The following is a 114174-nucleotide window of genomic DNA, read 5'->3' on the forward strand; positions in this document are numbered from 1 at the left end:
GGTCGACACAGAAGCATAAGAAATTCCAGATCAGGAGAACAGAAAGACTTGATGGAATGTACGTTCCTCTGATCACACCAGGATTTGTTGATCATAAAACATACACCACCTCCTCTAGTTTTACCCGAGAGGTCTTTCGCTCTGTCCGCTCGGAGCATGGAGAACCCCGCGGTTTCAATGGCTGAGTCTGGAATCTCCGCAGACATCCAAGTTTCCGTAAGGCAGATAATGCAGCAGTCCCTCGTCTCTCGTTGGAAAGAGATCCGCGCTTTCAGCTCGCAGAGCTTGTTATCCAGAGACTGAACATTTGCCAGTAGAATAGTGGGTAGCGGGGGTCGATTTGCGCGGCGTCTTACTCTGATGAGAACACCGGCTCTGTTTCCCCTTTTCCTCCTGCGTTTCCGTGGCTGTGCTGCCCAGACAAAGGGCTCCGCTTGCGTGTTTGTAAACAGCGGGTCGGCATTGAGGAATGTGAAGTCCGGTTTTCGGTGTGAGATCGCTGAACCAATGTCCAAAAGTGTTTGTCTGTCGTAGACAATAAGGCAGACAACATCCAAGACAAAAAACATAAGAATTGTAAACAAAACAAACAAACCATTGCTATGTTGTGTCGGAGCTCGCAACGCAGCAGCCATACTCGGCGCCATCTTGAGTCCGAAAAAGATATTAAAAAAAAAAATAAAAAAAACAGCTTGTGGATGAATCTGCTTGTTTTGGGAGCTTATGCCTCCTGTTGGCTGGAGCTGGTTTTGTGGAATATTTCTTGCAGGATATTGGAGTGAATTTGTCTGCCCGAAGATCTGAACAGCCTGTTTTTTATTTCTAAGTTCCACATTTCATCTGTTGTTGATGGCTCAATTGGAAACATTTTAGTTTCAGATCATGCCCTGGTGAGTTTAGAGGTGTTGCCACATATGGAGAAAAGGAAATCATATAGTTGCCGCTTTAATGTATCCCTTTTGCAAAATCCTGAATTCCAAGAAATGTTAAAGGCTGAAATCAGTGTCTATATGGAGACCAACTGGTCCTCAGTATCCTCTGTGGGCATGGCTTGGGAGGCACTTAGGCAGTTCTTAGGGGTTGGATCAAACAGTATGCCTCATTCATCAAAAAATCCAAAGCACGGGAACTCGTGGAGTTGGAAAGGAATATTAAAAGTGCCGAGGCAGAGCTGAAGCGCCGAATGTCTTCTGATGGCCTCAGAGAATTGACCCGATTGAAATACAGTTATAATACTATTTTGTCGCGGAAGATGGAGTTTTGGCTATTCAGGGCAAGACAGTCATACTTTGAGTTGGGGGAAAAGCAGGGAAGCTTTTGGCTAGATATATAAAGCAGAGAGAGTCTTTTTCTACCATTCCCTCAAAGAAATCTGCTGGTGGTGAAATATTTACCTCAGCCATTCGTATTAATAATGCTTTTAAAGAATTCTATCTTGATCTCTTTAGTTCCACGTCTTCGTCTACTGATGAAGACATTAGAAACTTTGCGGAACCATTAGATCTCCCTAAATTGACAAATGAGCAAAAAAAAATCTCTTGATTCTGAGATAACCTTGGAAGAGCTTGGAGAGGTAATTAAGGCCTTGCCTACAGGCAAGGCTCTGGGGCCAGATGGTTTTGCAGCTGAATATTTTAGATCTTATGCTACAGAACTGGCTCCATTTTTGTTAGAAGTTTATACAGAATCATTAAAGAATGGAAAGCTTCCGCCAACCATGACACAAGCCTGGATCAGTCTGATTCTTAAAAAGGATAAAGATCCAAGCGAGTGTAATAGTTACCGTCCAATTTCCCTGATCCAGCTAGACGTTAAAATATTGTCAAAAATTCTGGCTAACTGATTATGTAAAGTTATGACAGCTCTTACACATATAGATCAGGTGGGGTTTATTCGAGGCCACAGCTCTTCTGATAACATTAGGCGTTTCATCAATATTATGTGGTAAGTGGCGAATGATCAGACTCCGGTCGCGGCCATCTCACTTGATGCCGAAAAGGCGTTTGTTATGGTAGAATGGGATTATCTTTTTAAGATTTTGGAAATGTACGGGTTCAGGAATACTTTTATTGGATGGATTAAGTTACTTTATAGACACCCGGTAGCGGCGGTACAAACAAATGGATTAATTTCAGATTAATTTGACTCTGGATAGGGGCACCCGGCAGGTTTGCCCTCTTTCCCAATTATTGTTCTGTCTTGCCCTGGAACCATTAGCAGCCGCGATAAGAAGGGAAGATGATTTTCCATGGGTGATGGTGGGAGGTATGGCGCATAAGCTTTTGGTTTACACAGATGATATTTTATTATTCATCTCTGACCCCATTAGATCTATGCCCTGCCTCCATAGAAATATTAATTCCTTTTCTAAGTTCTTGGGATACAGAGTCAATTGGTCTAAATCCGAAGATTTGGCTCTGACAGCATACTGCCCAGTAACAGCTTTCCAGCCAGGTGTCTTCCAGTGGCCCAAACAGGGCATTAAGAATTCGGGCATTTTATTCCTAGCAAATTTGTCTGATTTAGTTAGTTAATTTTGACCCCTTAATAAAAAGGTTTTCGAGCGATGTGGGCAGGTGGGCTTCATTACATTTATCGATGATTGGGAAGGTTAATGTTATTAAAATGAATTGTATTCCAAAATTCAACTACCTGCTACAATCTCTCCCTGTAGATGTCCCCTTCTCTTATTTTAAGCAATTTGATAGCATAGCAAAGTCCTTCATTTGGAATGGTAAGCGTACAAGATTGCATTTTAATAAGTTACATAGGCCGAGTTGACAAAGGTGGGCTAGGCCTACCCAAGATTTTGTTTTATTATTATGCATTCGGTCTCAGACATTTGGCTCATTGGTCGCTTCCACCTGAAAGAGCCCCTCCCTGGTTTTGTATTGAACAGGAAGTTCTTGCCCCTATTTTGCCATTGCAAATCCTTTCTATTAAACTAATCGGAGAAGTTAAGTTACACCCCGTTATCTTGCATTTGCACTCGGTATGGACAAAAGTGTCTAGAGTGTTTAATTCAGATATTTATTTAAATGTTGCCTCAAGCATATGGCTGAACCCTAAATTATGTATTAATTAGTCCTCTTTCTGCTGGACGGAGTGGATTGTGAGATATGTTACTACATTCGGTGACCTGTATCTGTATTGTTTTTGGGAGTAGCACACACACCCCTAAAGCGGCATAGCTTTAACTTCTCTCAAGAGATTATGGGAGAGAGATTTAAATTTGGTATTGGAGGAGGTAGCATGGACTTGGATTCTAAAAAAATGTCAAGTCTGCATCTAGAGATGCAAGGGTTCACCTTATGCAATTCAAGATTTTACATAGATTCTATTGGACCCCCTCTAGATTGTATAGGCTTGGCGATGCCAATCAGAAGTTGGAGACACAACCCATGTCTTTGCAAAGAATTTTGGTTGAAGGTTCAGAGTTGTTTGTGTGACGTTTTGGGCACTCAAATTTTACTTTGCCCCAGACTTTGTATTTTGGGCGATGGGGCGGTCATACATTTTGGGGATAAACATATAAAAAATTGGGTTCTGACCAGTATCATGATTGGTAGACATATTATTTTAAGGGGTTGGAAGTTGGACGGAGCGCCATCATTTCCAGAGTGGTCTGTGGAGATGGGGAGGGTGGCAGCTTTTGAGGAGGTGGCAAATAGAAGGCAGGGGTTTGGGGACGTGTTTGTCAGGAAATGGGGTAATTATTGAGCGTTTTTGGGGGACTCTTGGGGAGAGGATGGGGAAAGAGAAGTCTAGTTTAATTATGTATGTTTATTATATATTTAATTTTTGTTGTTTTTTTGTGTGTGTGTGTGTGTGTGTGTGTGTGTATATTATTATATGTGACCACGGGGTGTTCGCTGGGGGTTAGGGTGGGGTTGGTGATTGGGGAGGGATATTTGTGGGGGTTAAATGTTAAATGTTGATTCGTTGTGGATGTGTTGTGTTTTTCTCTGTTGTGTATTTTTGAATCAATAAAAAATTTTAATTACAAAAAAAATGCAGTGAAGCTCTTACAGTAGAATTGAATGGGGCCAATCTGTAAAAGTTAAAATACTCACCATTTGAAAAGTATAGCCACAAGATTAACACGTTAACATGGTTCTCTTTCTAACATTCGTTCGGTATCTCACTATGGGTAACGCCTCAGGCGTGGCCAATCCTGGAAATACCAATAACACCCAGTCAGTTAGTTGACAGACCAATTACAGCAGTGATGAGGGAATCCCACCTCCCTATATAAACCACTGTCATAGGTGCCTACTTCATTCTCGTTGTCTTCCCCGAGAAGATCTTTGGAAGCTATCCTCAGTAGGACTCATAAGAAGTGGTGGCTTAACAGTTCATCAGACGAGCTATTCAGGTACGCCGCAGAACATGGCTGTTCTTTTTGCGAGTATATTCACTGTCAAAGTGAATATATTTTCTGATGTATTATATTGTTTTCTCTGGGTGGCGTGAACCAGCATGTCAAGGTGGGTTTGCCCTTTTTCTGCGGAGTTTCGAGCTGTGATAGCTTCTACCTAGGATTAACACAGAATCAAGTGGTACGTTGTGGTGAACTGCCTCTGTGTTCCTGAGTTCTGGTTCTGTTATGGCAACTGCGAGCTCACTGAGTGTCGGAGTGAAAGGGAGAGGTCCCTCCCATCCATGCCCGTGTGGATCTACGATCTTGCCGAAGGATTCCCACCCACTATGTATTACCTGTCTGGGGGTCAGGCATGCACAGGCCGCACTCGCTAATCCCGAATGTTGCCCACATTGTTCCCGTGTCGTATGAAGACCTTTGGAAAGGAGGGTGCGGGTCGCGGTGTTGAATGATGAGGATCCCTATTTTTCTCCGCCGCCAGCGGAGAAATACCCAGCTGCAAGGAGCTCTCCATCGACTGGTCTTAACAGCAGACTGGCCAGGGTACAGAGAGGGATCTGTATGACTGCAAATGGCTGCCATCTCATGCTGCCCCGGTAAAGCAATTTATTCCAGCCGTCCCAGTGTGCGCCGTGGGGATGCATCGGTTTTGGGACAAGCCTTTTTCGCACAGAGTCCCTGTTAAAGTTTACTCTACGCTGGATGTGCACTAAATGGAGGATCTGGGGATGTCCAGCCCCCTTCCAGTCGAGGCGTCAATGGCAAATCACCTTCACCCCGATCGTCAGACGTCTTTTTCGCCTGCTCCCGCTTCAGTGCTGGGATGGATGGAGAGATTGTCGGCCTCCATTTTCCAAAAGATCTACCGATCTTCAGCCCTAGCTGTATGGGCTCTTAACGCCACCTTACTCCTCACAGCATATTAGACCGAGCTGATGGAGGATATGTGCTGACAAATTAATGCGGGGGTGCTGACTGAGGCATTGTGGGAAGAGATCTGCATTATTGTGGATCTCAACCTACGTACATCAAGAGGGGCCGTCCAGAGCTGCAGCCACAGCATGGGTCTCACCCCTGTGGGCGAACGGGCTATTTTGCTCGGTCTGTCTGGCCTGTCTGAGAGGGAGAAGACAGATTTTCTCGATGCCCTAGTGGATCTGAAAGTCCGTTTCCGGGCTACAGTGTCCACAATGCAGCAGCAGTGTGATTTGAGGAAAAAGGATGAGGAAGCATTCAAGGCCTGCCTTCCCCGAAAATCCACTGCTCGCCCCCTGCATCCATCATGTTCTGGGTTCACAACCCATTTTAGAGGTGGACAATCTGGTTTTAGAACTCAGACCATGCCTACCCCACCACCCCAGCAGTCAGGGCAGGGAGGGGCACAGCCAAAACAGCCCCAGACTAGAAGCAAGGCTTCTTTTGCAGCGGCCAAACATCGTCTGTCTAACCCTTAGGGGAACAAGAAGAGACGGGCAACCTAACCAGTGATCTGGTTCGGGACATGGAGTGGGTGAACAGCACTCGCGGAGTGTGAGTTTGTTTTCCACCCCTCCAGCCAAAAGGAAAGGGAATCAAACCATAAGTTTTGTGTTACACAGTTCATACACAAATGATTTAATGGGAGTGTTGGCACCAGTTTCCCCAGTGCCTCTCAGTTTGCATCTCCCCTCTCCACCCACGAGGTCAGAAAAGAGAGAGGAAGGTTTGTACAAAAATATGTGTGTGACAAAAATACAAATCTCTGTGCATCCAAGCAGTGGGCCAAGGGCACAGCAGTGTTTGAAAATAAATCACAAAATAATACAGAACTCGGAGTTGCAATCCCCAGTTCCACCGCTAAATGGTGCCGCAGGACCCTCAATGTTCATACAGAAAGTTGGCATGTATGCGCAGTTCATCCCTGGGTTTTATCTACGATAAAACAGGGTTAGCGGTTTGCAATTTGCTGTAAAACCACCTCTGTTCAACAATGTGTTAATGTCAAAAGCAGAGGGGAAGTCAGCTCGGATTTTAGGAGGAAATAGCCAGTTTGCTGAGCAAAAGGGCAATAAGGATTGTGCCGCTGGAGGACAGCCATCTGGGTTTTTACTCCAGGTATTACTCATCATCCACAAGAGAGGAGGAGGTCTCCGTCCCATTCTGGATTTGCAAAACCTCAACAAATACCTCAGAAGGTACAAGTTCAAAACACTCTCAGATATGTCAGTTGATCTGAAGGATTTGAGCAAAGAGCTGTCTGATGCCCTCACAGGAAATAATTTATTTGGGTCTCAGATTGAACTCTGATCAGTTTCGAGCATTTCTGTCAGAGGAGCGCATCAGATCGATTCAAGGTTATTTGTCCCTTTTTCAGAAAGGAAAATAAGCCTCATTCAGTTTGTGTCTATGCCTATTGGGTCTGATGGCCTCAACGGTGTCAGTCATTCCTTTGGGACTACTGCAAATGAGTGAGTTTCAGCATTGGATTGCAGCGCAGCACTTGTGTCCTTGCTGTCACTTAAATCGCAGAGTAAGAGTGATGTCAGAGAGGATGCTCGCTCTCCATCACTGGAGAATCCCTGCTTTACTTCACGGGGGAATTTCTTTGGGGGTGGTCTCTCTTAGAAAAGTGGTGACGACAGATGTGTCACACATAGGTTGGGGCGCAGTGTGCAAAGGCAGAATAGTGAATGGGGTTTGTCCCACGTTACTACAAAACACGCACAAACTTTTTGGAGTTACTCGCAGTGTTTCTAGCATTGAAGCACTTTGTACAGTTCCTTCAAGGCCACAATGTCCTAGTCAGATTGGACAACACAACAACAGTGGCATACGTAAACAGTCAGGGGGCACGCGTTCACAGCAGCTACACAGTCTGGCACAAAAACTGATTGTGTGGAGTGGTGCGCGCTTTCTCTCATTACGGGCAGCACATATTCCAGGAGCGATGAATACAGCGGCGGATCTCCTGTCCAGGGGGAATCCTCTTTATGGAGAATGGAGACTTCACCCTCAGGTGCTGAGTCAGCTGTGGGAGAAATACGGGTGTGCTGCCGTAGATCTCTTCGCATCGCACAAAAATGCTCATTGCCCTCTGTTCTTTTCTCTAGCAAGAGACAGTGCTCCTATGGGTGTGGATGCTCTAGCACATCCTTGGCCAAACGCGCTACTTTATGCATTTCCTCCACTGAGTCTGATCATTCCAACTCTAAAAAAAGAATGAGAATATGGTCACTCAGTCATACTGATAGCCCCGAACTGGCCGGGGAAGCTGTGGCTGGTGGAGATAATTCAACTTTTGTGTGCCCAGCCTTGGCAGCTCCCGCTGCGCAGGGATCTCCTGTCGCAAGCGTGGGGGGAAATATTTCACCCCGTCCCGGACCGAGTAGCTCTTTGGGCCTGGCCCGTGGGAAGCTAAATTTGAATTTACCCCCCAAGGGTGATTAAAATTATTCAAAGCGTGAGAGCTGCTTCAATGCACTCCACGTATGATTGGAAATGGGTTGTGTTTGAGCAGTGATGTGCACACAGACGCATTGTTCTCTTTTTATGTTCAGTGGCAAATGTTTTGTGTTTTCTGCAGGAACTTTTAGATAAAGGCAGGGCCTTTTCTACCGTCAAGGTTTATCTCGCTGCCATATCGGCTTGTCATGTGGGAATAGACTAGAATTCAATGGGCCAACACCCACTTGTTTTCAGGTTTATGAGGGGCACAAGACATTTGAACAGGGTGTCAAAATCACTGGTTCCATCATGGGGTCTGTCCGTGGTCCTGAATGCGCTTTCTCAGCCTCTCTTCAAGCCAGTTGAAAGAAAAGGAATAAAGATCCTTTCGCTAAAGGCAGATTTATTATTGGCCTTAACAACTGCAAAGCGGGTTAGTGGACTACATGCTTTGTCAGTTCATCACTCTTGTATGCGCATTGCGGTGGATTTCTCGAGAGTGTCTCTTAAAACGAATCCAGCCTTTGTGCCTAAGGTGAGTGACTCTGCGCTCAGCTGTAAGGTGTGGATTTGCTAACTTTTCACCCGCCACATTTTTCCTCACTAGAGGACGAGTGGCTTCATTATTTGTGTCCAGTTCGTACTCTACATTTGTACGTGAAAAGAACGAAGGCATTGTGGAAGAGGATTCAGCTTTTTGTTTCTTGGGCTGATTCTTGTAAGGGTCTCATTGTGTAGTGGAGGCTTTTATATTACGTTATAATAGTCTGGGGCTGCGACCTCCGGAGGGCTTGAGAGCTCGTTCTACCAGAGGCATGGCTACCTTGTCGGCACTGTTTAAAGGCATTTCAGTCTAGGACATTTGCCGATGTGTAAAAAAACAAAAACACAAATCAACAATATCACAGTGAAGCAATGTGTTACTATCCATTCTTTGCAAATTGATTGGGTGAGTGTTCATTGGACACTACTAGTCGGTTGATGGTCTGCTTCAGACAGCATATCTGCAATATGGGAGTTGGCTATATCCCATAGTGAGATACCAAACTAATGTTTGGAAGAGAACTTTGTTACTCCCATAATCCCAGTTCTCTGATAAAAGGAGTGAGGTATCTCACCACACTTTCCTCCTTGCAGTTGCAAGGAGAAGAGATATGCGGAGAATGGTGTAGGCACCTATGACAGTGGTTTATATAGGGAGACTCCATCATCACTTCTGTGATTGGTCTGTCAACTGACAGACTGGGTGTTATTGGTGCTTCAAGGATTGGCCACGCCCGAGGCATTACCCATAGTGAGATACCTCATTCCTGTTTTCAGAGAACCGGGGTTACGTGAGTAGTTTTAGTGTGATAAAATCTCTAATCTTTTCTGTGTAAAGTTATATCTTATATTACAACTTCGTTGCCATGACTAAGTAATGCTGTAACAACCATAAAAACAAAGATATAAACAACTTTATAGCTCAAATAATACACAAGTTTTAACAGAAGAATTCATTTAAGTGTTTTTATAAAATTACAAGCTTCATATTTCTGCGTTTAAACCCTCCAAAAATTGGCCCCATTCACTTCCATTGTAAGTGCTGGAATATTTAATTAGCCCTTAAATTGCCATTATTACATTAGAGTATTGTGTGATGTAATTAAGATGAATTTAAAGTCATTATATAATTATCATATTTATTGAAGGATTTTGTATTGAGACAACATGTTTAACAGATTACAGCCATTATTCAGTCATTTAGTCATGCAGGGTGAGGCATTGCTAATTCTATACCGTACCATCTTGGGTGTCCTGAAAGTTAATGTCTGCTAGATCAGTTCCCATTTCCTATGTTTTTCCATTTTTATCTTTCAGACTTCGGCCGTGCAGAGTTTGACCCACAGAGCTCATGATCTTGTGGTACCAAGTTTGGCTGTTTTTCTGGGTGCTCTAGGGATTGCAATGTCAGGGTACAGCTCACACCAGCTCACTCTTTATCATCGGCCCTCTACACGATTCCTGCTGTGGGTGTCAAGGCCTTCTGTTGCTGGTGACAGTCTGGAAACCCAGCCAGTGCGAGCCAGTCTGGATTCAGCTAGTACTGCTGTGGGATCCATCAAAAAGGACAGACTGGTCTAGTCAAACATATGGCTGACATACAGCAGCCTGTATGGACAGCAGATAAAAAAAAAATGTTTGCATGTGTGTAAAAACTATCACTGCTCCAAAACTGCTTGGAAATGCCCTTTCTTATATGGTTTGAGCAACACATGCCATAGTGGCATACACACAAATATTCAGCCATAAGGAGGACCTGTGAGGTCTTACTGTGTAAGGTTGTGATTGAGTTGAAAATATAGCCAATTATTTAAGTTATTTAAACATCTAAAATTATTTATATGGTACCCACAGTAATGTGTCAGAAATTATTTATTAAGTTCCTTTGTAAAGGAAAGCCTGAAAATGTCTGGCTGATCAAGAAACTGGTTTGCCCTGATTAGTTTTTGTTTATTAATGTGCCCTGCTGGAGTTTAATAAATGCTTTAGCAGATCTGTGTAAATGACCAAGAGTTAATTTTATGGTGAGTCATGCATTGTGTTGACATCTTTGTGAAAATCATTTGCATGTCTTAATCTGTGTAAATATAGGCCTATTGGTTTTATAGTGTCATTCTTGGGTGCTGTCACTGGTAGAGTGACATAGTGTGAATTCCACTTAAATTAAAACTGAGTCAAGCTCACATGCCATGCATTTAAAAAATATATATATATAAATTACACGTGTTAGTGAATGATGGATGGCTCTTTATTTAGCTATATAGGCTATTTACTATGACAACAACACCCAGTCATGTCCCCTAAACTAATTCACTCACTGGTGATTAGGTCACTTACAGAGCACTGAATTTCTTTATTGGAGCTTTTACTGAGATGTAAAACAGGCAGACTGTGAATGATCAGCCAGCAGCTGTTTAAACCTAGGGTTTTCAAAATGGGGTTCGGGGACCCCTAGGGGGCAGTGCTAGGGGGTCTACATAATATTTCAGAGAAAAAAAAAAGTATAAAAAACAAAATTCAGAATTTGACGTTATTACTGTTTCATTCTGCTTTCAAAAGTCTAGTCAAATATCATGAGATTAGTCGTGCTTATTTTATTCTGTTGACAATATTTATTGTGAAAAGCACTATGCAAGCTAATCCGAATTGAAGTGAATTTTTTTTTATCTCTTTTTTTTTTTCAGGTTTATACATCTAATATTACTCAAATAGTGGGTTGGGGGAAAACACTCAACTTAAAAGAAAGTAAATATTTTGCAGGTATTATTTTAGTATTATTTATGTCTTTTGGCTTTAGTACAATGACAATATAAACACCAATTATTTAATTTTGCAGAAAAAATGTCTTTATGTTTTTCAGAAGGGGGCAATCATATTTCAGAAGTCCTCTGCATCAAAAAGTTTGAAAACCCCTGGTTTAAACCAAAAGACAATAAAATGTGTTCTTAGTGAACCTGATTGGCTTTCTTCATCAGTACGGAGAATATAGTATCAAAGAACAGTACAGTTTATAGCACAGAATAAAACTACAGTAAATGGACATATGACTGTTCCAATACATTTATGAACATGATTATTATCTTTTTTTACATGAAGTCAGTTTGTGAAGACTTGACAACATTGTCTGTCATAAAAACACAAGACAAGAAAAAATTATGCAAATATAGCAATGATGAGTTTATATTTTTATATATGAACCTATATATGAAATTAGTTTTTGAATTGAATTTATTGATGATAGTAAGAAAAATCACAAAAATGAATTTCAGCTATTTATTGCCTGTTTGCAACAACATGAGTTTAAATTCTGTTAAAGGGTCAAGCCTCTATGGTCAGGGTTAAGGGTCAGCATCAGCCCTGAGGGTAATGTTATAGTAAACTGACAGAGTGCATGTAACATTGGCAACATAAATTCTCTCAGTCAACATAAGCCCTTAAAGGAATGGTTCACCCAAAAATGACAATTCTCTAATCATTTACTCAGCCTCTTGCCATCCCAGATCTGTATGACTTTCTTCTGCTGGACACAAATGAAGAATTTTCTAAGAATATCTCAGCTCTGTAGGTCCATACAATGCAAGTGAATGGTGGCCAGAAATCTGAAGGTCTAAAAAGCAGCATAAAAGTAATCCATAAGACTCCATTGGTTAAATCCATGTCTTCAAAAGCAGATCAATATTTAAGTACTTTTTTACTATAATTCTCCACTTTCAATTTATGGATGACTTTTTGCTGCTTTTATCTGCTTTTTGGACTTTCAGATTTCTGGCCACCTTTCACTAGGAAGAACCAACAGAGCTGAGATATTCTTCTAAAAATCTTCGTTTGTGTTCTGCTGAAGAAAGAAAGTCATACACATTTGAGATGGCATGAGGGTGAGTAAATTATGAGAGAATTTTTATTTTTGGGTGAACTATCCCTTTAATTATCGCACGTGCCCCATAGATAAGCTGCTTGAACTTCACTGTAAGTAATTTAGAGGGTATAAAAACAGGCTGTTGAATGTGATGAGTGTTTCCACACTTTAAAAAGCAGGACAGTGAGAACATGCGACTTACTTTGTGATTGCTGTAACCAGTGTTACTGCTCAGTCCTCATGAGGGTGCAAAAGAACAGTTTTAACTGGGCTGAATACTCACATCCTAAAGTCTCATCTGCACCCGTCTAGGAGAGAGGTGCGACTCAAGCAGCTATTGACAACATGTACAACTTCCCACTCAATCCCGGGAACGCCGAAGACCTACGATAAGGTTTGTAAACAACAAAAACGTTATTGATTCGTTATTATTGGTTTTTCGATTATATAGTCATGTAAATTAAGTAAGAATGATCTGTGGTACCTTTATTCCGATAGTAGTGATGCTCTGTCCATACTGTCATTTCATTTTTATTATCTTGGTTTAAAGTAATGTTTCCAAAATAAAAATGTAAAAGGAGCCATTCAGTTTTTGCGGTCCTTTAAACCGAGCTAATCTATGTGGACTATTCTGAAAACCATTTATGTAATACACGCCGGAATAATCTTTAATCTCAACATGCGTCTTTCAGGGCATGTCCCGTAAATTTCCTTAACTTTAAACTTAACTTTACAAAAAAAAAATTGAGGCAATCAGTTACATACATTTTTTACATTAATAAACTCGTTTAAATTAATAGAACTTTCAGATTTTCATTTTGTACTAAACATGCATGTTAATTGCTCTTAACTTGAAATTCTGAGTAAGATGACTCATACATTTTGATGTCACTTAACTTCAAATTGAACTCTTTAGCTGAACTTAAAATCAACAAGTAATCTCAATTTAAATATTTCAAGCAGAGGAAACCGTGTTACTATTATAATTAGTTAATACAGTAAAAGCCGTGCATGCTGTTTGGAGTTGTTTAATGAGTAAAACAATATAGCACTCTCTTAACTTTTACCTGTCCTCAACCTAAACCCAAGCTCCATTATTCACCGTAATGGTAACCCTCAAAACTCAATTATAACGGAATCTCTTCTAAATAACACAACAAAACATTAAAAACTAACAGTCTCCCTCTTTACATTCATCTTGTACATAGACATATTATACAACACTTAATTTGAACATTTACTCTCCCTGTCCAGTGCCATGCAAAGCATGCCTATAAATAGAAATCCACTGCCCAGTTTCAGTTAAATTTAAGTTCTGTAAATTTAAAGAGACAAGGTCATTAAACTCAAAACAATAAAACAATTCAGGTTACTTAAAAGGTGTCAGTTTCGTGAACTCAAAAGAAAGAGAAAGTTCTAAATACTCATCAAGGTTCATTTATTTAAACAAATCGATATTATTTAATTAGTCCCTACTAAAAAAATTAATGATTCTGAGCATTAGGGTTTACAGTGTATGTCTCTTTTACTCTATAATTGTTGTTAATAAATGAAACCTATGCAAAAATTAACCATGGCTTTACTATAATAATATTGTAGTAACCATGACTGTAGTTACCATGACCGTAACAATAGTTTTTTGGAAACCATGGATTTAATACAATTATCAATGGTTTTACTAGAGTAATACTGTAGTATGCATACAGTATAGTTACCATGGTATTATTAAAAAAATATTCTAGTAGCAAGTTTACTATGCTGTGATGGACTGGCCACCTGTCCAGGGTGTTTCCCTGCCTTTGGCCCGAGACAGCCGGGATAGGCTCCAGCACTACCTGTGATCCTAAAGGACAAGTGTCTTTAGAAGATGGATGAATGGAAGTTTACTATGGTTTTACTTCAAATACCATGGTTAAACTACTGTCACTGATTTATAATATAGATATAAAGATCAGTGGTTACTGTAGTAAAACCATAATTTTCGTAAGGTTAAACAAAATAGAAATCTAATAATTTCCCATTTTAGGGTTATAAATGTAAAAACAAAAAATTACCAATTTTATCCCAAAAATTTGCTATAAAGAAATCTGTTTAATAATACTTGGTATTGGGTCAAAAAGAAAGTAAGTTATATCACCCATCCCTACACTGGAGTGAACACAAGTTCATCAAACCCTCTTTATAAACACTGAGATAAAAGAATATTTCCTTGGCATAATGTTGATTACCACAAAAATGAATTTTGACTCGTAACGTGTGCTGGCAATGACAGGCAGATGAAGACGGTGATGATGTGAAGCACCCAAGTGCAGTTTATTTATAAACGTGAAATCCAAAAACCGTAAACAAAAACAAAACAAACTTGACTAGACGAGACGAGACATGACATGACATGACATGACATGACACGACAGGACAGGACAGGACAGGACAGGACATGACATGACATGACATGACATGACATGACATGACATGACATGACATGACATGACATGACATGACATGACATGACATGACATGGAATGGAATGGAATGGCGTTACACCAACATTCAATACCTGACCCAGACACAATGGAAAAATTAGACTTAAAAACACGGACATGGGAAACATAAACCAATGAACAAACAGAACTCTAAACAAGGTAACAAGACAAAGAGCATAAACCAATGACATGATAGAACCAATAACAAGACTATGAACCAATGGGAAACAGACACAAAGAACATGAGGGGAACAGGATGATCACATGACTTGACATGGAACTACTTTTCAAAATAAAAGACATAAACACAAAACATGAACATAAACACATCTAGACATGACACTCGTCCTTCCTTTTCTTTAAAAAAAGCCAAAATCTAGTTCCAGTGAGGCACTTACAATGGAAGTGAATGAGGCCAATCCATAAATGTTAAAATACTTACTGTTTCAAAAGTATAGCCACAAGATGTAAACAATATGTGTGTTACAATGATTTTAGTGTGATAAAATCTATTATTAACCTTTTCTGTGTTAAGTTATACAACAAATTTGTTGGCATGATGATGTAACGGCGTGAACCCTAAACCCACCATAAAAACAAAAATTTGAACAACTTTACAGTTAAAATAATACACGAGTTTTAATGGAAGAATTAATGTAAGTGCTTTTATAAAATTATAAGCTTCACATTTCTGACTTTAAACCCTCAGAAAACTGACCCCATTTACTTCCATTGTAAGTGCCTCCCTGTAACCTCGATTTTTGCTTCTTTTTTTTAAAAAAAGGAGGGATGTGTAGAAATTTAAAAAAAATTTGTGGTAATCAACATTATGCAGCAAATGCTGTCTATGAAGCTTAACTTGTATTGAATCCAAAATATTCCTTTAAACACATATGAACATAATTGTTTACATTTTTCTCAAAAGCTGAGACTGGTTTGCCCTACTAGTGAGTGAGACGAAACTCTCTGAAACAGTCTGTTTCTGCCAGCACTTCTCTTTATATTGCATATTGGATAATGAGACGGACCAGATAGAAACAATATGTGTGTGAACGTGTGTTAGAGAAACAAAAGATTATGTTAGTGTTTTACATTTTTTGACTCGTCCTACAGAGGAAAACAATATCTTCTTCAGTAACATGGGGAATTACTCTGGGAAGGAGCGACATGGATCTTCAGGTAAATAGTTTCTGAGAACACACATGCATGCATTGGTTGGTGTTTTTGTCAAAAAATGTCAGAGGCAGGACCCAAACGCAGAGTTGAAAATAAACAGGGAATTTATTAATACAAAAAAAAAAAAAAACTCCCACAAGGGGGGAAAAAAAAAAAAAACTACCCCATAGGGGGAAAAGGTATCCAGGCTGGGGAAGAGGGTAACGGGGAATAACAGGACCGACCAGACTGGAAACGGGAACAGGGAATAAAAAGAACACGAACCAACACACCAACTGGAAACAAGATGAACTGGCCCTGGACAGCAAACACAAGGTGACTAAAATAGGGAGAGAACTCAAACGGTTTAACAGGGGACTGGTGAGGCAAATTAACTAGTAATAAGCAAACACAGAGGCGGGGTATTACATAAGACAGAGAGACACGTGACGATACAGAAACAAAGCAAAGCCACGTATTCTCACAAGACAAAACACCCGAATGGCATGAGCGCACATCGCCAAGACAATAAGGCAATATACGCCCCTGCCAACCGACAAACAAGATGAGAGAATGCGTTGCAACGCCAAACAAGGCGATGCCCCGCATTCTCACACTAAACGAAACCTGAGTGTACATCGCAAGGCAAACACCACACAAAGAATGCAACAGGCGACAAAAACAAGACAGGACACCTGTGCGAGAGTTCGGCCACTCACAAACCCGAAATCTCAGACTGAAGTGACTGAACCTCAGCACAACATGAAGACAGCTAGCGACCCAGGCGCGCAGCGCAAAGCGAGCGCAACACGTGTCCGTGAGTGACAGACACAGAACATGGAGCATTAGTGTCCGGACCCCGACACAGACCGAAACTGATCCAGACAAGGAAGTCGGGATCCAGACACTATGCTCCGGACATGAAACACAAGACAGCTTGCGGCCCGGGCGCGCAGCGCAACACGAGCATGACTCGAGGTGCACCCATGTCCACGAGAGACAGACATAAACTATTGATGTGAGTGCATGCTGCCAAGATGACATAAGCGTGATGCACCCACGTGAATAACAGACAGACATGGAGCATAAGGGTCCGGATCCCGACACAGACCGAAACCGAACCAGACAGGAAGTCAGGATACAGACACCATGCTCCAGACATGAAACATGACAGACCGAAGAGCACATGGCAGGAAATACAACCAAAACCGTGTGCTCACACAAAGACAGACAACAAAACACAAGACAGACAAGAGACAATGATGCCACCGTGACAGTTTTATTGAGTTTATTGAAAGAAATACAGAGGAATTTGTTTACAAGAAAATAGAAATGTGTAATGGAGAGAGAAAAAGTTAGTTAAATAAGATAAAAAATTAAAGGATAAACAAAAAAGTGGTGATGGGCGAAGTGTGATTTACAGGCATGTGACCATCAGATATTGAGAAAGAAAGGAACAAAGAACAGCAGGACAGAGATTAAGTGTGTGTGTGTGAAAGAGAGAGAGAGAGAGAGAGAGAGCGAAAGAGAGAGAGAGAGAGGCTTTACTGGCATACTGTATTGTGCATTCTTCTCTGTTATTGGTTGTGTCCAGAGCCCTCGGTCTCACCGATTCAGCAAACATCTCTCACACCAAGACATGACAAAGAATTCTTAATGAACCCCCCCCCCCCACACCCCGTCTTGGTGAAAGTATAATTTCTGTGACAGTCTAATCTGCCTATATAAGTCATTGTATCTAGTAAATATATTAATTAAAGACGCATCTGACAGTTCTATGATCTCCACCTCTGTCTCTCAGCAGGCACTGCAGTGAACCCATTTGAAACATCTCCCACATCTCCCTATACCCTTACTTCTACCACCTTGTCCCCAACCACCCAGCTGGTGTCTGTTTCCAACAGCCCCTCAAAGACTGTAGAAAAAACAGCCACCCCTCAGTCACCTCAAGAGACTCTCAGTCCATCACTGATCTCCACCAATCAGAATGAGATGCTCAGGGAGTGCAGGACAGGGCCCACAAATCATATCCCAGAGGAGGGACATAAGGTGACACAAGGAAATGTGCAGGTACCTCAGTCCTCAGGTGTATGTGTGAAGGGCGACACAGGAGTGGATGCAAAACTGATACAAGACTGTTTGGTCACACTGGGGCTCAACAGTATTGAAGAGTCAACACACATGCTAAATGGTATGTCTCACTCATATTCATATGAACTAATACAGGCTCCTATACTTAAATATAATGTATATATTCAGTATATATATATATATTCATATTCAACTGTAGGTTATAACAGAATGGCACAATCATAAAACAAAACATGGCAACAAAGAATAAATGAAATGACCCCTGTTCAAAAGTCTGCATACCCTTTGTTCTTAATACTGTGTATTGCCCACTTTAGCATCAATGACAGTGTGCAGTCTTTTGTAATATTTGTCTATGAGGCCCCAATTCTTGCAGGTGGTATAGTTGCCCATTCGTCTTGGTACAATGCCTCCAGGTCATGCAAAGTCTTTGGTCATCTTGCATGAACCGCAAGTTTGAGATCTCCCCAGAGTGGCTTGATGATATTAAGGTCAGGAGACTTTGGCCACTCCAGAACCTTCACCTTTTTCTGCTGTAACCACTGGAGGGTCAACTTGGCCTTGTGCTAAGGGTCATTGTCATGCTGGAATGTCCAAGAGCGTCCCATGAGCAGCTTTCGTGCAGAAGAATGCAAATTGTCTGCCAGTATTTTCTGATATAACATGCTGCATTCATCTTGCCATCAATTTTCACAAGATTCCCCATGCCTTTAGAGCTCACATCCCCCCAAAACATCAGTGAGCCACCACCATGCTTCACAGTGGGGATGGTATTCTTTTCACTATAGGCCTTGTTGACCCCTCTCCAAACATAGCGCTTATGGTTGTGACCATAAAGCTCTGTTTTAGTCTCGTCACTCCAAATTACAGTGTGCCAGAAGCTGTGAGGCGTGTCAAGGTGTTGTCGGGCATATTGTAACCGGGCTTTTTTGTGGCATTGGCGCAGTAAAGGCTTCTTTCTGGCAACTCGACCATGCAGCTCATTTTTGTTCAAGTATCATCGTATTGTGCTCCTTGAAACATCCACACCGTCTTTTTCTAGAGCAGCCTGTATTTCTCCTGAGGTTACCTGTGGGTTTTTCTTTGTATCCCAAACAATTCTTCTGGCAGTTGTGGCTGAAATCTTTCTTGGTCTACCTGACCTTGGCTTGGTATCAAGAGATCCCCGAAATTTCCACTTCTTAATAAGTAATTGAACACTGCCACTGACTGGCATTTTCAAGGTTTTGGATATCTTTTTATATCCATTTCCATCTTTATAAAGTTCCATTACCTTGTCACGCAGGTGTTTTGACAGTTCTTTTCTGCTCCCCATGGCTCAGTATCTAGCCTGCTCAGTGCATCCACATGAGAGCTAACAAACTCATTTACTATTTATACACAGACACTAATTGCAATTTAAAAAGCCACAGGTGTGGGAAATTAAACTTTAATTGCCATTTAAACCTGTGTGTCTCATCTTGTGTGTCTGTAACAAGGCCAAACATTCAAGGGTATGTAAACTTTTGATCAGGGCTATTTGGGTGATTTCTATTATCTTTATGATTTAAAAATGAGTCAAACAACTATGTGATAATAAATGGCTTCATATGATCACTATCCTTAAATAAAAGACTTTTAAAAGATTTTTTGCATGATCAGTCATATTTTCAAAATCAGTGCCAAAATTTCACAATTTCTGCCACCTTATGCAAACTTTTGAGCACAACTGTATATATATATATATATATATATATATATATATATATATATATATATATATATATATATATATATATATATATATGTATATATATATACATATATATATATATATATATATATGTATATATTATTTTTTATACAATGGTTTCAATCATGGCTCAATCAGATTTCAGAGTCAGAATTATCCATCGTAATCTATATATTATTATTATGATTAATATATAATACTATGGATAATTCTAAATCTGAAATCTGATTAGATGTGTCATGATCGAAGCCATTAAAAATATCTTATTTATTTATCCATTAAATTGAATTCTGTCTTTATTCGTCAAACATAAACGCCTACATTTAGACAAATTAACTTATCACTTGGTGGAAGAATTGGTTATTGTGATTATTAGGCTACTAATAAAAGATTCATAATAATTATAGTAACACTTTACAATTAGGTTTCATCTGTTTATATCAGTTAACTAAATTAGTTAACAAGAACTAACAATGAACAATACTTTTAGAGCATTTATTACTCTTAGTTAACATTATTTCAACATTTACTAATACATTTTTAAAATTATAAGTTTTATATGTTACAATTAGTTAATGCATTATGAACTAACATGAACTAACAATGAACCATTGTATTTTAAGGAACTAACATTAACCAGGAATAGTTAAAATATATTGTTCATTGTTAGTTCATGATATCTAATCTAATGCTTTTATTAATGTAAACAAATGGAACCTTATTGTAATGTGTCATCGTAATTATTTATTGAACCTTAGTGTCTTTTATCATGCTACTGTTTCTGTCGTTTAAAAAAAATCTTTTATTAAAAGTTCTTCAAAGTCTTGAATTACATTCCTTTTACTACTATGGTAAAATCTAAGTAACACATGTTCTTTAATGGCTTAGCTTGCAAATGCTTATATTGTTCATGCTGTGGTAACCATTAAGAATCATATTTGTGTGTGTTTGCCAGATCTGTTACAGTGTTTTCTGATAGAGAGAGAGAAGATAAAGGAGGAATTGAGAACATGTAAAGAAAAGATTCAGGTGATTTGTTTACTATCCATCTAGTCTTTCAAATGATTCTGCGCATTGAACACTATCAGTTCCTACAGAGAACTTACTGTCTCAGCTATTCCAAGCCCAAACCCTAATACACTCATAATGTCATTCTCACAATGTGTGTACAGTGTTTTTACTTGATTAGTGTTGACATGACGAACAGCAGTGCAACCCAAATGAAACGATACCCAATAAGACTTCTTAAAAATCCCTAATACAGAGCCCACAGGCTAGAGTAAAAGACTTCTCTGTATATTTTAAAGGAATAGTTAACCCCCCAAAAAATAATATCTGTCATAATTCACTCACCTTCAAGTCATTCCAAACCCATATGACTTTCTTCTTTTAGTGCTAAAAGCAACGCAATTTCTCACATGAACGCGCAAGCCACTGTGAACCAGCTTCTCTCATAGCACTCATTAAAGAGCAACGGACATCATTGATTTGCTCTGGAAAATGACTTATATTTCAGGTTGTTTCTCACCAACAACTATGGTCCTTTTTTAAGCTTTTATGTGAGTCACTATCCACTGCCATTGTATTGAAAAGACAGACTGAGAGGGTCATTGGGGACAAGTAAATTATTACAGATTTTCATTTTGGGGTGTGTAAAATTCCTTTAATGTTATCACAACAGTGACATGTTTCATTTAGCAGCATGATTATTTACTATTGACAAGAGTGCTGTGGTGATGCATTACTGGTGTGCAGCTTGTGCTTGACACTATGGTTTCTAAAATTCCCTCCTTTAAAGACAGAGGAAAATGAAACAGGAAGTCACATTGTTTCCCAAGGTGCATGTCAGTGTGGGTCTGATAATAACCTGTCAACTTCAGCAAATACTTGTGGGACATGCAATCCCAGAAATTACTCTTTTCCTGTTTAAGCTAAGGAACTGACTTTGTTTTTGTGTGTGTGCATGTGTTTGTGTTATGGTGCTGCTGACATGGGCCTTATCTACTAGTCTCAAGTAATAAGATCAAAAATATATTTTTTTAGGCAGGAAATAGGAGAGCAAGTGAGAGAGATATAGAAAGAAGGAGAGGGAGATGGATTAAGTGAGAGACAGTGCAGAAAAGCAAACAAGAAAATGTTATTGCACATTGAAAAAAAAAATTAGCTCTTTGGCTGAACTTGATTGAATCATGGACAGTGGTTCCACGTGTTTGAAATACATTTTCTTAATTTAAAATTACTATGTAATATCAACACAAACACTTTGTGTAGAAAGAATCTACTTGAATTGGGTAAACCCAACAAAATTAGACATGTCAATCTAACTCAAATAAATCTCTTTTATTTCTTTATGTACTAACTAGTGAAAGCAAATGTTAGCATGCTAAATACCTGCTGGTTAGAAGCACTACAGTGTGTAGTTTAGTAACTTTGCTATAGTTAGCACAGCATTTGCTCAACATAGCAAGCAATTAATTTAATGTTTGAAAGCTACCTGTCCTCATTGTTATCTCAAGCTCCACCTTTCACCATAATGGTAACCCCCAAAACTTCAAAATAACAGAAGATCTTCTAAATCTCAACATAACAAAACATTAAACACTAACAGGTATCCCCTTTTATATTCATCTTGCACAAAAACACATAAAATAACACTTAATTTTAACATTTTCTCTCCCAATCGAGTCCAATATGGAAATCTCTTGCCCAGTTTCACCAATGCTACATTAATACCACAAAAAAAATTTCATGGTGTTCCAACTCAAATAAATTAAGTAAACTTATATTTAACACTCCATTTGGATAGAACACAATAAAATCAAGTTGTGACAAAATGTTCTAGAATAGTTTTCCTTGTTCGTTTTAATTAAGTAAATTGAACAAGCAGCAAAAATCTTTTTTTTTTTGTTTTTTTTTTTTAGTGCAGTTATCTCAAAGGTTTTCTCAAACTATTGCATAGTTTTTTGACTAGATAGTTTATGTGTACATGTACACATGAGTGTATGTGTTTGCATTCTCACTGATCTGTAGCGTTAATATGAGAGAAACTGGAAAAGAAAGTTAATGTAAAGTTTATATATAAAGATAGCCATAGCAGCTTTTAAACAATGGAACAATACTTTGGTCACAAAGCAGCTTTACAGGGTGTCAAGTCTGAAGAAGTAGAAGAGTCGAGACACAGACGGAAACAGGGAGTGACAGGGTGATATTGAGAGAGACAGTGAGGGGGATGTGGGGAATTTTGTTCAGCTCTTGCGAGAACAAAACCTTTTTGTTTGGCTGGTGTGACAGAGGCAGTCAGCATGTAACAACTGACTAAACAACAGTGTGTGTGCATACTTTGCTATAGTTTAGGGACAATTTTGTCTCCTGGACTGAGCTAAATCTGACAAAACCTCCCTTTAGGGACATCCTGGATGTCCTCAATTGGAAAAACGATCCATACATTTAAAAAAAAAAAAAAATGTTTTATTTTTTTTATTCTAAAATCTATCATTCTTTTTCTGACTTCTGAACATTGCTAAAAGGTTCATAAAATGAATGCACACAGAGCACAAGATAAATCATTGTGTGGGTGTGTGTTCCATAGGTGGTGGAGGGTCATGCCATCCGTAGCTTTTGTTCCATTCTTACATGCACACAAACATAAGATGCTGGCGGATCAGTTCCAGATGGACTGTGCTGAATGTGGGAGTCACACACTGGCTTTGGGTTTAGCTGTAAAAGCTTTACACAAAGTATTAGACTATTGGGTAAGACATACATGCCTGCAACTGTGTGGGCACTTTTCTGTGTGTGTAGTGTGATATGGGGTGTAGTGATTATGTACGTTGATATATTTGGGAGGTGTTGTCAAGAAGGGTGAGAAAGTCACACTTACCCACACACACATATACAGTACACTTTGCAAAGTCCCAAAAAGAATGACAACTTCTTATCATGTATGATGGGTGTGGTACTTCCCTAGAATTCCCACTGAGCCAGTGAGCTGATGTCTAAAACATGACCACTATCCAGAGAAAGAGAGAGAGGTGGGTTTTTTTTCTTTCCTCTCTAGATGCCTGGAAAGCACTGAGTGTGAACAGAGAGCGAGAGAGAGAGACAGAATTTCAATGACTTTAACAATGTTGGCTGACAAGTGTTAATGCTGTTATGTTAATGCTGTTTAAGTCAGCCTTCCTTAAACCTTATTCATCATCGACAATATCAGGGCTCTTTATTATATACAGTCATATCTGAGCACATTCCAAGACAAATGCTTCAGGATTTAAATGAGCTAATAAGAAAAGCTTTCTTTTGCATCATAAGGAAAAGCATGCTACATGAAAACCCTCACAGAAGTTCTTCAAACTGTCAGTATGTTTAAATGCACTTTAAAAGTTTAATTTCAGTCTGACTAAATTAATAATTCGTCTTTTTAAAATGTTCTGACTTGTAAACATCTGACTGAAATCTTACCAGTTCGATTTTTGCAAAGCCATATTAACAGTCCTAGATAATGCAGTTGTAGCTTGGCTTTGTCAAGCATGTTAACATGTTAATCGGACCTTAACAGAGACCAACAGTCTGGTTCCGAAAGTAAAAATCCAGCTTTTTCCAAAGGGGAAATGATTATTAACGATAACTTTTAATCCTTTAAAGACAGACCTACCATGAGCTCTGAGGTTATTTATTGATGGTATATGCTCAGTCTGTGTTATTTCAACTAATAGCGGAATTCCTGGTGAAGAACTACACTACCCATGATCCATCAGAGAAAGGTCAACCAAAGAGTCTTGGCAGACTAACACTCCCATGATGCACCGTGAAAGACGCAAACAAGTACACTCTCAGACTACTAATAAATTTGTATGTATCTGAATATTTTGGAATAAATTTATTATATTGTTTCTATACCTGTAATCAATAACTTAAAATAAATAGTTTTTATTTTGATAGTTTTTAATTTGATTACGCTATTCACAATGCTTCATGGTATTGTGGTTCAATCCCTTATTAAAGACGTTAAAGGAATATTCTGGGTTCAATACAAGTTAAGCTCAATAGACAGCATTTTTGGCATAATGTTGATTACCACAAAAATTCATTTTGACTTGCCCCTCCTTTTCTTTGCAAAAAAAGCACAAATCTGGGTTCCAGTGAGACATTTACAATGGAAGTGAATGGGGCCAGTTCGTAAACGTTAAAATGCTCACTATTTCAAAAGTATAGCCACTAGACAATATGCGTGTTAACATGATTTAAGTGTGATAGTCACTTTTTTTTTTCTGTGTAAAGTTATATACAATTTTACAACTTCGTTGCCATGATGATGTAATATCAACAAACCCTCAAATGACTGTAAAATTCAAAGCTCAAATAATACGTTTTAACATAAACATTTATATTATAACATTATAAGCTTCACATTTCTGCCTTTAAACCATCCAAAAATTGGCCCTATTCACTTCCATTGTAAGTGCAACTTTGCAACTCACTGCAACTTTTATTTTTTTTATTTTTTGTGGTAATAAACATTATGCCACAATGCTGTCGATTGAGCTTAACTTGTATTGAACTCTGATTAAGTACACAGTATTGTACCTTTGACTTTTTGTCCATTTTTTTGCTTTAAATCAAAGCTTGTAATGTTGTGTTTTACATTGAAGCTGGTTGGTTTGGTTTATGGCTAAGAATGCTTTTATGAAGGCTCTAATGAAATCCTTATGGAAAAAATGAATAAGAAAAACACTTGGGGAAATCAGACGACTGAAAAGTGAGCGCTCTATTGGCATTGTGTGCGTTCTCCTAAACACAGTAGTGATGCTCAACGTGTATTTACCCCTTCATTAGCTGACGTCCTAACTTTAAATACTCTATTAAGCATTTTGTCATGTAAAGTGTATTTAGACAGACAGATGAAGTTGACTACGCAAAACCTGACATAGCTCGATTATAACTGCACATGTAAACATACTGACTGTCTCTTCTGAAAAAAAAAACAAAAAAAAGGTTCTTGATTAAAATAATTAATGGGACGTTTCTTATAACAGCTAGTGTTTTTATTATTTGATAGAGTTTTTATTTCCTTTTGTGGATTTTAGTAGCAGGACATTGAATAAATATTGAATTTAGTGCTTAGACTAGAGTATCAATAACACTGTTTGTGTCAAACGAAGAATTCTCTCAAACGAGATTTATTTTGAACATGAATTATTTAAAAAACAATCATTTCACTGCATGAAGGAGCCTTTTTTGGGGATCACAGTTTTCTCTACCTTACACATTTACAATGTGTTTTTAACACATTATTAACACAATTGTGCATTTTCTCAAAGCTTCAAAAGGTACAAATTTATATTGTTATATACCAAAGTTTTGAAACTTTAAAATGGTTGAAGTCTCATTTCAGGCAGTAGAGAAATACCCAAATACACCCACAGCTTCTGTTCTTGCATCAAATAGATCACCAAACCTTGGTGTGTGTTAAAAAGAGAAAGAGAGTACAGTGTTGTGTATTCTTGCTATAATCAGCTCCAGATGGAGTCTGGAGGCCTTGGAGTGATGAAAAGGGTCCCTCAACTTTCCTTGTTGTCTCCTCCTCCTACTCTAATCTAGTTCCATCCTCCCTCTGTGTTCTTTGTTTAATCACAGTCTTTCAGCTGTTCTTCTAACTCCCTGTACAGCGTTCTCAAAGATTCTGCATGGTTGTTATCTACCCCTTCATCATATTAACTCTTATGCCATTGCATTTTCCCCTTTTTGGCCTCTCTTTTTCTAAACTGCTTTGCCTGCTAAGCATACTCAACTCTTCCTGTCTGTTTGTGTTATTGTAAGGATTGCACCATAATGATTTACTCGCTCTGTTAACTTCAGTACAGTCAGTAGTTTGCATTTGTTTGACTCATTTTCCCACTCTTAATAAATCCTGATGTTTCAGTCAGTGTGAAAGAGAGAAAGGAAAAAGAAAGGGATGATGAAATAGAGAGAAAGTTGTGCTTATCTAACTTGTTTAATAATTTATTTATGTATTTGTTCATGTTTTTTTTATGTTATTATTCAAAAAAGGAAATCATTATATGGTTTCCACTGTAAAAGGTTTCTGAGGATTCCTAAGCTTCACTGCCCTTACTTGGGAGAAATTGTGAACTGCCAAACTCCAGGGAGTCCAGTGTTTGAGACCCTGCCATGTTAATAATGATGCAAGGGTTCAGTTAAATGTAGACCAGTCATGTATAGCCAGACCTTTGACTAAATTGCATAAGATCTGGTCCAAACTGCACCGTATTCTAGCCAAGAACCACTTCGACAGTCAGAGCTGACTGACATGTAATATTACTAACCGCAGTTTGCTTTGTTTTCAGATGGCTTGAAGATAACATCATCTGCAGCCATGGCAGTCGAATATTTGTTATATTTGTTGTGTTTGTGAAATACTGCTGTTGTAACCCATTCACATCAAGGTTCGATGTATTGTGCATTTTGAGATGCTATTCTGCTCACTACAATTGTACAGAGTGTTTACCTGAGTTACTGTAGCCTTTTTGTCAGCTTAAACCAGTCCAAGACTTTCTGTCCGCAGAACTTCCGCTCACTGGATGTTTTTGGTTTTTGGCACCATTCTGAGTAAACTCTAGAGACTGTTGTGCATGAAAATCCCAGGAGATCAGCAGTTACAGAAATACTCAAACCAGCCCGTCTGGCACCAACAATCATACCACAGTCGAAATCACTGAGATCACATTTTTTACCCATTCTGATGGTTGATGTGAACATTTACTGAAGCTCCTGACCCGTATCTGCTTGATTTTATGCATTGCATTGCTGCCACATGATTGGCTGATTAGATAATCGCATGAAAAGTAGGTGTACAGGTGTTCTTTATAAAGTTCTCAGTGAGTGTATTTTTTATATCACTGTGATTTTATTTTTTATGCCTTATTGAATACTGAGCAATCACTTTAATGTCAGAACATGTTCACGGCTGCAATCGGAGTAAGCACAGATTCCTGTGTGTTAGTGAATATGAAATGGCTCTGGACCACAGCATGTAAATACTACAGGAAATGTTTCATGCCTTTGAAGCAGCTCTTGTACTGATCTTGCTGAGACGTGTAGTACTAGCTCAAAATGGTGAGATTCAAAACAAACCTACTGACCTCATAGGCTCACCACTGAGTTATGACTATATACTCAACAGGAAAACATTCATATCATCTGCCTACTGCTCTGCTCTCATACACTCTCTTTCATCAAGAGATTCTGTTTTGTAAAAGGAGTAATTTGTTAGACAGATGTGAGCAATATAATGTAATAAAATATATATATATATATATATATATATATATATATATATATATATATATATATATATATATATATCGTTTTTTGTGTCTGTTAACAGTAATGTTCATGTTGCCCGGCATGAATTACATGCTCTCTCTATTTCTCCTTTTGTAGGCAGAACGTGATGAGTGGCAGCAATTCCAGGCTGACCTGAAGGTGGCGCTAGTGGTTTCAGACAGACTGAGGGCAGAGGCAGAGGAAGAGCTAAGTGCTCTCAGAGATGCTCGGCAGGACTGGGACAGACAATTAGCTGATGCCTTGCAGGGTCGACGAGAGGTCGAAGGTCAATTGAAAAACCTTAAAATTGAGCTGGAGCAGAGCACACAGAAATTGAAGATGATCACAGGCAGCCATCAGGGGGCGCCAAACCTCAGGAGCCTTGCGAGAGAGGGAGGAATAGAAAGAGTGGAGGTATTTGAGAAGAACATTGGACCTGCTGAGAAATGGAGAGATGAGATTAAAGGAAAAAAAGAACTGTGCATCTCTGGTACGACAGAGAGATCAAGGTAAGAATCACCCAAGTTATAGTGTATATGTCAGCGGAGTGACACCAATTTCCCATCGCCGCCTTAACACGTTTTTTTATCACTCTACTCCAGCCCCACTCCAGGTTATCCATTTCCTGCTTCCCAAGCAATAATGGTGTAATCATATATGAGGCCCTGAGTCTCCACCCATTTTATTTGTATGCTATTTATTGTGTTGTATATCTGATTGTTTAACAATATTGGTTAAGACCTCAGCTGGTAAACATGTAAGGCTCAGTCCGAGGTAAGACTGACCAAAGAACTAGCTGATTTAGTTTTTGCCTATTCATCTAATGAGTTCCATTGAGTGATCATGGTGAATCAGAGCACAATTCTGCAATACATAATGTACTGTATCGGAGGATTTGTCCGAAGGAGAACATTGTTTAGTGATTCCGAATGATTCATTGTTTTCAGCCCACAGTCTGTCAATCTGTCCCCCTGCATTACATTCATAGATCATTCCATCATTTTGCAGGAGCCTCTGTAGGCTGCCCTCAGATTACCCTGATGTTGTTATAAATGGTACCCCCCAGGTCTCTGTTACTGTGACAAAAGAATCTGTAAGTATTGAAAAAAATATTCCTTACTCTAACCTAATTAGGTATTATTAACGCATCTGAAATGTTTAACAGCTTAAATCAGTTTCAAGTGTTTATTAATTTCAGCCTCATCAGAATAAGACTCAAACAAGTTTGAGCGGAAGTTTAGACCAACAGAACAACACGAAGTATTCCATCAAAGGTGTGCGAGCATGGTTTTCATTTGCACTATATCCAGTTGAATGGATTTCATGGTATTTCCCTTTTCTAGCATACCATACTCATACAGACATAAATGATTCATTCTGCGTGCATGTTTGTACATGTCCAACAGATAACAAAGCGGAGAATTCACTCCTACAAATGTGCAACTCTTCAGTTTTAGATGTGCCAAACAAGATTAACTGGACTAGGTGATTGTTTTTGTTTTTTTAATCTGGCTTTCTCATGCTTCAACTCTATCAAACACTTTAGGGCTATTCACACAACTATGCTTATTACTGGGTGAAGCAATATTCTAAACTTAGGTTAGCACCGATTTTAACCCTGGATTATGAAGCCCTGCTCCAAACGTTTACTGTACTTGTCTAAAAAATGTATTAACCCTGTAAATGTGCAAATAAGAACATTAACCAAGGGTTTACAAATATACAGTGAGAAATATCACAACCTGATACCCAGGATTATGTTAACCCAGGGTTAAAAATGACCCCGGGTTAACAATGTTAAGTGTGACAGGCCATTATACTGTCTATTAAAGTGATAGTTCACCCAAAAATGAAAATTCTCTCATCATTTACTCACCCTCATGCCCAGATGTGTATGACTTTCTTTCTTCTGCTGAACACAGCAAAGATTTTTAAAAGAATATCTCATCTCTGTAGGTCCATACAATGCAAGTGAATGGTGACCAGACCTTTGAAGGTCCAAAAAGCATATCAAGGCAGCATAAAAGTAATCCATAAAACTCCAGTGGTTTAATCCATATCTTCAGAAGCGATTTGATGGGTGTGGGTGAGAAACAGATCAATATTTAAAGGGGTCATGACATACTTTTTTCTTATTACTGTATTATCTTCCCTGAGGTCCACTTATAATTTCAATATAGTATTTTTTCACCAAAACAGTTATAATTTAGTCATATATAATAATATTTCACCCTGTCTCTGGCTCTCTGTCTGAAATGCTTGGTTTTAAGCTGTCTGGCCCTTTAAGACTTCACTGTAAATGCCCACTGTTCTGATTGACTAACATCGTGCAGCCCTTCCAATATTGCTATATTTGAAATGCAATCCAAAGAAAATGAACAAACTCCACACTACATTTCAGATTTAACACATAACATAAACCCAACACATTTAATCTGAATACAGTATATTAAACTGTTCACTCAAGCAGCACCATCAAATATTAACAGTCATGACATATAAAATATTCATGAATAAAATTGTTTACTTACGGTTTTGCAGTCCAGTAGTGTTTTAAATGCCCCATCCTTCAGTAACTGTTTCTTTGCAAAGCTTGAATCATATTGTGACTGTAATAAAATCCATGATGTTGGGTGCTTCAACAGGCCAAAGCATAGATGCTGGTCTTCACATCTCACATCTTCCATGTTTGTTTACACACAGGACTGCATGTGTTTTACCCATCCAGTGGCAGCAGCTGAATGAGACGCGTTTTTAAAAGTTGTGCTTGTATGCTCTTAAAACATGGCGCATATCGCCGGTGTTGTACCAATACGATCAAAGACGTCCATGTTTACAAAAGGCCAACAATTAAAAATTGCACAGATGGGTGCAGAAACAGTCCAGGATGCCTTCAAAACAGCTCAACAGCATGACAGCGCAGCTGAATGAAACACAATGGGGGTCTCCATTTTGAAGTTATAACTTGACATTGTGTCTTTTAAAAGTGGCACGAGATTTATGATAATGGTCAAAGCCATTCGTCTAGTGCATGTTTTTGTAGAAAAACATTTAAATCCAGACAGGCACATGAAGGTGTCCTGTGTAAGTCCACTTTGGATGAATCTCCCATGACAGGCCATCTCTCTCCTCTTCACCTGTGTGACTGACTAAGCACCAGTGGGCAGGGCCAAGGATGCAATGACGGAAAAATAGGCGTTGCATATGCAGATGTATTTGGTCCTTGTGACCTCACATGTTCCACGTATTCCAAACGAGCCGTTTTTGCAGCTTGGTTTAAATAAATGATCTTTTTCTATTGAGGAAGTTTTCAGTTCAGAAATAAGTTTTTATAGTATAATGGCCTCTTATATGTCAAAAGATCAAGAAAAATTTGATTCCTCATGTCATGACCCCTTTAAGTCCTTTTTTACTATCAGTCTCCACTTTCACATTCTTCTTCTTTTGTTTTTGGCGATTTGCATTCATCATGCATATCACCACCTACTGGGCAGGGAAGAGAATTTATAGTGAAAAAGGACTTGTTCTGTTTCTAACCCACACCTATCATATCGCTTCAGAAGACATGGATTTAACCACTGGAGTCGTAAGGATTAATTTTATGCTGCCTTTATGTGCTTTTTGGGCCACCATTCACTTGCATTGTATGGACCTACAGAGCTGAGATATTCTTTAAAAAATCTTAGTTTGTGTTCAGCAGCGGCTGGCATGAGGGTGAGTGATGAAAGAATTGTTATTTTTGGGTGAACTATCCCTTTAATCCTTTTTAAGTGTTAATAAGCAATACTGTAATGGTAGTCAAAAGAAAAAGACATGACATATTTTCTTTCACAATTCTTCTCTTTTTTCATCTCTCTCCTTTCACATTAGGACACAGGAGGATTTCCAATCAAGCCGCCGGTTATTGAGGCCTCATGGCGGCTCCAAGCGGAACTCCCTGCTTCGCTGGTGCCAGGGCAGAACTCAAGGATACAAGGTACTGAACAGAAATGAACTAGATTTAGATTGATTTTCAGGCAGCAAATTTTGTTAAAGTGAACTGAAATGAGAGTTAAGTGACTGATGTGGAATATCTACCTGTCTCTCTCCCATTCTGCTTTCTCTTTCCTTCTTGTCTGTCTTGCAGAATATTGAAATTACTAATTTCAGCAGTAGCTGGGTGGATGGTTTGGCCTTTTGTGCAATTTACCACAGTTTCCTCCCCTCTCACATACCATACAACACTCTCAGTCCAGAAAACAAGGTAACACACCCACTAAAACACACACATACACACACACACACACACACACACACATGCTTACACACAAATGTATAAAGAGAAAGGTTATGATATTGATCATTATTTTAACCTCAGAAAGAAAACCTCGCTCTAGCATTCCAGACTGGAGAAAGCTTTGGAATCTCTACATCACTGGTAAGTGATTGCTTGGATATTTTCTGAGCAGTTGTAGTTTATTTTATTAGCTCCAGTCCTGTAATTTACCACATCCTGATTCAGAGGCCATACTAATCACCTAGTGTATGATTAATCATTTCCAGCTTGAAGCAAAAACAATCTGTCAGATAGTTGTGATTTCAGAACATGATATACATGAGAATTAGAAACATGACATGACTATTTGTAATTGGCTGGACAAAGGAGTGACTAAAACATGAATGATTGGATATCAAAATGATTCAGACATTATTGGCTGTGTTGGATGAGTAACATAAATATGATGGGCCAGATATAAAAATGACTCACACAGGATTGTCCAGATAGAAATATGACTCAAATATGATGCAAACATGACTACAATTTCTTGTAGTTGTTCATTTCTTAATAATGTTTCACTGTGGTTTCTCAGACGGTGGAAGAGATGCTGAAAGATGATGCACCTGACTGGCACAGAGTTCTGGAGTATGTAGAGAGCATCTACTGCCACTTTGAGATGTGAGACTCTGGATATACCAGAACCTGATTATATACAATGATCACCAACGCTCTTAAAATTACACCACAGGAACAAGTATTCTAGAACCTCAGAGGGGTGCCGACGACACAGCTACACCAGCTCTACAGCACTACCACCAAGCATAGAGGACGAGCCAGAAATGGGCCATAAAGTTTCTTGTTGTTGTCTTTCCCTGCTGAAAAGACCAGTTTATGTTGTGCTTTGGGTCCCCCAGCATAAAAAAACTAGCTTTTTTTAAACTAGCTTAACCAGCTTCATCAGAAAGATCATGCTGGTCAACCAGCTTCACCAGGAAGGTTTTGCTGGTGAAAAGCATGACTATGCTGGTCCACCAGCTAGACCATCACCCAACCAGCACTAACCAGCTTAGACCAGCACGGTAATTGCATGCTGGTTAAGCTGGTCTTTTCTGCAGGGTTAACTGTTGGTCTTGGATCAGATTTTTTTAAAACAGTAAAGCAGTTTTATTTTTTAAAACTTTTGAAACTCTTGACCAGCTTCTGAAGATAGATCTTTGTGTTAGTGTTAAGGAAGATTTGGTGTTGGATGAGGAGTGTCCAGTACCATCAGATTTGTGACTGTTTCCATTTGTTTTTGTTGCCCTCTGTGGGTTCTTATATGGAATTGCAAGTTTTATTTTTTATTCAGATTCTTGTGCGCTATGACCAGACTTGGTCTACAGTGTAAATTTCCAACAAAAATCCCTACTCCTGTTTGTGTGCCACGTTGCTTTCTTCTTTTTTTTTCTGTGTGATCAAAGGGCTCTGTAAATAACCACACTGTTGAGTCTCACTGTGAATACAATCACTTCTGAGCAAGGAACACAGAGCTAATTCATCCAGCAGCTGGAATATCATCCTGTTAATTTTCTTGAGCCCTCAAACCATCAGTCATACTCAGACATCAATGAGTTTCATAAGCATGTTTATCACTTTCTGACAATACTTGTTAAAATACCACCAGCGTAATGTATATATAAACCCTTGGAAAGTTTCCAAAGACAAACCAGTACTGATGAATAAATATTTTTGTTTGTACCTTTGTTCTAATATTTTTCTTGTAATCTATTCAAACATGCATGTTATTTTCAGTGAGCAGTCTCTCTGGGCCACAGACTCTTTGCTTTATGTTCTCAAGATATACTCTTTTGAAGCAAATCCTTTTAAAGAAATATGTTTGTCTCAGAGAGTGAAATGAGTTACTGTCCTCTTTTTAAACAAGCTAAATTTTGAAATCAGCCATTTCACTTTTAGTTTTGATTTAGAACAGGATACACATGCAGGTTTGAATGAGTTCTGTATGAAGAGGATGAGTAGGATGATCGAAACCTGCATTTACATTTCACACTCTCTGTCTGTCTTTCACTATTTCCCTGTTCCTCTTTCCTCCAACAAATTATTAATAGAATAATAGAAAAATATGATTGAAGATTTCTTAATCCAAAAACCACTGGTGAAAGGGACACTTATCCATCAACATAGCTGTTTAACTAAACTTTAGAGACTCCTGGGTGGCCCTTGTGGTCATTAAAAACTTTTACTGGAACAGAACAGTACAAATAATTTGCTAGAATTTTCCTCCATTAACTTTGGGACAGTTAGAAATTAAGTTAATTGTACTTCATACTTGATATAGTTTGCTTATAATGGTTTCATTTCATATCGTTTATAGGCAGGGATACGTAGTCTTTGAGGTACTTGAAAGTGGCTCTTTCCGTTTTAAATAAACAAATAATAACCAGCTGTACATATGACTGACATATGACCATTGTGTGTCTCGACAGAGTAAAATACGTCAGACTAAAAGTTGTGTGCTTAAGGGAAAAGATTTCTCCTACGAGGAAATAGGATTTCCATAATAAAAGTCATTTTGGGAACGCAGAATGAATTTACGTCGTACTTTATGACGTCACTGTGGTTTGCTTTTATTAATGGATATATCTGATGTGCTGGTAACACTTTACAATAAGGTTCCATTTGTTAACAACATTAGTTAAAATTAACTAACAGTGAACAATACTTTTACAGCATTTATTAATCTTGCTGTAATGTTAGTAACAATATATACTAATACATTTTTAAAAGCAAATTGTATTAGTTAACATTAGTTAATGCACTATGAACTAACATGACCTAACAATGATCAAATGTATTTTTATGAACTAACATTAATTAAGATAATGCTGTAATGTTGTAAAGAATATATTGTTCATTGTTTGATTATGATAGCTAATGCATTATCTAATTTTAACGAATGGAACCTTATTATAAAGTTTTATATTTCATTGTTTATATTGATTTCTATTCATAAAACTATTTCTACAAATATATAGGGCATTTAATATATCTGTCTATCTATCTATCTATCTATCTATCTATCTATCTATCTATATATATATATATATATATATATATATATATATATATATATATATTATTATTATTATTATTATTATCTATATAGATAGATAGATAGATAGATAGATAGATAGATAGAAACTATATATATATATATATATATATATATATATATATATATATATATATATATATATATATATATATATATATATATAAAACTTTAGTTACATATGAATCGTGACAGAAACGCAAAAGAACAAATTAAAAAGACTTTTCCTTTGCAAGCGAATCACAGTGGACTTGCAGTAGCAGCTTCACACACTTCCACGTGTCCCTCAAACCAGGAAGCGAGAATGAATAAACTACTAAACAGACCCATAAACGCCAGCAAACTCTCTCCGCCTGTCACTGTACTGCCTGTCACCCGCGGGTTCCCCAATAAGCCTCATTGATCTGCATTAATCAACAGGGTGAGTATGAATAGATCTCAATGTGACCTGTAGAGGTTGTTTGTTTTAATACTGTTCGTGCAGGTGGGATCTTTCTTTCTTCAGTCAGGTGACTTTTGAAGTCTTTCTGGGTTAGAAGTAGTCTGAATATTAAAATGCTATTTTCACCATTGATTTTGTGTTCTGCGACTTTTTCATTATTGTTACTGACTGGCCTGTTCTTGATCGAAAATGTTGCTTTACGTGGACACAGGACTCTTTAGTTTTGTCAGTTTGTATTGTGCCTGATTCGTCGATTAATAACATATCTTGAGCGTTTTTCGAGGTTATTCTGCTCTTATGTGACAATTGCGTCATTTAATGAGTGAGAGGGCCCTATTCATGTCTTGTTTGGAACAGGATACTGCAAGTGACGAGTCTGGAGCCACGTAGTCCAGTTTGAGTAGAGTAAGGGAAGGGGACACACCCACATACCTTTTACCAGTCTTGTGTGTGTCTCTATCTGTAATAAAGGTTCTCAACATGCGTCAGAAGATCCTGGTGACAGGAGGGGGTGGATACATTGGCAGCCACTGTGTTGTGGAGCTCATTGAGGCTGGTTATCATCCTGTGGTCATCGATAACTTCAGCAATGCTGTCAGAGGTAAACAGACTTCAATAAATCACACTGCATTATTAAGGGGTCATGGAGGTGTACTGAGCCCTTAAATCACATGGCATTACAAAGGAGCCTCAGATATGACTTGCTAACACAGTGGGCCATTGGATGGCCTATAATATGGTGTTTTCTGGGAAAATCATTTTACAGTCGGAACACCTAAACATGTAGGTGAAGTGTAAATTTGTCAGTGTTAAAATTCTATCCCATCTTAAATATTCTGTGTTCAATACAAATTAAGCTCAGTCGACACAAAAATTAATTTAGGCTTGTCCCTCCTTTTCCTTAAAAAGAGAGCACTAGGTTACAGTGAGGCACTGACTTACAACAGAAGTGAATGGACCCTTTTCACAGACTGTGATGATGCGTTTCCCCCACATTAAGCAGTGCAAATCTAGCAAACTTATTTATATTTGCAATTTTTAAATGATTGTGTAAATTTATACAATTATACTTTGTATTATATTACCCTGGAATAAGGTACCACAGCTGCGATGAATTTCTAATACAGCTGCTGAGAGAGTAACAGAAAATGTGGCCTCTTTCTCTCTTCTGACTGCTGTAATCCACCCTTCTTTTGGAAAGCCTTGAAAGCGTAATGGTGGATTTTTTATTTTGCTGTAGGAGCAAACGGGTAAAAGAAAATTATATTAACTGTGGCCTCTCATTCAGTGCTATAGAAATTTACCCTGCTATCATTTACTTCCACATTCTAAACACGGATGTATGATACTCACAGTTTCAAAAGTATAGCCACAAGAACTAAACAATATGCATGCTAACATGATTTTAGTGTGATAAAATCGCTTGCTCACCTTTTCTGTGTAAAGATATATCTAATTTTACAGCTTTGTTGCCATTACGACAGAATGGCCAAAACCCTGCAAAGACCGTAAAAACTACGATTTAAACAACTTTACAGCTCAAATAATACACAAGTTTTAACAGAAGAATTAATGTAAGTACTTTTATAAAATATATTTATAAAAAGATGTACTTATCTGCCTTTAAACCCTCCACAAATTGGCCCAAAAATTAATGTCCATTGTAAGTGCCTCACTGTGGACCTTGATTTTTGCTTTTTTTTTTTAAAGAAAAGAAGGGACATTTTTCATGGTAATCAACGTTATTCCACAAATGCTATCGATTGAGCTTAACTTGTGTTATTGTAACCAGTATATTCCTTTAATATTCAGAGACAACTGTAAGCCATTCATAGATTGATTCTCCTGAAGTGTAAACACTAGCTCTGTGACCTTATCAAAACATCTGTTTGAGCACCACTACCAGCCCAACCTAGCACTTATGTATGTGCACTGTGGCTGTTAATTCTATAATGAACTGTTTATTTTTCATTTTTAATGCTTTTTAATTCCGGACAAAACTAAGAAGTTTCTTGGTGTTCTGATAATGTTTTCAAAGGTTAATGCCATTTATATTTGTGTGTGTTTCGTTGAGGAGAGGGTGATGTTCCAGAGAGTCTGCGGCGGATAGAGAAGTTTCTGAACACTCAGATTGAGTTCCATGAGCTGGACCTTCTGGATAAAGCTGGACTGGAGAATATATTTAAAAAGGTAAAAAAGAAAAGAAAACAAAGTCTAGCTTATAGCCATTACTTGCTCAGAATAATAATGCTGTTCTATATTCAGTCAGCATGCTTTTTCTCATTATGAGCGCAGTGCCTGCTTTATCTGTCTCATAACAGTTGTTTCTAGACAAAGCTTCTCAGTAACATTAACAGTAACTAAGACTAATTTTGGCTCCTGTGTCATAATAAGAAAGCTCTTGATTGTGGAAATTTCTGAACCCTCTTGGTGCATTAATGTGTAACAGTGCCACCTAGTGATTGAAGGTTTACATTGTTTCCTATCTGCTCTTTGTGTTTCAGCATTCCTTTTATGCAGTGATGCACTTTGCAGGACTGAAAGCCGTGGGGGAATCAGTAGAACAACCTTTAAGATACTACAAAGTCAATCTCACAGGAACCATCAATCTGCTGGAGGTAAGACATACAAATTGCAATGTAAAAAAAGTGCTTGTCCAGATGTGTCTGTGCATGAATTGTCCTTATGCATGGATCAGTTTTATGCATGAAATGGATTGTTTGTGCTTTTGAACCGTGCTTTCCCCATGAGTTCCACTGAATGTTTATGTTAAGGATTAGGCTTTGTGCAAATTGTGTGTGTTAGTGCTTCTTGCTCTTAAGGAATGCTTTACTGGCTGTGGTCCTGTGTGTATGCATGAACCAGGTGATGCAGTCTCATGGGGTGCATAATCTGGTATTCAGCAGCTCAGCCACGGTCTATGGAGACCCCCAGAAACTCCCTATTGATGAGCAGCATCCAGTGGGCGGCTGTACCAACCCCTACGGCCAGACCAAGTACTTCATAGAGGAAATGATCAGGGACCACTGCTCGGCAGAGAAGGTAACTGGGCCCTCGGTTATGACACTTTGCATGTGTTTGACTGTGTGTTGCAAGTATGTGACTGATCAAATGTCTTGCAGGACTGGAATGCTGTGCTACTCAGGTACTTTAATCCCATTGGTGCTCACATCTCAGGACAGATTGGTGAAGATCCACAGGGAATCCCAAATAACCTTCTGCCTTATGTCGCCCAGGTAACCTGTCTGACCATTTAAAGCTTAGGAGATGCACATGTTTGTTTACGTATTGTAATGACTTTTTTTATTGTGTTTGGCAGGTTGCTGTTGGCAGACGAAAGCACCTGAATGTGTTTGGAAATGACTATAATACACCTGATGGAACAGGTGATACAAGAAATCTGAGTTAAAAAAAATGTACTGAAAATACAATAATTTGAGATTTCACTCACAAAGAGCAATTTGTATCCTATGAATTTTTTTAGAGCTGAGCATGATTAGAAGAAGTTATTGGCAGTGGAAATTTAGATTACTTTTTTTATTTTATCAAATTCATATTTGTGGAATATGACCGTGGAAACCTCTGGCTTTCAGCATGCTATTTATATCTTAATCTTTCTCACTCTTATTTATTCTTCCTGGGTAGGAGTGAGAGACTATATCCATGTTGTGGACTTGGCAAAGGGACACATCGCTGCACTCAAGAAACTGAATGGCAGTTGTGGGTGTAAGGTATATGATATTCTTGCTTCCTCTTTTTCTTTCTCTTTCATTCTCTCAATTTTTCAAATACTTCTCAGTTTTAACTGCCTGTCTTTGTCTCTGAGTAGGTTTATAACCTGGGCACAGGTACAGGCTACTCTGTGCTACAGATGGTCAGTGCAATGGAAAAAGCCTCAGGTCGAAAGGTGAGGGAAAAACCCATTCTTCAGAATCAGAATCAGCTTTATTGCCAAGTATGCTTACACATAAAAGGAATTTGTCTTGGTGACAGGAGCTCCCAGTGTACAACAATACAAAAACAGCAGCAAGACATAGATAATAATAAAAAATAGTTATACACATACAGTGCATCCGGAAAGTATTCACAGCGCTTCACTTTTTCCACATTTTGTTATGTTACAGCCTTATTCCAAAATGGATTAAATTCATTATTTTCCTCAAAATTCTACAAACAATACCCCATAATGACAACGTGAAAGAAGTTTGTTTGAAATCTTTGCAAATTTATTAAAAAAAAAAATGAAAAAAAAAAAATCACATGTACATAAGTTTTCACAGCCTTTGCTCAATACTTTGTTGAAGCACCTTTGGCACCAATTACAGCCTCAAGTCATTATGAGTATGATGCTACAAGCTTGGCACACCTATTTTTGGGCAGTTTCTCCCATTCTTCTTTGCAGGACCTCTCAAGCTCCATCAGGTTGGATGGGGAGCGTCGGTGCACAGCCATTTTCAGATCTCTCCAGAGATGTTCAATCGGGTTCAAGTCTGGGCTCTGGCTGGGCCACTCAAGGACATTCACAGAGTTGTCCCGGAGCCACTTTTTTGTTATCTTGGCTGTGTGCTTAGGGTCGTTGTCCTGTTGGAAGATAAACCTTCACCCCAGTCTGAGGTCCAGAGTGCTCTGGAGCAGGTTTTCATCAAGGATGTCTCTGTACATTGCTGCATTCATCTTTCCCTCGATCCTGACTAGTCTCCCAGTTCCTACCGCTGAAAAACATCCCCACAGCATGATGCTGCCACCACCATGCTTCACTTTAGGGATGGTGTTGGCCAGGTGATGAGCGGTGCCTGGTTTCCTCCAGATGTGATGCTTGCCATTCAGGTCAAAGAGTTCAATCTTTGTTTCTCATGGTCTGAGAGTCCTTCAGGTGCCTTTTGGCAAACTCCAGGCAGGCTGTCATGTGCCTTTTACTGAGGAGTGGCTTCCGTCTGGCCACTCTACCATACAGGCCTGATTGGTGGAGTGCTGCAGAGATGGTTGTTCTTCTGGAAGGTTCTCCTCTCTCCACAGAGAAACACTGGAGCTCTGTCAGAGTGACCATTGGGTTCTTGGTCACCTCCCTGACTAAGGCCCTTCTCCCCTGATCGCTCAGTTTGGCCAGGCGGCCAGCTCTAGGAAGAGTCCTGGTGGTTCCAAACTTCTTCCATTTACGGATGATGGAGGCCACTGTGCTCATTGGGACCTTCAATGCTGCAGAAATTTTTCTGTACCCTTCCCCAGATCTGTGCCTCGATACAATCCTGTCTCGGAGGTCTACAGACAATTCCTTGGACTTCATGGCTTGGTTTGTGCTCTGACATGCACTGTTATCTGTGGGACCTTATATAGACAGGTGTGTGCCTTTCCAAATCGTGTCCAATCAACTGAATTTACCACAGGTGGACTCCAATCAAGTTGTAGAAACATCTCAAGGATGATCAGTGGAAACAGGATGCACCTGAGCTCAATTTTGAGTGTCATGGCAAAGGCTGTGAATACTTATGTACAAGATTTCAAACAAACTTCTTTCACGTTGTCATTATGGGGTATTGTTTGTAGAATTTTGAGGAAAATAATGAATTTAATCCATTTTGGAGTAAGGCTGTAACATAACAAAATGTGGAAAAAGTGAAGCGCTGTGAATACTTTCTGGATGCACTGTACGTACATACATACATATACACATACACTATATTGCCAAAAGTATTCGCTCACCCATCCAAATAATTGAATTCAGGTGTTCCAATCACTTCCATGGCCACAGGTGTATAAAATGAAGCACCTAGGCACGCAGACTGCTTCTACAAACATTTGTGAAAGAATGGGCTGCTCTCAGGAGCTCAGTGAATTCCAGCGTGGTACTGTGATAGGATGCCATCTGTGCAACAAGTCCAGTCGTGAAATTTCCTCGCTACTAAATATTCCACAGTCAACTGTCAGTGGTATTATAACAAAGTGGAAGTGATTGGGAATGACAGCAACTCAGCCACAAGTGGTAGGCCACGTAAAATGACAGAGCGGGGTCAGCGGATGCTGAGGCGCATTGTGTGCAGAGGTCGCCAACTTTCTGCAGAGTCAATCGCTACAGACCTCCAAAGTTCATGTGGCCTTCAGATTAGCTCAAGAACAGTGCGTAGAGAGCTTCATGGAATGGGTTTCCATGGCCGAGCAGCTGCATCCAAGCCATACATCACCAAGTGCAATGCAAAGCGTCGGATGCAGTGGTGTAAAGCACGCCGCCACTGGACTCTAGAGCAGTGGAGACGCGTTCTCTGGAGTGACGAATCACGCTTCTCCATCTGGCAATCTGATGGACGAGTCTGAGTTTGGCGGTTGCCAGGAGAACGGTACTTGTCTGACTGCATTGTGCCAACTGTGAAGTTTGGTGGAGGGGGGATTATGGTGTGGGGTTGTTTTTCAGGAGCTGGGCTTGGCCCCTTAGTTCCAGTGAAAGGAACTCTGAATGCTTCAGCATACCAAGAGATTTTGGACAATTCCATGCTCCCAACTTTGTGGGAACAGTTTGGGGATGGCCCCTTCCTGTTCCAACATGACTGCACACCAGTACACAAAGCAAGGTCCATAATGACATGGATGAGCGAGTTTGGTGTGGAAGAACTTGACTGGCCTGCACAGAGTCCTGACTTCAACCCTATAGAGCACCTTTGGGATGAATTAGAGCGAAGACTGCGAGCCAGGCCTTCTCGTCCAACATCAGTGTCTGACCTCACAAATGCGCTTCTGGAAGAATGGTCAAAAATTCCCATAAACACACTCCTAAACCTTGTGGAAAGCCTTCCCAGAAGAGTTGAAGCTGTTATAGCTGCAAAGGGTGGGCCGACGTCACATTAAACCCTATGGATTAAGAATGGGATGTCACTTATGTTCATATGCGTCTAAAGGCAGATGAGCGAATACTTTTGGCAATATAGTGTATGTAGTGCAATCTAATACAAATATTTTATCTGTTATGTAAAAATAAATATATTTTTATAAATATAAAAAAAGACTAAACTGTGTATTGCACATAGTTATTGCTCAATGGGGGAATTTAACTGTTGATGAGATGGATAGCCTGAGGGGAAAAAAAGTTCCTGTGCCTGACGGTTCTGGTGCTCAGAGCTCTGAAGCGTCGGCCAGAAGGCAACAGTTCAAAAAGGTAGTGGGCAGGTTGAGTGGGGTCCAGAGTGATTTTTCCAGCCTTTTTCCTCACTCTGGAAGTGTATAGTTCTTGAAGGGGGGCAGGGAGCATCCAATAATCCTCTCAGCAGTCCAAATTGTCCTTTTGTAGTCTTCTGATGTCTGATTTCGTAGCTGAACCAAACCAGACAGTTATTGAAGTGCAGAGGACAGACTCAATCACCGCTGAGTAGAACTGTATCAGCAGCGCCTGTGGCAGGTTGAACTTCCTCAGCTGGCGAAGGAAGTACAACCTCTGCTGGGCCTTTTTCACAACGGAGTCAATGTGTGTCTCCCACTTCAGGTCCTGTGAGATGGTAGTGCCCAGGAACCTAAATGACTCCACTGCTGCCACAGTGCTGTTTAGAATGGTGAGGGGGGTCAGTGTTGGGGTGTTCCTCCTAAAGTCCACAATCATCTCCATCGTTTTGAGCGTGTTCAGCTCAAGGTTGTTTTGACTGCACCAGACAGCCAGCTGTTCAACCTCCCTTCTGTATGCAGACTCATCGTCATCTCGGATGAGGCTGATGACAGTGGTGTCGTCTGCAAACTTCAGGAGCTTGACAGAGGGGTCCTTGGCGATGCAGTCATTGGTGTAGAGGGAGAAGAGTAGTGGGGAAGAGCACACATCCTTGGTGGGCACCAGTGCTGATTGTAAAGGTGCTGGAAGTGAGTTTCCCCTGTCTCACAAGCTGCTGCCAGTCTGTCACTAAGCTGGTAATCAACTGACAGATAGACATGGGAACAGAGAGTTGGTGTAATTTATTCTGGAGTATAGCTGGGATGATGGTGTTGAAAGCCAAACTGAAGTCCACAAAAAGGATCCTTCCATATGTCCCTGGTCTGTCTAGATGTTGCAGGAAATGATGCAATCCCATGTTGACTGCATCATCCACAGACCTGTTTGCTCAATAAGCAAATTGAAGGGGATCTAGAAAGGGTCCAGTGATGTTCTTCAGGTGGGCCAACACCAGCCTCTCAAATGATTTCATGACCACAGATGTCAGGGCAACAGGTCTGTAGTCATTAAGTCCTGTGGTTTTTGGTTTCTTTGGGACAGGAATAATGATTGAGCGTTTGGAGCAGCATGGGACTTCACACTGCTCCAGTGATCTATTGAAGATCTGTGTGAAGATGGGGGCCAGCTGGTTAGCACAGGATCGAAGACACGCTGGTGAGACGCCATCTGGGCCTGAAGCTTTCCTCGTCTTTTGTTTCCGAAAGACGCGGCTCACATCATCTTCACAGATCTTAAGTGTAGTTTCAGTAGCGGGAGGAGGGGGGTTGCAGGAGGTGTTGGTGTTCATGTGAAGTGAAGGTCAGAGTGGGTGTGGGGTGTGTGATTGGGCCTTTCAAATCTGCAGTAGAACACATTCAGGTCGTTAGCCAGTTGTTGGTCCACCACAGGGTTGGGGGTAGGAGTCCTGTAATTTGTGAGTTGTTTTATGCCACTCCACACTGATGCAGGGTCATTAGCTGAAAACTTGTTTTTCAGCTTCTCAGAGTATCTTCTTTTAGCCACTCTGATTTCCTTGTTCAGTGTGTTCCTGGCCTGACTGTACTTTATCCCCACTCCTGTAAGCATCCTCTTTGGCCTGACGAAGCTGCCTGAGCTCTGCTGTAAATCACGGTTTGCTGTTGTTGAACTTTAAATAAGTCCTAGTAGGAATGCACATATCCTCACAGAAACTGATATATGATGTAACAGTATCTGTGAGCTCGTCCAGGTCTGTGGCTGCAGCCTCAAAAACACTCCAATCCGTGCAGTCGAAGCAGGCTTGTAGTTCCCACTCTGCTTCATTGGTCCATCTCTTTACAGTCCTTACTACTGGCTTGGTTGATTTTAATTTCTGCCTGTAGGTTGGAAGAAGATGAACCAGACAGTGATCAGAGAGTCCCAAAGCTGCTCTAGGGACAGAGCAATATGCATCCTTTATTGTTGTGTAGCAATGATCCAGTATGTTCCTGTCTCTGGTGGGGCATGTAATGTGCTGTTTGTATTTGGGCAGTTCACATGTGAGATTTTCTTTGTTAAAATCCCCAAGAATAATAATAACTGAGTCCGGGTATTGTTGTTCCCTGTCTGTGATTTGATCAGCCAGCTGTTGCAGCCCCGCATTCAAACACGAGTTTGTCACGATATACACACTCACCAGAATAAACAAGGAAAACTCCCGCGGCGAGTAGAAAGGCTTACAGTTAATAAAGAGCGCTTCCAAATTAGGACAGCACATCCTCTTTAACGTTGTTACATCTGTACACCAACTTTCATTGATGTTAAAGCATGTTCCACCACCTCTCTTTTTCCCCGTTAACTCCGCAATGCGATCCGCTCTGAACAGCTGGAAGCCCGGCAGATGTAACGCACTGTCCGGAATGGCTTCACTTAGCCAGATTTCTGTGAAGCACAAGGCAGCAGAGGTTGAAAAGTCCTTGTTTGTGCGGGTGAGGAGATGTAGTTCGTCCATTTTGTTAGGAAGAGAGCAGAGATTCGCAAGATGAATGCTCGGCAGCATTGTTCGAAAGCCCCTTTGACGGAGTTTGACCAGCGCACCGGCTCGTCTTCCTCGCCTGCATCTCCTGAACAACAAATAAGCGCTCCACACCGAGGCTGCCATCCGCGGCGCCATCATGATGATAATAATTCTTATCCACGGAACTGAATATAAACAATATAAATGTATATATTTATATATATTTTTCTCTGGTCCCAGATTGACTATCAGATTGCTCCTAGGCGTAGTGGGGATGTGGCCTCTTGCTATGCAGATCCCAGTCTGGCGGAGAAAGAGCTGGGCTGGAAAGCTGAATATGGCCTGGAGAGAATGTGTGAGTGGAAACTGAGGTTTTAATTCTGCAGTTTGCAAGAATAAATGAGAATGTGAATGGATTATTTAAACTGCAAACCCAGTCTTAATGGTGCATGCTGAAAGCTCATCATTAATCTGACTGTTTTATCTCATGACACAGGTGAGGATCTATGGCGCTGGCAATCCCAAAATCCCACAGGATTTAGTAATGGAACAGTACCTTGAAATTGGATGGAATTGTATCCATGACAAAGCACTGGGCCAAAGTGGAATCATGAAGTCTCTACTTTTTGATAGTTTTGTTTTTGTATGTAAATTCGTTATACTATAAGAAATTTGGAGCCAAAATTGTCTTCAATCATCATATTATGTCAATGTGTTTCCTTGTCAATGTAAAATAATAAAGATTTACATTTATCCATTTGGCAGGTGCTTTTATCCAATGTCACTTACATTGCACTTATTACAGGGACAATCCCCCTGGAGCAACCTGGAGTTATGTGCTTGCTCAAGGACATAATGGTGGTGGCTGTGGGGATTGAACCAGCAACTTTCTGTTTATCAGTTCTGCCCACTACAGATTTATTTCATTAGTTTAAAAAAACTTTTCTGTGCTCTCTTGTGTTGAATATTGACAGTGCCTTAATTTTTCTTCAAGGGTGATGTGAAGTAAAATGGGCCACTTTTTGGTAAATCATATAGAACAGCATTACACTGTCTATGCACAGTTTTTAGACTGCTCTTTGTTTGTTACATAAAATGTAAAAAAAAAAAAAAACTGTTCAATTTCAAAGCTATTTAAATGTCAGAAGTCTTCGTTTCTCTTAGTTTCATCATTGCTGTGTTCAGGTCAAATTAAATGTCAAACCCATCGTGAACAAAGAAATAATGCTCAACAATTATTTTCAATTTAATAAATCATTACAAGCAATGTATTATGGCATTACAAATAAATGTAAAAAACAAATTAAAAAAATAAAAGTACAAATAAGGCACGCACATCCAAGACCAAGCAAAAATAGTGTGCAGAATCCAAAACAACTACCAATCCAATAATAGAGAAAAAAGTAAATGCACACCTGGAAAACTCCCATGAACAGGATTTTAATTCCTAAGTGACATTTCAAGCATCTCACTCTTCCTCAGACAAATAAATGTGTTAACGTGTGTAGTGGGGGAGGATGAGTTGACAGAGACTAAGGTGGATTTGTGGATGTTAGAATAAGAACAAAATATGACATTAAAAAGGCAACTACCCTTACTAACACTCACTTAACTAATGTTTCCATTCTGTGAGAAGCTCTTTGTGTGTGTGTGTGTGTGTATGTGAGAGAGAGAGAGAGAGTGAGAGGTGGTTGCATGTATCTGAGCACATTTATGGATACTGAATTCATAACTTACAAAAAATAACATCCAAACTTGAATTTGGATTCTTAAAATATTATTTTAAGACTTAAAGGAATCATCAAAATAGTGCTTAAGTAGGTTTAAACAATGGCCTTTTTTAGCAGACATTTGGCCCATTTTAGCTGATGAGGGTTTGCCAAAACGAGCTAGCAACTAAATCTTTTTCATCAAATTATGTTGTTTTGTAAACTACAGATTTTTTTTCTTCTTCTTACAGAGACCATTATGACATAATTTATGAGTCCTTAATTTTAGATATTGAATATTTTCTTTTGGATAGATAAACCTTTATAGTTGCACTAATCCTATGTTTTTCCCAATCTAACCTCATTGAAATTATTTGCCCCACCTACCTTAGCAAACTTAAGACCAATGAAATCAGCTGTTACTTATTTAAAATAGTTTCAACCTTCTCTGCCCAATTTACCTGATGGCCCATTTTATCTGATATAGTGGACTCCACTGCTACCTGTCACTGAGTGATGACGACAAACTACATCTGGTGCTAGCCATACATCACTTCAGTCTTTTGACTTCAGAGGATGAAATGATGCCAACTCCAACTGTAAGACATCAGATACTTCATACTGCCTGAACTGCCTTGGACTTAGGATAGACCCCACCGAACCTCACTGAAATGACCTGCTGATTGAACTGCGAATCACCTCATTGATCTCTGACTGCATCACCTTTGTCTATTGATGGACTACACTCTTGAAATGGAATACATAGACTCATTTAATTGTCAACAAAAGGCTTCATCAGCCAGCTAACAAAGGACAATGAATCTATGTGAACTGCAGTTAATCCAAGATAGACTTCAAAGACATTATCATTAATCTTAAAGATCATAAAAAAATCTTTTTTTAAACACTGGACCTTAATTCTTACTTAATTTACTAATTTTAAATCATGACTTGCACTGCACACAAATAACTAATATTGGCATTATATTCATGCTGTTAGCCAGAGGGGAACTGGCCCCCACAGTGAGCCTGATTTCTCCCAAGGTTATTTTTCTCCATTAACCAACATCTTATGGAGTTTTGTGTTCCTTGTCACAGTCGCCATCAGCTTGCTCACTGGGGTTCTAAATACAATTATTATTTAATAATTTAATTTCTATACACAATTTACAATCATATTTAATCAAACTACACAATGATGACTCTATAGATATTACAGTTTAGTTAAATTTTTTTATTTTTTTTATTTTTTTTTAATTCATGATTTCCTGTAAAGCTGCTTTGAAACAATGTGTGTTGTGAAAAGCGCTATAGCTTACAAATAAAAATGACTTAACTTGATATCACCCAGTTCATTTTTCAGAGCTTTGCACTGACAGGGTATTGTTTATTCGAAGCAATTCTGTATAAATTCTGATTTCTTTCTTTTTCGCTACACCCACAGAAAATATTAATTTTGGCAGGTGCCAGTGTTTAAACTTAAATTAAATTAAGATGTGTAGCAAATTATCAAGATGTGTGTTTGTGTAGCAAACTTAATATCAAGACATTAAAAGTCATGTAAATTACATGTTTATTAAAAAGAATATTTCAATTTCACGATTAGAACAAAGGGATAGTTCTCCCAAAAATGAAAACTCTCTCATCATTTACTCACCCTCATGCTATCCCAGATGTGTCCAACCTTGCTGTCTTAAAATTATAATAATGCATCTGTCTCCATATATTATTCAGTCAATTCAAGTTCTGCTTTAAATTGAATAAAATTACCTTGAAATATTTTCAGTTCCAAGGGTGGCTATGTGCTTAGCATCAGTTCACTGTACTTAGCAATATTGCAGTCAGGACTTTGAGGAAAAAAAAAAAAAAGATCTACATTACTGCAGCCTTGCTTCAAATTTAAGCTTCCTCCCCTATGAAAATGAACAACTGTTTAATTTCACTTTCACAAATACTTTTTTTTTTTTCAGATAAATGATTCTGTTACTACAGACACTTGACTTTTTTTTTTTCTTTTCTTTTATTTATTTTATAAAAATAAACATTTCCGCACTGCCTTTCGATCTAAAACTGAATTTCTTCACATCCCATCTCCACGTAATAATGTATTTCTTTTCCACAGAATTCTCAGAAAAGTCTGAAATAGTCCATTACAAACAATACATATTCTCTCAGGGGAAGTGGTGGTTACCTTGATATTTTATATTCTTATTAGTGCTGTCAAAGTTAATGACGCTGACATCAGAATATAACGTGATGCATGATTTTGTCAGTGAATGTATTTATCTAGCCCACTACGATCTCGTTTGTTTGAGAATATTTGAAATAATATAATTATGGGCTCTGCAGATGTGTGGATGGCTGTGTTCCGAGGATCATATTTCAAACATAACACATCAGAATATGGTGGTTTTGCAAATTTCGTTAGTGTATGAGTCCCTCCATGGCAGAATGTTTTCTGGTTTTTTAGATTATTTGAAATAAAATAGCCATGCAAATAGGCACTGGCATACACTGTATCTGTGTATCGCTATGTACTGAGGTTCAAATCTCAATGATGAAGCATGATGTAATGTTTAATTTTGTTAGTCCATCATTTACTCAAACCTATCACCATCTTCTTTTGAGAATATAAATTGTATTTTACAGTTATGGGCTTTGGACATACGATATTGGATAGGCAATATACTTTACCCATTTTATATTATGTTCTTGGATTCATACATCTAGCAAATTATCACAGTCAGAATGAGCTTTATTACAAAGTACGCTTACACATACAAGGAATTTTTCTTGGTAACAGAAGCTTCCAGGGCACAAACAATACTAAAAGTGAATTACAAAAATTGTAAAAAATTACAAAAATTATAAAAAACGAATATAAAATGTGAGTGTATATATATATATATATATATATAGTAATACACAAATAATGATTTAATAAGTCTATGATGCTCTAGGGTTCATAACTAAAGAAATGTACAAGCAAGTGTAATGTTAATATTGTCACCTTTTTATCAACTACGTCACAGCATGGCGCCATATTTAATAAAGCCTTTAAAAATAGTGTGGGAACAGTCGGAGTTAGTTACTGTATGCGAGTACTGTTACACATGACATGTTAGATGATTCATAATAAAAGTGATAAAGAAAATCAAATCTCAATAGCAAACTTTGTCTAACGTCATCTTTACACAGACTTTCACATGAACCTGGAATATGGGATGGATGGGTCTTATATAAATTGCAGACTTCCTTATGGTCACGGGCATCTTTTATAAAAAGCTTAATTAAAAATGATGCTTTGAAAATAATTTTACAAATGTCAACAGTCTAGTCAAATACCTGCTGACCACAGCCTCATATTTTCAGTGAAGCTGTACCTTTAAAAAATCCAGCCAATGAAAATAAGCAGGAGGTCCTATATGCCACCCACCATTTTTTTTTTTTTTTTTGTTTTTGTTTAAGGAGGACCGGTTATTTCCAAGTATCCCTGGCTGCAGCTTGCAGAACGGGGCGGGGCAACATATATGGGCGTGGCTACACGTGTGGCTCCGCCCATAACTTACTCTCATTGGCTTGGTCATCTTTTATTGGTGGACATGAAAGGAGATGCATTTTAAAATAGTGTAGCCCGATATTATTTATTTTAGTGCTGTGGCTCGTAAGTACCACTTACTTTGTTGTACTTACTGTTGTACTTCACAGTTCATTGCAAACAGATGTAAACGCAGCAAAAATGAAACGTCCTCTCACTTTCAACTGCTTTTATTTTCAGCAAACTTAACATGTGTAAATATTTGTATGAACATAAAGATTCAACAACTAAGACATAAACAGAACAAGTTTCACAGACATGTGATTAACAGAAATGGAATAATGTGTCCCTGAACAAAGGGGGGGTCAAAATCAATAGTAACAGTCAGTATCTGGTGTGGCCACCAGCTGCATTAAGTACTGAAGTGCATCTCCTCCTCATGGACTGCACCAGATTTGCCAGTTCTTGCTGCGAGGAGTTACCCCACTCTTCCACCAAAGCACTTGCAAGTTCCTGGACATTTCTGGGGGGAATGGCCCTAGCCCTCACCATCCGATCCAACAGGTCCCAGACGTGCTCAATGGGATTGAGATCCAGGCTCTTCGCTGGCCATGGCAGAACACTGAAATCATGCACAGAATGAGCAGTATGGCTGGTGGCATTGTCATGCTGGAGGGTCATGTCAGGATGAGCCTGCAGGAAGGGTACCACATGAGGGAGGAGGATGTCTTCCCTGTAACGCACAGCGTTGAGATTGCCTGCAATGACAACAACCTCAGTCCGATGATGCTGTGACACACCGCCCTAGAACACGATGGACCCTCCACCTCCAAATCGATCCCGCTCCAGACTACAGGCCTCGGTGTAACGCTCATTCCTTCGACTTCGACTCGTCAGTGAAGAGCACTTTTTGCCAGTCCTGTCTGTTCCAGCAAAGGTGGGTTTGTGCCCATATGCGACGTTGTTGCCGGTGATGTCTGGTAAGGACCTGCCTTACAACAGGCCTACAAGCCCTCAGTCTAGCCTCTCTCAGCCTATTGCGGACAGTCTGAGCACTGATGGAGGGATTGTGCGTTCCTGGTGTAACTCGGGCAGTTGTTGTTGCTATCCTGTACCTGTCCTGCAGGTGTGATATTTGGATGTACCGGTCCTGTGCAGGTGTTTTTACATGTGGTCTGCCACTGCGAGGATGATCAGCTGTCCTTCCTGTCTCCCTGTAGCACTATCTTAGGCATCTCACAGTACAAACATTGCAATTTATTGTCCTGGCCACATCTGCAGTCCTCATGCCTCCATGCAGCATGCCTAAGGCACGTTCACCTAGATGAGCAAGGACCCTGGGCATCTTTCTTTTGGTGTTTTTCCAGAGTCAGTAGAAAGGTCTCTTTAGTGTGCTAAGTTTTTATAACTGTGACCTTAATTGCCTACCGTCTGTAAGCTGTTAGTGTCTTAATGACCGTTCCACAGGTGCATGTTCATTAATTGTTTATGGTTCATTGAACAAGCATGGAAAATACTGTTTAAACCCTTTACAATAAAGATCTGTGAAGTTATTTGGATTTTTACAAAAGTATCTTTAAAATACAGTGTCTTAAAAAAGGGACGTTTCTTTTTTTGCTGAGTTTAGTAGGAGTCTGACTGAGCAGCCTGTTGTTGTTTCAGTCGTGTTGAAAGCGGAGGGCACAATTACTAATCCTACTATGGTGAAGATTCAACACTTATGCGGTCGTAGTCAGTGTTGAAATAATTAGGAAAGAATTTTGATTTTAGTGCTATGACTCGTAAATGACTTTGTTGTACCTCACCTGTCATTTCAAACAAATGTAGTAGGACTGAGTTGCATGGACTGATGAACAAACTGTGTTGATGTGTCTGCTGTCATTCAAATCTGTAAACCAAAAAGTTGTGCAATTTCACATTATAGAGAAATTCATTATGAATTAAATTATATAATGTTAATTTTTTAATATCACCATAGTGTGAAAATGAAAGTATATCAGTGTTGTAATATAACATTTTTATTTATAACCCAGCATATGGGTTATGAAAACCAACAGCATCATCTACTGTAAATTAACTGTAAAAAAAACTCTAGCGTTTTAAAGATGTAATATAAACTTATTTTCAAATATCCTAATATTGGGTGGCAGAATACAAAAAGCCATGTCCTTCATTCATAAGCAGGGTTGGGAGGGTTACTTTTGAAATGTATTCCACTACAGATTACAGAATACATGCTGTAAAATGTAATTTGTAACGTATTCCGTTAGATTACTCAAGGTCAGTAACGTATTCTAAATAACTGGATTACTTCTTCAGCACTGGTAGATTTTTATTTATATTGACAATTGGCGTCCTATTTGTTTATTAAACAATGATTATAAACTGCTGGCCTTAATTTTAGCTGGGAGACTAAAATCTGTATTGGAATCTATAACTGATGAATCACAATCTGGATTTATGAAAAATAGGCATATAACAAATAATATAAAACTAGTGTTATACATTTTGGACTACCCAGATTTGATTAATGATAATGGATTTATACTGTTCTTAGATTTTTATAAAGTGTTTAACTCTGTAGAACATCGATTTATTTTCGAATCTCTTAACAAATTTGGTTTTGGAAGTTTCTTTTCTACAGCAATTAAAAGCCTGTATAAAAATGGTAATTGCTCCATGAAGATGTTAAATGGCACTTCCCCTAGATTTAATCTATCTAGGGGAATTAGACAGGGATGTCCAGTTTCCCCGTACCTGTTCGTAATAGTGAGTCAGCTTCTTTCTTGTCATCTTAAATTAAGTCCACTGAAAGGTATTAATATTATTAATAGAGAATTAAAGGTAACTCAATTTGCTGATGATACTACACTCTTCCTTCAAAACGAAAATTAGATTTCTGTTGCTATTGAGGCATTTGATGAATTCTCAAGGGCATCCGGTGTATACTTGAATCTGAGTAAATGTGAACTAATGGCCATTAAGGAATGCTCTGAAACATCTTATTGCGGTATCCCCATGAAAAATTAGATTCAGTACTTAGGTATTTTGATTACTAAAGAAGATTATTACATAAACTAAAAAGAAATTAAACCAATGGCTTATAAGAGATCTTTCATTAAGGGGCAGAATTTTAATTACAAAGGCAGAGGGTATCTCCAGATTAATTTATTCAGCATTGACCTTACATTTAGACATTGTTTTAAGATTGACAAATTGTTATTCAATTTCATAAGGAAAAACAAAAAACATCAGTTATGAATTCAGATGAAAATGGTGGTGTACATTTTTTGGACTTCTAAGTATTATATAATACATTTAAGGTTAATTGGCTTAAACAGATTCTAAGAAATCCTACTTCCATCTGGAATTTTATCCATTCCACATTATTTCAAATTTAGGTGGATTAAATTTTTTCCTCAGTTGTAATTATTTTTGTTTGTTTTATCCCCTTTTCTCCCAATTTGGAATGCCCAATTCCCACTGCTCGGTAGGTCGGTGGTTACTCACCTCAATCCGGGTGGCGGAGGACAAGTCTCAGTTGCCTCCGCTTCTGAGACCATCAGTCCGCGCATCGTATCACGTGGCTGGCTGTGCGTGACGCCGCAAAGACTCCCAGCATGTGGAGGCCCATCCACGCACAACACGCCACGTGCCCCATTGAGAGCGAGAATCACTAATTGCGACCACAAGGAGGTTACCCCATGTGAATCTACCTTCCTAGCAACTGGGCCAATGGTTGTTTAGGAGACCTGGCTGGAGTCACTCAGCACGCCCTGGATTCGAACTCGCGACTCCAGGGGTGGTAGTCAGCATCAAAACTGGCTGAGCTACCCAGGCCCCCTGTAATTAAGATATTAATAAAATACCAGTGAAACTGGCTGAATTTCATTGCCAGGCCTTTTATTTCATGGTCCATGATATGCAAACACAATTCCTCACCTCATAGGAATAATAACGACATCTTATATAAACATAAGTCTCATTTTATTAGATATTGGTTTGATAATGGCATTATATTGGTGGATCAATTATTTAATTTAAGTGGCCTTCTTTTCACTTATGAGTTTTTGGCTCACTACAATATCCCTGTAACACCAGGGGATTATGCAAAAGTTTTTGGTGCAATTTCTCAGGCAGTATGTATGTTGTTTTGACAACAGTCAAGATTTAATCATCATTGGTCTTTGCCCAATATAGTAAATTCATATATAGGGAAAATTAGTTTTTCCTCTCCATCTAAAAATAGATCCATAAGAGTTCTGTTTTAAAGAGATGTTGTGACTATGTGTGTTCATATTGGTATCATTTTACAGATACTATTATTTGGAAAAAGGCTTGGCTCATACCTAATCAGTTTCTAATTACAAACAAAGTTGAGGAAGTATCATTTAAACTCATACATAGGATTGACCCAGGAAAATATTTTCTTGTCAGATTTAAAGATAATATTAATATAAGCTGTGCTTTTTGTGATAGCTGCAAAGAAACTGTGATTCATTTATTTTGGCACTGCCCATTTGTAAAGGATTTTTGACTAAATGAACGTGAATTTATTGTCAAGTGTATTGATGCTCAATTCGTTTTATTATGGAACCAAAAGACAGAGATAGTTATGTATATATTATAAATCTTTTTCTTTTATTGGCAAAATTTCATATTCACAAATGTAAGTTTTCTTCTAAAAAACCCTATTTATCGCTTTCAGAAAGGAAATGGAACATTAGATTGATTCAATCCGTTATTCCTTGAAACAAAAGGCAATCAAAACTGTTAAAATTTGTAACCTCCTTAACATTTTTATGTAGATTGGTATGAAGCTCCCCCTGGTGTTTAAATGCTGTATTGTATTATTATTTTTGTTAAAAATTAATATATTTTTTTAAAAAAAGTGGATTTTAAAAATAAATAAATCTTTTTATATTATACATTTTCAAAATATTGAGTGTAAGTTTATAACGTTATGCTTATTGTTATATTACCCTGGAATTATTTAAAAAAAAAAAATGAATTACACAAGCTGCGAGGGGGTTTCTATTACAGCTGCTGAGAGTGTGACAGTCAATTTGGCATCATCTCCCAGTTTACTGTCTTAATCCACCGCTCTCTATTTTTTAACTCTTCTGGAAAGTCATTCAAACGTAATAGTGGGTTTTTTCTTTTGCTTTTGGAGCAAATGGGTAAGTGAAAATAATATTTGCTGTGATCTCCCATTCACCGCTTACCCAGCAAACGTTTTCCGCATTCCAAAACCGGGAGTGTGAAAAGGTCTAGATAGGGAAAAATATAAATCAATTTCACGCTTTTAAGAGCCTTTCAAAAACAGTCCATCACCGGATGACGATGTGCTATAATGTAATGAAATAATTTAAATTGAAATGGTTCTTGGAAAATTTTAATTTCGTCATAAAACACGGCTACTTTTGAATGGCAGTCTATAGAGAAACATGCTTTTTGCCATCGGGTGGTGTAGTTCCAGCATCTACCAGCAGGGGCTAACAGGGCCCTGGGGCCGGTTGCACCAGCTATACATGTTACATCTTAGCCTAGTTGTGGCGTAAATGGGCACCAAGTCACAATTTATGCACTACTAAATATTTGAGCGTTGCACCATTAAACTTAGGTAGGACGTAACCCTATGTATAAACTAAATATTTACGGCAGACTCCGACCAGGAGTAACTGATGGAATAAAAAAGCAGACTCATTTAATGACATCAGTGAGCTCATGTTTTGCGTGACAGGCATCAATCATGTCGACATATATGATGGTGTTGTCATTTACACTCGTTTACATTACGCTTCCGCATGAAACCGATTTAACGGTGCAGTTTTCAGGGTGTTTCGCCAGGTGTCAAGTTTCAACGCATTCAAAATACATAAGATATTAAAATGAATAAATGTCTATTTTTCCAGCCTGTTGTATTAGTATTTATCACCCCTTGTTTATTTTAGATACAGTTTCTATATATTGTTTTTCACACAGGGCAAATATACTATTTATTAAATCTACTTTTATTACGTATCATATTTTAATGGGGATATAATTTATTACAGCTGACATTTATGTGAGAAAACAAGGTTTGAACATCAACCATAACAAGATCAAATTGAAATTCACAGCTTTTTAATACTTGTGTACAAATCTGAAGGCTGTTTATTGGACAAATACAGGTAAACATCATATTATGCGACTACGCATTACTTTACAGAGAGTTTACGACCTACTAGATAAGACTTGTGTGAACTTTAAGTCCCCAACTTATGTGAGACCACAGCTATCTGTGCGTAAGGTCTTACTTAAGTTGAGATTTAAAGTTCACACTAAGGGCTTATTACCTACTAGTTAGTTTGTAACTAAGTCAGTGCTAATTTGGTTGCACCACCTGTTCTTAAGGCAAGACTTAACTAGTAGGTCATAAGTTCTCCGTAAAGTAATGCGTAGTTGCATAATATGACGTTTTTACTTGCATTGATCCTTCAAATTTGTACACAGAAGTGTTAAAAAGCCGTTTAAGTTGTATCTTGTTACAGTTGATGTTCAAACCTTGTTTGCTCATGTAAATGTCAGCTGTAATAAATTATATCCCCATTGAAATACGATACTTAATAAAACAAGATTTCATTAATGATATATTTAGCCTGTGTAAATAACAATATTCAAAAACTGTATCTAAAATTAATAAGGGGCAATAAATAAATGCTAAAACAACAGGCTGGAAAAATAGACATTTATTCATTTTAATATATATCGTGTATATGTTGAAATTTGACACCGGATTGCTTACACAGGAAAGTGCACTGTTAGATCGGTTTCATGCTGAAGATGTATGTCTTTTACTTAATATTTTTTTCCCGTAAATTTAAACGAGTTTAATGCAATATCATCATATATGTCGAAAGGATTGGAGCCTGTCAATCAAAACATGAGCTCACTGATGTCATTTAATGAGTCTGCTTTTTTATTCCATCCATTACTCCTGGTCGGATGCTTCTGTAAATATTTAGTTTATATGTAGGGTTACCTCCTACCTAAGTTTAATGGTGCAATGCTCACATAGTTAGTAGTGCGTAAATTGTGACTTGGTGCCCATTTATGCCACAACTAGGCTAAGATGTAACTTGCATATAGCTGGTGCAACCGGCCCTTGCTAACCAGCCTATTCCTGACCCCCTGTGTAAACAGAGCTGAACTTCTGGAGGAGGCAACAAGATGGCGGGCAAAGCACATGTAGTTTTCTCAGCTCTCCAGCAAACCTTTAAGTTTATCTTAATATTCAGCCTTTTATAATCCCATTTATCGCGTATCAGTGAGTATATGGACAATGTCAGCAAAAAAAGCTTCTAATCATCCGAAAATAGTTATTCCAGGTCACAAAGTGGTGGCTACAAAAACTTAGGGTACTCTTGCCGAGCATGAATACGCCATGAAAATCGACTACAACGATCACAAAGAGAAACGCAAAGAATCTTCTTCCTCACAGAATACCCCAACCAAAACCTTAGCTAAGAAGCTGAAAGGTGACGAGAGCTCCGAGATTTCCAACGCAGCTCTCCTGGAAACTTTAGTTGCCAGATTTGATCTACTGGATGGGAAATTAAGCAGCATTGAGCGCAAGATCACTGAGAACAGTTTAATGATCGTTAACCTGACAAGATCCGTGGAAGTTAACGCGACGGAAATAAAAGGACTGAAAAAAAAAAACTTGTTCGACAAACAACTCTCCTCTGTTAGCACATCACACGCAGATCTGATGAGCCGCACGTCAGAGCTCGAACGCTATAAAAGAAGATGGAACCTCAGAGTCATCGGAATGAAGGAAACAGCAGGTGAAGACATTCGAAGAGAAGTCGTCTCGCTGTTAGCGGAAATTGCTCCTCACCTCCTACATAGAGGGCGCCCGGATTGTCAAAGACGGATGATTTCAACAACTGTTCACTTTCGCCTTCTTTGTTGACAAGCGGTGTAAATGGGATATCTTGCTATGTTTTTGCTGTTGAGCGAGATCTCGTTACAGTACTCTGTTTGAGAGAAACGTTATTTTGTGTTCTATAGAGCACAGTAACATTTAACGTATTTGACTGTTCGTCCTTTCTTATTTCACATTTTACTTTTATTCATTTATTTATTTTATTGTTGTTGCACTTCTTTCTTTTTTGCAAAGATAAAAACTCACATTGTATATTTTTGCAAGAAACGCACTCCAACCCTGATGATATGAAGTTCTGGACGAGTCAATGGGGAGACAAAATCATTTTCAGTCATGCTTCTACACATTCTGCAGGAGTGGCAATACTGTTTAACAACTTACCTGGCAAAGTTATAAAGGTAAAGACAGACTCAGACGGACACTGGGCTTCAGTTGTTCTAAACATTAATGATGTTTTGTTAATTTTGTTCAGTGTGTATGGTTACAATAATGTTCCCCTAAACAACAAATTACTTTCTGAAATTTCTGACTCTCTGTTTGAATTGAAACTTGTATATCCAACTGATAATATTATCATAGGAGGAGATTTCAACATGGTTATGGATGAAGCGATAGATCGCTTTCCACCTAAATTTGATGCCTCTCACCCCAGTCTTAACCTTTTGTTTGAAAAATAATGTAGTAGATGCTTGGAGGGCTGGGAATCCAAATCTTAAACAATTTTCCTGGTTCAAACATAATGGTACTTCTAAATCAAGAATTGATTATTGGTTAACCTCATCTAACCTAATTGATTTTATTGAAGATATCTCAATATCCGCAGCACCTTTAACGGATCACTGTTGTATCTCTGTATCCTTCTGCTCGGGCAAAAGAGAATCACGTAACAAGGGTTACTGGAAATTCAATGCTAATTTATTAAAACAGACTTTTGCTTGCAAATTAAATCCCTAATTAAAAATGTGGCACCGTGTAAAGACCTTATGTCATTCATAAGTAAATGGGAATATTTAAAACACAAGATTCGAGAGCTTTCTATACAATTTAGTAAAAATGTAAGTAAGGCCAGAACAAAATTGGAGTTAGAATTAACAAGAGAATTAAATTATGTAATAAAAGTGAAATGGACAATGAAACTAAGTTACAAATTCTATCTTTACAATCCAAAATTGATGACTTATATACTCAAAAAGCTAAAGGAGCGTATGTAAGATCTAGAGCAAGATGGATAGAGAAAGGGGAAAAAAAGTAAGAATTATTTTTTAGCCTTGAAAAGAAGCGACAAGAAAAAAATGCTATAAATTCTCTTTACGTAAATGGAGATATAAATACCAGCCCTAAAATTATTTCCTCAGAAATTGTTCAATTCTATACTTCTTTATATAGCTCATCCTTCTCTGGATCAGACTGTAATATTTATTTTGACAATATACACACTAGCATACCACAGTTAGACCAGGAAACTAGAGACTTATGTGAGGCTGATATCAAAATAGAGGAAGTAAATAAAGCAATAAATAAATTACGTTCAGGGAAATCTCCAGGCCCTGATGGCCTCACTTCCGAATTCTATAAATTCTTTAGGGAAGATTTGAGAGAACTATTATTTAAAGCCTTTTCTGAGTGTATCCAAAATAATTCACTATCTTCAACTATGAAACAAGGTTTAATTATTCTTATCCCTAAACCAGGTAAAGACGCACGACATATAGGTAACCTTCGCCCCATCACTCTACTTAACTGTGACTATAAAATTCTTGCTCATATATTTTCCGATAGACTCAAGAATAAATTAAACCAGGTAATTATTGAATCGCAGTCTGGTTTCCTAAAAGGCAGATCAATACATAATAATATCAGATTAATTCTAGATATTTTAGACTATCGTGAATGGATTGAGGATGACGGCTATATACTTTTTTTAGATTTTAGAAAAGCATTTGATACAATTGAACATAATTTCATATTTTACACTCTTGAAAAATTCGGTTTTGGCAGTAAATGTATTTCTTTTATAAAAAATGTTATATAAAGATATCAATAGTTCTATCTCACTTTCATTTGGGACGTCCCAAAGATTTAGTATTTCTCGAGGAATAAGACAAAGATGTCCCATTTCCCCTCTCCTATTTATCTTAGTGGTAGAAATGCTCGCTATCTTGATAGATAAAAACAGCAACTTTGATAAATTGAATGTATTTGGAAGACAGATTGGTATTAGCCAATTAGCTGATGATACAGTGATATTTTTAAGGGACCAACATCAAATTGAAAAAGTCATCCAATCAATTCATCTATTCTCCAAGGCATCAGGTTTATACTTAAACATAAATAAATGTGAGTTAATTGCAATTCATGATAGTGAATTAGACTCTATGTAATATACCAATAAAGAAATCTGTAAAATATTTGGGGATAACTATTACTAGAGATAGCAATCAAAACATTCAAGAAAATTTTGCAAACAATCTTTTAAAAGCAAAACATATTCTCAATTTTTGGATACAAAGAGATCTCAATTTATGGAAGAATCTTGTTAACTAAAATGGAATTACTTTCTAGGTTTGTTTATCCAGCCTCCTCCTTAGCTATTCCACCTCACTTAAAGAATGTAACACTGCAATATTTAACTTTATTTGGAAAAATAAGCATCACTATATCAACAAAAATGATTTAGTTCATAGTTACGAAGAAGGGGGGTTAAATGTTATTGACTTAGAGATAATGAATAGTGTTTTAAAAACTCAATGGTTAAAATAATTTCTTTGTAATACAAACAGCCTATGGTTTACGGTCTCCTCTTCAATATTTGGGAAAGTAGGTGGCTTGGAATTTTTGATTAAATGTGACTTTGAGTTGTCCAAATTGCCTCTTAAATTATCTGCATTCCATCAGCAGGTTCTCCTGTATTGGAAATTAGCATTTTCTCACAACTTTAGTCCACATAAAACTTGTATTTGGAACAATCGTTTTATTGTACACCATAACAAGTCTTTATTTTATGAAAACTGGGTTCAATATAATATTTATTCTCTACTGGATATGATGGACAATTATGATAATGTGTTCAATTACGATGATTTTTGTTTAAAACATGGATTTGTATGTCACCCTAAATAATTTTATACAGTTATGAATGCCATACCAAAAAACATGATACTTCTGATAAAAGGGATTCTTTCACACTATTCTGTGACATTCTCTCTCCCATCTCTTTGTCTGGGTAATTTGTCTATTAGAGATCATAAGTGTAACAACAAATACACTATATTGCCAAAAGTATTCGCTCACCTGCCTTTAGACGCATATGAACTTAAGTGACATCCCATTCTTAATCCATAGGGTTTAATATGACGTCGGCCCACCCTTTGCAGCTATAACAGCTTCAACTATTCTGGGAAGGCTTTCCACAAGGTTTAGGAGTGTGTTTATGGGAATTTTTGACCATTCTTCCAGAAGCGCATTTGTGAGGTCAGACACTGATGTTGGACGAGAAGGCCTGGCTCGCAGTCTTCGCTCAAATTCATCCCAAAGGTGCTCTATCAGGTTGAGGTCAGGACTCTGTGCAGGCCAGTCAAGTTCTTCCACACCAAACTCACTCATCCATGTCTTTATGGACCTTGCTTTGTGCATTGGTGTGCAGTCATGTTGGAACGGGAAGGGGCCATCCCCAAACTGTTCCCACAAAGTTGGGAGCATGGAATTGTCCAAAATCTCTTGGTATGCTGAAGCATTCAGAGTTCCTTTCACTGGAACTAAGGGGCCAAGCCCAGCTCCTGAAAAACAACCCCACACCATAATCCCTCCTTCACCAAACTTCACAGTTGGCACAATGCAGTCAGACAAGTACCGTTCTCCTGGTAACCACCAAACCCAGACTCGTCCATCAGATTGCCAGATGGAGAAGTTTGATTCATCACTCCAGAGAAAGCGTCTCCACTGCTCTAGAGTCCAGTGGCGGCGTGCTTTACACCACTGCATCCGACGCTTTGCATTGCACTTGGTGATGTATGGCTTGGATGCAGCTGCTCGGCCATGGAAACCCATTCCATGAAGCTCTCTACGCACTGTTCTTGAGCTAATCTGAAGGCCACATGAACTTTGGAGGTCTGTAGCGATTGACTCTGCAGAAAGTTGGCGACCTCTGCGCACTATACGCCTCAGCATCCGCTGACCCCGCTCTGTCATTTTACGTGGCCTACCACTTCGTGGCTGAGTTGCTGTCATTCCCAATCGCTTCCACTTTGTTATAATACCACTGACAGTTGACTGGAATATTTAGTAGCGAGGAAATTTCACGACTGGACTTGTTGCACAGGTGGCATCCTATCACAGTACCACACTGGAATTCACTGAGCTCCTGAGAGCGGCCCATTCTTTCACAAATGTTTGTAGAAGCAGTCTGCATGCCTAGGTGCTTCATTTTATACACCTGTGTCCATGGAAGTGATTGGAACACCTGAATTCAATTATTTGGATGGGTGAGCGAATACTTTTGGCAATATAGTGTATATTAGAAGTATTTTCATTGGTAGATTTAATCCAAATTGAATTAAATGTCACTATATTTTCAAAGATATTAACCCGAAAGAGATGAAGGAAATGAGATTGAATTATCTTACTTTTCCAAGTCTCCCTAAAGTGAAAGAACTTCATATCAAAATAATGAATGACATATACCCATCTAAAGAATTCCTTAAATCAAAGTTTGATATTGGAAAAAACACTTGTCAATTTTGTGAAACTGATATTGAAACCACTAAGCATATCTTTTTTGATTGTAACCACTCAAAGCGATTTTGGTCCCAATTGTATAGTAAAATGTCATGTATTATTACATGTGTAAATCCTCTTGAATACAAACAAATTAAGTTTGGTGTACTTAAGAAAGATTGTTCACAACACTATTTGATGAATAACCTTTTTGAACTTGCTAAATACTTTATTCACAAATGCAGATTTTTGAAAACCCCTCCTTCCTTTCCTTACTTTGTTAATGAACTTAAAGCAGTTGCCACATCTCTTGGTACCCTTTCAAATGAAAAAGCTATTACAGTAGCCAATTTTCTCAATGAGTTAAGTACCCCATAGCTTTTTGCTACCCCTTTGCAAAAACTTCTCTCTCAGTATGTTTTTTTTCTTTCCCATTACTTTATATTTATTTTAAAACTTATTGCCGTTACGTATTATAATTTGTAATTATGTCTGCCCTTTGAGAACTGTAAATGGTTAACATTGTTTTTTAATGCCTATTTTGTCTGTAAATTTGTTACTCTTTTCAATAAAAAATAAAAAAATAAAAAAAAGAGCTGAACTTCTGAATTCTCCCATGAAGGCTCAAATGTGATGACATCACGTGACAGCCACAGGAGTGTTTACAGGAAGTGATTTTTTAAAAGTTTTAATTAGCGATTAGTTTTTCACACAATCGTATCGATTCACTTCAGAAGACACTACTTGATCAGCTGGGTAGTGTGGATTACTTTGATGCTGACCAATGTGCTTTTTGGACCGTCAAAAATTGGTGTCCATTCACTTGCACTGGATGAAGCTAAAACCTGTGATACTTTGTAAAAATCTTAAATCCTGTTCTGACGAAGAAAGAAGGTCATATACATCTTGGATGGCCTGAGGGTGAGTAAAGTATCAGCAAATTTTCATTTTGGGTGAACTATTCCTCGCAAATTTGGGTGTTGCCTCTTCCACAAAGAACCTGTGACTTAAGAGTTTTTAAACCAATCTGAACACTGTGGGCAGAGTTTCACTGCGTCTTTTTTTTATTATTATTTTATGCAGAACAAAACACATACAAACCAAAGGCATCCACATATTAAAAATGGACAGAAAAGCACAGATCTCTTACTTTTAATTATATTCAATTCTTTAGCAAGTAAAATAGTACATTTAGATTTGTATTATTAATACATATGAGACTGAAAAAATAAAAATCTTATTGAAAAAAAAAAACACCTTAAAACATGGTTTGGATTTACCTTTTTTTGCTTTCATGTATATGAAATTCACCAAATAAAATCATATGGGTCACATTAAAATTCACAGATATAACTTTGGACCCAAAATAAATAAACATCTCTGCAACTTACAGCTCTGGATAAAATTAAGAGAACACTGCAAAATTCGCAGTTTCTCTGGATTTACAGGTATGTGTTTGAGTAAAAATTACCATTTTTTTGTTTTATTCTATAAAGTACTGACAATATTTCTCCCAAATTCCAAATAAAAATATTGTCATTTATAGCATTTATTTGCAGAAAATGACAACTGGTCAAAATAACAAAAAAGATGCAGTGTTTTCAGACCTCGAATAATGCAAAGAAAACAAGTTCATATTCATTTATAAACAACACAATACTAATGTTTTAACTTAGGAAGAGTTCAGAAATCAATATTTGATGGAATAACCCTGATTTTCAATGACAGCTTTCATGCATCTTGGCATGCTCTCTATCATTCTCTCAGTAGCCTAGTTTCCATCCACTTTTTGTGCTATTTTGATATCGTCAAAGTGAAAATGCGTTAAAATTTTTTGCCGTCTTCTGCCCGTTTCCATTCAAATGGCCTTTTATCTAAAATGGTGTGCGTGATGACGTCATACCTAAAAAAAAAAAAAAAAAAAAACACTTTGTCTCATAAGTTCTGGTTTATCGCAAAATAAATCTGTCCTTAAGCTGTATCCATACAGAAATGTGTATATCGCTACCTTTCGCCTCCCAGATGTCCCTAATGTTTTTTCCTTCGAAGTTTTGGTAAAATGGGGAGAGTATTGAGACAAATTAATTGAAAATAGCCAGCTTACGGTCATATTCATTTCACAGTTAAATGCAATCAGAAGACGAGGGATTGCAATCAAAGGGGAACAGTTGTTACAGACTGTAATATTGGTCCTGATGTTGCGCCTAACGCAGGTTGTCACTGGTTCCGACCTGAAAGCGAATCGTCATGGCCCTGTTCAAGCTGGCAACCTGCACTAAATAGTGGGGGGAAACTTTCGGTCTTAGTATAAGGACCATCCATCGGTGTATATGATGTGTGCACAGCTATTAAAGAAATGTATGCGCTGTAATATCAGGGTTATATATAAGATACATTCCTGATATTCAGTAGGCTATTTTGAACAATCATCTAATCTAAAGAATTGCCATCACAACTGCATTATTTTCCGCATATTTGTCCAGCAACTTTTAACGACCAAATGAATTTGATTATCATCTAAAATTAGTTTTAGAATCATAATGCAATTTACATTTTCTGAAGAAGCTCAGCAAATGCGATCCGAGGTAAAGAGGGTTAGATTTAAAATGTTCAAAAGCTCATTTTCTGAAAAAACTCAAAATTGGACAAATAGTTCTGATAGTTTATAGTCTTGAAAAAAGTGCAGAACATTCTGAGAATGTCATTCAGCCGACTTTTTTTGTCTACAGAACAGGGTAAGGCCAATTTAAGTTTGTGTAAAGAAAAGGCATATATAGGTCTAAAAAAAAAAATCATTTTTTCGTTTGGTAATTATTTTATTTAATGCTTTATTCATTTGGTAGGCTAATTTATTTTATTTAATACAGGGAATTTTGCCGCAATTTTTTAAAAAGTATAAATTTTATAGAATTATTAGTGTTCCAAAAAAAGCACACTGATGCTTTTCTCCTAGTATTGTGGATTTATTTTTGATTTAAAACATCTTAGTGCACAGAACTTATGTGTTTTGTATTGTGGGCTAATCCCATGACTGCCGTCTTATTTTGAATGGTGTGGAAAAGCAACTTAAACGGATGGCTACCGCGATTAAATTAATCACAAACAGTGGCCATTAATTTGTTCTCTGTGCACTTGTCTATGTGCATGATACGAAATATTTGTGTTGGCACTCCTGGAAGAGTCACGTTTGCAGCATCGGATCTGTGCTATGTCATTAAGATCAATTCATAATCACGTACAATAAATTGGCTTTCAAGGATAGCGTCTTCATTATTAACATAGGCTAAAGATTTGGGTAAATTCTGTCATGTGACACTAAATTTTTACGCTAATGCCAATTTGCTTGACAAAAAGGGTTTTCAAACCAGTTTTTCGTGACATTTGAAGTATCGACAGAGTTTATGCGCTAGAGTTAAATGGAAAACTTATGTCGACACTTGTGAAATTTTAGCAATAATTTGGGTTTCCATCAGCTATATTTTGATGCGCTAAAACTTATTCCGCAAAAAAACATCCTTGGATGGAAACGTAGTTAGTGCTGTTGGGTGACTTTATGCCACTCCTGGCAAAAAAAATTCAAGCAGCTCTGCATTGTTTGATGGCTTGTGACCATCCATCTTTTGATCACATTCCAAAGGTTTTCAATGGGGTTCAGGTCTGGAGATTGGGCTGACCATGACAGGGTCTTGATCCGGTGGTCCTCCATCCACACCTTGAATGACCTGGCTGTGAAGCGTGGAGCATTGTCCTGCTGGGAAAAACAATCCTCAGAGTTGGGGAACATTGTCAGAGCAGAAGGAAACAAGTTTCATTCCAGGATAACCTTGTACATGGCTTGATTCATGCGTCCTTCACAAAGACGAATCTGCCCAATTCCAGCCTTGCTGAAGCACCCCCAGATCATCACCAATCCTCCACCAAATTTCACAGTGGGTGTGAGACACTGTGGCTTGAAGGCCTCTCCAGGTCTCCGTCTAACCATTAGACGAACAGGTGGAGGATCGGTGGTCAATACCACACAGCCAGGTCAATCAAGGTGTGGATGGAGGACCACCGGATCAAGACCCTGTCATGGCCAGCCCAATCTCCAGACCCAAACCCCATTGAAAACCTCTGGAATGTGATCTTTACATCCTCAGCGCACTATATCGAGGGGTTTTAGAGGAGTAACAGGACTGTGGTTTTAAGAGCAATGATCTGTATCCTGCCCCAGCACCACAGGAAACAGAGTCATTTATGAAAATGTATTTGGCTCAGAAAACAGAAGTATTAAATAACAACTTAAATAAGAAGCATCAACTTCAGGAGGCGGAAAGGCCAAAACAACAAACATAAGAGGTCTGCCTAGCGGGAGTAAAACTGTAACTAAACAGAAAGTTTAGTTTTTTGTTCAAAAGAAAAACAACAGAAATTTACACCAACTCCCTGACTGGCCAAAAACAGCAGAAAATAGTGAAATACAAACAGAAATGGCTCCCACCTCCCTAGAGCTTCCATAGAAAAGTTAAACATGAACAACTGAACAGTGTTTAAGCTGTGTAACAGGTTTAAACATTGGAGAGTCACTAACAATAATAAATAAAGGAAACAAATAATTCACATTTAGGCTACAACAAGCTTAAAAGTTGGAGTCACCATCAACAGTAGTTAAAGTAATAATATCTGTGAAAGTTTCATCTAAGCTTTCTAGCTACTCAATCATCAGAGTACTAAGCAGTACAGTTCAGCACAACTCACTGAGCTGGGATAGGACAAAGAACACCACTCTGGAGAACTCTCTGAAGGAAAGGTTCTCACTCTCTGTGAGTTTGTCCTCTGCTTGTAAGCTGCCTCCCTCCTGATTATTGAGCAAGCTCACCTGGGAGCAATCAGCTACCTGCCAGAGAGAGTGTGGGAGGAGCAAAAGAGGAAAAAGAGGGAGAAAATACACACCACAGTAACTTGAATCACAATTCTTAGACAATATCCACAACTAGTGACAGTGACAACTACACAATAACAACAATACAAATAAATACATCCCTGGACATGACACGATCAAGAGGAAGATTTGGATGGCAATAAGCCATCAAACAAAGCTGAGCTGCTTGAATTTTTGCGCCAGGAGTGGCATAAAGTCACCCAATAGCAATGTGAAAGACTGGTAGAGGGCATGCCAAGATGCATGAAAGCTGTGATTGAAAATCAGGGTTATTCCACCAAATATTGATTTCTGAACCCTTCCTAAGTTAAAACATTAGTATTATGTTGTTTAAAAATGAATATAAACTTGTTTTCTTTGCATTATTTGAGGTCTGAAAACACTGCATCTTTTTTGTTATTTTGACCAGTTTTCATTTTCTGCAAATAAATGCTCTAAATGACAATATTTTTGGGGGGAATTTGGGAGAAATGTTGTCAATACTTTATAGCAGTATTTCCCAACCACTAGTGTGCCGTAAAAGATTGTCAAGTGTGCCGTGGAAAATTATCAAATTCCACAAAATAAATAAATGCATGAAAATAATAATAATAATAATAATAATAATAATAATTTCAGGGATCCAAACTCCTCAGCTTTCGGAGAAATTCGCCGTTTTGAAACCATAATCGGTCACTTTTGTGATTGTGAAGAGCAATGATTAATGTGCAAAAGTGACTGATTTTTCTATGCGTTAAGGGTCTTTCACATGACTCGCGTCAGCGCTGCAGAATACATTAAAGTCTATGAATTGACGCCACTTTACACCAAAGTGTTTTTCACACACACGTTTTTGCTTCACCAATAATGTCTTTGAGAGTACTAAGCAACAAGAAATATTTAAAAACTGTCCAAATTTCTGAAGAGACATTGAATGTCTCATAATTTCTTTTAATTAAATATTACCTTATTGTTTACTGCAACTCTTGTCATGTGGAGGGCAATGAGGCGCTTGATGCTGGCGTTGAACGGAGCGGTGACGCCTCGACTCATGTGAAATGCGATTTACAATGACGAAAGAACATTATTGAAACTCAAAATTATTATTATTTGTCTATTATTGTGGTCTTTTCTGATAAAAGCCATGCCCAGCCGTTTAAATAGGCTACTGTAGGAAAATGATTTGTGTTTATAATTCTTATACTGAAGTCAGTAGACTTGTAGCCATGTAAGTTTTAATAAAGGAGAAGGTAAGGACGTTATTGAAACTCACTATTATTAGACTATTATTGTTGTCTTTTTGGATTAAATATAATGCTCAGACTGAAGGAAGACTATAGCTCTGCTTTATTCTTTTAATGCTTAAACACTATAAAGTCTCTTGGTAGATTTCGGTCATGAACGACTCAAAATGATTCACTGACTCAGTCATAGCACATAAGGTGCTCATTTGTCACCACCTAGTGACATTACCAGAAGGGGTCACTGAACTAATCAGTTAATAAAATTGAACAGATTTGTGAAACAGAAGCTAGCCTCACCAAAATACTCTTTATTTTGCAGATAATTCTGCACAATTGTAAACTTGAATAAACTTGAATCACTAAAATACCTGGAATTGGTGCTTTTAGCTTATTCTTTAAAAAAAATATCCCCAGAAAAAATGTTCGTGGACCAGTGATTGTCTTACCTTTTTTGCCCCTCATGAGTTTGCATCCCTGTAATTTGTTGTGGCATTGCAAGAACAAATCTACAAATTATAAAAGAAGCAAATTTGTTTTTTTTTATCATTACCCATTTAGCGCTCTTGCCACCTGTGACCTCACACAGCATAGTCTACCTATGTGACTTATTTTTTTTTTATTATTATTATTTTTTTGCATAGCCAAATTTCAAACATTACAAGTAAACACACTACTAAAACGGACAGAAAACATGGACAAGTTCTTGGAAAGGAAAAATATTGACAATGGTTAGCCTATGTGGGATAGTGGTGTGCCGTAGAATTTTTTAGTCGTAAAAAGGGTGCCGTGGCAGAAAAAAGTTGGGAAACACTGCTTTATAGAATAAAACAAAAATGTAAATTTTACTCAAACACATACCTATAAATAGTAAATCCAGAGAAACTGATAATTTTGCAGTTGTCTCTTAATTATTTCCAGAGCTGTATATCAACAGCATGACCAGATGTCATTTGAAAGTCATCTGATAATTCTTTCAAAAATATCAGAGTAAAAACAGTTTATTTTTTTCTGGCTGCTCTGTACAAAACAAACAGTTTTCTTCAATATGAAGAAATCTTAATAAAATGTGGTTACTGGTTAATATACAGTATATATTATTAGGAATCTTTAAATGTGGACGCCATGCGAGGAGCAGACCTGTGAGCGACTAGCTCTGTGCACTTCGCTAGTTTTTAATTATTTTCATGTTTAATCCGGTGAGATTCGATACACCCAGTTACATATTTGCTCTTTGAGGTAAACATGGCAAAGAAGTCAAAATCCTCAGACTCTGGAGACATTAAAAGACACTTACGTGCTCTAGCTGAAACCTCTGACAGGCCTGCGAGCCAGGGACTCGATTTGGGAAGCACGACGGGAGATGAAATCCAGCGTCAACTGTCTAACATCTCAGTGATGCTGACGAAGTTTGTTGCTGACTTGGAGGATCTCGCTGTAATACGTCGATCGATTACAGTGATGGAAACAAAATTCTCTGAGTTGGTCAAAGAGTAACAGATGTTGAGAAACTAATCGATTATCTGGAGTCATCGAAAAGGGAATTATCCGCTAATCTGTCCATGTCCAAAACAGACTTGGAAAACATTTTGGAAAAATTGGAAGATCTTGAAAATAGAAATCGAAGGAACAATATACGAACTGTTGGAATTCCTGAGCATGAAGAGGGCAGAGATATGGTGAAATTCCCGGACGAGCTCTTCCCGAGCCTGCTCGACATAACAGGCCATAAACTGCAAATAGAGCGAGCTCACAGAGTCCCGGCTTGCAGATCTGCTGAGGGAGACAGGCCCCGATCAATTCTGGCCAAATTTCTGAGATCACCCGATAAAGATCTTGTGTTGCACCAGGCGAGGAGCAAAGGAAAACTTTCTTGGAAGAATCACAATATTTTCTTGTTCCCGGACTTTGCAAAATCGACAAGAAAGAAACGCGATCGGTTCATGGAATGTAAGAAACTCAACGGAAGATGGCTTTTGTACTGATGTTTCTGGCCAAACTGAGTTATGATGTATTTTTTATTTTTTTTTATGCGGCCTCCGAGTGAATTTGACTCTTGATCATCCGAGGAACCGGGATGTCTATTTTGTTTCTTTTTGTGCTGGTTCTGCCTAGTGGCTGGAGCTTGTTTTGTGGAATAACACTACTTCGGGACAGTTATGGATGAATCTGTTTGTTCTTTGTACTTATGCCTCCTGTTGGCTAGAGTTTGTTTTTGTGGAGTATTTTCACGGGACATTGGAATGATTATGTCATCTGCTGCACTCATAACAGCCGGCTCACTGAACAATTGTTTGTCTGTCCGAGGAAATTGAACAGCTTTATATCAGCTGGAATTTGTTTTGTGGGGGAACACACCTTCAAGACAGTTCTGTGAATGAATCTACATGTTCTTTCTGTCTGTTCTGCATGTTGGCTGGGGTCTGTTTTACAAAGTATTTTCTGTTATGTACTTTTGCCTCACAAAATCTGTATAGAAGCACCGGACTTGAGCAATCCAATGGCAAAGTTGTCACGGGGGTTCTCGTATGCGTACACGGACCTTTTGAGTTTAGAGGGATTGACTCCGGTTGGCGCTGTCGTGCGCGGGGTTAATGCGCACGTTTTCTTTTTTCTGTTTGTTTTGTTCTGGGGGGAAGTTCAGGGATTGGCTGTTTCATTGATGTTGAAATGTGGTCTTTGTAATCTTGTTTTTGACACACAACTTATTTTTACTATTATATCAAATGTCAGTTGTTAATATGAGTGGGATATCTTTCTCCACGTGGAATGTGAATGGGTTGGGGCACCCCATAAAAAGAAGGAAGGTTATTTATTTTCTTAAACGTAAGAAATATGATATAGTGTTTCTTTAAGAAACACATATTTACCCACAGGAAGCTGAAAAATTTGGGAAGATATGGGGTGGGCATGTTTTCTTTAGTGCTGTCTCAAGTAAGAGCAAGGGAGTCATAATATTGATAAATAAACATCTGCAATTCAAATGCCTCAAACAGATTAAAGATAAATCAGGAAGGGTCATTGTTGTTCTAGCAGAAATTCAGGGGCAAAGGTTGATTTTGACTAATATTTACGCACCTAACGCTGATGATCAGGGCTTTTTTTTATAGATCTTGAAGGGACGTTGCAAGCCGCTGGCACCCCTCATAATATAATATTGGGAGGAGACTTTAATCTATTGATGGACTCAGTCCTTGATCATAGTGAAGCAAAAGTGTGTAAGCCCCCTAGAGCAACAGTGACACTTCACAGGATATGTAAAAATCTTTGTCTTGCAGATGTTTGGCGACTTTTGAACCTATCTGGTAGAGACTATACATTTTTTTCATCAGTCCATAAGATTTATTCCCTCATTTCATCTGTTGTCAATTGCTCAATTGGAAACATTTTAGTCTCAGATCACGCCCTGGTGAGTTTAGAGGTGCTGCCACATACGGAGAAAAAGAAATTATACAGCTGGCGCTTTAATGTATCCCTTTTGCAAAATCCTGATTTCCAACAAATGTTAAAGACTGAAATCAGTGTCTATATGGAGACCAACTGATCCTCAGTATCCTCTATGGGCGTGGCTTGGGAGGCACTTAAGATGGTTCTTAGGGGTCGGATCATACAGTATGCCTCGTTCACCAAAACATCCAAGGCACGAGAACTCATAGAGTTGGAAGGGAATATTAAAAGTGCAGAGACAGAGCTGTAGCGCCGAATGTCATCTAATGGCCTCAGAGAATTGACCCGTTTGAAATACAGATATAATACTATTTTGTTGCAGAAAGTGGAGTTTTGGTTATTCAAGGCAAGACAGTCATATTTTGAGTCAGGGGACAAAGCAGGGAAGCTTTTGGCTAGATATATAAAGCAGAGAGAGTCTTTTTCTACCATTCCTTCGGTGAAATCTGCTGGTGGTGAAATTTTTACCTCGGCCATTGATATTAATAATGCCTTTATAAAATTCTATCTTGATCTCTATAGTTCCACGTCTTCGTCTACTGATGATGATATTAGACATTTTGTGGAACCATTAGAACTCCGTAAATTGACGACTGAGCAAAAAAACTCTCTTGATTCTGAGATAACCTTGAAGGAACTTGATGAGGTAATTAAGGCCTCACCTACAGGCCTCATCTTATGCTACAGAATTGGCTCCACTTTTGTTAGAAGTTTATTCGGAATCATTAAAGAATGGAAAGCTTCCGCCAACCATGATGCAAGCTGGGATCAGTCCGATTCTTAAAAAAGACAAAGATCCAAGCGAGTGTAAGAGTTACCGTCCAGTTTCCCTGATCCAGCTAGATGTAGAAATTTTGTATTTGCTAACCGATTAGTAAAGTTATGACATCTCTTATACATATAGATCAGGTGGCGTTTATTCGGGGTCATAGCTCTTCTGATAACATTAGACGTTTCATCAATATCATGTGGTCAGTGGCGAATGATCAGACTCCGGTCGCTGCCATCTCACTTGATGCCGTAAAGGCGTTTGATATGGTAGAATGGGATTATCTTTTTAAGATTTTGGAAATTTATGGGTTCGGGAGTACGTTTATTGGTTGGATCAAGTTACTTTATAGACACCCGGTAGCGGCGGTACAAACAAATGGATTAATTTCAGATTATTTTACTCTGGATAGGGGCACCCGGCAGGGTTGCCCTCTTTCCCCATTATTGTTCTGTCTTGCCCTGGAACCATTAGCAGCCACGATAAGAAAGGAGGATGATTTTCCAGGGGTGATGGTGGGAGGCATGCCGCATAAGCTTCTGCTTTATGCAGATGATATTTTATTATTCGTCTCTGAACCTACTAAATCTATGCCTTGCCTCCACAGAATTATTAATTCCTTTTCCAAATTCTCAGGATACAAAGTCAACTGCTCTAAATCCGAAGCTTTGGCTCTGACAGCATACTGTCCAGTAACGGCCTTCCAGCCAGGCACCTTCCAGTGCCCTTTAAGTATTTGGGTATTTTATTCCCAACAAATTTGTATGATTTAGTTAGAGTTAATTTTGACCCTTTAATAAAAAGGATTATGAGCGATGTAGACAGGTGGGCTACATTACATTTATCGATGATTGGGAAGGTTAATGTTATTAAAATGAACTGTATTCCAAAATTTAACTACCTGCTACAGTTTCTCCCGGTAGATGTCCCACTCTCTTATTTCAAGCAATTTGAGAGCATAGCGAAGTCTTTTATTTGGAGTGGCAAATGCCCCAGATTACATTTTAGTAAGCTACATAGGCTGATTGACAAAGGTGGGCTTGGCCTACCCAAGATTTTGTTTTATTATTATGCATTCGGTCTCAGACATTTGGCTCATTGGTCGCTTCCACCTGAAAGAGCCCCTCCCTGGTTCTGCATTGAACAAGAAGTTCTTGCCCCTATTTTTCCATTGCAAAGCCTTTCTGCTAATCTAACCAGAGAAGTTAAATCACACCCCATTATTTCACATTTGCACTCAGTATGGACAAAAGTGTCCAGAGTTTTTAATTCAGATATTTATCTAAATGTTGCCTCAAGCCTGTGGCTAAACCCCAAACTATGCATTAATAAGTCCCCTTTTTGTTGGTTGGAGGGGATTGTGAGGGGGTTAATACACTCGGTGATCTTTATGAGAGTGGTGTGATGAGATCCTTTGAAAATTTGGTTCAATATTTTGGGATTCCCAAATCTTCAGCTATGCCACTTGCTCTGTACTATTTTTAAGAATAGCATACACCCTCCTAAAGCAGCAGATACTCTGGGAGAGGTGATTTCTGCTTTTGGAAAAGGTCATGAGGCATCAGTGTATTACTCCCTGCTAATTCAGAGTCTGGGGACGGAGTCTCAACCACTCTCAAGAGATTATGGGAGAAAGATTTAAACTTAGAATTGGAGGAGGGAGAATGGGCTAGGATTTTAAAAAACATAAAAACTGCAGCTAGAGATGCAAGGGTGCGCCTTATGCAATTCAAGATTTTTCATCGGTTCTATTGGACTCCCTCTAAATTGTATAGGCTTGGTCTTAAAGGCACACCCACCTGCTGGCGATGCCAATCAGTGGACGGAGATATAACCCATGTCTTTTGGGAGTGTGTTGAAATTCAAAAGTTTTGGTTAAAGATGCAGAGTCTGGTGTGTGATGTGTTGAGCATTCAGGTATCATTTTGCCCCAGACTCTGTATCTTGGGTGATGGGGCGGTCACTGACATTGAAAGTAGACACATAAATAGTTGGGTCTTAACTAGTGTCATGACTGCCAGGAAGATCATTTTGAGGGGCAGGAGGTTGGCTGGAGCTCCCTCTTTTCAGGTGGTGCTCGGAGATGGGAAGGGTCTGAATGTTACTTTGAGGAAGTAACATTCAGAGGAACGGGGAGGTATAAAGTGTTCGTGGAGAAATGGGGCGGGTATTTGTCATTTGTGGATATGTGATTATTGTTGTTGTGTTTATCTGTTTATTTTTTTTTTATTCTTTTGTGCATGTGTGTGTCTATGTCATTTGGAACCACTGTTATGTTGTTGGGGTTAGGGTGGGATTGGGAGGGGTAATAGTTGGGGTTAAGTTTGATTCTATGTATATATGTTTTGTCTTATGAGTTACATATATGTGAATAAAAAAAAATTGTTAATCGGAAAGAATGTTTAAATGTGTCTCACAAATCTTATTAAAAATTATTATGCAGAATCATCCAAGTTTTTTCCGGGAGTTCCAAAAATCATATTTTCCTCGAGATTTAATAGTCTTTTTACTGTAAAGATATTCTCTAATAAGTTTATTTGTGCAGTTTTTAAAACTTATATATAAACAATATATATAAAGTAGAGATTCAGCTTTATAAACAATAAGAAATTGCATATGAATTTTCATTAACATTAGCAGACTGAAGGTTTGGCCTTTATTATGTATACAAATTTAATATGAAAGAAATTGGCCTGATTGATCTAAAAGATCAGCAAAAAAATAAAAAAATAAAAATAAAAATAAAAATAAAAAAAATCTCCTTATATTTTAAATTCTGTAAATTCCTTATTGACTAATGTAAGGATTATTCCATATAATTGTTTTATGTGGGGAAAAATATGCACATAATTTCCATGCCATGAGGGCTTGTTGATAAAAATTGAGTAAGTACAAGAAACGTAAGCCTCCAAATTCTATGGTATAAAAAAACAAATTTAGACAGGATTAAGCAAACCATTCTTTAACTTTTAAATAAAATCGAGAAAGTTTAAAAGTTAAAAACCCTAATTTCTGCTTCCCAGAAGGATTTCCTTTATTAAATGAAGGTGCTTATACTTCCATAGAAATCTAACAAATAAATCATTCATTTTTTAATATATTTTTTAATTGAACAAAGTGACAATGGAAGATAAACAAATCTAGACACTTCCTCTGCTTTAGTTAAAACGACTCCGCCTATAATAGTCAAATAGTTTCACTGCCTCGTCGAGAAACCAAATTGCTATCATTATGTCACACAAAGTACAATGCTGTATGCACAGGCTGGAAATTGACAGCAAGAATAATGGAAAAATTAAATAATTAACTATTTGAATTCCTCATTCTTTCAGGAAATGATCTGAGTTTTGAAGTTATCCCATTTGCTTTCTCAGGCCTGTTCAGAAAGGGACCAGTGCAGATATGTCAGCCATTCACCAGAGCTGTCTGCTAAAACAGCTGGACCAGCAGCGGCAACAGGAATTGTTCTGTGACTGCAACGTACCTGTGAGTAGGCAGAATTTCCGTGCACACCGAAATGTCCTGTATGGCAGCAGTGGATACTTCCGTATGTTGCCATCTCAGGGAGCTAAAGACACTCTAGTCTCTGTAAATGCTTCCTTTGATGCCTTCAGCCCTGAAATCTTCTCCATTATACAGGACTTTATTTACTCTGGTAAGCTGGAGCTCACCAGCACCAATGTAATAGAGGTGATGTCAGCCGCTAGCTACCTGCAGATGAATGATGTCATTTCCTACTGCAAGACCTTCATTAAATCTTTCCTTGAGATTAGTGCAAAAGAGCATGACTAGAATAGTTACATGTGGAACACCTAGCTAGAGGACCGACGACAGAATTTCACTGAGCCGTCCACCATTTGTGATGCAAGTACAGGCTCCCAGACCAGACTCTGGAAGCACAAAAAGAATGATTGGGCAACAGAGGACATCGGAGCAGCCATAGCCTCCAGCCTCCAGCCTCCAGCCCACAGCCATCTGGGCTTCAGCAGAACTCTTCTCCACAGTTCAGTCTACAGGCAGAATCAGAGGACGAGCGGTTAATGCGCGTGTGGCCTCGAGGCAAGAGGAGAAGAAGGTAAAAACTCCTGCCTATATAACAGAAGATATGGAGGATACAGAAGACACTTCTCTCATTGACCAAATGGGGGTGGTATCACACTGCACTCAGAAGGCAGTTGAGCTGAATGGCAATATTCCACCAATTGTTGGGGCAGTTAAGACATTAAATAAAGTGAGCACTAAACTGCTGGAATTAAATAATGCACTACAAAGCCAAAATGCAGTAACTATGCCAACACTGAAACTGAGAAAATTGTCTTTAAAGTGTTTTGATTGTCCAGCCAAATGTTGATTATGAAATAGTCTGTTTCTGTTGTCCCTGAATCTGAGCATTCTTGGCTCAAGTTAAAGTGATAGTTCACTCAGAAATAAAAATGATCTCATCATTTACTGTACTGTACATGCCAGATGTGTATGACTTCCTTTCTTCTGCTGAACACATACAACAATTTTTAGAACATATTAGGTGTGGGTGAGGAACAGATCAATATTTAAGATCTTTTTTTACCATAAATCTTCACTTTCAGTTTGACTTTCACAATGTGAAAGTGGAGATTTATGTTTAAAAAAAAGACTTAAATATTGATCTGTTTCTCACCCACACCTATCATACTGCTTCTGAAGACATGGGGTGCTTCTCATTTCCTAAATTGTGCATCCTCATTTCCTCGCTCCTCCGTCCTCAAGCCTGTGACCCAGAAACCGATCAAAGTCTGCCATCATGAGGGATGTATCAATTCTCTTAATGCACCACAAGGAGGCAAGGACAGAGGATGGAGGAAGCTTACTGAGGATGCTTGAGCATGGAAACACAGGAGCATCCCATGCAGAAGACTTTTTGGTCGAAGCACCTGACACACGTATTAATTCTCCTCCCCCTTCACATCTGACACAATAGTTTTAATTCATGTATCACCTTTGCAGTTTAAATAAACCTTAATTGACACATAATTCAACAGTGCATCTTGAATTATTTGGATTTATTATGAATATATTAATAAAGTTTCAAAAACATAACGTCAAGCGCGCCAAGGTACTTCAGGTGTGCAAAAACATGCTCTGAAGTGATGCGTGAGTGAGCAGGACATTTCATTTCACAAATCTGTCTTGCTTTGATTCCTTCATTCTTGTTTCCTTTCCTTCAATCCTTTCCTCATTTCCTAAGAGGGTGGAGCTGGGAAGCGAGGAAAGGAAGCAAGGAAAGGAAACAAGGATGCACAAGTTTAGAAATGAGAAGCACCAATTGATTTAACAAAAATCTTTGTGTTTAGTAGAAGAAATTAAGTCATACATATCTGGTATAACATGAGGGTGAGTAAATCATGAGAGAATAAAAATTTTGGGGTGAACTATCCCTTTAAGACTGCTCTGTGCCTGCTCAAAATTCTGTGTAAAGATGCAATAACGCATAAAAGTCTGACTGATTTTATGCCTGCTCTGACCCACCACAGCCCGCTAGTATCAAAGGCAGTTCTATTGCTGTTTTGGTTCTGTGTAAATGAAATGCAACAGCAGAGTTCATAAACTTTATTGTTGTGATGATGGAGCATATATACAGGTGCATCTCAATAAATTAGAATGTCGTGGAAAACTTCATTTATTTCAGTAATTCAACTCAAATTGTGAAACTCGTGTATTAAATAAATTCAATGCACACAGACTGAAGTAGTTTAAGTCTTTGGTTCTTTTAATTGTGATGATTTTGGCTCACATTTAACAAAAACCCACCAATTCACTATCTCAAAAAATTAGAATACATCATAAGACCAATAAAAAAAACATTTTTAGTGAATTGTTGGCCTTCTGGAAAGTAGGTTCATTTACTGTATATGTACTCAATACTTGGTAGGGGCTCCTTTTGCTTTAATTACTGCCTCAATTCGGCGTGGCATGGAGGTGATCAGTTTGTGGCACTGCTGAGGTGGTATGGAAGCCCAGGTTTCTTTGACAGTGGCCTTCAGCTCATCTGCATTTTTTGGTCTCTTGTTTCTCATTTTCCTCTTGACAATACCCCATAGATTCTCTATGGGGTTCAGGTCTGGTGAGTTTGCTGGCCAGTCAAGCACACCAACACCATGGTCATTTAACCAACTTTTGGTGCTTTTGGCAGTGTGGGCAGGTGCCAAATCCTGCTGGAAAATGAAATCAGCATCTTTAAAAAGCTGGTCAGCAGAAGGAAGCATGAAGTGCTCCAAAATTTCTTGGTAAACAGGTGCAGTGACTTTGGTTTTCAAAAAACACAATGGACCAACACCAGCAGATGACATTGCACCCCAAATCATCACAGACTGTGGTAACTTAACACTGGACTTTAAGCAACTTGGGCTATGAGCTTCTTGGTTTCCAAATGAAATACAAAACTTGCTCTCATCTGAAAAGAGGACTTTGGACCACTGGGCAACAGTCCAGTTCTTCTTCTCCTTAGCCCAGGTAAGACACCAGGAGTGGCATAACAAGAGGAATATGACAACTGTAGCCAAATTCCTTGACACGTCTGTGTGTGGTGGCTCTTGATGCCTTGACCCAAGCCTCAGTCCATTCCTTGTGAAGTTCACACAAATTCTTGAATCGATTTTGCTTGACAATCCTCATAAGGCTGTGGTTTTCTCGGTTGGTTGTGCATCTTTTTCTTCCACACTTTTTCCTTCCACTCAACTTTCTGTTAACATGCTTGGATACAGCACTCTGTGAACAGCCAGCTTCTTTGGCAATGAATGTTTGTGGCTTACCCTCCTTGTGAAGGGTGTCAATGATTGTCTTCTGGACAACTGTCAGATCAGCAGTCTTCCCCATGATTGTGTAGCCTAGTGAACCAAACTGAGAGACCATTTTGAAGGCTCAGGAAACCTTTGCAGGTGTTTTGAGTTGATCAGCTGATTGGCATGTCACCATATTCTAATTTTTTGAGATAGTGAATTGGTGGGTTTTTGTTAAATGTGAGCCAAAATCATCACAATTAAAAGAACCAAAGACTTAAACTACTTCAGTCTGTGTGCATTGAACTTATTTAATACACGAGTTTCACAATTTGAGTTGAATTACTGAAATAAATGAAGTTTTCCACGACATTCTAATTTATTGAGATGCACCTGTATATATATATATATATATATATATATATATATATATATATATATATATATATATATTTATATATATATATATTTTTTACAATTTAGAGTTTTATATGTAAAAGTATAATTTCATATTTTCATTAATTTCATAGTTAAATACTTTTAATTTTATATTTAAAATATTTTATAAAATTATTTATGCAATTGTAATTCCTGTGTATATGCATTTCTGCTACCTCTGTGCAGCATTGAACAGTCTGTGTTAATACAACTTTTCTTGGTAAATATGCTTCTTTAGGTGTAGCTTCTGTGCTACCTTTGCTGTGTAATTTTTATTTATTTATTTATATATATTTTTTTTTTGTTTTTTTTTTTTTTTCAATCTTTCTGAAATGCTTCCTCAAAACAGGCACAATGCAGTGTTTGGATTTTCTGTGTATTGCACAAATCTAAAGGCAATCCTGCAGGTAGGAGCCATGCAAGGTTTTAATCAACAGACAAATGAAACATGAAACAGGAAAAAAGTTACACATTCAAAATATTTCTATTTCCGGTCTCTCCTTCACTTTTTGTCCTTCATTCTCTCTCTCTCTTTCTCTCTCTCTCTCTCTCTCTCGCTCTCTGATGGTATGTGTCTAACGGTTATGTGTATATTGAACAAAAACAGAGGGTTTGCTCTCTTGGGGTTTTTTAGGTTTGTGAATAGGCTTTTGAATGGTTCTTTGATGTGGAGATACATGAAGGGTATCTGACCATCAATGTCTGTGTCTCTCTATCAGATTCCACATCCTCTATGCATCATAAATGTCGGTTCTGCACACACAGCGTAAAGAAGGCAAATTTGAAGCGTCACATCCGCTGTCACACAGGTGATCGTCCATATCCCTGTCAAGAATGCAGCAAGTGTTTCAGTCGCCTGGATCACCTGCACAGCCATAATGAGAGGGTGAGAAACGCACTTGGTTACACACATTTGGCCCAGTAACTAAGGCAATTTGGATGACTGTGGAGAATGCATTGCTGAATGCTTGATTTTAAGCCAAACTCTTTTTTCCCAAACTTAGTTCACATAAAGTGCATCTTGTCTGACCATATTAATTCTGGCTTAAATACAGTAAATTGTATTAGATCTAGGCTAATTATACATCATTTAAGTATTATGAAGGAAGACACTGTTGTTTTCTTGAGAAAGACTCTCATGTCAGGAGAGTTGTCACAGGAAGCAGGTAAGCAGCGGCTTATATACTCCTGCTCGTGGGCTGTAATTTGTCAGATTAAAATTAACATGCTCCTCCCGAACCTCTGTTAATTAACTCCATGTGGCGGAGGATGAATCTCAGTTGCCTCTGCGTCTGAGACCTTTAATCCATGCATCTTATCACGTGGCTTGTTGAGCATGTTCCCACGGAGACATAGCTCGTGTGGAGGCTTCACGCTATTCTCCCCACGCACAACTCACCACATTACTCACCGAGAGCGAGAACCACATTATAGTGACCACGAGGAGGTTACCCCATGTGACTCTACACTCCCTAGCAACCGAGCCAATTTGGTTGCGTAGGAGACCTGACTGGAGTCACTCCAGCATGCCCTGGATTTGAACTTGTGACTCCAGGGGTGGTAGTCAGTGTCTTTGCTCACTGAGCTACCCAGGCCCCCATTATTCACCACTGTTGATAATTCATTGTTGCACAGAATATCAATGTGATATAGTATTTATTTGTATTAATATAGTACTCATTCCTCTTGAAATAAACAAAGAAATAGATATCCTGTGATAGTAATCTAATATAGATATGAAATAATCATAAAAATATAATTTATGGAAGTGCAAAAAAATGACACTATTACATGCCTAGGGTCTCTAATGACTCTATACACTTTTGGTACTCAAGTCATAAAAAAAAAAAAAAAAACATATTTTTTTTGTTACACTATTTATAAGAGAGAGGTTGAGAGGTGTGGGCACAACTCCAAAAAATGGATGAGGTACAGGGGGTGGACTGAGGTCCCGGGTCAGTAAAGACCTGAGGTAAGGGTTAAAGGGGCACTCAGTAATTTTTGTCTGAATTTTTTTTTTTACATCTAATCTTCTATATGTATACTGCTCTTGACATCTCTATCTCTCTTGGGCTTTTTCCCAGCTATGTGTCAAGTGTGCTAGGTTGTCCTTATGAAGGGAAAGTTTCGCCTAACAAAGTTGCAGAGGTTGCTAAATGACTGTACTCTGTGGGTTGCTATGAGATTTCACTTGGCGATACTATTGGAGTGGGCACGCCGGATGGCATAACAGAGATGTTGAATGCCATGAAGAAAGAGGTTCCAGTCGAGGCTTTAGCTGTTCATTGCCATGACACTTATGGACAAGCACTCGCTAACATACTCATAGCATTACAGGTGTGAGGCAGAAAGTGTCTGGAATAATGCCTTGTTCCTCTTCTTGTCCAGACAGGTGGCAGCATGGTTTTGCATTTCTTACTATTTTTGTATTGTCTTATAATGTTAGATATAAGAAACAGTGGCCCCAAAAAGCACTTGGACACTTAAGCCACACTTAAAATTGCATGAATGTCTTATATATCAAAATATAAAAACCAAATGGCATTGTTTTTTTAAGAAATAAAAACAGGCACACTTTTCAAGTAAAGCATTTTAACATTTCATCAAGTGTGTTAGTTTTCAAAGTCAACAATAGAAACTAGGGATGGACATTTTAGAGTAATTTTGTAGTTGAGTACCCTAACCCACAAAATGCACTTTAAAAATAACACGTATGGGAGTCGCGTGGTGCCATGCGAGATTTGGACATGTGAATGGCGAGCTCTGCACACTTTGCTAGTTTTAATACTTTTTGTGTCATAAACCAGTGAGATTCAATACACCCTGATTCTGAACTGTTCTAGGAAGACAATATGTCAAAGAATTCAAAAGCCTCTGGAGACATTAAAAGACACTTATGTGCTCAAGCTGATGCCCCTGAACAGCAGGCCGCAAGCCTGGGAGTCGATTTGGCCGGTGAGGTGAAGGAAATTCGGTGAGAATTGTTGAACGTGTCGGCAATGCTGACGAAGTTCATTGCTGACTTGGAGGATCTTGCTGTAATACGTCGATCGATCACTGCCATGGAGACTAAATTCACTGAGGTGGTTACAAAAGTGGGGGATGTCAAGAAATGGATAGATTATCTGGAGTCATCGGAGTGGGAATTAGCTGCTAATCCCCTAGCGACCAGGGTGGATTTGCAGCGCGTCTGGGAGAAGCTGGAGGATTTGGAGAACCGTAACTGGTGGAATAACGTCCGAATTGTTGGAATTCCTGAGGACGAAGAAGGTCGGGATATGGTGAAATTCCTGGATGGGCTCTTCCCGAGTCTGCTTGACATAACAGGCCATAAGCTGGAAATCGAGCGAGCTCACAGGGTTCCGGCTCGGCGATCTGCTGAGGGAGACAGGCCCCGATCTATTCTGGCCAAATTTCGGAGATCATCTGATAAAGATCTCATGTTACGCGAGGTGAGAAGGAAGGCTTTCTTGGAAGAACCACAGCATTTTCTTGATACCAGTCTTTGCGAATTCGACGAGAGAAACGTGATCGATTCAAGGAATGCAAGAAACTCTTACATCAACGGAAGGTCGCTTTTGCACTGATGTTCAAAATGTCAGATGTTAATATGAGTGGATTGTCTCTGTCCACGTGGAATGTGAATGGGTTGGGGCGCCCCATAAAAAGAAGGAAGGTTATTTCTCTTCTTAAACGTAAGAAATATGATATAGTGTTTCTTCAAGAAATGCATCTTTCCCCGCAGGAAGCTGAAAAATATGGGAAGAAATGGGGTGAACATAAGAGCAGGCTCAAGTAAGAGCAGGGGATTCATTACACTGATAAGTAAGCATCTACAATTCAAATGTCTCAAACAGATTAAAGTTAAGGAAGAGTCATTATTGTTTTAGCAGAAATTCAGGGGCAAAGTTTGAATTTGGCTAATATTTACGCACCTAACGCTGATGATCAGGGCTTTTTTGTAGATCTTGAAGGAATTTTGCAAGCCGCTGGCACCCCTCATGATATAATATTGAGAGGAGACTTTAATCTAATGATGGACTAAGTCCTTGATCATAGTGAAGCAAAAGTGTGTAAGCCCCCCTGAGCAACATTGATATTTCACAGGATGTGTAAAAATCTTGGTCTTACAGATATTTGGAGACTTTTGAACCCATCTGGTAGGGACTATACATTTTTTTAATCAGTCCATAAGATTTATTCTAGAATATATATATATATATATATATATATATATATATATATATATATATATATATATATATATATATATTATAGTCCCTCATTTCATCTGTTGTTGATTGCTCAATTGGAAACATCTTAGTCTCAGATCATGCCCTGGTGAGTTTAGAGATGTTGCCACATACGGAGAAAAATAAAACATATAGCTGGCACTTTAATGTATCCCTTTTGCAAAATCCTGAATTCCAACAAATGTTAAAGGCTGAAATCAATATTTATATGGAGACTAACTGGTCTTCAGTGTCCTCTGTGGGCGTGGCTTGAGAGGCACTTAAGGCGATTCTTAGGGGTCGGATCATACAGAATGCCTCATTCACCAAAAAATCCAAAGCACGAGAACTCGTGGAGTTGGAAGGGAATATTAAAAGTGCCGAGGCAGAACTGAAGCGTCGAATGTCATCTGATGGCCTCAGAAAATTGACCCGATTGAAATACAGATATAATACTATTTTGTCGCGGAAGGTGGAGTTTTGGCTATTTAAGGCAAGATAGTCATACTTTGTCCCCCGACTCAAAGCAGGGAAGCTTTTGGCTAGATAAATAAAACAGAGAGAGTCTTTTTCTACCATTCCCTCATTGAAATCTGCTGATGGTAAAATATTTTCCTCAGCCATTGATATTAATAATGTTTTTAAAGAATTCTATCTTGATCTCTATAGTTCCACGTCTTCGTCTACAGATGATGATATTAGAAACTTTGTGGAACCATTAGAACTCCCTAAACTGACGAATGTAAGAGTTACCAACCAATTTCCCTGATCCAGCTAGACGTAAAAATATTGTCAAAAGTAAAGTTATGACATCTCTTATCTCTTATATAGATCAGGTGGCGTTTATTCGGGGCCGCAGCTCTTCTGATAACATTAGGCGTTTCATCAATATCATTTGGTCAATGGCAAATGATCAGACTCCTGTCGCTGCCACCCCACTTGAAGTCAAAAAGGCGTTTGATATAGTAGAATGGGATTATCTTTTCAAAAATTTACAAATATATGGGTTCAGGAATACTTCTATTGGATGGATTAAGTTATTTAATAGACACCCGGTAGCGGCGGTAAAAACAAATGGATTAATTTCAGATTATTTTACTCTGGATATGGGCACCCGGCAGGGTTGCCCCCTTTCCCCATTATTGTTCTGTCTTGCACTAGAACCATTAGCAGCCGCAATAAGAAGGGAAGATGACTTTCCAGGGGTGGTGGGAGGAGGTATGGCACATAAGCTTTTGTTTATGCTGATGATATTTTATTATTCGTCTCTGACCCCATTAGATCTATGCCTTGCCTCCACAGAATTATTAATTCCTTTTCGAAGTTCTCAGGATACAGAGTCAGTTGGTCTAAATCCAAAGCTTTGGTTCTGACAGCGTACTGCCCAGTAATGGCTTTTCAGCTGTGCGCCTTCCAGTGGCCCAAACAGGGCATTAAGTATTTGGGCATTTTATTCCCAGCAAATTTGTGTGATTTAGAGTTAATTTTGACCCCTTAATAAAACGTTTTTTGAGCGATGTGGGCAGGTGGGCTTCATTACATTTATCTATGATTGGGAAGGTTGATGTTATTAAAATGAACTGAATTCCAAAATTTAACTACGTGCTACAATCTCTCCCTGTAGATGTCCTCCTCTCTTATTTCAAGCAATTTGATAGCATAGCGAAGTCCTTCATTTGGAATGGTAAGCAACCTAGATTACATTTCAATAAGTTACATAGGCCGATTGACAATGGTGGGCTAGGCCTACCCAAGATTTAGTTTTATTATTATGCATTCGGTCTCAGACATTTGGCTCATTGGTCACTTCCACCTAAGAGAGCCCTTCCTGGTTTTGTATTGAACAGGAAGTTCTTGCCCCTATTCCGCTATTGCAAAGCCTTTCTATCAAACTAATCGGAGAAGTTAAGTTACACCCCATTATCTCGCATTTGCACTCGGTATGGACAAAAGTGTCCAGAGTGTTTAATTCGGATATTTATTTAAATGTTGCCTCAAGCATATGGCTGAACCCCAAATTATGTATTAATAAGTCCCCTTTCTGCTGGTCAGAGTGGATTGTGAGGGGGGTTACTACACTCAGTGACCTATATGAGAGCGGAGTGTTGAGATCCTTTGAAAATTTGGTTCAACATTTTGGGATTCCCAGATCTCAGTTCTTTAGGTATTTACAGCTGCGCCACCTGCTTTGTACTATTTTTGGGAGTAGCACACTCCCCCCTAAAGCGGCAGATACTCTGGGAGAGTTGATTACTGCTTTTGGAAAAGGTCATGAGGCATCAGTGTATTACTCCCTGCTAATTCAGAGTCTGGGGGACGGAGCTTTAAGTTCTATCAAGAGATTATGGGAGAAAGATTTAAACTTGGTATTGGAGGAGGGAGTGTGGGCTAGGATTCTAAAATATGTCAAGTCTGTATCTAGAGATGCAAGGGTGTGCCTTATGCAATTCAAGATTTTACATGGATTCAGTTGGAACCCCTCTAGATTGTATAGGCTTGGTCTTAAAGACACACCCACCTGCTGGTGATGCCAATCAGAAGATGGAGACACAACCCATGTTTTTTGATGATATGTTAAGATACAAGAATTTTGGTTGAAGGTTCAGAGTTTTATATGTGATGTATTGGGCACTCAGATTTCATTTTGCCCCAGACTCTGTATTTTGGGCGATGGGGGGGGTCATCAATATGTGCGATAAACACATAAAAAATTGGGTTCTGACCAGTGTTATGATTGGCAGACAGCTAATTTTAAGGGGATGGAAGTTGGCTGGAGCGCCCTTATTTCCGGAGTGGTGTGCAGAGATGGGGAGTGTGGCAGCTTTCAAGGAGGTGTCATGTAGAAGGCTGGGGTTTTGGGATTTGTCTGATAGGAAATGGAGCAGTTAATATCACAGGCGTCAAGCATTAGGAAGTGTAATCTAGCTTGAAATCATGATTGTGCCTATAGACTGCAATGACAGGATGTACAGTGAAAAAGGAGTTATATTTTGATCTGTTCTCACCCAAAAACAACTTGATCGCTTCGTAAGACGTTGATTATACCACTGGTGTTTGATGGACTACTTTTATGCTAACTTTATCTCCTTTTTGGAGATTTAAAGGCCTGATCACCATTCACTTGCATTGTATACAGTATACCTACAGAGCTTTTTTTGTGTTCTGCAGAACAAAGAAAGTCATACACATCAGGAATGGCATGAGGGTAAGTAAATGATGAGAGAATTTTCATTTTTGGGTGAAGTATCCCTTTAAACTTGTTAGATATTCAGTTAAGAGACAGGTTTCTTTAAAATGGCCCAAGTTTTAAGCTGCTTTTTGTGTGTTACAGGGAGTGGACATGCCCAAACTGTTGGACGCTGGCTCGTACATCTGTCACTCATTCAACAGGAGGACAAATTCAAAAGTAGCTCAGGCCTCCTGCAAGCTCTGAGAAGACTAGATCTGTCTCTGATCTGGCCTCATGATTGAACCTCATATGATGACAGTCACACTAAGCTGTCCCTTAGTATGAAGTGAAATCACTTGATTTACAGCATGTCTGAAATGAGTGTCTATCAACCCAGTGGAGCTAGACATTAGGGCCCACCTTGATCCCACTGTGGAGCCGGTCCTGGACCCAAACTTTTCTTTAGTGCCTTTGTAGGTGGTTATCTACAGTGTGTATGTATATTTTCAATAAATTAATTAAAGTATTGCATAGTACTTCAGGAAACAATGCCAGACAGGAGTTTTTATTAATCATATTTAGAAGCAAATGTATCTGCTGGTTAAACTGTTACATTATTAGTGGGGGCCTGGGTAACTCAGCGAGTAAAGACGCTGACTACCACCCCTGGAGTCTCAGTGTTCAAATCCACGGCGTGCTGAGTGACTCCAGCCAGGTCTCCTAAACAACCAAATTAACCCGTTTGCTAGGGAGGGTAGAGTCACATGGGGTAACCTCCTCATGGCCGCTATAATGTGGTTCGCTCTCGGTGGGGTGCGTGGTGAGTTGTGCATGGATGCCGCAGAGAATAGCGTGAAGCCTCCACACGCAATATGTCTCCGCGGTAACGCACTCAACAAGCCACGTGATAAGATGCGCAGATTGACGGTTTCAGACGCAGAGGCAACTGAGATTCGTCCTCCGCCACCAGGATTTATATGACCTTGTCACACAGAATGAATAATCATAGTCATGTTATTGGGCTTTGAGCCCTTTTCTGATTTTAACTTGGATATCCCCAGATCTGTGTCCCTGCATTCCGACGGGTCATTTGATAAGTGATTGAGAAATGGATATATCTGTCATTACCAATTTAATACAATACAGCACTGGTAGCCATAACAAACCCGATAAAAGGAAAAGAATCTCACAAAACTTCAGATAACAAATGCATTTAGCTATGTGGCACTGTTTGTAGTAATGACTGTGTACTGTATAGAGTAAAGTGAGGGTTAATTAAAAAATAATTTGTTTTTCTCCAGGATAAACATTTCTGATTTGAGCTCTGTTTCCTTTCCTGCATGCCAGAGTAGATAAATCCCTTTACAAAACAATTAAATCAGATAGAAATCAAGCACGAACAAATGCTCTGTGTGTTTTTAGAATGTTTTGATGTTTTAATTGGGCCAAATGCGTATTGACTTCCATTAATTTATTGTTGCCTTTTGTCGTGTTGGTAAAATGCCATTTTATTATTTCTTTGTGTGTTGTTAACTGATATTATGTGACATAACTGACATTAACCATCCTCCAGAATTTTTATTTTATTTTGTTCTTCCAGCCTGTACAACATTTATTAGGAGAGGGTTAATTTACAATTAAAAACAACAGATATTGTAATGAATGTGCCAAACTTATTCATGTAAGGTCAAGTCCACCCTGTACCACGTAAAGCTGAACTCTTTTTACAACAGTAACAAAATAAAACTGTATTCTTCCTGCCAAGAGAGGAAAGTAACTAACTAGTAACACAAAGTACATCTGTTTATCTCTTAATGGCAATGAACTGGTTCAACCAGTCAAGCACATTTACACGTTCTGTTGCATAATACAACCACCCTCAAAAACATATTTTACATGCATGATTAGAGCTTTGACAAAATAAAAGTTAAAGTGGTTAAAATATCTATTATACTTTTTGCCCAGGAAATATCATATTAACATACAAGGCAGTGAACTGCATGTAAGGTACAATGGGGCTAAAAAGGCACACCTTAAGGACAGTTAGCTTTTTACTGTTCACAAAGTATATCAAGTTTGAAAAAATAAATGTATTTTTATTGAATATTGATGGAGCAACATAATTTGTGTGAAAATATATAATTACAGAAGGTTGTTTTGATTAAATGTAATTTTTTTTAAAAGGTGGCGAGGGAGCTTGGGGTATAAGGCCCACAAGGGCTTAAAGTGATATCATGTAAATAAAGGGACAATAGTCATAGGGCAAAATTTGTCAACTTAGGCAAATGCTTTTAAGACAGCAAGATGTTTTTTTGAGTAGCAAATTAATATAATACTTCAAACTTCAAAATAACCACTCCATAAAAGTGTTAACCATTTTCTGTTCTTTTCAATCACATTTGGCATTTTATAACATCTTAAGTATGCTATAAACAAATTAATCTCCATTGTAACTGGATCAGTCAATGTGAGCCCACTTTGAAATTTTTTGGTAAATCTATTCGCCCCACTTAAGAAAAAAAAAATTGTTTTATGGGGGTTTAGCCCCTGTGACGGGGGGCTTTTTACCCCCAAATACTATCCTTTCACTTATTGGACAGTTATTTTTTTTATTTAATTACCTTGAACAAAGCTGAACATGATAAGTATTTTGTCTCAAAATAAATGTGATAATTTCAGGGATTCTCATTAGATACATAAATTTGCAACATTTAAAAATTATATTAAATATTAGATTAAATTACCTCAAAATTAATTTTAGACATTGCACGCAATGATCTCGTTGATCAGGAATCCTTTGTAGTGCTGTAAATTGACAAACAGGTGTAAAGGAATGTACTCATTTTTGTTGCGATTTATTGTGTTTGGAAAAAATAAAATCAAAATAAGTGTTTTCTAAAGAAAGATTCTCTTTATATAAAAGTTTTTCTTGACAAAATAATCTGTAATCAAACTAGACTTTGAGATATAAAGACTAATAAAATATGTCATACACAACAAACTGAGAACATTATTATAAATAGTTATTGGGAATATAGAACTTATATTCTGTTTTTATTTCTAAATGTTAAAAAATAAATGTAGATTTTATGTAGCCATTGTGCATTCCACACTTTTCAAGTTTTCCAATTAAATACTGATTGTAGCAACTAGGAACAAGGAAAGGATTTTTTTTTTTTTAAAAAACAACTAAAAAGGATAAAACAGGAAACAAAATCTATAAGAACCACTTTTATGAATCTACAATTATTTAAAATATAGATCAGCATAAATTTCCGTATTATGAGGGCTCATTTTAAAGAATAATTTTTCTGACCATTGAACATCTTTTGTGTTCCACAGGTGAAACTACAGGTGTTTCTTCACTTCCCTTTATAATATCTGTTTCCTCTTTGTTTCAGTGGTTTGAACCGATTTAATCTCCAAAAATTTGACAAAAGGCAATTTTAAAATATATATACTTTATTTATACAGTATCAAAATAAACATACTTTTTTAAACTCCTTGATTTAAAAGTAATCCACTATTTACAACACTATACTGAGTCACGCTATTAGTAAATGTCTGGAAAGACAAGAACTCTTGCTTTTGTCTTCCATTTTGGCTGAACAATGTACAAGAACATGAATAAGATTATTCAAACATTTCATGAAATAGCATGTGTGTGTTGATTCACTTTTTCATACAAAGGCAGGATGTGTAGCACCAATAAAAAATCTCAGCTAAACAATTTAACATCTGATCATAACAAGCAAGTCTGAACAAAGTCAGCTTCAACTCTTACAAATTCCAACCAAGTGTAGAACAAATGTGTTTTTTTTTTTTGTTTTTTTTTCTCAGTGAATAATGGAGGAGGAATACATGTTTTCTTGATCTACCATATTATAAGCCGAAGGTACTTTCATAGACACTGGCGGCCAAAAGTTTGGAATAATGTACAGATTTTGTTGTTTCGGAAGGAAATTGGTACTTTAATTCACCAAAGTGGCATTCAACTGATCACAAAGTATAGTCAGGACATTAATGATGTAACATAACTATTTGAAAAAAGTCATTTTTGATCAAATCTAGACAGGCCCCATTTCCAGCAGCCATCACTCCAACACCTTATCCTTGAGTAATCATGCTAAATTGATAATTTGGTACTAGACAATCACTTGCCATTATATCAAACACAGTTGAAAGCTATTTGGTTCGTTAAATGAAGCTTAACATTGTCTTTGTGTTTGTTTTTGAGTTGCCACAGTATGCAATAGACTGGCATGTCTTAAGGTCAATATTAGGTCAAAAATGGCAAAAAAGAAACAGCTTTCTCTAGAAACTCATAAGTTAATCATTGTTTTGAGGAATGAAGGCTGTACAATGCTTGAAATTGCCAAAAAACTGAAGATTTCATACAAAGGTGTACACTACAGTCTTCAAAGACAAAGGACAACTGGCTCTAACAAGGACAGAAAGAGAAGAGGAAGGCCAGATGTACAACTAAACAAGAGGATAAGTACATCAGAGTCTCTAGTTTGAGAAATAGATGCCTCACATGTCCTCAGCTGACAGCTTCATTGAATTCTATGAACACCTATGACAAGTGCTACAAGAAGCGTGGGGTGAAATGTCGCCTGAGTATCTGGACAATCTGACAGCTAGAATGCCAAGTATCTGCAAAGCTGTCATTGCTGCACGTAGAGGATTTTTTGATGAGAACTCTTTGAAGTAGTTTAAGAAGTTCTGAAAAAAATGTTGAATTGTAATAGTAATTTTTCACGTTATTAATATCCTGACTATACATTGTGATCAGCTGAATGCCACTTTGGTGAATAAAAGTACCAATTTCTTTCCATAAAAGCAAAATCAGTACATTATTCCAAACTTTTGGCTGCCAGTGTACCTCTTATTATTTCAGCAGAGTTTTCCATTTGAGTTCAGAGAAAGTCCATGTGTGATTGCAGATTAACGTTAACTATGAAACCTCTTTGATCTGATCTTTGTAACAAATACCAGGACATGAGATAATGATACACAAAACAAAAAGTTTCAGTAAACCAGTGACCTATGAGGCATTTTGTTACATCTTTTCATATATAGTGCAGCTCCTCTCATCCTCCCTCTTGTATCTTTTTATGTGTTTGTGAAGGTGGGGTTTGTGCAAGGTGTGTTCTCCTTGAATGCTTTCCAAGTTATTTGATAACTTTTCATGGGTTTTACCTTTGTTCATTTTATGTATTTTATGTAAAGGAATGCTTTAACAGAGGGAAGAATAAATTAGAAGAAAAGGAATTAATTTTCACCCCATTCTTATTTAGAATTAGTGATAACCCATATTTATTGGCTAAGCAGATAAATCTGTCAATATTTGGCCATTTTGAGATTATCTTTATTGGTCAATAACCATGCCCGCTTGGCTGATTAACAGAATCATTAGCTCTCCATTGTGTCAGTTCCAAAATCTACCATTACAATGGATAATGCACAACTTGTTAATAGTGTTAATAGTGCGTAAAAGGTGTTTCAGCATATTTGTGTACATCTCAATAACTTTAATTGTATGAGCCTATATAACATATACGTATATTGCCATAATATTTGTATGCCACATCGTTTCGGTAATGGGCAAGACACTTAATCCCTGGTATTTCAGAGACAATAGTTGCTGCAATTGACAAGGACCCAAGACTGGCAGTTTTTGTAGGTCTCCATGGAAGATGAATAACCATGTCTTTGAAACTTGAGAGCTCAGGATCGAAGACTGTTTTATGCCTCCAGAGGACTTGGTGGAGAACCAAAACATGTTCTAGAGTACATCAGATTGGATCTTATACATAGGTATTGAGAGATTTGGAGCAGAAGCTCTCATGTCCACACTCAGCCTGTAAGCTGGTTTAAAGGTTGGCTTGAGCTCAGATTTAAACTGTGGTTTAAACTCGGGTTTATACCCAGACCTAAAGTCTGATTTAGACTCAGGCTTGTACTCGTGTATAATGTCCAGCTCGTGCAAAGGAATACTGCAGTTATTGTCCATGTCTCTGTATCGTCCGTGAATTGGCGTGCTGCTTCTGTGATGCCTTTTAAACTTGTTGGCACAGAGAATGATGCGCTTGGAGATGAGATAGATGATCTCACACACACTGAGCACAATACACAGTGCTGAAGCTCCAACCATGAAGTAGGTAAAGACCCTTTTTTCTGTGGGTCGGGCAATGTAGCAATCCACAATGTTGGGGCATGGACTGACTTCACACTTCACCAAAGAAGGCAGGTAGAAACTGTCATAAATATAATGTAGGATGTACAGGAAGGTGATCTCTATGCCAGTCTTGACAAAAAGGCTGATCAAGTAGGTCCACCACAGTCCACCAATCTTCTTTCCCGTATTGTCGTATAACTTGGTGTTTTCGCCATGTTTGGCACGATACTTCCGTTCACGCTCATCACGGTACTTCACATGCATGACCACCAACAGCGATGGACAGGTGACGAAGATGAGCTGCAGGGCCCACAGGCGGATGTGAGACATGGGGAAGAAGTGGTCGTAGCAGACGTTTGAGCAGCCTGGTTGCTTTGTGTTGCAATCAAAGTCTTTCTGCTCATCACCCCAAACTCTCTCCGCAGCTACAACGTAAACCATCACTCTAAACACAAAAACCACAGAGAGCCAGATGCGACCAAACGCAGTGGAGTATTTATTCACCCCACTTAACAAAGCTTGGAAAGTCTTCCAGTCCATGGCTCAACTCAAGAAAAGCCCAACATACTCTTGTCTTCTCTGAATTCTTCCTCTGGTTCTCTCTGAGACTGTATTAGTGTCAGAAAAACAGGTAACACCACCTAGATACAAAAAGGAGGTATGTCTGAAAATTTCATTATGTGAGAACTCATTCAAACCACATACAGTCTGCATTAAAAGCCCAAAGCACATGGTATTAAATAGCTCCTCTAAAATATTGTACAGTGAGTGTTCACTCAAATTATAAAATGGTAAGCCTATGCAGGAGACAGATTTAATTTAGTCTTTATCAGAAAATAATCCCAGGCACTGTTGCTATTTGTTTAAATCCTAACTTGAACTTGACAGATCTTAACTTTAGACATTAGAGAGGAAGAAATGAAGATTCTGTCATAGACCTTATTCATTTTTAAATTTTGACGTGAATGAAAATGAGGCTGAGAGGGATATAATTGTCACAGTGTGAACCTTTTGTCATCTTTCTGTGTTCTGTGATTTATGTTGAAGTTTATCCTATCACCTTCCCTTTATGTTTGGACTTAGTTAGACTACATTTCCCATCATGCACCTTCCAGACATCCTAATCACACACACCTGTTCCCAATTCCCTCTGATAATAAAAACTGATAATGCAGCCAAGGACAAATTATGAGAAACAGAAATGATTAGTTCACCTCCGAGTCTTGGAGAGGTGAACTAATCATTTCTGTTTTCTGTACAGCGCCTATGCGGTTTTCACGTAACAAACGAACGGAGGTTGCGCAATGTACATGCACGGCCAGCACAAAATGAATGAATCACTCTCTGAGACTACTCGTTCTTCTGAGTCACATAAAAGATTCATTTAAAATGAACGAATCGTTCATGAACGACCCATCACTAGTTTGTATGATTGTGAATTTAAAAGTTGTTATTCTCCAACCTACTGCTGTAACGTTTAATTTCCTTTTTCTTTTTTTCCTTGTGTTTTATTTTCATCTTTATGTCTTCATCTTCTGAGTTACATTTAATAAAAGATTCTGCGTTTGGATCCACACTCTCCCGTCTCGTCCTTCCTAGCAGCCTTACAATAATTAGTCTCTTCAGTAGCATGCTCTTTAAAGCTATACTGTATAAATATCCTAGATCAAGTCTAATTTTCACAGCTCGTGTTTTCTGGAGTTGTTTTTTTTTTTTTTTTTTTTTTTTTTTTTTAAAGATTGTTTTTCTGTTGTCAGCTCAACACCAATTGACGATCAACACGATGTAACAACAGTACAACCCATGAAAGAGGGTGTAAGTCTCACAGCCTAGTTTTCATTCCCGTCAAAAATTAAATAAAGCGCTACTCTGAAAAAGGTCCATACGACCCCAGAATAATATCTTGACTTATTTATAGCAGTTCTAGAGCCTTGCCTGAATTACTAATCCACCAAAAGAGCTTTCCTCAACACTATTAATGGATGTAAGCTAACACAAACAATGCGCGCCCTTTAACATAGGCTAGTTTTTATATCATTAACCTATAATCTTGGAGTGTCGGTTCACATGAGTTGAATTTCCCCTGCTAAGTTATTGTAAACTAGTCAAAATAAAGCCACATTGCTTCTCTTTTCTCTCTGTCCTTTCTGTTTGAACATTTATTACAACCAATTTCGTTAACCCGGTCAAACCAGCATGTACCCGTTTTCGTTTCTAATGGTTAGTCTCGATTAATTTTGCTCTTCTAAAACTGTCCTCAGATTTTCAAGCACTCAAATGTATTCTATATATATATATATATATATATATATATATATATATATATATATATATATATATATATTAGTAGCTAAACGCAGGCATATAGACCAAACAGTTGTTCAAAATATAATATATGGACATACAGGTGACTATTAATATTAAAATGATAAATGTAATAGTAACTGAAGTAATAAAAACAAAGCATCTGTGCAGAGCGTCTATATAGCCTTTATACAGAGCTTATAATGACTGCTGATCAAGGGCTCATGGTTTCACGAATTGAAAACTTTGAATCGCTCTCAAAACTGACAAAAACGAGATTTGTTTACTTACTTTTGATGTCTCAATGCTCTTAAAATTCGAAGGCTGTTAAACTCGTTACTGAAGATCTCTCTCTCTCTCTTTTTTGTTGTTTTTTTTTTTGTTTGTTTTGTTTTTTTTCTTTGGCTCTATGTATCTGGTTTTGTTAACACGCCTCCGGAGCTCAAGGGTGGAGTTTAGTATCCATTCTAAAGGACAAGTAACAAACCTTTCTACTTTAAAGACATCAAACCAATTTAATACAATATATGTGTGTAAAATGCTTTCAAAATCATCATGCCACTTCGTGTATTGCCCTCAATGCCAAATTTAGAAACAAAGAGAGCACAACACTGCTCTGTGTTTGAAGTTAGACACTCTTGTGTCTATCTAAAACCACTGAAATATGACACCAAATGTTTTTATTTAGTATTCTTTCAGTATTTTAGTAGGCACAGCACTGTGTTTTGTGACACAAGCAAAAAAGTCCTGCCTGTAAAGCGCAGTTACATTTTCCATGGTATTGTACAATAAATAAAACTATCTTTGTTTGGACAGTTCAGTCAACTATACACACACACTCTTTCTGTGTGCCTGTTTGTGGTTTGAAGTGTTCCCAAAGTCTGCATGCGGCTGTGTTTAAACTTGTCCATGAATGTCTGCCCTGTGCTCTATACTTACATAAAGGGCCACACCTTGTCCTGATCTACAGCTTTCAAGTTGTTTTGCAACAGGCTGATTTTGAGATTTGCTTAGAAACATGTCAATGTATTGGTGGTTTTCGGAGACAGGATGGTGTCTTTGAAAATGAGAGACTGACTAAACAGCATACTCACTTTTAATACTTCTCTTTTTTGGGGGGTGTTTGTGGTCAGGCACCTTTCCAATGTTCAGCAACTCTTGGTCATGGATACGGGGGGAATCCTTAAATATTCATGGTCTTTAGTGGCAGCTGGATTTGTGGTTATGAAAAACATATAAGTCTGGAGAACTTGATTTTGATAATAAAATGAATGGTTGGATTTTGGGCATGTAATAGCAGTTTTGATCCCAGGTAAGGCAGAAGGGAAGGTTTCCACTGGAAAAGTCTCTGTAGTTCTTTAACACTAAAGTGTTGCAGTGGAGATTCAGTTTGTTTGCACGTGGAGAGCTTCTGACTCACTGCTAAAGACTTCTGAAAGATGCCAAACCCATATGTGGAGGATTTCTTTTCTGATTCAGGCATGAAAAATGTAAATTCTAGTATATATATAAAAAAATGATGCTCTACAATTTTCATTGACTGTAAATCTTCCCCTGTTCTGAATTCTGAAAAGAACTAATGTGTGTTTTTGAGTTATGCAAGTCATGTTCTGTCTGATCTTGTTTGTTCAAGTTGTGAAAAATCAGTATGAAACATTGTGGAAGAATAACAACTAGATTGTTCAGGTGTGTTTTAATGTTTTAGAGCCAACTGATGTTCTGGTTTATGTAGTGCAATGATTAACCTCATTTAGGCCATGTCCACACTAATACGTTTTTGTTTGAAAAGGCATCTTTTTCTCCAAGTTTTGGCCTTCCGTCCACACTGAGACTGCATTTTTGACAGCGAAAATTGAGCTTTTGGAAAACGCTCACCCAAGTGGATAAATTTGAAATTGTGTTCTTCGCGTTGTAGTGTTGACAGGGCAAACAGAGATATCTGAAAATGAAGATGTATTTGTTGACATGTGACGCAGTCATGTGATCCATTCAACCCAAAACATTCAAGTTGGCGGCCCATGTTGATGCGGCGGTGTTGTGCCTGTTATTCACTTTGATAGCGTTGTTAAAGATAAATGTTACCTTGGACAATCTTCATATTGCATTCCTTCAAACACGACAGGAAGTTTATTCGAAATTGCAGTACAGAAATGGAGCATGAGGATACTTGCATTTCAGACCGTACATGGAAAAGTGATTTATCGGTAAGGGGATTTAAGAGTTTTCATACGTTTTAATGTGGACGAGCAACTTTTAGAAAACACTTGAAAACGGCAGTATGGATGGAGAGCGTTTCGAAAACGAAAACACTGTTTTCAAATGTATCTGGATTAATGTGGACATAGCCTTAGATTTGCAAACCAGGGACTGAAAATGTTCCAAGGAACAAAAACCAAAACGAACAACAAGTCTATTTCTATTGTTCCGGAGTGAAAATGTTCCTTGTTTTTTAGTTGAACATGGTAAGAATGTGCTTTGATTCTGAATGAAACTGCTACATCACACATTTCTTTGCCTTAATGCACACATTGTGGATGTAGCCTTCTGTGACATGCTGAAGACCTTTTAGACATCTATATATAATTACTACATATACATGCACAGTTAATCCAAATACAAGTACAAATATTGAGGTAAAAAGTACATTTCTCAGTTGTTTCCAAGTCTTCACTGAATTATTGTTAGGCATGATGCATTGAAACAGATCTGATGCTGCCGGATTCTGACGGAGAAGCAGATATGTAATACAAATAAATAAATAAATAATTGTAATAAAATAATTTGGCCCACATAAGATGAAGTTTATTCCAAACATGCCCAAGCAGTGCGTGCATGCTTGCAGGAGAGAGAGATTTTGGCTATTAGTTGATTTTAGATGACCAGATGTAATTTTGAAATATTTAAAAACAATTTGGAGATATAATTAAAATTAAGAATTCATTTTTTGATAACACTTTATTTTATTTAGACTACTGTATACTTTGCTTGCTATGATTACTATGCTGATAATTCCCTCACATGGGCGAAAAAACAAACATTTAATTTCTTATTATCAATTATTTGTGGACTCAAGATGGCACCGAGTATGGCTGCTGCGTTGTGAGCTCCGACACAACATGGCAGTGTTTTGTTTGTTTTGTTCACAATTCTTATGTTTTTTGTCTTGGATGTTGTCTGCCTTATTGTCTATGACAGACAAACACTTTTGGACATTGGTTCAGCAATTTCACACCGTAAACCGGAGTTCAAATTCCTCAATGCCGACCCGCTGTTTACAAACACGCAAGCAGAGCCCTTTGTCTGTGCTGCACGGCCGCGGAAACGCAGGAGGAAAAGGGGAAACAGAGCCGGCGTTCTCATCAGAGTAAGACGCCGTGCAAATCGACCCCCGTTACCCAGTATTCTACTGGCAAATGATCAGTCTCTGGATAACAAGCTCTGCGAGCTGAAAGTGCGGATCTCTTTCCAACGAGAGACGAGGGACTGCTGCATTATCTGCCTTACAGAAACTTGGATGTCTGTGGAGATTCCAGACTCAGCCATTGAACCCACGGGGTTCTCCGTGCACCGAGCGGACAGAGCGAAAGAACTCTCAGGTAAAAGCAGAGGCGGTGGTGTATGTTTTATGATCAAGAAATCCTGGTGTGATCAGAGGAACGTACATTCTATCAAGTCTTTCTGCTCTCCTGATCTGGAATTTCTCATGCTTCTGTGTCGACCATTCTGGCTACCGAGGGAATTCACAGTGGTCATTATCACTGCTGTGTACATCCCCCCACAAGCCAACACAGACCGGGCACTCAAGGAACTGTATGGGAGTATAAGTGAGCAGGAAACCGCGCACCCTGAGGCCGCGTTCATTGTGACCGGGGATTTTAATAAAGTTAGTTTCAAATCAATGCACCAAAATACCACCAGCACATTAGTTTCAACACACGAGGGGCCCGGGTTTTGGACCATTGCTACTCTCCCTTCCGGGATAGCTACAAATCCCTCCCCCGCCCACCATTTGGCAGATCGGACCACTCTTCCATTCTGCTTCTGCCCGCTAACAGGCAGAAATTGAAACAGGAAGCACCCACCCTCAGAACGATCCAGTGCTGGTCGGACCAATCAGACTCTACGCTACAAGACTGTTTTGATCGCACGGACTGGGAGATGTTCCGGTCCGCCTCTGATGATGACATCGAGGTTTACGCTGATAGCGTAATGTGTTTCATCAAAAAGTGCATGGAGGACGTAGTTCCGACCAGAACAATATGGATCTATCCGAACCAGAACCATGGATAAATAGCGATGTTCGCGCGGCACTTAATGTGCGGACCTCCGCTTTCAATTCCGGGAACGCGGAGGAGCATAAACAAGCAAGTTATGCCCTCCGAAACAGCACAGAACAGCAAAACGCCAGTACAGGAGTAAGATTGAAGAACAGTTTAACACCACCAACTCTAGAAGCATGTGGTAGGGAATTAACATCATCACAGACTTTAAAGGGAATAAAAACTCCATGAACACCACTGCCTCTCTCCAGGATGAGCTAAATACTTTTTATGCTCGTTTTGAGGGAAATAACACCGCCCTCACGGAGAGAGCTCTCGCGGCCGAAGCTACAGAGGTTAGTTCACTCTCCGTCTCTGTAGCGGATGTAACCGATCCTTCCGATGGGTGAATATCCGCAAAGCCGTGGGCCCAGACGGCATTCCAGGCCGCGTCATCAGAGTGTGCGCGAACCAGCTGGCTGGTGTTTTTACAGACATTTTCAACCTTTTCCTCTCCTTATCTGTAGTTCCCACATGCTTTAAAAATCCACCATTGTGCCTGTTCCAAAGCAATCAAAAATAACTTGCTTAAATGACTGGTGTCCTGTTGCTCTGACCCCCATCATAAGCAAATGCTTTGAGAGACTAATCAGAGATTACATCTGCTCTGTGCTGCCTCTCTCTCTTGACCCATTGCAGTTTGCTTACCGCAACAACCACTCCACTGATGATGCCATTGCATCTACAACACACACTGCTCTCTCCCATCTGGAAAAAAAGAACACTTATGTGAGAATGTTGTTTGTAGACTACAGCTCAGCATTCAAAACCATAGTGCCCTCCAAGCTAGATGAGAAACTCCAGGCTCTGGGCTTAAACAGCTCGCTGTGCAGCTGGATCCTGGACTTCCTGTCAAGCAAACGCCAGGTGGTTAGAATAGGCAGCAACATCTCCTCATCACTGACCCTCAACACTGGAGCCCCACAGGGCTGTGTTCTCAGCCCACTCCTGTATTCCCTGTACACACATGACTGTGTGGCAACACATAGCTCCAATGCCATCATTAAGTTTGCTGATGACATGACGGTGGTAGGTCTGATCACTGACAATGATGAAACAGCCTACACAGAGGAGGTGCACACTCTGACACACTGGTGTCAGGAGCACAACCTCTCCCTCAATGTCAGTAACACAAAGGAGCTTGTGGTGGACTTCAGAAGAAAAGACAGAGAACACAGTCCCATCACCATCAATGGAGTACCAGTGGAGAGAGTCAGCAGCTTCAAGTTCCTGGGTGTCCACATCACTGAGGAACCCACATGGTCCATCCACACTGAAGTAGTTGTGAAGAAGGCTCATCAGCGCCTCTTCTTCCTGAGACGGCTGAGGAAGTTTGGAATGAACCGCCACATCCTCACACGGTTCTACACCTGCACCGTAGAGAGCATCCTGTCTGGCTGCATCTCCGCCTGGTATGGCAATTGCACAGCCCACAACCGCAAAGCACTGCAAAGGGTGGCGTGAACTGCCAGACACATCATCGGAGGTGAGCTTCCCTCCCTCCAGGAAATATATACAAGGCGGTGTGTGAAAAGAGCTCGGAGGATCATCAGAGACTCCAGCCACCCGAGCCATGGGCTGTTCTCACTGCTACCATCAGGCAGGCGATATCGCAGCATCAGGACCTGCACCAGCCGACTCCATGATAGCTTCTTCCCCCAAGCAATCAGACTTTTGAACTCTTGATCTCCCACGATCAAAATACATCAGCACTGCACTTTATTACTCTTACTCTTATATCTCACACCGGACTGTCATAAATTATATTATTATTATATTATATTCTCTCTTAACAACTTACTATCAACCAACAGCCTGAATGTCAATACAGTACAATACTGTACATTCTATATATACTACTATATACACTTTTTTATTTTTATTGAATAATGTGTATCTATATTGTGCGTATTGTATTCTGTACAGTGTATGTTATTATTTGCATATTGTTGTGTGTAATTATGTGTATATTAGACTTTAAATTGTGGTGTGTTAATTTGATGTTATTGTAAACTGGTATATGTCTCATCACTGTCACGACTGCTATATTGATCGGAACTGCACCCAAGAATTTCACACACCATTGTACTTGTGTATATGGCTGTGTGACAATAAATGTGATTTGATTTGATTTGATATTTTGGTTGAGGAAAGTCCCTTGTAAGAGCTTGTTTTTCAAGACCAGGTCCCTTTTTTTCTTGAGAGATCTGGTGACAATGCAACTGGTAAATCACCCACCCTGAGTACTTTCATTGTTATTAACCGGCTTTAATTTAATTCTAACAGGTTATCAAGTGGAAAGGAGGCAGCAGAACACTGGAACCGGACTGAAAAAAAATACAGTTTCTGCTCAAAACGTACCAAAATGAAAAACATTATTTTTTTAGTCCCTGCTAAAAACGTATAAAGTACACTCACTGTCTGAGCACTTTATTAGTAGGGTGACCAGATTCCCGCTTGTAGAAAACGGGACAGCCCCCTCCCAGCAAAAATGAAATTGACGTATCCTTACCTAGGCGTTGATCAATGCGAAGTAGAGGGTGCATCCGCATCTGTAACTATTGTCACCTTGTACTTTTCACTGGCAGCAATTTTTCTCAGTGTGCGCTTGTCTTTCAAGAGTTTATCATTAAATGCAGAGCAGTCAAGTGCAAAATTAAGACGTACAAAAAGCATTCCCTTCATAACTTACATTGAGTCGAGATTTATCCGATGCCCATGCTGTGTTCATTAATGAGAACACGCACCCAGGCAGGCATAAAACAAACTCCACGACCTTGACTAAGACTCCAAAGTTGATGGTCTTGCTCTCCAGCTCACGAAAAAACATTTGTCCATCTCTCAGACATGGCCATCTTGTTCATGTTCCACTTAGTGATGTGACGAGTGACAATGGTTTTCATGCAAGCCCACTCATCAAAGACCATGGTTTCATCAACCAAACTGAGAGTGGGGATTCTGGAGTAGAAGTGTTCGAGGCTGCTCTAAATGTCTTTCCACTCTGGGATGTCTCTCAGTAGGGCCCACTCAAGTTTTTCTGTGTTCTCCAATGAGCGGCTCCATTTTGGAGGTAATCCACCAATGCTGAATAAAAGTTTCTCACTGCACAAAAGAAATCATCTGCTTGCATGTCACCAGCTTCAACCAGGGCATCCAACTGCTTTTTAATGTCAGAGAGTATGAATGATTCCTCCAGCCTGGCCTGCATGACTTTTCTCAGGTCATGAATGTGCAAAGCTATGGCAGTGCACAACAGAATGATCAGCAAAAAGTCCTTCACTTGCATACACCTTGTCAGATTCTGAACTTTGCATCACAAAAAAATAGATAACACTAACTTTTAGCAGCATCCACATGCTTTTTGTATGAACATGCTGCTTATTTTTAGAAATTTAAACTCTTTTTAAAGATCCTCATTGAATGTACATGCATGCTTCCTTGACATTTTTCCAGCCGCAATTTCATTTGTGTGCTATTTCAAACTGACTCTTCAATCAGTTCACTAACTGGATATCTATTGATAGGGGATTGTGATTGGATAGTTTAATCCAATCATGCACTTCAAATAACACAGTGTGATTTTACTGGTTTTACAAGCTGTATCCTTGGCTACCTTTGATTAGAATACTCACATGTAGGGCTGAAATGATTAGTCGACGTTATTGACAACTGTCGACGAAAATTTTCATTGTCGAATTGTCGTTTGATCTCATTTAACGTAACATGAGATCACATTAAACTGTAATGATGACGCGCGAGAGCAGCACTGCAGTTCTCGCCTGACTGAGGAGAGGAAGAATTACACAGCTCACAGTCCAGATGCACTCTAAACTTTCCAAACAGCTTCAGGTGATGTAGATCGCAAAGTATGAGGGAATTATAATGCAAATATACAAAATAAGTAAATACAGAAGTACTCTCATTGTGGAATAAGCGGAGCCGGATCTCTTTAAAGGAAACACCCCGGCGTTACATCTTAAATGCAGTTATATTTAATGCGTTAGAGCTTTATTAAAGTTCAAATAATACGGAAGCAGATAATGCAAATAACTACAAACTCCAAAACTGGCATTTCTCTGTGCAGTCAGTGCCTCTTTATGAGTTGCGCAAAGTGTACCGATCTAAGGGTGAGAGATTGAAACCACCCGGCTGAGGCACACTCTGTCGCGGGGACACTCATCCCTCAAGCGCGCACACTTGCTGCAGCTAGATTATAACGTGATGGCTCGTGACTTACTGAATCATAATATATGTCATTGTGCATTTCTTTTCGTGAACAAAATTGGCAATATGTAGCTTTATTAATATGAGAGAGTTTGTTTTTGTGAGTTAAAGTTGGACTGAAGTGAACAGAAAGGTGTGAAAGGGTAGTCTTCGCCCCATTATACACTGCAACAAAATACGCTCTTGATTTGTTTTTGTTTTGGCTTGTTTTCTAATATAAATATCTAAAACTCCTTTAAAACAATATACATTTTCTTTAGCAGCTATACTGCAGAAGAAAAAAAATTTATCAGACAATGTTGAATGTAATATTAAAAATACATATATTTTAAAATATCTAAAAATCCTTTAAAAAAATATGCATTCACCTTAGAAGTAGTATATAAGATATAAGACTTGCTTTTAGAGAATACATCTTGAATATAAGTATATTTTGTCTTTACTGCTTTCACAGAAGTATCACCAAGTGAAAAAATACACTTATATTTAAGATACATTCTCTTAAAGCAAGTCTAAATATCGCATATGTTGCTTCTCAAGTAAATGTATCTTGTTTTAAGGATTTTTAGACAATTTTAAATGGAAAAAAAGACAAAACACTTGATAACAATAGGATTTTTTGCAGTGAATTTCTTTACTGAATTAAACTTAAAAAGTATTTTTTCCCTTTAATTTAGTGAATGTCATTTAGAGGTATTTTTAAAAGATGATTTTGTCTTCTTTATTGTTAGTAAGCACATTTAATACAAACTTTTAAGTCGGGCACAAGCTGAATAGTCGGTTAAGAGCTAATTATTAATCATTGCAATAATCGCCAAATAGTTGCATAATCTTTCTAATAATTGTTAGATGAATCGATTATCAAAATAATCATCAGTTGCAGCCCTACTCACGTGACTGAGAAAGCCACATGGGCGATAGAGAAATTTTAGGATAGGGGAAATACACATTTTTTTTTTTTCAGAATAAATTGGGACACTAGAAAATGTGCTTAAATACGGGACTGTCGCAAGAAAAACAGGACGTCTGGCCACCCTGTTTATTAGGAACACCTGTACACTTACTTATTCATGCAGTAATCTAATCAGCTAATTGTGAGGCAGCAGTGCAATGCATAAAATCATTCAGATACAGGTCAGGAGCTTCAGTTTATGTTCACATTAACCATCAGAATGGGGAAACAAATGTGATCTTAGTGATTTCAACCGTAGCATGATTGTTGGTGCCAGATGGACTGATTTGAGTATTTCCGTAACTGCTGATCTCCTGGGATTTTCACACACAACAGTCTCTAGAGTTTACTCAGAATGGTGCCAAAAACAAAAAACATCCAGTGAGCGGCAGTTCTGCGGACAGAAACACTTTGTTGATGAGAGAGGTCAATGGAAAATGGCCAGACTGGTTTGAGCTTACAGAAAGGCTAAGGTCAGTGCTCGAGTTGAGGGGGGATGCCATCCCCCTTGTTGAAAGAAATGGCAAAAACCATCCCCATTATAAAACCACCATCCCCCTTTACTGTCCCCTTTAGATCAAAGCTGGAGTGCACCTTTCTAATGATGTATATGTTGTCATGACTAAATAAGAATTGTATTGCAATAACATGCATTAAATTAAAACAATACTGATCACAAGGCCGCTGGCAATCTTTGTGTGACCCCCCAATTAATGTTTGACTCCACCATCACCCTTCAATTTTTTTTTACAAATCGTCCACTGGCTACAGTAACTCAGATAACCACTCTGTAAATTGTAGTAAGCAGAATAGCATCTCAGAATGCACAACACTTTGAACCTTGAGGTGGGTGGGCTACAACAGCAGAAGACCATGTCGGACACTTAGTTAGGATCATAGTGTTCCTCATAAAGTGCTCAGTGCGTGTATATGTCTGTTATTAATAAGATTAGTTAAATATACACTATTTCACCTTTGGCACCAAGCTTCCTAAGTAGTACATATAAATATGGTTGTCAGTGCTAATTATTATGACAAATGTATGTATTGGTGGAGACAGGTGTTGATGATGATAAAAACTGAGGGAGAGGAAATAAAGCAAACGAGACAGAGAGGAATAAATGGAGAGTGGAATCTATGAAGTGTTTGATGGGTTGCCACTCCTTAAAGAATGTTGTGTCTCAACAACAACCACTAAACCTGCTTCAACACGAATGTCTAACCACATCCCCACCCATTTCAGTATGCAGGGACTGAGGTTTACTACGATATAAAGAATAACAGATAGAGACATGACTGCTTTTCTTGGTAATGAAACACGAAGGGATTTTTTTGGTCTTGGGGCCTTTATGAATGTAATAAAAGGAGTGAAAGGTGAATGGTGTAACTGGAACATAGCTGAAATACAATCCAGTTACACAACAGCCCAGGGAGACAGTTAAAAAAGGGGGTTGTTATCCCACAGTTCAACAGGCATGTACACATCTCCAGACAGGTTTGGCACACATTTCAACATTCTTCTTGGCACTGTCCCAACTCTGGCGACAGTGAGAGTATTTATGGCTAGCTATTTTTATGAATTAATATCTGTAATAAGTTTTTAAAAAGGCTTTCCTATAAGGTGCATTACATAAAATTCAACTAGAGGATTCCTGTTGGTGCACAAAAAAAATAGTTCCTTGTTCCATCTTGCAGTCTTGGTGTAAATCCAAATGAATTGTCATCATGACGATATACATAATGATATTTATCTCTGTCTTTTTTTGCATGTTTGCTTTAGTCCTGGTCCAAAGCACAAACAACCTGGTCTTAATAACAGTACTAGATGGTGAAAGTGTAAGAAATCAAACTTGTACAAAATTGTCCAACTTTTATTTCCATAGAGAAAATTAAAAGAACAAATGAACAATGTTAAGTTTAACCCCTAAACCAAACAACACTCCTAACCATTATTTTAAAAGGAAAATCAATGATGCGTACCATGGAAGAAAAAGAAACTTCAGGGTTCTGAGCAAGTGTTCATTCGATTTTTCCTAAGGTTAACTCCTTACCCAAACCCTAAATCTAATCATGACTTTTATAGAAACTAACTTTTGTGTACTACAGAAGAAAGAATACATCAGGGTTTGGAACAAGATAAGAGAAGCGTATTACATGCTATTGATATATTTGTAATGCATAAGAAATATGGAATAAATAGAACTGTTCAGCCATGACGTCAATTTGTAGGCGAACCTGGCAGACTAATTCACCATGAGTTCCTTTAGAAATTTCCTATGGGTTTTTATAATGGGGTTTTTCCAATTTATGAGTAAAATAATGTCTGTGGTAAACATTACTTGAAGATACCTGGACGTTTTAATCTACAATATAAATGACACTGCTATATCTCAAATGTGAATTTTGAAGCTGCCATATTGTTAACGAGTTGTTCACAGACGTTTCCTTTAAATTAAGTGTTGGATGAAGAGAATTAAACTTTTATGCCAGACAGTGGATCTCAACAGTGCCCGCCCACCCACTTTTTCAGCCGTCTGGGTTCTGGAAGAAATTTTCCCATTCATTTCTTTCATAGGCTTTTCATAAAAGAGTTCTAAGCCATGAACCAAACCAACCAGATCCGAGGTGAATCACGACATTACAAAAAATTATTTAAAAATCAACAAATAGACAAAGGTACAAGACTGTGTACTTAACATCTTTAATGAGGGAATGAACTACAATCCCACAAAGCATTGCAAATGACGTAAACAAATGAAAAACAATGGAAATATATAAAACTATTAAATTCAAGTTGTCTATTATAAGAATAGAAAAAAAAAATTTGTTTTATTGCAGTGAGCGGTCCCTGCAGCGCTTCTTTGTCGCGCTTCTCTGATTGGTGGAGTGTTTCTCTTTAGGATCAAGAGTAGTGTAGTTCTTCACCAGGAATTCTGCTATTAAACAAGATTTCAAATAAATTAAGCTAAAATAATAACACGGACAGATGGCTTAAACAGAAGCATACAGTCAATTAACGACATCGAAGCTCGTGGTAGGTCTGTCTTTAAAGGTTTATAAGTTATCGTAAAAAGTTATTTCGCCTTTAGAAAAAATTAGCAAAGACATTTTTATTTCCAGAACCAGACTGTTGTGCTCTATTGTATTGATTTGAAATTCTGTTAGTTGGTTTGTGTAAAAGTCATACCTTTTCATTCTAGGCATAGGGTGGCCAGACATCCTATTTTTCCTGGGACAGTCCCGTATTTAAACACTTTTTCTAGTATCCCGACTTATTCTGAAAAATCGTGTTTTGTCCCATATTTCCCCTCTTCTAAAATTTCTTTATCGCATATGCAGCATTCTCAGTCTCATGAGTATTCTAATCAAAGGCAGCCAATGATACAGCTTGTAAAACCAATAAAATCACACTGTGTTACTTGAAGTACATGATTGGATTAAACTATCCAATCACAACCCCCTATCAATAGACGTCCAGTTAGTGAACTGATTGAAGAGTCAGTTTGAAATAGCACACAAATGAAATTGCGACTGGAAAAATGTCAAGGAAGCGTGCATGTACTGTACATTTAATGAGGATCTTCAAAAAGAGTTTACATTTCTAAAAAAGGAGTCACAGACAGAGCCTAGTAAAGTGAGGTGTGAAATTTGTGGAGCTTGCTTTTCCATTGCCCATGGAGGCCGCACCGACATCACGCAGCATGTTCATACAAAAAAGCATGTGGATGCTGCTAAAAGTAAGAGTGCCACACCAGGTGTTCTGATTTTTTATGAAGTAAAGTTCCGAATCTGACAAGGTGTACGCAAGTGAAAGACTTTTTGCTTGTCATTCTGTTGTGCACGGCCATAGCTTTGCACATTCATGACCTGAGAAAAGTCTTGCAGGCCAGGCTGGAGGAATCATTCATACTCTCTGACATTAAAAAGCAGTTGGATGCCCTGGTTGAAGCTGGTGACATGCGAACAGATGATTTATTTTGTGCAGTGAGAAACTTTTATTCAGCATTGGTGGATTATCTCCAAAATTGGAGCTGCTCATTGGAGAACGCAGAAAAACTTGAGTAGACCTTAATTAGAGACATCCCAGAGTGGAAAGACATTCAGAACAGTCTCGAACACTTCAAATCCAGAATCCCCGCAATCAGTTTGATTGACGAAACCACGCTCTTTGATGAGTGGGCTTGTGTGAAAAACATTGTCACTCGTCGCATCAGTGAGTGGAACATGAACAAGATGGCCACGTCTGAGAGATGGACAGAAGTTTTTTGTCAGCTTCGGAATTTTAGCCAAGGTTGTGGAGTTTGTTTTATGCCTGCCTGGGACATCTGCATCTGTGGAGCGTGTGTTCTTATTAATGAATCCAGCATGGACACCAGATAAATTTCGACTCAGTGTAACAGTCATGAAGGCAATGCTTTTCATACGTCTTAATTTTGGACTGGACTGCTCTGCATTTTACAATAAACTCTTGAAAGACAAGCACACACTGAGAATAAATGCTGCCAGTGAAAAGTTCAAGGTGACAACAGTTACAGATGTGGATGCACCCTCTACTGCGCATTGATCTGCACCTAGGTAAGGATACGTCAGTTAAATTTTTTGGGAGGGGGCTAGCCGGTTTTCCACAAGCAGGAATCTGGTCACCCTAACTAGGCAAGTTGTACGATATTGTGGAGCGGGACGTGGTCTTGTGTCTGTCACTGGGGAGAGAGGAAGCAGTAAGGGCCATCACCTGGTGATTAATGATACAAAACACCTGTGTCTCGTTATAGTGATGACAGAGATGGGCTTTAAAAGGCTGCCGAGAACGCCAGTGAGGGAGAGAGAGTCCCAGTCACACAGACCTGACATTCCGTGAAGCTAAACACTGCAAAGCCGTTGAACGTAAATATTTGAGTTTATCTTGTCTATTATGACTAAAACTAAAGTAGATACCTTGTTGTGAAGCTGAAGAGTAAATGCCCTGCTGTGAAGCTGAAAAGCCAAAGACTGTTTGTTTGACTGGGAAAAAACATTAAAGCTTGATTAACCCAGACTTCCACACTGCTTCCCGCTTTCTTATTGTTGAATCCTCTACACTGGTGCCAAAACCCGGGAATAAGGAAGAAGACTGGTCACCATGGACACCTCACCACTGGACGAAGTCATCCAGGAGACCCACCACCAAGCCCTCCTCGTGCAAGAACAGCGCCTCCAGGAGCTCCTCCAAGCCCAAGCCGAGGATCGGCAGGCCTTGCGGAGCTGGTTAGCTCCAGGCGGTTCCTCCAACATGGCCCCGGAAGCAGTGATGAAGCCACAGCTGCTGCTCCAAAAGATGGGCCCCCAGGATGAGCTGGAGGCATACCTGAGTTTCTCTGAGCAGTCGGCCACTGCCTCCGGCTGGCCGCAAACACAATGGGCCCTCAACCTGCTGCCGCTGCTTTCCGGGGAGGCCCAGCTCGCGGCGCAGTAACTACCAGCTGAGGACCGCCTGGACTACGTCAAGCTGAAGGCCGCTGTCCTGCAACAGGTTGGCCGTAGCCCCGAACAACACCGTCAGCGATTCCGCTCCCTCACCTTGAGCAACGCTGGCCGCCCGTTCGCGTTTGCCTAGCAGCTCCGTGATGCCTGCCGAAGATGGGTGCTGGCCGAGGAAGGGTGCGGCGTGGAGGATCTTATCAACCTGATGGTCCTAGAGTAGCTAACCATTCGCCTGCCCCGAGGAACAGCGGAATGGGTCCAGTGCCATCGCCCCCACATTGGTGGATGATGCTGTCCATCTGGCCAAAGCCCACATGGCAGCCTGCCTGGGAGCCGGTGAGCCGCAGTCCAGATCTCTCTCTCTCTCTCTTGCTTCTCCTCTTGCCCCTCACTCTCCAACCTCTCACCCGGAAAAGGGGAGTGGTGCCACCCAAACCGGCGTCCCGCCTTCGCGGGCTGCACGGTGAGCCAGCCCCCTCCCCTACCCTTCTCCGTCGTCCTTCCCAGGTTGATGTCTCCGCCACCATGGGTGCAGCCGGGAAGCCTGGGCGTAAAGCATAGAGTGGAGGCTGTGGTTAATTCCCGCCTCACCCATCCACTGATTCTGGGAACCAATTGGCCGGGGTTTAAACAATTATTAAAAGCGTTGTGTGTGGATGGATCCTGCAAACCAAAAACACGGTGTGTGATATGTGACGCGTTGCTGGGGAGGCGAAGCCGGGGTTGTCTGCGTCTGCTCAGAGTCAGAATGACGCAGGAGGGGAATCCTCTGGCATTCCCACCCTTAGGTAATTCCCAGAGGGGGACTTCCCTCTAGAGCAGTCGCGTGATGAAAACCTTAGGCACGCCTTTGACCAAGTGAGAGTAATTGATGGCCAGCAGCTCCAGCCCGACGTCGGCCACACATATCCATATTTTTCAGATATTAGGGACCGGTTGTATTGAGTGACGCAGGACACTCAAACCCATGAAAATACAACCCAGTTGTTAGTCCCGAGGAGCCGTTGGGAAACACTTTTCCAGGCGGCTCAACACAGTCCTATGGTGGGTCACTTAGGGCAAGGAAGAACACTACACCGTTTAATGGCCCGCTTTTATTGGCCGGGCATTCATGGGGCTGTACGTAGATGGTGTGCGGCGTGCCGTGAATGTCAGCTGGTGAATCCACTGGCCACCCCAAGAGCGCCATTGTGCCCATTAACGTTAATCGAGGCCCCCTTCAAAAGAATTGGTATGGACCTCGTCTGGCCATTAGAACGGTCAGCACACAGATATCGGTTTGTATTAGTCCTGGTGGATTATGCAACACGATATCCAGAAGCAGTGCCTTTACGCAACATCTCAGCACACAGTGTTGTGGAGGCATTCTTCAAAATGATATCCCAGGTGGGGATTCCAAAAGAAATCCTCACCAACTAAGGCACAACATTTATGTCACGAACACTACACAAACTTTATGAATTGCTGGGGAATAAATCGATCCGCACCAGCGTTTATCACCCACAAACTGACGGGCTGGTGGAACTGTTTAATTGCACCCTGAAAAACATGATTTGTAAGTTCGTACACGAGGACGCTAGAAATTGGGACAAATGGCTGGAACCCCTATTATTTGCAGTCAGGGAGATCCTGAAAGCCTCCACGGGGTTTTCCCCCTTCGAGCTCCTGTATGGACACCGGCCCTGTCGGGTGCTTTACGTCATATGGGAGGTGTGGTAGGAAGGACCTTCCCAGAGCAGTACGTCCTTGATCTTCGAGCAAAGCTACACACACTGGGTCAGTTGTCACAACAGAATTTGCTCCAAGCTCAAAAGACACAAAGCCAGCTCTATAATAGGGGTGCCCAGCTATGGGAATTTGCACCGGGAGACAAAGTACTTGTATTAATCCCCACATCGAGCTTGAAATTACTCACCAAGAGACAAGGAACCTTTGAGGTTACACGGCGAGTCAGGGACCTCGATTATGAAGTTAAATGAATGGATAGAGGTGTGACACGTCAAATTTACCACCTCAACCTCCTTAAATTATGGAGAGAGGCAGTCCCTGTGTCCATGGCGACAGTAGTTCTGGAGAGGGTGGAGCTCGGGCCAGAGGTGAAGTTCAAAGTCGATCCATTCACCCCGGTCCCTTGTGGAGACCACCTCTCACCCTCCCAGCTCACGGAGGTGGCCAGGTTGCAAAAAGAGTTTGCGGATGTGTTCTCTCCTCTTCCCGGTCAGACTAACCTCATACAGCAACATATCGTGACCCCACCGGGAGTGGTTGTGCGTAGTCGGCCATACTGCGTACCCGAGCACAAGAAAAAGGTGATTCGGGACGAATTAGAGGCATTGCTCGAAATGGGGGTAATAGAAGAATTGCACAGTGATTGGGCGAGCCCGGTTGTTCTTGTACCTAAGAGTGACGGGTCAGTCCGTTTCTGTGTTGATTACCGGAAAGTCAACGCGGTGTCTAAAT

The 114174-nt window shown here is 38.9% G+C and overlaps 3 protein-coding genes and 1 pseudogene across 7 annotated transcripts; 3 read left to right on the forward strand and 1 right to left on the reverse strand.

Moving 5' to 3' along the window:
- The first annotated feature begins 12373 nt into the window (after positions 1 to 12373).
- LOC127455530 (cytospin-A-like) lies at positions 12374 to 33981 on the forward strand. 3 transcript variants are annotated; one of them, XM_051723509.1, is made up of 13 exons: positions 12374 to 12597; positions 15800 to 15865; positions 17643 to 18032; positions 20620 to 20693; positions 28104 to 28495; positions 28995 to 29079; positions 29185 to 29260; positions 29393 to 29471; positions 31857 to 31962; positions 32113 to 32229; positions 32344 to 32403; positions 32837 to 32889; positions 32993 to 33981. In XM_051723509.1, the coding sequence occupies exons 2-13, from the start codon at positions 15826 to 15828 to the stop codon at positions 33180 to 33182; spliced, it is 1662 nt and encodes a 553-aa protein (XP_051579469.1). In that variant the 5' UTR covers positions 12374 to 12597; positions 15800 to 15825; the 3' UTR covers positions 33183 to 33981. The 3 variants fall into 3 exon arrangements, with proteins under 3 accessions (XP_051579469.1, XP_051579470.1, XP_051579468.1); XM_051723510.1 differs by having other exon boundaries at positions 17646 to 18032; XM_051723508.1 differs by lacking the exons at positions 12374 to 12597; positions 15800 to 15865 and adding an exon at positions 16100 to 16658 and having other exon boundaries at positions 17646 to 18032.
- Positions 33982 to 35627: 1646 nt separating this feature from the next.
- On the forward strand, positions 35628 to 46190 carry gale (UDP-galactose-4-epimerase). 2 transcript variants are annotated; one of them, XM_051723514.1, is made up of 11 exons: positions 35628 to 35774; positions 36267 to 36396; positions 37870 to 37985; positions 38300 to 38413; positions 38661 to 38837; positions 38918 to 39031; positions 39115 to 39181; positions 39441 to 39526; positions 39625 to 39702; positions 45674 to 45788; positions 45930 to 46190. In XM_051723514.1, the coding sequence occupies exons 2-11, from the start codon at positions 36276 to 36278 to the stop codon at positions 45992 to 45994; spliced, it is 1053 nt and encodes a 350-aa protein (XP_051579474.1). In that variant the 5' UTR covers positions 35628 to 35774; positions 36267 to 36275; the 3' UTR covers positions 45995 to 46190. The 2 variants fall into 2 exon arrangements, with proteins under 2 accessions (XP_051579474.1, XP_051579475.1); XM_051723515.1 differs by having other exon boundaries at positions 37873 to 37985.
- A 12673-nt stretch (positions 46191 to 58863) lies between these two features.
- On the forward strand, positions 58864 to 91131 carry LOC127454960 (zinc finger and BTB domain-containing protein 8A.1-A-like; annotated as a pseudogene).
- A 572-nt stretch (positions 91132 to 91703) lies between these two features.
- gjb3 (gap junction protein beta 3) lies at positions 91704 to 97149 on the reverse strand. 2 transcript variants are annotated; one of them, XM_051723518.1, is made up of 2 exons: positions 97051 to 97149; positions 91704 to 95096 (listed from the first exon to the last, which is right to left on the reverse strand). In XM_051723518.1, exon 2 carries the CDS (start codon positions 94993 to 94995, stop codon positions 94063 to 94065), a length of 933 nt encoding a protein of 310 aa, XP_051579478.1. In that variant the 5' UTR covers positions 94996 to 95096; positions 97051 to 97149; the 3' UTR covers positions 91704 to 94062. The 2 variants fall into 2 exon arrangements, with proteins under 2 accessions (XP_051579478.1, XP_051579479.1); XM_051723519.1 differs by having other exon boundaries at positions 91704 to 95119; positions 97051 to 97125.
- Positions 97150 to 114174: the final 17025 nt, after the last annotated feature.

The sequence above is a fragment of the Myxocyprinus asiaticus genome, chromosome 17 (genome assembly GCF_019703515.2).
Source record: "Myxocyprinus asiaticus isolate MX2 ecotype Aquarium Trade chromosome 17, UBuf_Myxa_2, whole genome shotgun sequence".
In the NCBI taxonomy this organism is placed as follows: domain Eukaryota; kingdom Metazoa; phylum Chordata; class Actinopteri; order Cypriniformes; family Catostomidae; genus Myxocyprinus; species Myxocyprinus asiaticus.

What these genes read in the sequence shown, in the direction of transcription:
- gjb3 (XM_051723518.1), bottom strand. Translation starts at nt 94,995, where the DNA reads ATGGACTGGAAGACTTTCCAAGCTTTGTTAAGTGGGGTGAATAAATAC.
- gale (XM_051723514.1), top strand. Translation starts at nt 36,276, where the DNA reads ATGCGTCAGAAGATCCTGGTGACAGGAGGGGGTGGATACATTGGCAGC. An exon ending in TAATACACCTGATGGAACAG is followed by an intron (nt 39,182 to 39,440) that starts GTGATACAAGAA and finishes CTTCCTGGGTAG; the next exon opens with GAGTGAGAGACTATATCCAT. An exon ending in AAAAAGCCTCAGGTCGAAAG is followed by an intron (nt 39,703 to 45,673) that starts GTGAGGGAAAAA and finishes CTCTGGTCCCAG; the next exon opens with ATTGACTATCAGATTGCTCC.
- LOC127455530 (XM_051723508.1), top strand. Translation starts at nt 16,415, where the DNA reads ATGCGTTGCAACGCCAAACAAGGCGATGCCCCGCATTCTCACACTAAA. An exon ending in CACGAAGTATTCCATCAAAG is followed by an intron (nt 29,261 to 29,392) that starts GTGTGCGAGCAT and finishes CATGTCCAACAG; the next exon opens with ATAACAAAGCGGAGAATTCA. An exon ending in TTGGAATCTCTACATCACTG is followed by an intron (nt 32,404 to 32,836) that starts GTAAGTGATTGC and finishes GTGGTTTCTCAG; the next exon opens with ACGGTGGAAGAGATGCTGAA.